Raw genomic sequence first — 122,969 nt, forward strand, 5'->3', positions numbered from 1 at the left:
GTGGTTTTGGCACGTAAAACCCCAAATATTATTATTAGAACTACTACGTCAAACACTTGCCTTTGCTTCGTGTTGTCGACAAATTCGACTTCGCCCTGCCATCTGCTAGCCGCCTGGTTAGCTCAGATGGTAGAGCGGCTGCCCCGGAAAGGCGGTGGTCCCGGGTTCGAGTCCCGGACCAGGACGACTTTTTCTTCAACTGTGAGGCGTTTTCTTTCGAGGAACCCGTATGGGTTTCCTTTGTAGCAATTGCTACGAACGGGTGGATGTCCGATTTTCCGTTTATTCAGGTTCTTGGAAAGCAGCATCAGCTCCTACCAGCGAGGACGGGACAAGAAAGCGAAGCGGGACTTCCTTTGCTATATATTTTTTCTTCGTCAAGAGCAACGCCGCCTGCTCGCAGGGGCGCAGGCGAGTTCCCGCCAAAGGGCGCGGAGGCGCAAGCAAGTTGGCAACCTGCTACGCTCGGAACTGTTATCACCATTCGGGAAGAAATTAGGTAAGACGCTTGTCTGGTTGTCATTGCGGAAAAGTCATAATTAATTAGCAGTTGCTTTCGTTCCTTCCCACAGATGAAAAAACAAAACTGTATATACCTGCATGATATACGTCTGGTGCATTGCAGGTAAGAATGGATTGTGTGTGGCGCTTCACCGCATGTGGACTAGAGTAGATCTAGGGACATCAGACAAGAAGACACGTATGTGAAACCCGGCGGATAGCCCATATGTAAGTTGTTCCTCAATTTTTCTGTTGTTGCATTTTCGTAGTTTACGTGTAATACTTTGTCACCGCGGTCGCGATGTTGTGTATACCTATACATTTGTCTCGTGGCAGTCTACGTGCTATTTTGTTTGTGCAACAATGTGTTGTATTCATTTATCGCGGTGCCTGGATGTTTTTTTTTTTTCAATGGTGTTCTGAGCCAAGTCACTAAATCTATCCTTCCTGTCCTCATGTTTCCTATTGGAATGCATCATGTAACCGCGCAAAAACAAAGGACAAGGAAGGAAACACGCAGGACAGGCGCGGTTACATGATACATTCCAATATCGACCACCAACTAGCCCGCCTATCCCTGTTAAATATGTTACCTCATGTTTCCTTGGGCGGCTCTAAAGCGTAAATCATGTGGCAGAAGTTGAACACACTAATTTTCACTGAAAGTGCACAGTATATGTTCATTACATGCATGTGCAACGACAAAATAATTACTTTGTGTGCGGCTGTGTCAGGATCGGGATTTCATGCACACGACTGTGAAAAAAGTCCACTATAAATCATCTGCATGGTTCACAGAGTTATTCATTACTCTACTATTTATTTGTTCGTTTGTTTCAGTTTTTTGCGAGCACTGTAACTATCCAAGCTTCACTCTCGACGGTGACAGAGAAATGCCGGATGCTATACCGCTCAGAGCCAAGAACATGGGAACGGCTGAAAGAGCCTCCCGGGCAGTATGGGAAACTCTCACAGCAGACCAGCTCTGTCCTTTAGCTATATCATACTATTTCAGGGAACAAAGACTACTTGCAAACTGTTAACACTGCTGCACGAAAAAAAAATTAATGTATTCTATGATTGCAAAATAAATACCTAAAAAGAGAAATTGCGTTCACGTTGTCAGGATTGGGGGCTCAATCCCATCGCTCGTGATCCGTTATCAAGACTGGAATCCGGCATGAATTCGAAGGTAGCTGGCCCATGCCGTCGTCCAACTTAAACCACGCTGAGGACGTTGATGAAGGAAAGGACTGCTTCTCATCGAGAACGAGGAATACGTGTTTATTTACAGTATTTATATCAGTCTAACATGACTCTTTGAGAAAGTACATCAGTTTAACATGACTGCTTGAGAGAGAGTGTCCTGAGCAGCCGCACAACAGCGGTTTTTAAACACTCGGTCCTCCTCTGATACCCAGGTGAACGGAAACGGCTATCCAAGCACCGTAGGCGAGTTGACCAGGCACCGTAGGGGAGAACGAGGCACCGTAGGGACATTTATTCCCCGAACTGCAGCGCGTCCGCCGGCCGCCCATTGTCTGGCGTCTTGGTCGGCGCGTGGGAAGTGGTGTCAGTTGAAGTTCCCGCGGCTCAGTAACAATAGTTGGTCCGCCGAGCCCGTTCAGTTACAATGGCGACTTCGTCAAACTCGGCTCCAACGACGGAGAGTCGAGGGCGCACATATTGTTGTTCACGCACAGTCGACTTAGTCACGCCGTGGCTAGAGGTGTGCGGCGACGCTCCCGGAATGTTGCCTCCACAGTCGCAACTGGGTGGCAAAACTTGCACTGCAGCTGGCCGTTCTTAACAACGTGTTTCTTTTGTTGCGTGTTGCGTATTAAATTTACACTAACGATCGAGTACAGAGAATTAGAGGCGTTTAATTATGTTTCACTTGTGAATTACGCGCATATCGCATATATTAATTGGCAGCGCGAGTTAAACGCCTCTAATAAACTGTATATCGTTGACCTGAAAACGCAACACGGCAAAAAAAAAAAACTGATGTGTTTCTTAATATAAAACATAATAAAAAAAACTCCGCACCCGACCGATGGCCAACGGCAAACCGGTGCTTACGAAATATTGGGCCGTAGTCGGCCCGCGCGCAGTGAGCACTCGGCCACGTCGGCTACAGATGTCGGGCCTAAGTCGCTTTCCGATGGTCGACGGACGCGAGGCCTATGTCAATCCCCGATACCGGCCCTCCATCGGGCGCCGAGGTCGGGCCAACCGTTTTGCAGTCGGCCAGAGACGTCGGGCCGATATTGGACTTTCTGTTGCTTGGGTTCAGAGGCAAAGTTCTGACTGGTGCTGCAGAAGTGGCGGAGCGCGGTACTGCTGAACTTAGCGTCACGAGTTGGCGGCTGGACGTAATTATATTTATTCAATCGTGTTTTTTTTTTTACTAATTGTAACAACGCGTCATTATTTCGCGTTATTGGGGGCGCTTCCAGGACACCAAAGCGGCAACGGGGACACCAAAGCTAGAACCCGAACTGGTCCGTGGGTTGGCGCTCGTCGAGGCCTGCGCGTGCCAGGGGGTGTTCGCTTAAAAAAATTGGCTGACCGCGGCCTCAACCCACGGCCGCCCTGCTTCCAGCTTTGTTCCCCCCGCTACCCGTTGGGTGCCCTGGAGATCCAGCGCCGCCTGCTTTATCGCAACCTCCGGTGCTCTCCTGAGGACTCCGTTTGCCGGTTACATGAGTCCTCCTGGAGCAGTGCTTGTAAAAAATCCACTCTATCGTCGCCAATAAAAAAGCGACCCCTGTCTTATACCAATCAGAACCTTGCCCCTTCATGCATAGCGATCACCAAATGGGGCGTCCGTGCCCACTGCCTGACCGCGCGGGCAGCCACCGGCGGAACTCCCGCACTCCGCAACGCCGGCATGGCATGCCTAGGGGACAAACGCATACAACAGGCGCTGAGAAACTTCCTCCGTAGTGCCTAGGCAGAGTCAAGGAGCAAAAGCCCCCAGATTTTCTCTTGCGCCCGCTTTTACTCGCACCTGCGCACAAACGACTGGCGATCCCTCAAATTAATGTCTCGTCACACCACCAATACAAAGCAATCGCTTTTTAGATGCTTTTTTTATTTTAATCTACATCTTCAAAAAACGTGGTTTTAGTTTCCCGCCATTTTTTTGTGCGAGTGCACTTTGTTTTCTCGTTTAGCACCACGTAGCCTAAAGTGTCACTCAAGGTCCTGAAGTGAACAAGTAAGCGCACTTAACTTGCCCGCTTGACAGGGGTATTGAATCCAAAGCGCTTCATTTTATAGGGCGTGGATTTAGATATCATTCATTTATTTTTGCTTTAATCAGTGTGTCGCTGCCGCTGAAGTCACAATAAATTATCATGATCATCATCATCATCATAGCAATCGCTGCCCCGCCATCTTTAAAAGCTTTACTGGGGGTATGGTGCTGATACGGTGATATCGGTGACATTTATCAGTCGTCGCTGTCAGCTGATGGTCACATTGCAATTTGGATGTTATGTCGAAAGCTTGGGAGTTTAATTGCCCAAAATATTTTGATTTTGAACTTGGAGATGAAGAGAATGCCCCTTCAGCGGAAGAATACTTTGGTTAGTGCCTCACTCTCATTGCACACATTTTGCGTTTTCACTTAACATTTGTTGTGCTGGCTTCGTGCAGAGAGTCACAAGGATTCGCCATTGCGGCGGCGACAAGCACTACGAACTGTGGATACAACGCATTTGAAGCCTGTGAAGCCCACGACAAGTACGTGCATTTTCTGGTTTCCTAGTCGTCAGTACGTAACACAGCGTTACAATGGTCAAAGAAGTAAACGAATTTTACTGCTTGCTTCGTTTATAAGCTCTTGCTTTACTGCAGGCAATCCTTTTATAATGTCTATACGTAAACAACTGTTGTCATTAATTGCGCCTGTAACCCTAATCGCTCTTCTTTTTATTTTTTTCAGCGCCATTCGAAAACGGCCATAAGAAATTGCCTGCACCTACAACTAAATGTCTAGAGAAAGCAAGGTGTAAGGGCAAGTGTAGCAAGCCTGCAACATCGGTTCATGTGAGCACCTGGGGTCACCTATTATTCTTACTTGGCTGGGTGAAAATTAATCATGCTGTTAGTATTCTTGTAAGCTGGGCTAGTTCGTACTCTGACATTATGAAACATAGTTGCAGTGCTAAGGAAGACTAAGACATATGCACGAAACGGAAAGGATGGGGGCTTCTTTTAACTTACGACATGTACCCGAGAGGGTGGGATTTGCCATAGTTCATAATGGAAACGTAGCATGAAGTTATTTTTTTTCCTGTTAAGCTATTGATCAGTACTACCTATATTTAAATAATAGTGATTATAAGTTATTTTTCTTTTGCTTTCTTGAAAAGTGCGCATGCCAATTTTGACGAAGATGCTATATTAGGAAACTAATGATATCTAGTGTTAATAATGAGGAAAAGGTGTTTAACATGAGTCTCAATGACACAGTCGTGCACAATCTTGCACACTTCCTTTCGGGCTTGACCAAGGGTACTTGCACCAAAAGATAAGATATTAATAACTGGAATAGGAAGGCGTATACACAATAGGGGCTGCTCTAAGTAGGTCCTTCTTTCGGAATTATATTTTCGGCAATAGCGGAAGTGGTCCAGTGATTATACCCACATGACTCACAAAGTTTCGATGGTGCGAACCCACACCTACTCATGTACCGATTTAATTGCGGTATTCGACATCATAATAGGGTAATTGAAACTTCGCATTGCCAAGAGGGACACGACCAGACATTCTAGGGGAACTCTAAATGTCCGTAATCCGATGCAGCAAGAAGGGGCTCATTTTTTCTACCTAGGACTTGCTGTCTTCCAAATCTTGTCACTGCCAGCAGAGTAAGGTTGGGTATAATGAAACCTACTGGCCCACCAAGGGCTGCCTTGGCCAAGCTGTCTGCAATCTCATTAACTGCTAGTCCACAGTGTCCAGGTATCCACAAAAACAGAATTTCTTTAGCATGAGGTGGAATGAAAAAGCGTAGTGACTGGCGTAGTAGTGAATTATTTGTGCTTTCTAGTGATGTAAGAACTGAAAGGCAGTCTGCGAGCAATATTATGTGTGACACATTGTTTGGAATTTTGTATATGGCCAAGTATATATGGGTGCTGGTCCTGTGCGTATTGTGATCTTTGCCTTCCTTTGTGCACTAACCATGCTTTGTAACAAAATTGATCAGTTTCCATCTTTCGTTAGCAATTGCTTTGTACGTTGATGTGTTTATATTGCTTTGGAAGATTTATTCATAATGTCTGTGTTTATCCCCTTTGGTCTTTTTAGCACTGTTATGTGAATTCTGTATCAATGCAATGACTTCTAGCGTACTTTCTTGGCTTTTTGTTCTTCAGACCTTTCTCAGTGTTTAATTCTTTTTGTCTGTGTATATATGGTGGCACGGTCGGTGGTACGATGGTGCTTCAAACTGCCATGTCCACTCTCGTTAGAAGTGTATGCAAGAATCAGTTGAATATGCATGATACCAACAAGCTTTTGTTGGGAATTTAAGTTATCCAGAGAGTGCCCACTAGCTTTTAAACTAACAAGTGTTTTACGCCATCCACAAGTATATGCATGCAAGAGCAGTGCTGACAACTTGAATTGTTTGATTTAGTAGTGATTTTGCTAAAAGTCCGCTACAGTCATACCATGACAAAGGCTACTAGCAACTTTTAGATTTAGTTCGGAAAGTGACATTTTCCTTACTGTCCCTTCATTTTCTCATGTATGTAATTGTATATGACCAAAGGTATCAGCCTCCCAAAACATACCATACTACATGCACTTAGAATACTTGTGAAAACCACCAATGAAGCTCTTGATGGAACACATTATGTCAGAAATAGTGAAGTTCATTCTTACTAATACCTTTTGCACATTCATGCAAATTGCTTCTATATTACAGAGACCGTTATATTTTCAGTTCTTGGGCTGCTGTCTTAAAGGCTGGACCATTATCCTTGAAATTCTCTTGTGGTACTCGTCACTGCTCACTTTGTGTACTTGAGCAGTACCAAGACCCATTATAGAACTTTTCCACTGCAGATTGTTTTGAAACATTTCATGCTAACAGAATAATAAAAATGTTTTCGCATAAGTGAGCACAAGGTTGGTGCTATCCAAGAGCTCCTGATGAAATAAATTTTAATGAAATTTTCAGGCTATGTTAGTGATATTTGTTTTCTTGAGGACCATTTATGATGTTTGAGAACTGTCTTTTTGGCAGCAGAATAACAAGGGTAGTTTCAACATGTTTGTGTAGGTTGTAGGACATTTGTGTCCTTGCTCAGATGTGTCTGTATGTCAGTCCACTGATTTACTGTTTTTTTTTTTTTCATTGGCTACTTTCTGAGGTCACATTCATAGCACCTAATATATATTAAATGCTTGAATAGTGCTCTGCCTTCAAGTTTTGCATTAACCTAAAGGAAAACCACCTATTGATACAAATTGGCACTAGAAATTTCTAGTGATTATGCGCTACCACTGGTATGAGTTTTTTAAAGAGAAGCTTTCTTTGCTGCTTCCTTCGACTTTCCCACTGCTGCTGCTACTGTGGGCTGCTGTCGCACACGCTGCGTGACCGTCGGGGAGGGGGGGGGGGGGAGGGGTCCAGAGCGTGTATATAGATGACAGTGCGAGTAAGAGAGAAAAGGCGACAGGAGAAACTTGTCTTCAGCCCATCATGTCGAATGTGCACAATGCCCTCTGGAGCTTTCTGGCCTTCGCCACATTAGCCACTTGACAGCTGTAATTATCGGTGACTCCCCTCAGAAGCATTGCAGAAACTGCAGTGCTTCCCTTTCTACTGATGTGCGAGGCCAGAGGGGACGCAGATAGAACTGTAGAGAGAAGGAGAGTGAGGAGAAGCAGTTCCCATATAAGAAAGGTAGAGGGGAGGTGACGTGAGAAGGCAAGAAAACCCCACTACTATATGACAGCAGTTGCGGGGGAACAGGATAAGCTTAAGTTAGAGGTATGGTACAGTATGGTTGCTTCTATTTCTGAAAAATAAATGCCATACAAATATGTCAAGCGGGCAACTTACGCAGGGCAACTTACCCAGGAGGCACTACGAAAGCGGTCGACCGTCATATCAACACTTCTGTGGCTGCCGCATTAGCTTTGCGGCTATGACATTGCTAGAGGTCGTGGATTTGATCCCAATCGTGGCAGCTGTATTTCAACGGGGGCAAAATAGAAAACGCATGCGCACTTAGATTCTGGGACGTGTTAAAGAACATCACAGTGTCAAAATTTATCTGGAGTCCACCACTACAGCTTGCCTCATAATCCGAGTGTGGTTTTGGAACGTACAGCCCCATAATCTAATTCAAGTTTAATACTTCTGCCACAATGTGATGTGCCATGTGAGGAAATGACAATGCTCAATCCTCTCAGAAGTTATAAAATATGGCACACAATAACGCCTCAAGCAAAGACTTCTCCCTGTGTGTTCTGTGTACTACGCAGACAAACAGCAGTGGTGCATGCAAGGTAACGTTTAATATCAACTGACCACTCTCGTGTTAGCCTAAACGTTGAAGAAATTAAGCTTTAGCCATCAACATCACTGCTAATTATCATCAATCAAAGCATCCAGCACGAAAAGCTTCGCTTACATCGATTCCCACAGTGTGTGAGATCTGCATATTTTTTTAGTCTATACAAATTTTTGGGACACACAGAAAAGTACCAAAGGTGCATCACAGCACACTAGATGCCCATCATATCTCTCAGCACAAGGGATTGTAATGCCAATGTGTGATAATGCTGACAGAAGACAGCTTATGTCAGCCATATCTTGTTTCTGCTGTTGGTCACAGTTCTGGGCGATTTTCTTCTACTTTACACTGTCAGTAAACCACTTGTTTTTGAGCTTTTCAGTGTTACCTTCCTCATTAATGTCTTTATACTCCTTGGGCTGGCCTCATTCTTTCTTGACACCATTGTTGGTAATCATTGCTTTCTTACTGATAAATTTCTCTTTTTCTTATATGCTGACACCTTCGCAGTCTTTTGCTGCTATGTCCAGAACTTCAACCATTCTTTGGTTATGGTCATTCTCAACTCATTCCATGTCACTCCACACAGCCACCTCAGCATGCTTGCTTACATGCTTGCATCACCTATATGTTGAACATCTTCGTTCAAAACACTTCACTTCCATGCAGCATTGGAGTTGTACCAATGACTTGCAAACCTGTCTCATGAGCTTGGCTGGCATCTTCTTGTTTCATGTACCTCCTGAAATATCCTTCCAAGTCTTCAATCCTGCCTATATTTTGCTTGTTACCTCTCTCTACACACTGCCTTCACCCACTGATAGAACAGGGCAATTAAACTGAGTTGTTCTCTTGATCATCATCTCATCACATTTGAAGTTGGTGCTTAAGTCGCATGTCATGTTGCAGGCCATGTACTTCTTTTTATTCTGCTCCTCCAACATCTTTTCTGTAGTTCTTTCATCCTGTACTACAACCTTGTTTCAATACTTTCGTTCAGTGCTGCATAGAGAACAAAGTAACCTGCATAGAAAATGTTCCAAAGTGTCTTCTGTAGCACATTACATGAGGGCGCCCATCACTTGCGTTAAACAGGAAAGGACTTAATGACCAACTTTGCTGTAGCCCACTGTCCCCTCAAAGCTTACACTTTTTCTTAGGCTGCTGCAGTGCTTTGTTGCTTCCAGGCACATTTGGTGCCAGGAAGCAACAAAGCAACATTTAAAATACACTCTTATCTCTGGGCTACTCCAGGCTTCGTGGCTTTGGCGTTATCAAGCACATTCTACAGATCAATCCATGGGCTCAATGCGTAGTTCCTTCTGCTGTGTTTCTCTATATGATCTTCTCCAATCGGATGTCTCACACTGAAAGTTGCATCTGGAACACTACAGCATATTTTCCAGGCAAGAATCCAAACTGATAGGGTCTGACATTTATCTCCTCTTACAGCCTTCGACCCATCACCCATTGAAAAATCATGTTGTCAGGCACAACCTTGATCCCTCTGTAGTCCTTGCAGTCCAGAACCTTGACATTCTCCTCAGAATAGGGACAAATAAGATTTCAATTTATTCATTTGTATTCTGCTATTCTTTTGGAAATCTTCATCATGAAGTCCCATGATATGATAATCCCCTTTTAAAATTTTACTGCTCCCACTAGTATTATGTCTTGTTTGCTTGCACATAAATTAGTGATACTTACTACAGAGATTGGCTAAGCAGCCAGCAGTAAAGAGGCAGCGGGGGAGGGGGGGGGGGTTTGACTCATGGGTTCTTGCGTTAGTCATCCATCAGCGCAGTGGCTCAGTAGCTATGTAATTTTACTGTTGAGCACAAGGTTGCTTGTTCAATTCCTAACCACTGCCGATGCTTTCCAATGGGGGGAGGGATGCAAAAACACTCATGCACTATGCCTTAGGGACACATTAAAGAACGTTAAGTGGTTGAAAATAATCCAGAACGCACCACTATGGTGTCTCGCGTAGCCAGCCTGCAAGTTGCTTTGTAATAATTAATTATGCAATTGAATTAAATTGTTTCATGGTTTATCCTCTTCACTACTTCCCCAACTTCACCCCCTAATGATTTCTTGCAAAAAAGCCTTGCATTAGGCAATCCGCCTTCGTGGTATTTATACCTGTTTGCTATATTAAGCAGTTCTGCATAATATTCCTGCTTCCTCTTCTGGCCTTTGTTGTTTCTTCAGCTTTTAGCAATCAAATTTTTCTTTTCCCCTTCATTTCTTCTAAGATCATTCACTTTTTCGTATGCAGTTGCTTTTGCCTCTGCCACTTTTCTCTTTCTATCCTGCTACTTTAGTTCAAAAACTTTTTTTTCAGATGCGTGCTTCCGCATCAGTTCCTTGAATCTGACTTTGCTTGGGCTGCTGTTTGTACATCTTCATCCTATTGCCAAGTTTACTTGTTTGCGCACAGCAAATCTTGCTGAAAATTTCTCTTGAGATTTGCTTTCCTGCATTTTATATAATAGCTTGTGCATATTCTTTCCACACTTTTCACATAATCTTTGAACTTTTTATTTTAACAAAAACAGCTTTTTTGAATCTACGATGGCACTCTTAGGCCTTATCTGCCCCTTGTGTCCAAAAACATCATCATTTGAATCTATGCATTGGCTCATGTCTTAGAGATTGAAGCATTTGATTCTCTCCCTTCTCAATGGTGAGTTATGCTAATATTTAATCTTTGTGCGGCTAAATATGGGGTCACAGTGACACTTCTTGCAATGCATGGCCAGGTGTGACCCTACTCCGTTCTTGACACTGAGCACATGCTCCTGAAAGAGTGCTCGCACATTGGCTTGTTTGCCCTATGTGGGCGCTACCACACGAACAAGGAATGCAGAAAACAACACCTGTGCTGTATCTAATGTATGGCTTCCTTCGTGCGACCTGGCACTCTTGCCTGATCGCAGTAGAGGACTTCTTAGCCTTTGGTACGGCTGGGCAAATCTGGGTAAGTTTCTGTGACGCACTAAAACACACTCTTGCACCAAAACACCTCGCAACAGTCTAGAAGCCATGTTAAAGTTTGTGCTCATAAGGCATGACAACTGCATTGTTCAGTACAACATTCATTTGGGCTAGATGGTGCATACTTGAATTACGATAGATGATAAAAGATAGATGAAGTTGGCGCTTGTCCTGTGTCGTTCTCCCCACTTGTGATCGTCTTCGTTGGCGCTGTTCCTTCGTAATACAACTGCATTGCCCTTCTTAGCATCCACAGTGTCATCCTAAGGAGTTTATCTTGGCTGGTATAACATCACGGAGGGCTAATGGCAGATTAGGAATAAAAACAGATCGGAATAGTTTTATGTTATACCAGCCCTTATCACATGCTCTAGTCATAAACACTTCTGTATATCTAGCTTCTTTGAGTCTTAGGAGCCAATTACTAAGGCTAGCGCATATCTTCTAGAGGCACAACTTGAATATAGAAGACTGAATACAGTAAACAGAAATATACAATTTTTTACAAGTTTAGAAAGCCCAGGCCTGAAGCTTTAAAAAAAAAATAGAATTGTGGGGTTTTCAAGATCATGATATGATCATGAGTTAGTGGGGGACTTCGGATTAATTTTGACCACCTGGGGTTCTTTAACGTGCACCAAATGTGTGGCCCACCAGTGTTTTTGCATTCCGCCCCCACTGAAATGCAGCCGCCATAGCCAGGATTTGATCCCGCACAACACCTAAGCAGGCACACAACACCAACACCGCACAGCACCAAGATCAAAGCCACTATGGTGGGTAGACCTGAAGCTGAGCAGGTGCTTTACAGGTCTTGCAGTATTGCCAACATGCATGGGGTTTTGCAAGCAACTTCATGTTGAAAAACTGCATCTCTTTTTGCTTTGAAAATTCGAACGTTCAACCCAGTCTCGATGTGCACTCCTTTAAAACATTCAAAACGTCAAGTTGCCTTCTGTGTACTACACTCAGGGAATGAAATGCATCAATTCAGGGCTAACAGCATGTGTGCCTTTGTTTCTGCTGGTTCTAGTTTGGGTGACATCAGCGTAATTTTGGCTTTTACGCTTAGATCAGAGTTCTTACCACCTTTAGTGACTAGATGCGTAGTGACACGACATTGCGCTGTCGAGTATTTGTCCTTATGCGGTGTTCCACTTAAAGTTTCCCTGTGGTGTTTCATTCCATGAGTAAAGTACATCACACCTTGTCACTAAAACAAGAAAATCATTCACATATCTAATGATCTTCACCACAAGGGCACTGATATTGCACTTGATTTCCTTCTCCACATATGCCATATACAGAAAAACCTCATTGATATGTTCCTGTTTACGTATTCCCGACTCTTATGCTCTGAAACGTCGGTCCCTTTTTGTGTATCTGCCCCGCAAAAATTTTTATCGGATGTCAAGTTTTCCCTGATCATGCATTCTTTTTACATGGTCCCCTAAGAAACGTAAAAATGGGGTTGTACCATAGATATTGTTAAAGGGCCCCCGAAAAGGTTTGGACAAATTTTGTAGGCGCGTAGGGTTCAGCTTAAGTAGAACATTCGCACTACAATTTAAGTGAAGCGTTACGTATTAAAGGAGCTACAAGCGATTACAAGTTACCCTCCTCCCTAGCCATGCTTTTCCTTAACGCGTTTGCCGAGCGAACAGGGCTAAGCTCCGCCTTCACTGGTTCTGCGTCGCGAAGCGTCGTCACATCATCCACTTCCGGTTATTTTGGAGCCCGCCCCCGCCCACACGAAACCTCTCCGCTAGCCACTTAGTCGTCGATCACCAGCGAGAGCTATCCAAGCAGCGTGCATTGCAGTCGTTCTGTTGATGGTCATTCGCGTCATGGACCCAGAGCTTGAGGATCAGTTGCACCGGATGAGAAAGGAGATGGCTTTTGACCCATATAGCGACATACCTTTTCGCAATCCGCTCTACGCTGACGACGGCAGCAGCGATTCACCACCGCCAGACTCACCGAATTTCCATGACGGCCCCGACGACGACACCGATCACCGGTAAGCGTAAATACAAAAATTGACTTTCTCTATTCGATACGTGTCTGTCTTCTCGGAGCTGCTGTTTAGCTTGTAACAGGAAAAACAAAAAAAAAAACATTCAAGTTGTACGGTGTGCTTTTTTTTTTATTACTCAAAAGGTGCAGCGCAACTGAGACAGACAAAAAGAAACACAAAACCACATTTTTTATTATTTTTGCATTCAAGTTCAATCGTGCTTTAACCGATTTTGTAGGGACGCCCTCTAGTTTATTTCGCGATGAATGTGTGGTATATATATAACGACCACCTCTGATAATTCATCATGATGCAGGTGCGATTGCCGGCTTTGCGAGCATGTGCCAACAGCCCTTGAGCAAGTGTGTTGCCGTGACGTGCTACAAGTGGTTGCAGAAAGTCCGGAGGATTGCATCACGCAACATGAAGAGTTCAGGAGCGTCTATCTTAGCCCCGCAGTACTAGGAGCATTGTATTAGGAGCTCTCGTCAAAGACGGAGCACGTTGTAATGCAAGACGACACTTGCTGTGTGGCGGAAGTTCGACAAAAACACTTTACCTTATTCAGCCCATTCTTATTCCCCAGCCCAGCCCATTCTTATTCTTCTGGTTATTTCAGTCTCATGATCCGGATCCGTGGTCACTACCTGCCCTAAGTAGATGTATTCCCTTACCACTTCCAGTGCCTCGCTACCTATCGTAAACTGCTGTTCTCTTCCGAGACTGTTAAACATTACTTTAGTTTTCTGCAGATTAATTTTCAGACCCACCCTTCTGCTTTGCCTCTCCAGCTCAGTGAGCATGCTTTGCAATTGGTCCCCTGAGTTACTAAGCAAGGCAATATCATCAGCGAATCGCAAGTTACTAAGGTATTCTCCATTAACTCTTATCCCCAATTCTTCCCACTCCAGGTCTCTGAATACCTCCTGTAAACATGCTGTGAATAGCATTGGAGGGATTGTATCTCCCTGCCTGACGCCTTTCTTTATTGGGATATTTTTGCTTTCCTTATGGAGGACTACGGTGGCTGTGGAGACACTATAGATATCTTTCAGTATTTTTACATATGGCTCGTCTACACCCTGATTCCGTAATGCCTCCATGACTGCTGAGGTTTCGACAGAATCAAACACTTTCTCGTAAAGCTATATATAATGGTTGGTTATATTCCGCACATTTCTGTATCACCTGATTGATAGTGTGAATATGGTCTATTGTTTAGTAGCCTTTACGGAATCCTGTCTGGTCCTTTGCTTGACAGAAGTCTAAGGTGTTCCTGATTCTATTTGCGATGACCTTAGTAAATAGTTTGTAGGCAACTGACAGTAAGCTGATCGGTCTATAGTTTTTCAAGTCTTTGGTGTCCCCTTTCTTATGGATTAGGATTATGTTAGCGTTCTTCCAAGATTCCGGTACGCTCAAGGTCATGAGGCATTGTGTATACAGGGTGGCCAGTTCTTCTAGAACAATGTGCCCACCATCCTCAACAAATCTGCTGTTACCTGATCCTCCCCAGTTGCCTTCCCCCTTTGCATAGCTCCCAAGGCGTTCTTTACTTCTTCCAACGTTACTTGTGGGATGTCAAATTCCTCTAGACTATTCTCTCTCACATTATCTTCGTGGGTGCCACTGGTACTATATAAATCTCTATAGAACTCTTCAGCCACTTGAACTATCTCATCCATATTAGTAATGACAGTGCCGGCTTTTCTCTTAACGCATACATCTGATTCTTGCCTATTCCTAGTTTCTTCTTCACTGCTTTTAGGCTTCCTTCGTTCCTGAGAGCATGTTCAATTCTATCCATATTATATTTCCTTATGTCAGCTGTCTTACGCTTGTTGATTAACTTAAAAAGTTCTGCCAGTTCTAGCTGTATGGTTAGAGGCTTTCATACATTGGCATTTCTTGATTAGATCTTTAGTCTCCTGCGATAGCTTACTGGTATCCCTTCTAACGGAGTTACCACCGACTTCTATTGCACACTCCTTAATGATGCCCATAAGATTGTCGTTCCTTGCTTCAACACTAAGGTCCTCTTCCTGAATTAAAGCCGAATACCTGTTCTGTAGCTTGATCCGGAATTCCTCTACTTTCCCCCTTACTGCTAACTCATTGATTAGCTTCTTATGTACCAGTTTCTTCCATTCCCTCCTCAAGTCTAGGCTAATTTGAGTTCTTACCATCCTATGGTCACTGCAGTGCACCTTGCCGAGCACGTCCACATCTTGTATGATGCCAGAGTTAGCGCAGAGTATGAAGGCTATTTCATTTCTAGTCTCACCATTTGGGCTCCTCCACGTCCACTTTCGGCTATCTCGCTTGCGGAAGAAGGTGTTTGTTATCCGCATATTATTCTGTTCTGCAAACTATTTTAATAATTCTCCCCTGCTATTCCTAGAGCCTATGCCATATTCCCCCACTGACTTGTCTCCAGCTTGCTTCATGCCTACCTTGGCATTGAAGTCGCCCATCAGTATAGTGTATTTTGTTTTGACTTTACCCATCGCCGATTCCACGTCTTCATAGAAGCTTTAGACTTCCTGGTCATCGTGACTGGATGTAGGGGCGTTGACCTGTACGACCTTCAATTTGTACCTCTTAAGTTTCACGACAAGCCCTGCCACTCTCTCGTTAATGCTATAGAATTCCTGTATGTTACCAGATATATCCTTATTAATCAGGAATCCGACTTCTAGTTCTCGTCTCTCTGCTAAGTCCCGGTAGCACAGAACGTGCTCGCTTTTTAGCACTGTATATGCTTCTTTTGTCCTGCTAACTTCACTGAGACCTATTATATCCCATTTACTGCCCTCTAATTCCTCCAATAACACTGCTAGATTCGCCTCACTAGATAACGTTCTAACGTTAAACATTGCCAGGTTCAGATTGGTTAGGTCAGATTGGTTAATATGGTTAGGGGCAGCTTAATATTCCGCTGAGCAGTGTTCTGCGCTCGGCAGCTATGTGCATCTTTAAAACCTTTTAATAAATTACACGCCTTACGCGGAGCACTTAGATGCATCAATTAATGATAAGAAGGGCCTACTCTAACGACTCAGCATGTTTGTAGAAAATTGTCAAAATTGTTTCAGGGTCCCTTTAAGGACAGGGAGGGGCTACGTTAGAGCTTATGCACACTCCTGGCTTTGACAATTACATACCACCATGCCGGCCCATACAAGCTGAACATACATAAAAAAAGATAATCTCAACAGGAAGAAGGCGTGCTGTTGAACGCTGCTTCATCATTCTCTTGGCTTATGCACTCCTTCATACACTGCATTAACTTGTTATGTGGCAATGATAAATATATATTGCCCACGTCGACTCTGAAACCTGTGCACCTCCCTGAAGAATGTCACCAAAGCCTCTGAATTATGAATGGCATACAGGCCTGCACAGTACAAGGACAATTGTTTCTGCAGCCAAGTTTCAGCTTTGTGCTGCCAAGTGTCTGCCTCGGATACTAGTGCCCTAAATGAGCAATAGTATCGGCACTTGTGTTGTGTCCTTTTCCTCGTCCCAGTGTTTCTCGCACTGTTTTGTTCTTTAGCATGAATCTACAATTTATTTTTGTAGACTGTATGGTATCTACAACTGCGAACACTCGATACACAGTTACTGAAGCTGTGGGCAGAGTAATGCCAGGCTGAGCTTCAGGCTAATCGTAACTCCTTGGATTACAGTGCTTGCGCCTCGGTAACTGCATTACAGCACATGCAAGACGGTTGTTTCCATGTCTTTCGGCTTATTTCTTTGACGTAGACAGTCTGCAACATTGAGTGGATGCTGGCCACTCATCTGCCAGGACATCATAAGTTTTATCCCTTTCTAATCAGATTTAGATAGAACTCTGGCACAAGGAATGGTGCTGCATGTCTCGGCCTAGAGCCACCTCATGCCTACCATGGTTTTTACAGGCATAGTCAAGCCATACAACAACATCCAGCATGAGTACAATTTTGAGCAGTATTTACTCTGAGAACTTCTCCATCAAGCCTCCTCACCCCACCCCCTAGCAAGCAGCAAGGTTGCGTGCCCCGCTGCCAAGCAGATGGAGGTGTGAAAGCTGGGTGTTTGCCCCTCCCTGGCTTGGGGCAAACGTCTGCACCTGTTGAAAAAATGATCCCCCTTATCCATGGGAAGCTCCTCAAGGCTGCACTTCCTGATGAAGGCATGGCATCGTCACATTCTGTGTTCTTCATGCAGCGGGGAGAGGTCTCGGTAATTTCTTTAGGGGCTTATGTGTTTCCTTCGTCTTTCTTTCATTCTTTTAGCAGGTCCATTATCTGCATATTTACACATTATTTGAACTACTTTAGCTGGGGCTCACACATTCGGCAGTAAATGTTCCCTATTGGCCAGCCCTACCAATGCTATTTTGGTGTTAGTAAGCATTACTTACATTTTTGGAGTGCTTGAGCATGATCTGCACAAAAGCCTGCAGCTCACTTACTCTGTGATGAAATATTCTGTTGTTTGTGCCTATGCAGAATGTTTGCGACAGGACAGTACCAAGCAAAGCTAAACCTACTATGGCAGAATTCATCCACAACTACTTCTTCAAAACCCCCGCTCGTCTTCGCTCAAAAATGTCTGGTGAGTCTTTTGAACCAGAATCACCTTAGTCATAGTATAGTAGGTGATCCAACTCTCACACAGGACTGTTTTAACCTTAAAAACACACAAAAAAAGTTGGGTGAATGCACCTTCACAAGCTGTTGATAACTGAAAGTATGAAAGACCTGGCTTTGGTCGCCATGTTCAACACCATTGCGATTTTGACTAGAAATATTGTGGCTGCAAAAAGATTAAATTTTGAAAGACATGCACTATATTCTTCTGCTAGTAAGGGATTTCATCAATATTCATCACAATAGAAATGCAGATATCCAAAAATTTTTGCGAATTAGAATGAAAGATTTGTTTCTTCTGATATTCACACAAAAAGATAGTTACAAAACTCTTGTTACTCTTGAATGTGTGATTCATATATCTTGGAAACTTTATGAATGAATAGTGTGGAAATAATGCATTCATTCTTGCCATATTGAAGAGCAGCGGATGCTGCTGTGAAGCACTGTTTTATTACTCACCTTTGTGGTCCTAACTGTTGTGAAAATCAATGTGTGAAAGTAGAGCTGTATGATAACAATGTGGCATCATGCTCTGCTTTCTTGCTTTACAATTTGTCCTGTTTCTAATGGCATGTCAGTCAGTATTTTTGGTGTTTGAAAGCTTCAGGCATTCTTCAAGCAGCCCAAGAATTCATTGCTTCACCTTGATATGTACTAACTTGTTTGCCTTATATGAAAGCTTTGCATTTCTGTAGCATTGATTTACATGGTCTTGGCAAGTCTTGTCATGAAAGCCCAAGGAAAAATGTTTTTCATTAAATTGCATTTTCTACCAATGAAGTATGTAAAAAAGGAGTTGTAGCTCATGAACTGTGAATGAGGAATTAAAATTGTTTACCAGTAAAGAATGGCTACATTGCATTCTAAAGGTACAAAAAACTCAACCTAGCTAGCTTGAAGAACTCCATTTGGGGCAAAATAGCTCAAATACTAGAAAATACTTCTAAATCTGTCATCTCGCTCTGATATATGAGCACTGAGGTTTCGATGCAAAATGAAAAAAAAAAATGGAAGTTTAGCTTTCATTTTCCCTGGTAATAATGAACTTTTTTTCCATTAAATGAATGAAAACAGTTCTTAACCAAGACTACCAGTCTAAACTTATTTAAAGGCTCTTTAATGTTCATTGAAGTTATGGCCCATTTAAATCTCTACCAGCAAAATAGATGGGTCACGTCCTGGGCCTGCCTGAAATTGGATTTAGCCAGGTTCACTCTTACTCATAAATTCAGATGAACTTATATACTCAGGCTTGCGGAGGCCTTCCGGAACTCTGTGTGCCTACCTGGACTCGCTTGAGCTTCCAGGCTCATGACTCGCCTTAGGCTCAGAATCTGACTTACCAGCATATTTGGAGTCGGGTCAAGTGGTGCCACAAGGGGGGAAGGACAGAATTGAGAGACTTCAATTGCCGTGTTATAGTGACAACATGTACACATATTTCTTGAAGATATTGTGTATACATGTGTATCCTGGAGAGCAAGAAAATGCTCACACTGCACCCTGGGTGCCACCCTTCATCTTCCTTCTATTCCATCTTCTCACGCAGTGTAGCCCACTGTTATAACCAGTCTTTAGCTTGTGCCCCTCTTCGTCTGTCACATTTCTGTGTGTAATAACATATACAAGAAATACCTTTAGTGCACATGGTACCACAATGGCGCTCAGGCTCACTGGAACCGAAACAGATTTGGTTCAAATGAGTACCCTACTTTGGACTCAACCTCACTTACACAAGGCATACAGTGCTCTTTCTCAGTCTCAACTTGAGTTGCTGCTAAGGCTATTTTGTGAACTTTTAGAGGAAAATAGTTGCCACATAGCAGACAAGGACAAAAATCGGACATACACAGTGCTAAATCACATTATTATTAACTTGTCGCAGGTTATCTCCCACTTATTCCATCATTCTTAAATGCTATGCCCCTTCTGCCCTCATACTTTTATGAGAGTTTGTGTCTTGAGCTGCTGACCTATGGTTGCAGGACTGTTTGCAAAAGACACCAACGCAAATGTCAAAATATGAAATAATGTGCAGTAAAATGCTACTCTTAGGTCAGCAGCTTTTTTTTCCGTGGCAAAGAAGTGCATAGCCTCATTGGTTTGGCCACTTAACTTTAAAGAAGGTTCAGAGTGCCTTTGTCAGGTCGCATAATGAGCTTTCCTGCTTAAAGGCCAGAGTGTAGCAACAATAAATAAGTTGCTAGAAAGCACCACTGTTCTGTAGCTCTAGAATTCACATGTACTTCATTCTATTATGTTCAATTTCATTAAAATTGAGCTTGCTGTTCAATGGGTTGAATGAGCTTATGTGGAGTGGAAGCAGCATTGGTACTTGCATGTGCAGGTGTCACTTCTATGTAACATAGTTAAACAGTTTCTTCTATGAGAGTATCTTCATTATGCACCCTCACTGCCATGCTATCAGCAGTCCTGATAAACAGGCAGAGCACACATACCTCTTAAGGCTGCCGTTTGTGATAAGAGTTACCAAGGCCCAGACAGGGGACATGTCTGACTGGTGGGTGTACAAAACTAGTTTTGGTCTTTATATCTGCACAATTAGGGCTTTTTTATATTGGGTGTGTACATGCACAAGGTCTCATGTGCAGTGAAAATAGAACACTGCGACACTTCAGCGTGTTAAGGTGTAAAATTGCAGTGCTTCACTAACATTTGTACAGAAGGCTGGCATTGCATGTGCCTAGTCCTTACTTATTTTTTATTTACTACACGTGCAGCCACAACCAAGGCTCGGCATCCCATGAAGACAACAGTACCAGTCTCGCCGAAGCTGAGGACTATGTTGCGAGCAAAGCAGCGAGCAGCTGCCAAGAAGACTAAAGTTTAATTTTGTGACTGCCATGCTTTAGAAATTAAATTTTGGTCAGCAATGTTACTGTAATAGTCTGTTCCAACAAGGTGGTATCACCTGCCATCTTATGCACATACAGGGCTCTTGACTTGCGCCTGTGCAGCTGAATAAATGGTATACAATCGGGCAGTGACATCTTTGTACAAGCTTTGTTCAGAAACTTGATTAGCAGGAGCTGTACTTTGTAAGGATTCTTTTCATCCGATTGCATTCATTTCTTATCATTTGTCCTACCGAGTGGCTGATCCTGGCAATAATGGAGGCATGGCTTTATGTAAGATAGTGATAAAGGGGAAAAATAAACGAGAAACTTTTAAAAAAGATATGACCCCAGACACACATTTCAAGTGAGAGAACAGAAATAATGTGAAAATTGTTTTAGCAGTGACAACTTACAGCTTTGAATTAATTCAAAGCTGTAAGTTGTCACTGCTAAAACAATATTCCACCTGCCATCAACAACATACATTTTCACATTATTTCTGTTCTCTCACTTGAAATCCATATGCAGAAACAGTGAAATACTATGCTATACAGAAAGCAGCACATTAGGAAGGTAAGTTTTGAAGTTTAACAGATCCAGTTGTTGCCAGAAAGCTGAACAATTACTGCATAAATACTGCTTGCACTTATATTGCAAGTATCTGTACAACAAATCTTAGTCTATAAAATTGGTCTTGCCCATTACTTATAAAAGGCAGTTGTTGCACCAGTATGATAGTTATCTAGCATGCACAGAAAGCCTGGGAGTTAGAAGCGATTCAGTACGCTATCAATACACAACAAGTGAGGTGACTCATAGTGGGTGGCAGCTGCTAGTGACAGATAAGACTAAGCATTTAAGTGTCCCACAGTGCGGGCTCCAGACACAGCAAAACGAACTCGACGAGCCCAATATTTTCCAGGCTACAGTGCTGACTTGAACAGCAGCGTCGTTACAAAGGTATGCATATCTAGACTTGTGGAATGATGTCATTATTCATTTTGGACGGCATCCTTTGCCAAGTTGTTGCTTAACAATGTCTAGCTGTGCATATAACAAAAAATAGCGTGCCTTTTTTTACGAAAATGGTTCATGGCTATAAACACTTAATGCCCTGTAAACAGCTTGTTTCTTCATCTTTCTGCTACATTGCAGTTATAACACATTGACCTGAAGAGAAAAAAAAGTCTGCACTTGCAGGATCTCGTAAAAACCTTATATCATTTACCGAATTGCATACTTTACTGTTTTTTTTTTTTTAACATTTAGCAGCTATTCAGGGGAGAACTTTATTTCAACTACAGTAAAACCTCGTTAATACGTACGAACTTAAAAGTTACTAACAGTTAAATCGCAGTTGCGCCGAATCCCCGACCCAGTTGTAGACCCCAGTGTATTGGGTCTACTGACATAGTGTCGCGTCGTATCCGGTTAGTGTGTAGTTAACTGCGATTCCGGCTTCGCGCGAATGCGGTAATGCACGGCGGCGTGGTCGCGACCTCAGCTAGGAATAAAACCACCGACAGGCTGCCAGTATGACTTTGCTCTATCTGGTTGGCAGCAGTTATGGCGCAGTGCAGCGCCGTGGAGCCTACTGCACACTTTTAATATGCGGTAACCCAAATGCTTCGCCATTCTCTGGCGCCAATTTGAGCGGGCCCGCTTCCTGTGCGCGTCGCTTAAATTTCATCAACGACACCACGGCGGCCGCCTTTCGATGGGGGGCGAAATGCGAAAACACCCGTGTGCTTAGATTTAGGTGCACGTTAAAGAACCCCAGGTGGTCGAAATTTCCGGAGTCCTCTACTACGGCGTGCCTCTGGCTATGGTGTTGGGCTGCTGAGCACGAGGTCGCGGGATCGAATCCCGGCCACGGCGGCCGCATTTCGATGGGGGCGAAATGCGAAAACACCCGTGTGCTTAGATTTAGGCGCACGTTAAAGAACCCCAGGTGGTCAAAATTTCCGGAGTCCTCCACTACGGCGTGCCTCATAATCAGAAAGTGGTTTTGGCACGTAAAAACCCAAATATTATATTACTACGGCGTGCCTCATAATCAGAAAGTGGTTCTGGCACGTAAAACCCCATAATATATGATTTCATCAACGACGGCAGCCCGCCGCGTTGCGTCGGGTACGCGTCGCACCTGTGGTCACGAGCGAGGCAGCCACGTAGAAAGCTCGTTGCACAGACGCAGAATATAGGAGCAGAATGTTGTACGAATGCGCAATAATGCGCGCACACGGATCGGCAAAAGCCGGACCGCTTTGTCGCTGTGCTCAATGCCATTTAAAGTTTCGAAATGCTGCCTGGTATCGCCTTTACGCTATCGCATGGTACGTCGTGCGAGGAAATTTTAATCGCTTTATAATAAAAAGAAAGGAAAAAAAAAAACTCGTAGTACATATTTTCGATAACATTTACGGTGGATCGTATTTAGTTGATGGTCACGGCGGCTTGCGTAAGACGTGAATTTGTACTTCGCGGTTAGTTTGTATAGGTGTTCTGTGGTACTACCGTTTAGTGCGCAGTTAATCCCGCGTTTCCGTCAGGTACGTATTAACGAGATTTCGCTGCTCCTAGACCAAGTGCTGGGCTCTTGCTGAATGTGCGATCATTATGACTCGCCAGACGCGTACTCCGATAGATATTGTGGCGAGTTTCGCTGCTGAGCTCGAGGTCGGTGGTTCAATCCCGGCCGCGGCGGCCGCATTCCGATGGAGACGGAATGCAAGAACGCTAGCGTACCGTGCAGGGTGCACGTTACAGAACCCCTGGGGGCCAAAATTAATTTGGAGTCCCCGGTTACGGCATGCCTCGTAATCAAATCGTGGTTTTGGCACATACAACTACAAAAATTTAATTTTATGCACTATGAATCGCAGCCTGTCGCGTAGCTAGAAACTTTTTTTTTTTTGGGGGGGGGGGGGGCATATACCTGGTGTGCACCCGCCCCTCTGGCCATACGTACGCACCTGATGGCAGCATAACGTCTGTCGGTGCAGAAGTGATGCTAACGTATAATAGTTGAATAAGTATATATTTTACACTTCAGTTACGGCTTCTTAAATTATTGAACTTAGTGCAATGACCGAGTTCAACAATTTTACTGTTGTAAGGAATAACAACACGACAATCTAACTAAAAAAGGTTAAAATGTGCACTGCTGTTGTATCAGACGTGGAAATGTATGCATGCAGGTCATAAGCACAGAGGAAAGCAAAGTGGTCCACCATTCCTTGTCATGACTCCACCCAATGGAAATCAATGGAAATCAATGGAAATCAAAGCACTTAAGTATTTGTAACCTCATGTTAGATGCCAAGCTTCCAGCAACCAATGCTACTCAGCAGAACCAGATGGATTGTGAGAAATATGGCACATGTTTGGAAATTCTGTGTAGCACTTCTTGATACAAGTTAGCACAACTGGTTAAAACACTGCTGGTGCTGGCACTACCATTACATACTGCGCGAGCAGATCCTCCCCACTGTCCAAGAATTTACAATTCTTGCAACTACCGGGTGGTCACAGGACCCAATATTCCAGCCGAGGTGCAAGTGAAGACTTCACGAAGTATTGTATCTCTTTGTGCCTACTCAAAACATGATTTATGCTGGCAGACACTTGGTCCCTCTTCCTCGCATTTGCTGTGAACCCGGACTGCAACGGACCTTTTTCATAATTGTAAAGCTTTCCCACAAGGCAGTCTACCAGGCTAATGCCGCTGTATTAATTTCTTTGATTCAGCAGGTGCAGGCACAGTTTGCTTGTCTTTCGATATGGAAAATATACCGGGTGTTTCATGTAACTGGAACCAAACTATAAAAATATAGTCGCATATACGTTAGACAAATGAGACCAACAGCGTATTGCTTGTAGACGTCTTGAGTTATTCAAACTATTATAAGTGATGCTTAATTATGCAAAATTTTAAATATTTGTTTTAGGGCATAAGTTGTATTTGAAAAGTTATAGTGCGTGCTCAGAAACGCCAAATAAATTTGTTTCCGTGATGTAAACTTTTACATGGTTCCCTTTCCTGAGCTCTTAGGAAAGCAAGTAATATATGAAAAATAAAGTTATGTCACTGGGCGCTTGCATGTCTGGATAACAGTGCTCTCAATCGTGTTTCAAAAGAATGAAGCCTGCATGCCAATTGCAAAATAAAAAGTGAGCAGCCACATCTAGCATACATCTCCACGATCATGAAGATCGAAATATGCCTTGGTTATAAATGATAAGCAATAGGCCGCCACTGAATGTGGGTGCAAACACACTTGGCTGTTTCTGACAGGCACGTGGGCTTCGTTTATTTGAAACATGATTAACAGCTCTGAAATACAGATGCGCAAGCATGCAGTGATGTCATTTTTTAAAAAATATTTTGCAGGCTTTCTCTAGAGCCTGGAAAAAAGAACCACATACAAGATTGTGCCATGGATGCAACTTTATTTCATGTTTCTGAGCAGGCTCTACAACTTTTCAAATAGTAATTCTGTCCTACAGTGAATATTTAAAATTTTGCATAAATAAATGTAACTAATTATCTAATTGGACTTCAAAATATAGTCAGAGTAACTCAAGACTATGAAAAATATACGGTTGGTCTCATTCGTCTAATGTGTGCCACTTTATTTTTAAAGTTTGGTTTAGTTACATGAAACACAGAAACACCTGGTAGACATGGCTCGGACAAGTCTGGGTAACACTCTTTATTTAAACTATGGCCAGTGTCACTATATATTAGTTGGGCAAATGTGCAATGCATGAAAGTGATTTTTCAAATTGGGAAAAGGTTGTATTAAGTTAAAGGCAGCATTTGATGACATGCTTATACACGTGGCATTTGATATAACTCATTTGGAGTTGCTTAGATATGAAGAAAAAAAATTTTTTTTGCTGTAGTAACTAGACGAGCCCCTCAAAACACCAAAAATTTCCCGCATTGTCCACAGTTGTGGAGGGCACTGGCTTAGTATTTTCTGGTGTTTTAGAAGCTTTAACATTGCAGTAAAAAATGTGAAGTGCTGCTGTTCAAAAATTTTAAAAAATACTGCTCGACATTTTCTCAAAAGCGCTTGGTTACTAGATGGTGCTTAAAGACTAGACATTTCTACATACTTTGCATAACAGAAGAGGTACCACAGCAGCGCACTGTAAAACAAATAATAGAACTAACCTGCACTCACAACTGTTGCAGGTAGCCATGGGAGCAGGAAGTGGAGGCAACTTCTTGTGGTCAATTTTCTGGCTTATAGTGCTCATTATCCTATCTGTTCCTGTGGCTGGGATCTGTGCCTTCCTGTACATCATTGTGTCGATCTTCACACCTTGCATTGCGCCACTCAAGTCCCTCGAAGACCTGCTCCACAAGGGAGTCAATTTTCCACATACATGCTCCCAGAATATGGTGCATGGAAGTTCATTATGACTGTGCTGTTTCAAGATGAAGATTTCTTCAAAAAATGTTGCTTAGATCACAAACATGCAAGAGTGCTCACTAGCAAATGTACTGTGTTCCTTTTTTTTATTATTATGCGGGCAGTGTTGTGACAACTGCAGTCGCTTGTAAGATAACTTCAATAAATGTCGCTGAAGAATTCAGCAAAATTCCACTTCAGAATGACACAGCAGCTACGAGAAACAAGATGCTCTGGATACCTTGTTTATCGTGGCTTTTCTCAGTTCGGGACAGCGATTGCCGTAATGTACAATGAAAGATTAGCATTGCAGACCTGGGCAGCTGCAACAGCAATAATACACATGTATGATGGGGTGCTGGTGAGTCCTTAGCCCTCTTATGAAAGGACGAAGGTGCGGGTGCAATGAAAAATAACTTGCTATTTTGCCATGGAGGTTAGCACATTACAATGCTCCTATCCATTGAGATCTGCAAAGAAATTCATGTCCTGGCAGAAAGCCCTGCATCTGTAGCTGCAATAGTATGCTCAGTTGTTGAAATTTTATCCTTCATTACTTCAATTCAGCAAGAGGCTATGGTAAAATGGGTCTAGGTCTAATAAATAGGTAGGATGCTTGAGCACTCTTTGCTTAAAGGCCAACTGCAATGAAATTTTGGACCTAGTCTCAGATTTTTTATGTTTGAAATGAGAGTGAATGCATTGGTAAAAGCTCTCCAAAATAGATGTTTCTGATACTGAAACTGGAAAAAAATGCTGCCATTACCGCTTGCTCGATACCATGATACAACCCAGCATGCTGAGAACCATTACAGCTGCTTGGCATGACCTCAGATTAGGTGGCGCCCTTAAAATTTCTAAGGCCATGGCTTGGGAATTGTGTCGTATCCTCTAACCACCAGCTACATGTGCCGTCCGTTTAGGTGCTATGTTAATAAGAATAGATAATTAACTGCCCTGTAGCTTTGCCAAGGTTGCTTCAATCAAGTATCAACAAGACAAGTACGAAAGCTGCATGACTATAACTATTTATCTAGACATGGCTAACAGTGGTAATGTCTACTCAAAATTGATTATATTTCAGAGAGGGTTAACAAAGCTGAAGACCAATTGCACCCCTTGTAGTATTAAAAAGGCATCTTTGATAAAAGCGACGTCTAAAATTTAGAACTTGTGTGCTATTGAGGCAGCATAAAGCATTTTTGGCCAGTCAGCAGTCAAAATTCACAGGATTGTTTTCCTCGATTTCCAAGCTGTAGCTTATAACAAATTCTGGCAATGAAATGACAAAATGTACAGCGACGTCTAAAATTTAGAACTTGTGTGCTATTGAGGCAGCATAAAGCATTTTTGGCCAGCCAGCAGTCAAAATTCACAGGATTGTTTTCCTCGATTTCCAAGCTGTAGCTTATAACAAATTCTGGCAATGAAATGACAAAATGTACATTTTCTTACAGCAAAGCTGTATATGGCTAGGGTTCACGCATTTTTGTCCTCCGAAAAACAAAAACTATCATCATCAATGGCTCATACCCCCGTAAGCAAGCAAAAAATGCAATGGCTCCTAGTCTCGCAAGGTGCATAGCTACTCACTTCGCGTGAATTAGCTACAATTGCACTACCCCTGTTGTTGCCGGCGATTTCAATGTGGATGTGTTGGTGCCGAAAAGGGAGCGGTTTATGCATTCCTTGTTGCAGTCATATCCGTTGTGATGCCACATTGATGCGGTCCAACCAACCACCCAGCTGGGTACATGCATCAGTTTGACATTATCAAAGAATGTGATTGCAGCTGCGAGTGAAATAATGACCACCAATCAAGACAATAAATGAGTGTGCGTACTTTTCGTCACGATGACCACCCATCTAGACAGTAAATGAGTTCGTACCTTTGTTCAAAATTGTGTCACCTTCATGTCGTTTGCTAAACAGCTTCGCTGGTCAACCACCTTCACAGAGTGGAATGGCTCATGATTTTTAAAATTTTAATACTAGTGTGCCACCCACCCCGTTTGTGCTCACACACAAATACGAGTTCATATGCAAAGTCTCATACTTTTGGCATACTTAGAATCAGAGTATGCAATGATGTAATATTGTAGCAATAATACTTTTGAGAGTTTTCACGTGCTGTTTTTTTTTTTTCCCTGTTGGGTGCATTTCAGTTGGGAGTAGTTTCTTGAGCAGTGCTATCTCAGTATAGCTCTGAACAGCAGTTCATTGTCAGGAAAATATAGCGTTTCCCCTAATACAATGTACAACTTCACCATGCACTTTCAAGCAACTGCTCCTCAATCCTACACCATCCGCCATATGTTGTTACTCTGAAGGTAATTGCAAAGCACAGCAATAAGTTGGAGTGCAAACTGCAGTGTTCCAGCAACAGGCAGCAAATGTAGACACTGTGGTTCAATTACATCACTGAATTTCTACTTAACGAAATGAAGTATGGGATCCAAAAAGTTTGTGCAGTATGTTAAAAAAAATTTATTTCACAAAATAGATCAAAATACTCCCCATGAGAGATAATACACTGGTTCAACCTCTTCTTCCATTGCTGGAAGCACCCTTGGGGGTCCTCATCTGTTAAGTGCTTCAGCAGCTATGTCATTTCCTCTGAAATAGTCATCACATACCCAAAATGTGCCACCAGAAGACCAGTTTGCGTTCGGAGAACAAAAAATAGTCACAGGAGGCAAAATCCAGCGAGTAGGGAAGGTGTTCCAGCACAGTGATGGAATTGTGCACTAAAAACTCATGCACTATCAACACAGAATGCGCAGACATTTTGTGGTAAAGAATCCTGCATGCCTCTTTCGAAAAGTTTAGTTGCACTCAATGCACACAATCCTTCAAAACGCTTCAGGATCTTCACTTTGAAAGCTGCATCAACAGTTTCACCTTCAGGTGCAAATTTGATGCATAATTCCATGGTAGTCAAACATTATCAACATCACACACTTTTGCTTCGTTTGTCCACACAATTTTTCGTTCTTTTGACTTTTTTTTCTCTCCTTGGTCTGAAACTTCAGCTCAATGTCGTATTTGTAAATACAAGTTTCGTCACCAATGACGAACTTGGATTTACGACCCTTTGCAAGAATTCATCGCTGTCATCTTGTTTTCCCATCAGTGCAACATTTTTTTCGTTGCAATTTTTGCTCAGGAGTCTGCTGTTTTCGCAACATCTTAGCAAAAAGCTTATTTGCAAATTTTCAGTCAAAATCTGGTGAACCTACTGCTTTCCTAAACAGAAAGCGTCTGATATAACTTGGAGTTATATGGTGGTCACGAGAACAAAGAATACACATTTCCAAAGTTTTCATCTATGCATGAGGTGTCCCGATCTTGCATCTTTCTTGGGACCTCACTATCTTTTCAAAAACGCTGTACCCACTTGAATACAGTTCTTTCTTTTAGGACATTGTTTCCATAGGCCTTTTGCAACATTCTTCCTGCACCAATTTCACAAGAAATTTGGTATTGATCTTTTATTCAGTCTGTTCATCAATCCTCATTTTGAAAATGGGTTGCACAAGAAGTGCACACATAAAATTGTCTTCTCCTACAGCAGTCCTGCTTGTACTAGAGGTCAACAAGGTCCTCTTGAGTCGCTGCGCTACTACGTCTTCTCCCACTTTTCTGCTTACTCACTGCACAAACTTTAGGGACAGGCGTTATATGTACCACAACAGCACATGAAAAGTACTGTGCTTGTAGACAAGGGGCCCCAAACACCAGGCACTTGGCCTGGCGTTAGAGGCCCCTGGTCCATGTCACAATGGTGTCTTCAAGTCTGAGACAACATAGCAGAAACAGCTTTGACACCTGGAAAGGGCTTTACAAGGTGAACACTATTGCTGCAATGCCAGTGTGCACATTTGAGATGCTTGTTGTAAAGGCTTGACAGTCGTTAGGCACTTCAGATAACGCTGCTGCTTGTACCATCACTGCCAACCTCAATGCTTTAATTGCTAAAGCAACACCATAAAACTATGCTTATAAAAAAGGGGCTAAATCTGCAGAAGCAAACCGATTTGTACCAGTTATAAAGTCATAAGCGATTGAGAATACTGAGCACAGCCCTAGCTTACCAAGCTGGAAAGTTCATAACTAGTGACATGGCTACTGTGCAACAGTCACACCGCATTACATTAACAATGATTTTCTTCTATTGCAAACAAAAGCAGCAGCTTTCCCACATTGTATAGCTTCAAGGCAAGTAGGTACTTGTTATTAGTGTGGGCTTACATTTTCTTGGCAATGAGCATTTCACATACCCAAGTCTAGTGCTTCCCTATCTGGAGGCTGGAGTTAGCTGGACCAGGGCAGTAGTTTCTTAATGCAAGATCACTAAAAAGGTGGCTTTTCACAAGTTGTCAAAAGTGACTGAGCACAAAACAAATGCTTGCAAAGGTGTATATATTTCACCAAGGCTTACAACAATAAATTGTACAGTACCAAAAAAAGTTAACATGATGTCTCGATTATATGCTGGCCCCAATAGTGAAGAAAGCAAATGCCGCTGACAATAAGCTTTTCGTTGCCTCCTGGCCACCTGGTCTGTTGCAAGTCACCCTCACAGCCACATGGAGGCTTCACTGGTGAGCACCGTAGGACAAGAACAGTCGGTACAAAATAGAAGCAGCAGCCGCCACACCTACGGGGATCAGCCAGCTCATCCAGGAGCTGCAAAGGAGTGCATCCAAACAATCGCAACAGCTGCATGCCTTGCACAAGCCGTGCACAATGCTCCGTCCAAATAATTGCTCAACTTTGGCAAATACAGAAAGCAAAAAAAAAAAAAAAAGTTTAGAAATAATATGAGTAACCCTCACCACTACCCACCCACAAAAATTAAGGCCTATGAATCATTCAGGCATGCAACCAAAAGGAGCTCTCATCTCATTAAAAAGCAACCACTGGTGAATTACTTTCATAAGTCAGTTCCTATTACTGACCTGCTTGACCTCAAAAACCTGTTGTTTGTTTAAATGCCACTGTTAGATGTGATACCCTATTGCAAAGTAATGACAGCATAACATTAGTCTCATTTACACCTCAAAAGGAACAGTTTGTGGCAGAAGTCAGGCCGAACCAACTACACTTGTTGCATTTCACCAAGGCAGTTGAGTGAGTCAACACACCCAGACGTTCCATCGGCTTGACCCACTAGCATTGACACAAACCCAATGATCGGATTTCGGGCTGACAAGCAGTCGCCTCAACTTTGTCAGGTTAATGTTTCTGTTCGTTCTGCACTGATTTCATTTCAGTTGATGGAGCCTCTGTAGCTGTATGCCGACGATGGCTACTCCTATTCACTAGGTTAACATGACATCATGCAGTAAATACACAAAAAATGCCACTGTATCCAAAGAACCCTTCAAGTAATACACCTTGGATTGCGATGTCATGCTGTGGCATATGAAATGCACTTTATGTTTTTCATAATGATGATACAATGGTGTTGCACAAATTAATGTAGATTCTTGCAATCACTCTGGGCAACAATATCAATAAATTTTATAAGATGTAGACCACTGGCTACAACACACTCTGCAAAAGATAAAAGCCGATGTGCACTAGAACTGGCAAAGGATCTGAGGAGGTTAAGTGTTCAAAAACACTTGAGCATGATACAGCAGAAATATGAATGCAGAAATATGTTTACATGTTACTTTTCCTTTGGTGGTTTTTGCAAATGCTAGCCAATTTACTTTGTGACAGATAAATGACATTGCCATTTAAGTGACAAGAAATCAGTTCATAACTTGTACTAATTGATCTTAAAAGTTATATTCAGAATATGATTAACTTAAAACATTCTATTTGGAGGCGCACTAAGCAGAAAATAGAAATCAACAACTTAGTCTTTAATAGGGTCACAATTCAAGTGAACTTTTCTCACTTCCTGTTTACTGCACAGGAAGCCACACATCTGCTGGAACAGACAATTTGGATGGCAGGAACCTTGTTATGATAAGCACATATAAAACCCACTTGAGTACTTTACATGTAAAGTAGTGGACGTCTCGCTACTAGAAGTACTTATCAATGTAATCCCTGCTGCTTTGAACTGAAATATTAGTTGTGCTCGACTGTGACCAGTTTCCCTACAGGTAATTTGCTACAACATTGTTAGAACACTGTCACTTTTACTTTAGCTGCAGCTCTGAATTAATGGTGCTTAATGGATTCCCAAGCAGATAACTGAACTTTAGAAAGAAGAATACAGAAATGCTTTTGCCTTACAAGCTGCAAATCTGTAAAGAAAATACAATGAATCAGAACCAAGCAAACACACACACACACGCACACTAATTCGAAGTGCAACAATGCATTTTTCTGCTCCAAATAAGTATGATACCGTACTTATAACACAGAGAGATATTGAATGTTTTAAGAGTAGTGCAAGAACCTGTGGAACATTTGCAGTTATGCTAATTATGCAGACCTTGCACAGGTATACTTATAAAGCATTAGGTGCAATATGTAAAAATCCAGATTTTGCATTTAAAAAAACCCTTCCATCTTGTAGTAGGAGAGAGCCATGCATATGGACGGACACATTAACACAATAACTTCGTAATACATTTACATTGCTATAGAATAATTTTGAAATAATTTCTGGCTCAATGAATTCATACCTTTCGTTGGAGGTGGAAGCTGCCCACTGAGTTTTCTTCTGTAAAAAAAGAAAAAAAAAGCAGGTTATATGACAAATTAAAAAGAAGAAAATGTGCACATTGGAAGTATCAGTCAACACACTCACAGCAACCTGGCCAATTTTCTTCTGGTCTTCCTGAAAAAAAGAATAGATGTTTATAACTACATAAGAAACACAAGTAACTATAAGGAACATGGACAGCTGGGCTAGTCGGAAATGGCTCATGCTTGAAAATACAGTGAGATAGGACTAGTACGAAAAAAAGGGGGGAGGGGGAGGGGATGGAGTGTCGCCCCTTTCTGTCCTCATTTCAGTCTAGTCCTGTTTTCATGCTGCATTTTAAACCAGGTAACCAATTTTACTGAACACATGACAAGTACCTCACAAAGATCACCAATCTTGTACTGTTTCATTAACTCTCTGGCATCTGTGGAATGTCCAACATCTTCAAATGCTTCAGTTGCATGCTTTCCTGCAGAATAAAAAATCACAGGTAACATTACAATCTATTTGATTATTTAAAGGCAACCACACCAAAACCATGGAAACAAAACTACATTGAAAGTATTTACCAGCCTGCTCCAGAAGAACTTCTTCACCGCCTGGGTGCTGAAATGATGAAATGCTGCAATCAGCATTGTTTCCTTTCTTTGTCCCATTGAAACACCAATAGTGTAGCACATCCTGCCACCTCAATGCTCTAGCAGGCAAACAATGGGCCTTACCAGTCCTTGCCCTCATTACGAGATAAAAGTGTGGGGCAAAGTTCTGTGCACGAACAACTACAGCAAGTTTACAAGCAATTACTTCCCACTTTTTTTTTTCCCCCGCACCTGCAAGGCTCCTCTAAAAACAAGCCAAGGCGGCATCCAGCACTTCTTTGAAGTGGCAGGTAAGACTATGCCATTTCTCACTCCACGAACCTGGATTTGGGTAAAGTAACCTGATAAGATACGGAGCTGACGATAAGCTACGTCGTTTTCTTCAGCTCCATGGGGGAAAAAAACGGTCTTTTTTATAAGAGTTCCGAACCTTTACCGCCTGTTTCCTGATGCAGGGCTTCAGGGTAACTCTTCGTCGCACTTCTGTCAAGGTCTTTGAGAGCTATATTGGTACAGAGCTTTCTGCCGTTATCCTCAAGGAAAACCTTCCGGCCGAAAGCCTTCCCGCCGGCAAAAATCCGCTCACGGTCGACACACACGCGCCCGCGTTCTGCTACAGCATTAGACGTAGGTTTTTGCACCGGTAAACGGAAGGAAGGAATAATGTAACCTGGGTAGAAAGAGACGTGCATTGATGTGGAAGCGAATACTTACGATTAGATACCTGCTTGTTCTAAAGAGCGCTAGACTGCCATGCATCCGCCGTCGGAAGAGCTAATAATGAAAAGAAGAAAACGACATGCGACTAACCCAGACGATCGCGCACCTGTGTTGCCTGTGTCACACCTGACAGCTGGGAGCAAAGAACCTGGGCATACGGCATGCAGCCGAGAACATTCTGGAGGCCGCACAGCAAGCTATTTCATACCCAGTGGCGAGGCTATATAAATCGAGCACACAGTGCGATGACTTATGAAGCGACACAAATAGTTCACAAGACTTATGCGGCTACACAGTGGGCACTACCGATAATGCAAGTCAAAGTGGATGTCCGGTAGAAACGGTAACTTTCCTTCTACGCCTCAAGGACGAAATAATCTGGCATCACGTACCTCTTCCATGAATTTCGTCACGTCGTACACTGCGTTGTGAATTAGTAACCATGCCGAATACTTCTCATTGTGCTTCTCGATTTCGGCTAGCGTGTACGTTTTCGTCGGCGTGGCCATGGCTGCAGTAAAAGTACGAAACGCTGATCGCACGGTGCTACAGGAAAGATACTGCCGAAAGTACGCTAGTCACTGCTTGCTAGCTATCGCCCGTCAGAGTGGCTCCGCCTCACCCGACACACGTCACGACTGCTGCGCTCTCTTGCGGTAAAAGTTGATAATTATAGCACAATAAATTCTTGCACCTTATACAAGCGACTTCACATCTAGCTTCCATTCACAAAACGATTGCTGTCATTTTAACTTCGGTATTACTGCTTTAATTTTTTTCTTTCGATGTGCGTGATCAACTGGGTCTTGGGGTAAAATCAGGGCGGCCTATGATTGGCTGCTGCTTCTAGCGCTGCCTTGCCCGCATCCCCGGATGAAAAAGTCTTCTTTGCCTGCTGTCAGGCAGATGAGTAATGGCGAGCAAGTGGTTTTCGTTGGTTTGAGGTTATCTGGTTATTTGCTGAGGAGGTATTCCCTCGCCGATCAGTGATGCGCCATGGTGTGCAAAGAAGAAATATATTCGTGGTTTAAACAGTTAAATGGTGCGGTAAGGATAGATACCATGTGTGGTTTGCTCAACTTGTGCTTACCCTTTGAACTACGGTTTTTGGGCACTTGCGTAGAAGATTTAGCTAGCAAGGATTACGCGTACTTCCGAGAAGCAGAACTGCGTGCAAATAACTTCAACGAGCTGTCCAAGTGCACCAATGTTAGGGACGCTGTATCGCGAAGTAAGCTGATCACTTCGTTGGCCTTGCTGCACCTTTCCAACCGCAGTTGCTCGCATGCTATCTTCGAAGCTCTGTCCGAAGAGATGAAGTGCGCCAAACAGGAGACGTATGACACAAAGACGCTAGAAGAGATGCTGCTTCTGTTCACCATGGCCACGCATCATCCGTCGTTCAGCTTTGACGAGCGCTCAGAGTTCGTCAAGTTCCGCGAAAAGCTGGAGAGTCTTTGGGCAGCTCAGGTGGGTGCGGACGCTTTGCGGTTTTCCGCGGATCAGAGGAGGTTTAAGTTTGACCGAGGGCTTTCTGGCCAGCCGCTTTCGTTGCATGTTTTGTTTATCATTCTATTATGTTTTTTTTTTTTAGTATTCTTAGTGTAATTTGCCGTGAGGCGTCATTGCAGGCTAACTACATGCTGCAGGGCGGCGGATACCGGTGCTTTCGGCATGCGGAGATTGTGGCAGACGGGCTCCTGTTTCATTAGGCATTCTCTACGTAGTGCGTACACGTAGTGTTCGCTCGACCAGAACCGTTGTCATGAAACTGAATATATTCTTTAGGGACATGCCATGTTGTGTGAAGTTTGCTGAAGCTGTTAGTCATCAAGGGGTGCTATGCCAGCCTGTATTCGAACCCATTTATTTATATCTGCTTTGTTTCGTGCGTGGAAAAGGTCATTGCTTACTTGGCTAACGTCTAGTTCTGGCTATTGTTTGCTAGTTGTAGAAGCTGCTGCAGCGCATTATACTGGCTGCAATGAGTACATGAAAGTCCATGCATCGCTTAACTGAATCAATTTAAAAATAGAAACTGAAGAAAAGCACAGCTATGATTGGCGCTGACCTATGGCAGATCAAGGTGTATTTGATCATATGCCCCTGTTTCTGAACCACTGGAAATGCCGTTTTACTTGCTGTGGAGGGAAAAGACGAAGTTCATGCCCAGCTTTTGAGATGCACGCATGATCTGAGCCATCTATATGTTACGCTTGTGTGAAAAACTTCGTGCCGGGCTAAATAATTATCCTTAATTCTGGTACCGCCCCCTTGGCACCACGCTAAAGTTTACCCTGTGCTTCTTGGCTTTTTATTTGCCCTAGCACAGTGGCATGAAAAATGGAAGTTTTTGCCCACTTAATCTTACAGCATTCTGAACAATTTGCGTCCCCCGTGTTTTGCATTTTTCACATCTGAGACTAAGAAAATACAAACAGCAGAACTGTGGTATACAAGCATATGCTATCTTCCTTTCAAGTTGAATTGGTCATGCACCTTGCCCAACACTGTTTAAACTTACTCACAGAGACATTATTTACAGTGTTCTAAATTGAAATTCTAAGAGTCTAGCAGTGACTACACACAAATGTTTCCTGTCAATAGCCTCAAACATGTTGCAAAAATGTAACTATGGTCCGGGATTTTTCCATGCCTGCTCAAATGCAGTACAAAAATTTGGAAACATGTGTTAGTTACTGAGAGACAAGATGAAAAAAAAAAAGTGCATTGAAGAACATTTGTGAAGTTCAGTGTTTGATGGAACCCCGTCTGGTCGGGATGAAACATGGTTAAAAGGTAAACAAAAGCCGGGGCACTTCGCCGACCAAATAAAGACCTGTGGTAAAGACCTGTGAAATAAAGACCTTAATTTTACCTGTGAACAAGGTTCCCGTGTGGGAGCCGAAAAGTCTTCTTTTTCTTTTAAATCTTTATTTGGTCGGCGAAGTGCCCCGGGTTTTCGTTTACCTTTTAACCAAGAACTTTTGTGTTCTGAGCATTGTGTGACTCGGTAGGTGTGTTTGCTCTTATTCAGGGCTGTGTAAAGGTATTTTGGAGATGCACACAAAAATTTGTTATGGGTACGTCAACTGTACCTCTGGCAATATTTTAGTGTATGTCCATATTTTGCAGCAGCAGCAATCTTGAAAAATGTGTCGGGCTGCCTCATTTCATGGTTGTGATCAAGACGCACCAGTGTGTGTCATCCTTTTTTTGCTCAGGAGAAACGGATGCACCCAGTTAATTTTCTAGCATGTACGATGATGTGACCTGATTGATGCCCAAGATCTTTGCGAAAACCCTTCATTGGATATGTTCAAGAAAATTAACTACGTACATCCGTTTGGTCAATGAAAATCAACTGTAGACATTTGTGTCTGGCTAATGCATTCATTGGGAATATCTTCAGATACTGCAAAATGTTTATCAAAAAGACCACTTTCAAAAACATTTATTTCGAAGGTTTCATTGAGGACAAGGGAGTGCTTTTCTGTGCCAAAATTTTCAATCTGCTAACAGTAGACAATAATTCAGTTTTTTGCAAAAGTGTAGGTGTGAAATTGCATTGTACATACGAAGAAGAGAATACTGCTAGTAGGACCTGCCAAAATTTAATGCAGGCATTTCAGCATCATTTTGGTGTGGGTGCATACATGTCACATAGATTTTTATGGGCCTTGCTGTATCGTTTTGCATAGAGGATGGGGAGTAGTCAACTTTGTGTTGGACCATTCGGCACTCTTAAGAAGTTTGCATCTTCAGCAGTAATTTTGTACCATGGCAGTACTTGTCATCATCTCAGAATGGACCTCTTATGAGTGACATGCTTTACTGGTCTCTTGCTTTTCTGTAGAATTTTGACAACAAAATACTAAATACAAGACGTTTGATTTCAATGTACATAAAGAACTGCAGGCACTCAAAATTAATAAGTTGGAGCCTTCCCCTGTGGCATCACTTATCTGTACTTTGAGACGTTAAAAGCCATTGATCAGTTTGCATTACTAGAGGCGTGGCACCGGACTCACATTAATTGTACATATGAATGAAGACAGCTGCTGTTACATCGTCACTGGTGACAAGACACTACTAAATGTGTGCAATATTGAGTTTTTCTAATGCAGGAGGTAGATAAGTACTTAGTAAGGCAGCATGGGCCATACAAAAGAGCTCTGTGGGCACTAGTGCTTTTTTTTTTCTTTTTCAAGACGAATTTACCAGCAACTTTTCCTACCCTGCCCCCCTCAGTAAGTCCATTCTTATAAATGTGTTAAATAGCCTGCTGAAGATTGGCTGCATGTAGAATTTGGATTTTTAAAAATATTTACTCTTTTCCCAGTTTGGTTGCTGTTTGACACCTATCTTTCTTGATGATGATGATGATGATGATCATAGTTCATTGGCACGAAGGCCAGATGTGGTCAAAGAGTGCCATCTTGTCTTTGTTGACAAATTAATGATATTCTTGCACATTTATTCTACAGTGCACTCTCCTCTCGTACACACACAGCCTTTTGTTTTTAATTTTGGGACATTTAGAAATTTTTTTTGAAATTTCTCAATGCATGTTTGTGTTTAAAAACAAACAGTATGAAATGGTGACTTGTCATGAAGGTAACCAACAAAATTGATTGGTATAAATTTTGGAAGAAATTACATGTATTAACTTTTGAAAACAAACATCTTGTAATAATGAAAGCAGTGACCCATTTGACATGAAGAAAGGGTCTAGTTTCTCAATGTACAGAACACATTTGAGAATCCCCCGGAGCTCCTGATTTGCTGTTGTATAAAACGCTGTCTTTAGGCAGCTTGTTCCTTAGGTTTGAATTCACAGTGTGAACACTTAAGGTGTGCATCTTCACTCCCTGACACTCTGGTTACATGCTATCGAGCTCCACTACATTTTGGAAATAAATTTTCCATGCACTTGCAGCAGTGGCTGTTGCCCTGGCCAACCTTCTGTGTTTGTGATCTTACACCTGAAATTTCAGTTTTTTTTTTTTTCAGCACTAGTAAATACCAATATCTCCAAATTTTAGCTGTGCTGGAGAAAAGTAAAATGACATCGTCTCAGTATAGGTTGTACGCTAACAAAAGCTCAGCACCTGGGCAGTGCATAAGGAATGCTTGGTTTGTGAATAAGTGTACCTATGAACACTTGCACCAAGACTTCAAAAAAAAAACCAGGCCGGGAATAGAACTGCATGGTTGCGCATGTTCTGCTTGTTCATAGCCTTGTTTCTTTTCTGTGTGACCTAGCACATAATTCGTGGAACTCCACAGACTGGCATGCTTCCAAGGTTTGCTTGTTAAGATCTGTATTGTCTGGAGCTTGTTCTGCAGGGTCTTTAAGGTTGCTATTCATGCAATACATTGAATTTACAAAAGGTTTCTGTAGGTCACGGGACCACTAAACTTATTTGAGAGTTGGCATCGCCTCTCTCCTCCCCTTCTCTAATGCAAGAAGTAAGCATTTAGACTGTTGGACATCAGGCAAGTATTGTCAAAAATAGGGTTTCCACTGGTATTGCTTGTTCTCTCTACATCCTGTCCTGGTGGTCTGATGTTTTCATAAGAGCATGTGCGTCTTACATGGAAATCAATTGACATTGATTTTTTCCTTCAATTATTTCTTAGGCTTACTGCTTATTTAGTTAGCTTCAATGGATTCCAAACAATGGTTCAAAGCTTCCTGCTGTTCGTGTAGAAGTGTATTGAAAGATTTGCTGTTTCTTTTTTCTTTTTTTTCCAGGGCATGGCCGTGGCAGCACCTGTGGAGAGCTACATGGTCCCTTGCATGCCCTACACTGTGCCATTCATGCCTCCCTATCCTGTGACGGCTGATGCAGTGGCATCCCCACCTTACGTGCAAGGCTGCAGTCGCACACACAATGCACAGAAAGGTGGTGCATTCATTGTACATCTGGCACTTTGCACATAGCTTTCATTCTTTGGGTTTGTTTGGTGCTAGGAGGCTGCCAATTACAGCAATATATTGCTGCAGTCGTGCTCTAATACCGTATGGAAAATCCACAACTACATTGGTTTACTTTTAGGTTATCTGCATCATACCTGGAGTTAAAAGCTACACTGGCGTTTAGTGCCCCAGAAGGCTCTTCATTATAAATATTTTGTGTATTGTCATACTGACATTACTATAATAAAAGTGCCTGGTTATCTGACCTTTATTATTTGGCATGGCATACAATAACTGGAATTAGTTTCCTATTTTACCTTTCTCTTTCATTTATCCCATCATACAACTTCTCTCTGTAGAGAGCATCATGTGTGGTATCGCCTGTTAAAAAAAAAAAAGAAAAGAGACCTCTACTGTAAGTAATTTCTCCATGAAGAAGTTGGTCGCTTTCATTTATACTTGTGATGACCTTCAGAGTATACTTCATTTGGGTATTTGTGTTTATGCCTGCAATGAACACAAACTACATCATGTTGAATTGCTGGCACCTCTATCAGACTACATGACTACCGTTACCATTACTCTGAGCAAGGAGACTGGTATTTGTGTGTATCTGCTAAGTTCAGAAGCCAAGGGCTGTGAGCAAGGTAAACTTCATTGACATGCAGACTTTACAGCCTTGAGCACTTACATGTTGAACTTGGTAGGTGCTGTCAGGATACGCTTTCTCTGCAACATGGCTCCCACACTTTAGACAAGTAATGGAGGCTACGTGAGGCTAATGCAGTTTGTTAGTTTCATATCTGTAATACAGCAGCTACAAGGGTTGGCATACATTTGACTCCCAATTATGCATGCAAAGTAGCAGAGAACAGTTTAACATGCTTCTTTAACCTCAAGGACAGCTGCAGGATAGAAATAAAAGCTGAGTTGAATTTATCAACACATTTAACTTCCACGAGCTTTCCTGACTTTTCATGATAACTTGGAGGAACTCCGTACTTTCTCCATCTTAATTTGGTTTGAATTTTCCATTGGGTCAATTTACATTTTGGGAGTATATGTGCAACCATTCGCACTGTAGCCTGTGAAAGCAAGTGTTGGGGCCCACTAGCACTAGGGGCCCCCCTAACCTAAAACTCTCTAGTGTCATCCAGGTGAACAGGAGTAGCTAGAGTACACCTGTGCAGGGCCTGAGTTGCAATCGTAAACTGCCTTTAGAACCTTGGCAAGACCTGTTGGTCTTTATGAAGTCCCTTTGATGTGTAGATTAACTGTGTGTGCCAAATATGTGTAGCCAATGTAACCTTATATCACAGTAGGCTGTATAGCCTTAATGGTGATGCTGCAGCTGCTGTACATGGCGCACCAATATAAAAAGGAACACCAGCTTCCCATTGAAAGCCAGTAGTGTTTGTTGTTCCTGCGCTGGAGTAAAGTTGCATTAGGAAAATTCAGCATAACTATACATTGGAGCAGTCAGTGACATTGTGACTTGCATATTTATGTGAATCAGTTTTTGAACACTGATTAAGTGCTACCTTTCATATTGACCTAGTGTGTTCATGATAGCACTTAGGTTGCTTTAAGAACAAAGGAATTTTTGTTGTTGGGGAGCACAACTAGCAATTTTTACTCCTCCTGGGTATTAGAATATCAGTATGGTTAGTCTTGCATACATAATATTTATACATTTGCATTGAGGGCCCCTTGCCATTGCCATAATGCCTTGTGCATTGTTTTGAGCATGCATGAGCACCTGCTTGAGCAAATGAAGGAAGCAGCAGCTTGTGTGCATTATACCTATGCACAAGGGTCCAAGAAGCATGTTTTGAGGTTAGAATGTGTTGAAACTGGGGCAGCTGAGTGACCTGCTCTTAAGAGGAAGCTTCAGCTTGGGGGCTCCTGTCCATATACGTGGGGAAAGAAATTGTTTTTCTTGGCAGATGCTGCACCAAATTTGATGAGGGTTCTTGCATTTAAAAGAAAGTTAAAATCGAGTGACTGTTGAAAGCATATCTTTTATTCAGGCCATAGATTCATTGAGAAAAATTGTTCAAAATCACAAATTTTCAGAAAACTGAACTATCAGGTTTACAACTCTAACTTGGCAGTGAAAAAATATTGCACTTCTGTAAATTGTATCTAATAGTACTTAAAGTGGAGAAATTTGCTGTATTATACATGACTCAAGTAGGACTTTTGCAAAACCTTTGTAAACAGTGTAACAAATTTACGTAACATATAAATTATTTTGAAATTGTACTTACCAATTTTTGGCAATTCTTGAAAAAAAAAATCGGGCCGTAAATCAAAATTCCGATGTGAACAGTCACGAAAATTTAGCTTTTCATCTCAAATGCAGCAAATTTTAATAAAATCGGTCCAGGGGTTATCTCAGAGAAGCATTTCTGCATTTTACATCTGTTTGCATAGGCGGTAGTGGCATAGGGGCTGAGCTAAAGCTTCTTCTTAGTGTTTACTTCTGTAGTGGTCTTTGCTTTGTGCGAGTCTGCATGTTTGCGAGCCAATCATTCCCATCTTATCATTTGATTTTTACAGGGTCATCAAAGTTAAGTCATTTTAATAAACACATTATGCTAGCTACACAAAATCTGCTTGCACAGGCCGTTTGTACGCCTTGGCGGACACAACCTTGGCGGACACAACCTTTGAAGCAAATTAGTCACCAAACACATAATTAACAAAAACTTTCTCATTTCCTTGCTACTGCGATTGTGGTATGTCCATGTATGTGAAAATTTAAGACAATCTTATTTGAAGACAACTTCACTTGATTTGATTATCCTGGAGCGCTTTGGTTCTCACATATTCATCAAGTTTGACTGATTGACCTAATTTTTCATTCAGGGCCAGGGATCTCTGCAAATCAAGGCCAGATTGTGATTTAGCTTACTGTGTATGGCATATTGTTTGCAACCTGGACAGAGCTGATAACAGCTGCACTTCTGCTATTGGCCGCCGAAATTAAGTAATGACTGACTTTTTACCTTTCCCTCACATTGATTTTCTTTCAAGGCTTGATGTTGTGTTGAGATCCACACCTCTCAATGTGAAATTAGCAGGCTGAGTGTCAAGTTCAATTATGAATATTTTGAAACAGAAGCACTTCAGGAGAATCAAAGTGACATCTTCAAATAAGATTGTCTTGATGTTTCAAATATAAACATGTACCATAATTGTGATAGCAAAAAATTGAGAAGTTCTTATTAATTGTAGATTTGATGACACTCATTGTTCATGAAAATTGTCTGCCAAAGCGCACAAACTGCTTGTACAAGCTGTTTCGTAGCCTCAGTGGATTTCCAGTCCGGCTGCTCGACGTATTTGTGAAATCCCAACACTAGTGCCAGCATATTATTTTCGTCTGCCTGTATTGCAGCCTTGGGCAGGAGATTCATGCATTCCAGGTCACCCATCAGTGTTGCAGTACTGCTGTACAACTCTACTGCGATGTACATTCAGATACAAATTCTCTATCGTACTGAATGAGCACAAATTTTGCCAGCTGTGGAGTGTGTATGCCATGCGTAAAACGCCGACATCGCTGACGGGCGCCAAGGCTGCAAAGCGTAGGCGGGATCGGGCGAGCACTGTTCCTGTTAGCGCCTATGCGCGTGCGGTCATGTTTGCATTGTTGATCGTAATTTAATGCTTCTGTCAGCCTTCAGCGATGTCTTCAAGCAACTGTTGCATAGTCGGGCGCTTGAACACATATGAAAACTCGTCAGGCACACACTTAGTTTCCGGTGCTGCTTCACGAGCAAGAGCGATGGTGGTGGTAGATTGCAGTGGTTCGACGGTGAATACAAGCAATCGCGCTTTGTTTTTACTGCATTTTTAGAGTGATCACTGCGTTTTATGTTTTGTTTGATGTCGCTGCGCCTTTAGTGAGCTTAAACTTAGATTAGATGAACAGATTATGGTGTTTTAAATGCCAAAACCACGATCTAATTATGAGTACGCCATAGTGGGGGACTTCAGAAATTTGGACCACCTGAGGTTCTAGATTAACGTGCACCTAAATCTAAGTACACAGGTGTTTTCGCATTTCGCCCCCATCGAAATGCGGCAGCCGTGGCTGAGATTCTATCCCGTTACCTCATGCTTAGTGCACATAGTGTTTAGACGCTTTGAACATAGGGCTCCATGTTAAAAAGCAGGTGACAGCACCTTCAAAAAAATGTAATGCAATCACCCATACATTGCACGGAATCGGCTGCTCCTTTACCTATCGATGGCACTGAAATGCGACCTGCGGCGTATAACGTTCCGTGTACGCTCGCCTGAGCTATCTGCGTGTTGAGTGTACAGCCTGGCATCTGTGAGCATTAAAGCCTTTTGACAGGGCATTCAACCTCGTTTTGAATGCCTCATAATATCACTTCGTGGTTGTGGGAAACCCCTGAACTTCGAAGCCCTGATGTCTGCAACTAATGCATATTCACTTTACCCCAGCTGTGTCATGCGTTGTCAATTCTGGAAACTTCCTGTTTCCTTTTTAGAGCGCAGCTCTTTGGCGTCCGTTCCTGGGTTTCGCGTCGTCGTCGTCGTCGGCCTCGTAACCAGCTCCGCCCCCCTTTCATCCCCCCAGCGCTAGCAGCGACCGACTGATACCGCTGGATGCCGCTGACGCCGCTAGAGAGTCAAGATAACGTGACTGCATAGAACACCGTCGCCGCCATGCAGAAAGAGGAGGAAAGGGTCCCCCCCCCCCCTGTTCTTGTGTGGCGGATAGGGTGCTCTTCAGTTGCCGACGCGCCGGTTATTCGTTGTCCCTGAAACCAACTCCGCAGCTGGGGTTGACTCACTATCGGCGTCAGCGGCATCAGTCAGTCGCTGCTATCTCTTCCCTCCTCCCTTTATCGTGTTGTCCGCTTGCTGCGCGCGCTTCTGCCCCCATCGTTTGCCGCTGGGTGTACACGCCGCCCCCCTCCCCCCTCTTCCTGCGAGTCTCCGGTTGTCAAAGCGCCGGCTCGAACTTAATTCCTTTCTTCGCTCCTCCTCCAATGCAACCCCTGTGCGGTGGCAATCAGAGAGCCAGATCGGTGGCGGCGGATCTGTATATGTGCACCGCCCGAGCCGAAATTGCCGCTGCCGTTCGCCCTGTGCGGTGGCAATCAGAGAGCCAGATCGGTGGCGGCTTGACATAAAGACAAACAGCAATTTCCTAACACTTATGCGGGAGAACATCCCGTTCCTCTCGCTCGTAACGCGTCCCACGGCTGTGACAACCTCGCGAGGCACTTGTATACATCTCGTCTTTGAGAATCAAGCATTGGTGTACCAAGTCGAACATATATCAGTCTATTTCTCCGACCACAAAGCTTCCTTCATGACTGTCAAGAACTGTTAGTGGAGTCTTTGTTAAAGGAATACGTGTGAAAAATAAAAAAAAATTTCTGTGATAGCGCATACATGTGTTGCTCGATTTCTTTGCCTCAATCTATCGAAAAGGTGAAACAGCTTATTTGCTGCGCTCAAACTTCGCATTAGGAAGTAACGTAATCGTCGGTAATTTTTTCTTTTCTTGCTAGTGGTTCTAGTGAGTGCTTGTTCTCTTTCTTCTTTTACATGAAATGGGTCAATATGTGTTCATGTTGGTTCACTGTAGTTGTCTCTGCTTTGAAAATGATTTCAACATAACGCGTGGTTTACAAGGATTATTTAATGCCATGCTTTGTACTTACTTTCAAACTGTTATTATTCTGTCAACATACTTTTTTAACTATAATTAAAGAACGCCGCATTGGCTATTCAGACTCGGCGCACTACAACAGGGGATACAGCATGTGGTTTAATTCTGTATTTGGGTGTGAGGGTGATATACTACTAAAAATGCTGGTGACACCATTTTCACAAAATAACATAAAATATAAAAGCCATATGCTCTTGACTGACCAGGGAGGCAAATTTTCAGTCATGGCGTCTTCCAATATCTCACTCGCGTGCTCCTGTGAAATCATCGGAACGCTATGCTTGCTTAATGATGGCACATGTGAAATCCATGCTGTGCAAACAGTGGTGAGGCACAAACATAAAAACAATCAATCCTTAATTTTTGCTCGAGTCATACATGTCCTTTTTTTCTCAAGCTCATTGTGCTGATTTGCAAGCTTTATCGTCACTGGCTTCTCACATTCGCAGGCGCGATGGCGCTTCCTCAGCCTACTAGAAAAATACACGACATGTAAACGAAGCAAGTGTGTGCATAAAGAATGTTAACTCACGGGCCAACAGATGAAGAAATTAACAGCTGGGGCGTTATAATGAAAGCAGCATACTGGCAATGAGCTCCACTTCGTAGGCAAGCTTGTTGATGCTCATCTGCAGCAAACACTTGGCGCGTAAGGAGACAGTGTTGTCCCAGACAGATACCGCAGAAGTAACTATCTGGAATGGCCACAAGCGGAAAATCGCATGTGCGCACTTCAGTCATGCCTGCAGTAGAAGCAGGTGTCTCCGGCACGAGGCCTGCCTGCGATTCCAACGGCCGCCGCTATGTGGCTTTCAGTGGTGCCCCTATAGGCGCTGCGTATGGCGTGTACGGTTTAACATGCAATGCATAATTTAAGCTCAAAAATTTGGTGTCATGGCCCCTTAAATGCTGTATTGTTTGGCACATATTTAAAAAAATTATGTGCTTGTAAAATGTGTTATGCATGTTTCTTTAAGTTTTGTGTGCTGTAGAAAAAACATGTAAATGTGGGTGCCTGTACTGCTTTGCAGCACGTCTCTCCAGTATTGAGGTGAAGCCTGAGCCTCAGTGTAAGAGGTCGGTCAAACTGAGCCTACAGTGGTCGGACAGACACCAGACAGAGGTTGTGCGTTCCTTTCAGGAAATCTCTGGGCTTTCTCAGAAGGTATGCTGTCTTCATAATTCTAGCATTACGGTTATAAGATTATAAACCATGATAATCACTGGTTTACAGTTGCTATTGTGCTCTAATGGGAAAACTGGGTTGCATTTAATTTTCATTTGTGTCATGGTATTTTGATATTCCAGCTCTCTCGTCTGAGTGCTTCTGATCCATCGTGTAGTGGAAAGGCAATTCCTCAGCTACCAGGTATGTGTGCAACTTGCTAGCCATGTCAAAAGATATTGAATATTTATTGAATTTCCATGCAGAAATATTAGTTTATTTCAGCCTTATGCCTTGGTTCTCTGAGGCAAAATGCTGAAAAATCGTGAAGTCAGATGGCTTCACGTTTTCTTGATAATGCTAATTCGGTTTAGCGTCTAGTTAGCCCCATTTTCACTATCACATCGGCTGTGAGAACTGCTAGAGCACGTCATTTTCAGGTTTATTAAGCAAGAGTTTGCAATTGAGGCTGTGGTTGCTGAGAGACTGAGGCCAAAGCAAGGTTAATGGGACTAGTTAACTTAGCCTTTTGTGATGATGGTTACTTCTGGACTGTCTAGTGCCAAATGAAGTTTGAGCCATGTCTTTCAAGTGCAGTAAGGGCCGTAATAGATTTTGTATCTATGATATAAAGTGCAGTATCAATTAAAGGGGCCCCAAACGACTTTCTATTGAAGTGGAGAAATGCATTTGAAGTTAAAATTGGCTATTTCAAAAATACTTTGCCGCAAAAAATACTTCAATGAGTTTAGCAGAAGCGCAGTTGTTGGCAATCAAACACCGCCTTTGCTGTGCTTCCGTTCCTTCTTTAGTGCCTTGCACTGTGAAGGTTACAGCGAAGCGGGGCGTGCCCACAATGCTCTGCCTTCTGAACGTTACCGTGATGTGCAGTTCAAATTTGATTTTAGATGTCCACATAGATGCCACTAATTATGATTTTAGTGCCTATGATGTGCCAAACGTAAGCCAAACGCAGTTGTCATCAGCGAGCTGCAGTACACTCAGCCAGTGGACTCATCACGGCGCACTGCAGCGACTGCAGTATCTGCACTACATAGCAGACCGCAGCTACATGCAACTGTAGTGTGTATGCACAGCATTTGCTTTGTCCACGACAGGGCTTGAGTGCGTGGTTGCGCTCGTATGCTCCAGTCTGGCCATGCTACATAGTGTGGACCGGCCTTGTCCTGCACCAGCTTGACCAATGAATAGTAGCCACATCCAAATTTTGCATATTGAAGTGATATTAATAGCTCAGTGCAAAGTGAACTCTGGCAAGGCATCTAAACAGTAGCGTCCAGGTGTGATTGAGAGCTGGGAAGTGTGCATGTGGTCTGACTTTTAAGTTTCGTGTGGTTCGAGACTAGTTCAGTGTTCGGAAGTAGTCGAAATTGGCGAGACTCGATGGCTACGACACTGATAAGTGTGGTGGCCAAAGCTTAATTCCTACACGGGTTGCTGCAGCCGAGCATAAGCAGACAATAGGTGGCTTCTTTCAGAAGTGTGTAATTGTTATTGACATTCGAAAAGAGATTTTTGCTTACTTCAGCCTGTTCATTAAACTGCGTCAATATATACACACAGTAACAGTAGGAAGAAGCACACTGATCCAAACACCCTTCTTGAATGATGTCAGCTATTGGCCTATAGCAGCCACATATGGGAATCTGCTATATTAAGAAACAAAGCGACCAGAGAAGAGTGAGGAGCAGGCTTCTGTTGAAAAGAGAGCATTTGAGGGAAAGGTGACATTGCGCTCCACTTGCGAGCTCCATATGCTGTGCACGACTGCTAAACTTGGCTGAGGTGTTCACAGCAACGTATGCTATCTTCGGACTGTTTTTTCACCAAGCCTGAGCGGTGGTCCAGGATCTCTTTAATGTAAAGTAGAATTCAGTTATGCTTCATATTCTAAGCAACATTATATGCCAGTACCTGTGATTCATCCTGACTAGTAAAAAAAAATGGCTTATCAGATTTGCTCATTGGCTTATCACTGGCTCCAGTCGTGCACTGTGATCATATTTCATGGTCTCGTTTGTATGATATCACATTTGGCATCGGCACTTCAATGGTTTGTCCAGTAGTAATGAAAAACCACTTGAATCTATGGCCCAAGCTCTCATGACAGGGAGTTCAGTCGAGGCAGAAAGCTCAACTGCATTGAGAACCCTTATATTGCAGATATGATTGTTGCTTACTGGGAAAAATATGGACTAGCTAATGTATAAGCAGCGATGGATGACTATGCAGGCAGGTTACAGAATAACTGACTCCTCTTGCTGAATTGTTTTTAGTGCAAGAGTGCTAAACAGCATATTTTATTTCTGCTGGACCTATGAATTACTTGTGCCAAATGTGCAAACATAGTCATGATTGAAACGCAGCCTGTGTAAGAGTTGAGCATTAGCAAGACTGATGAACTTTGAAAACTATTTGTTGGCAGGGCATAAAGAGAAAAAAAGGCTCTTTTTGTGACCAGTGACAGCATTAATTCTAGAATGAATGCTGCCCACTGCTCACTGCCTGTTGCGCCTTAAACTTGTATTATTCTTAAGCTTTGCATTGTTTATCTAAAAGGCGTGCTCGTTAAAGCACTTCATTCAGGGTATTATGTGTTCTGAAATGTGGTCTTCACATGCTGCTTATGCTGCTTACAAAGCACTGAGCAGAGTTGGTCACATGAAAACTAATACTACAGAAGTCATGTGTTGAGGTTCTCTATGTGCATGAGTCAATTTTTGTCAGTCAATTCATTGCCTCCTCTTGTATGCATGTATGATTTTGTCTCCACATGTCAGCCTTGCTCCTCTATGTGCACCTGTTTCTGCACTAGACCCTGCTGTAGGGTGCATGCATGTGTGCGTGTTTACAGCATACTGGTTTGCTTCTAAGTGCTCCACGCTGTCTTTCTGTAGGGCTGTTCCTATCACGACACGCATTTCTGCACATGGGTGTACCCAACTCCCTACCCTGCTGCACCAACCCTCCATGCTTCATATTGGGCATTATTGCAGTGAGCTTTTTTCACCTGTGTGCTGCCTTGTGTGTATGCTTCCTCAACCCATAGCTTATGTGCATGTTGTGTGTTCTTGTGATGTTTCTACTTTTTCTTCATTTTCTTCCACTTTGTATTTTTTACTCTTTTAAGTACTGTCGGTCAGGACTTTGATTGACCTGTGAGTCTGTGAAGAGCTGGTTGTTGCTGATAAGTAGACACATCACTTTAGAGTCGCTGTGTCCACATGGGAACTTGATACTAGTCATGTGGCTTGATGTGGCACTTTGGACTTCGGCTGCATCCTCCAAGGGTTACAATATGTTAGTGTTTTGTAATTATAATGGTGCAGTAACAAGCCTTGTATGAACTTCCATCATGCAAACTGGTATGCACCTTGCAAGTTGTTTTAAATCTTTGCATGTAACTTTGCATGTTTCTTGTATTTTTTTCTTTTTTTGGGGGGGGGCAAGGTAGTTTGTGGGTGAAAAAGTTAATTTTCAATCGATGGGAACAAAGATGTCTACCCATTTTAATTCCATTACACAGAACAGCAGGTAAAATGGGACATCAAAACCGATGAGCAACAGCTCTGCTGTTTTTCATGCTGCTTTGTCTAATGATGTAAAAAAAACTAGCTCCCGAAACGCTTGTTAATATGACTTTTCTTTTTCATAATTACTTCATGAAACTAATGTATTAGCTTGCCCCTTCCCCCCCATTAAACTATATACTGTATTTGTATGTGAAAAAAAAAGTCAAAGCCCCTTTCTTAAAGATGGTTGAATGCAAAGCTATCCCCCAATGCAAACTGAATCAAAGTTCAAAGCCAATGACCCTGCAATGAACCCAAGAAATCCTGAGCGACTTGATGGTATGCATATGTGTGCTTGTTTAGGATTGTATTTTTTAGTGTTGAAGTTGAAAAAAGATGCATTTCATTAAGTTGCATAGTCACATCAATGTTGAAGTCACCGCACACGAGGATCAGCGTACTATGTGGCTTTAAGGTCTTCATCGTTTCTGCCAGGAATGCTTCCGCGTCGCAACGAGACATGTTCGGTATGATGTACATGCTGATGATCACAAGACCAGTAGGCATCCTGAATGCACAGGCGTCTCCCACATGGTTTCTGCATGTTGTTGCTGATACATGGGACCGGCCTTACGTGCACAATCGCGCTCTTGTTTACGTTAGCGTACGGCAGAAGAGCTGCACCCGTGGCCTACCTTTGGCGACGGCCAGGAATGCATTGCATGGCGTGTGTAATGCAATGCAGATATGTACAGTTCGTCGGGGTAGCGTGGTGTTCAACCATCTCTTTAAGAAAGGGGCTTTGATGTTTTTTTTTCCAGATCCTAAGACGAGCTCGTGTTAACACATACTTGCTCTTTCTGATAAGCAGGGAAGCTCAGTTAACCGCGACAGGGATGACGTAATGCTTAGCAGACGCAACTTGCACTTCCACTGAACTTTGTCTGCATGGGCTACTCTTGCTGAGCTCGTTGCTTCACACCGTTATCAGGTTATCACGTTAACCGGCAAGTCGAAGCTGGTGCAGTACTGCGAATGTAAACTGTAGTGTTCTACCCAGGTGTGTAAGTTGGCTTTCTTGCAGTGCATTTTTGGTGCTCACAGACGAGTCAGTGAGACGTAGAAACCTTTGCTTTAATAACACGACCACGAATATAACGCAAGGGGGGACTTTCACTCTCTCGGAAAAGCAAAAAATATATAACTATTATAGTGCTAAATAATGCCGCAATGAAACAGAAAACAATACATAAAAGGAGATGCCCATAGGGCTTTATTCATCATTACTGCAAGCTGCCATCGTAAATTAAAGTGAAAGAGTGAGCGCTGCTGTCTTTGTCACTGTTGGCGAGAATGATGTCATCCTCCGTGACGCCCACCAAGGTTATTAGATAAACAGCACTCGGAAAAGCCTGCAGGACGATTGAACATGGCAAAGCCTTTCATGGTTGATGCAGTGATGCACCACCCAAATTCTAAGACAGCTCGCTTGACACGCCTGCAAAACAGCGCCTATAGTCTTGTTTGAGGTTGCAATTAACACGCAGTAACCACATTGATGCGGCACTAATGGCATTCTAAATCGAGGGTAGAAAGGTGACGAAAAGTGCCCAGTTGCAACTCTCAGCTTGTTGCTCTTGCATGAGAAGTGGCAGCAGACATAAGAGCATTGTGAGGAGAAAAAAATGAAATTAAAAAGTCTTATATTTGTGTCACAAACCTGGATATAATGCGAGGTGCGTTCCGAGACCAGAAATTTTGAAAAGAAAAAAGTGTTCATGCAAACATGGTATGTATAGCGCAGAACTGCTCTCGTTAGGCCACCACTGAACCACTTTGAATTTATAAAAGTCACTATTGTGAGAATATTTAGAAGTAGATTTTTAATTTAGGCCTTGAGATTTATTCTAAACATGGAAAATCAAAAGGTTACATATTTGAAGCTGCAAGTTTACAACTATAACCTGGTAAGAAGCGCTGTTATAACAGACTTGAGTGCTTAAATCAAAATCTGTTTCTAATTGGTTACTTAGATTGGACCTTTTCTTTTAGATGCAAAAAGTTTTATGCCTCAGAGCAAGCTTTCAAACTTAAGAAGGGTAAATTATCCTCTTAATCTGCTTCATTCATTACATTTTGTTCCGAAAATTGAAATTATTGCAAAATATTTTGGGGTAGCTATGTCGCTGTCACCTTCGGTTGTGGTTGTGCCAAGGATCCTAGAACTTTCTGCGGGACCGATGGCGCCAACGTTGAAGAGTGGGTGGCTATGTACAAACACATGAGTGGAATCAACAGATGGGACCCTACGCTTATATGAAGCTAACCTGTTCTTCTACCTAAGAGGCACCGCAACGGTGTGGTACGAAAACCACGAAGAGGAGCTAACCAGCTGGGACCAATGCAAAGAGAAGTTGACAGAGTTGTTTGGCAAACCAGCCGGCCGTAAAATTGCTGCAAAGCAGGAACTGGCCTCCCATGCCCAATCCCCACGGAGTCCTATGTCTTGTACATCCAGGAAGTGCTGGCACTTTGTCGTAAAGCCGATCACGACATGACAGAAGCTGAGAAGATTGGGCACATGCTGAAGGGCATTGCTGACGACTTTAATCTGTTCATGTGCAAAAGCTGCTCAACAGTTGTTGCTATCATTAAAGAGCTGACAATTCAAGCAGGCCAAAAGCCGTGTCTTGCAACCCTTCGCCAGACTTCCCAATACTGCCGCAACCTCGACATGTCAAGATCAACCCGCACAGCAGCATGCATCGCCATCAGAAAACTAAGTGCGAATTGTTCAACGTGAACTGGATGCGATGGCGCCCGTGGCTTTCTGTTGGCTTAGCCCTGATGCAACCACATTTTCAGTTCCCCGCGTACAAGCCATTGTTTGCCAGGAACATGAAAACATTGGTTTACATTCTGTCTGTGCTGTTGCCAATCCCAGAGCTAACAAACGCCCTTCTACTATTTTCACTCCAGCCCGACGCTTCTCTCCGCATTATCGCAACCTGACTCTGTGGAGAACTGCGGACAACCAGCCGATATGTTTCACCTGTCGCCGCATTGGTCATGTCGCCCATAACTGCCGCAACTCGTGGCCCTCAACACCTTGCACGCCGACAAATCTGAGCCGTTTTGATGGAAATGCCCGCAGTGTTTTGCCCACCATTGAGTCTAACAGCGCTGACAGCTCTGCTAGGACCATGTGGTACAGTCGCTCACCATTGCCGCGTGGACACCATTCCCGTTCACCACAAACACGTCGCCCATCTTCCCGTTCGCTGCAGCCACGTCGCCTTTCGTCCCCCGTGTCTTTTGGCCGCACCCTTTTAGAAAACTAAGAAATGCAGCCCTCGGAGGTGGTGCTGCATTGTCTACTACTGCAGCAAATCCTCTGTCTGTGCCCACAAGGAGAAGTGCAAATGATGTTAAAATGTACGGCGCACCTGTCCAAGCACTCGTCGACACTGGAGCCCACGTATCTGTGATGAGTGCTAGCCTACGTAGACGTTTAAAAAAGGTCCTCACCCCAGCAGCTGCCCGAGTGCTTCGTGTGGCCGACGGCGGCGTGTTGGTTGTTCTTGAAATGTGTACTACACGTTTAAGTATAGCCGGCCACCCTACTTCTGTTCTCTTTGCTGTGATCGTTCAACTGCCCTCACGACGTTATCCTTGGATTGGACTTTTTACCCACTCATTCTGCTCTCATCGCCTGCACAATTGGCGTTCTTCAGTTAGAACTGCCCCAACTCACCGATGCTCCGAGCACTGCCCCATCGCACTTGTGCTCACTTCACAACGTGTGTCTGTCACCCGAAGCAGTTACTTGCGTCACTTTGACCGCCCAGCCACAGGTTCCTGACGGTGAATATGTGCTTCGCCCCATCATTGACATGCTTTTGAACCGGAATGTTGCTGTTCAGCATTCGGTGGCCACGGTTACTAATAACGACGTCGTTTTACCACTTCTGAATTTCAGACTGTGCCCTCAAGTGATTCCGGCCAGCATGTTCATGGCCAGTGTCTCTAGTGGTTCCAAATTTGACATTGGGAGTGTGAATGCTGAGAGTGGTTTATCAGCACCAATTACAGCTCGCAGCTCTGATTCCTTAACGGATGACTTCGCGAAAATTATTGCACCTGACCTCACCTATGCACAGGCCACAGACATACGTCTCCTGCTTGAATCGTACAGTAACATCTTTGATTTCAGCGACAGACCTTTAGGCCAAACATCTGTTGTTCACAACCATATAAACACTGGAGACGCGAATCCTATTCGTCGGCATCCCTATCGTGTATCGCATGCTGGACGTCGAGTCATCCAATCAGAAGTGGACAGAATGCTCCACAAAGGGGTCATCGAGCCATCAGCCAGCCCGTGGGCTTCGCCCGTCGTCCTTGTGAAAAAGAAAGACTGTACCTGGCGTTTTTGCGTCTAATATCGCCACTTAAACAAGATCACGCGAAAAGATGTCTACCCACTACCACGCATTGATGACACTTTAGACTGCTTGCACGGAGCTAAGTACTTCTCGTCCATCAATCTTCGATCTGGCTACTGGCAGATTTCAGTCGATGAAATGGACCGCGAGAAGACTGCCTTCATCACGCCGGATGGCTTATATCAGTTCAAAGTCATGCCCTTTGGCCTATGCAATGCTCCTGCGACAGTTGAACGTATGATGGAGTCTCTTCTGCGAGGCTACAAATGGACAATCTGTCTCTGTTACCTTGATGATGTTATTGCTTTTTCTCCCACGTTCGGCAGCCACCTTACCCAACTAGTTGCCATTCTTGCGGTCTTCCGAAAAGCCAGTCTCCAACTGAACTCCACGAAGTGTCAATTCGGGCGCTGTCAAATTACCGTGTTGGGACACCTCGTTGATGCATCCGGTGTCCAACCAAATCCAGAAAAAGTTCACACCGTACGCAGTTTCCCTGTGCCACGTTCTGCTTCTGACGTGTGCTGCTTCGTCGGCCTGTGTTCTCACTTTCGCCGTTTCGTCAAAAACTTCGCCGACGTTGCTCAGCCTTTGACAGATCTTCAAAAGAAGAACATGCTGTTCTCATGGGGCCCGGAACAGGCTCACACGTTCGCCGCTCCCAACGGCTTTCTGACCACCCCTCCCATACTTGCCTACTTTGATCCATCTGCACTGACCGAAGTCCACACTGACGCAAGCAGCCATGGCATCGGCGCGTTTCTCGCCCAACAACAGAATGGTACCAAGTGCATGATAGCTTACGCCAGCCGTCTACTGTCACCTGCCAAGACAAATCCTCCCTTCTGTGCCACATGTTGTAATTCAGTACGCTCGTGAAGTCATCGATTGCGCTCGCATGGCACGTCAAGTCGCCCGATCTCATTTATTAGCCTCGCAGCATATGCAAAAAGAGTGTTATGACCGGTCTCATCGCGATGTTCAGTTCACCCCAAGAACTTGGGTGCTCCTTTGGTCACCATGTCGTTAGGTCGGCCTCTCGCAGAAGCTTCTCTGTCGCTACACAGGGCCTTGTGAAGTCCTACGTGAAGTTAATGACGTCAATTACGAGATTTCGCCGTTACAGTTTGGTCCATCCTAAAGTCCAATGCCTGTTGACATCGTGATTGTTTTCCGGCTGAAGCCATGCTTCGCTCAGAATTCTTCGCCTACCATGTGCCGAAACGGCGCTTCAGCACCCGGGGGTCCTGTTACGGAAGGATGAAAGGAGAGAGAGGAAGATCGGCAGAACGTTGGCTGCTGCATGTTGTTAGTGGTCAGCCATCTTAACTACTCTGACTCATCTTGTATACGTATTGTAAATACAGTCTTTCTATACTCCCAACATGCCTGTAACAATATTCTGGACATATGGCTAGACAGTGGCAGCAATATAGTCAAGAAGGTTGTTTTAGATTTGATATGTTCGGAAAATAAAGGATGAAGGTGCTGTAGACCAAAAGGTTGACTATGTGACCTGAAGTGGTATTAGTGTCCATTGGTACATACATACTAATGGCATCACAGTGGTCTACAGAAAATGTGTGAAAGAGGAAGGCCTCTGATGAGGTACAGAAGGAACAAAAAATATATATATATATATATATCATGCTTGGAAACAGTCCACTAGCATATGAGGCATACTGAAAATCTTCTGGCAGATAAAACATTTCTTTTCACATACTGCAGCCCGATTGGGCTGCAGTAGCTTTTCATAAAAGCTCTTCATGTAGCTCTTCATAAAATCATTTACCTAAAGCATGCCCCAATGTCATGTTTACTTCCCCTCTTCGCTTATAAGCTGTCATATGGTGTGCTTCATCCTTTGCTTCTTTCAGATCTAGCTCAATTTTTTAGATTCATGTAGGATGTGCTGCTGTAGGCTGACCACATGAGGGCAACTGGTCTTGAGGTCACTGTCACAGCTAAGAAGTTTGCTCCCAAATTTAATTTTAAAATTGGTGCTGTTATATGAGTTCTTCTGGTATTTCCCTTCTTTAATAAGACAGCTTGGTAAGCTAGTCAGTGTGTGTTAAAGGGACCCAGAAACGATTTTGACGATATTGTACAAACCTACTGAGTTGTTCTGGTACTTCTGATTGATGCACCTAAGTGCTCCACAGAAAGCGTGCAATTTATTATAAGGTTGTAAAAATGTACATCACTGCCGATCACAGCACACCGCTCGGCTGAATTTTCAGCCCCCCCTTACCGTTTGACGTAAATTTCCTCAAATGACGCTGGTAGGGCGAGCTATCCGATTGGCTGCCCAGGGTGCGTCATCGATAATTTTTCCAACTTTATGCTGAACAAATGTTGTTCATGATAGTTGCAATGTTAGTTAATTTGTTTCTATAAAAAGAAAGTAACGGAAATAGAATGCACAAGTACAATTCCTCACTACACTTAAGCACTTCTGGCACAAAGAAAGCAGTCTGCTTGTGTTACGTGCTCCATGTTGATGAAAGCTCCATGGTCAGTTTTGATCTCGATCTGTTTTCGCAAGCACCATGGTTCGCCCTTGTTATGTTGTGGGCCGCAAACGTAGCGACTGGTAATATGTCAAGCTGCGACATTGCGTCCCTCTGCAAGGCAGCAGATGAGCGGAGTGGCTGCAGTGCATCGGTCTGTCGCTACCCGATCAGCGCTAGGAGTTGCACGTTTGCCGCCGTCACTTTACGCCGGAGGATCACTAACTACCACAATAGTGTTTCATGTGTCCGGTATTCGGGTAAGCGCGAGCGTAAGCGGTCTGGGCTTGGCTGTTTGACTGTGCCGTTTTACGGGATTAGCAGAGACGCAAACGGCAATGGTTTGCATGGTGCAGCAACCTGGTGGCCTAGAGCTTGACGAAACACAATAGCAGTAATGAAGTGCATTCTTCTTTGCTGCTGGTGTAAATTTTTTGCACGAACGTAATCGTTAACACGTTGTTTTTGTAAATGTTTAAAATGTTTTTCACTTGGTTAAAGCAATATTAGCTCTTTGTTTGGCTGGTTAAGCTCTGTGCCACCAAGTGGCTGGACTGTGCAGGCTGATCAGGCCGCTCGTGTACGTCTACACTAAAGTTGCTTTGTCAGCTTGAGTTTATGCCTCCACCGATCCGTCGAAACGCTCAGCTCGCCTGTGGTTGTTGGAATATCAGACATGTTCGGTGCTGCGACAGAATAGTTGCAACGCTCACTGCTTTGATGGCTGTCACTTGGGGTCAACTGCCAAGCAGCTGGTGGAGAGGTTGCAGAGGCTTCGCTCGCTCGCTCCTAGACATCCGGATGTAGACGACACGACGTGCCATCATGACGCATAGCCAGTGAAGGCGGAGCTTAGCCCCAATCACTCGGCGAATGAGTTGAGGAGTAAATGCATGGCTATGAAGGATAACTTGTAATCGTCGTCTGTAGCTCTCTTAATATGAGACGCTTCACGCAAATTGTGGTGTGAATGATTAACCTTAGCTGTACCCTACACGTCTGCAAAATTTGTCCGAACCATTTCAGGGGCCTTTTAAGAGCAGATCTTAGCAAAAATAGAAAATGACAGAGGTGAGCATACAGGGTGGACACTGAGACACAAGGAAAGGAAAGCCGAACATATACCTCAGGTCACAATAGGCTGCACTTGCATGCACATTCATATCTCCCCTCTTTAATCCAATAATGGGATTCATTGTTATTTAGAAAAATTGATGACATGCTCTATAGTCAGAAGTGCATTTATAATCGTGTGCAATTTTATCACTTAGCTTTCTTTGCATTTTTGTTTTCATAGAGTTGAGACAACTTAAAGCACAGCTGGTGACCACGCTCATGGCATTCATTTTTCTTTAAGCTAAATAAAAATGAAATAAACTGTCTCAGCTTGCACCATATAAATATAGCAGTGCACTGGGAAGTTCTCTCCTGTGCCCCTTGGAACCAGTAACATGTCAGCATTGCCATTTGTTGGGCGTGTTGGTAAACTGACTTGGAAAGCATATTGAGCACCAGTGAACAGAAATATTGACAACCCATTTTTGGTTAAAAGCTCTGAAGAAATCGTGGATTTCCTTAAAGAAAGTTCTGACAAAGGCTTATCAGCTTGCTCCTTTGGCATAAAGGACTTGTACTACTCATTGTCTCAAAAGAAACTAAAAGCATGCGTAGAAGAGTGCATAGACGAGTGTGGTGTAGTTGCACTTCAATATTCGGCCGGTTTATCCATTCAGGGCTTTTTATATATGCTTAGTTGATACTTTGACTCGATGTATGCAGCATGGAATGATGAAATATTCATTCAAAAGCAGGGTGTCTGTATTGGTTCATCTTTGGTGCCTATACTAAGTGACATTTTTTTAGCCCATCAAAACAAAAACCTGTCGCGTACCTTGTCGGAGCACAGGGTGGTTAAAGTTGTCAGGTACATTGATGACTAGTCCTTTCCGAACCAGATGCACATTCTACAGTAGGCAAGCTTTACAAAGTTTTTTCTGCAGGCCTTGCCCATTTACTCTCATGCTTGAAGAGCTGACTGATAACGTGCTGCGTTTCTTATTCAGCTCGAGTTCATGAAACGGCACATGTGTTGGGAGTATAACCTAGGGCTAATAAGCTCCTGTTGCTGTATTGGTCCGCCCACTTGAAGTTCATCAAGAGGAGCATTGTCAACTTCTGCTTTGGAAATGCATTAAAGAAATCTTGCCACCATACGATCTATACAAGTCTTTTGGATCATTCGGGAAGGTTATGCGCAGCAGGGTTTCCGGAGTCAGTGCAGGTTTTGGTCGCAGATGGGGTGCTAAAAAGATGCTGGTCAGACAGCACAACTCAGGACGCAGCAAATCAATGGGTGGAATTCAGAGGAAAAGTAGCAGTAGTGCCCTGTCTGCGTAGAACAGCACATAGTCTTAAGAAAATGGCTAGCCGGGTGGACACAAAGTGGTCTTTTCAGCGCCTGAAAAACTCGTGAAAATATGTCTGTTAATGGACCTGTACTGTAAGCCATCTGTCGGATGCTCTACAAATCTTCGTAAAGCACCAGTGGGTTCCGTAGAAACTGTTGTTTCTTCTCACAGGACAGTGGAAGTCCATAAACATGTCGGACAGATAGGAAGGTGTCTTATTGACCGCTAACGAGAACATAGTCAAAATGTGAGAAATAAGCAATGCTGTCAACTGTCGGGAATGAGGCTGTACGCCGATGTATGGGTCCTGCTGGGTTCTTGCGAAGCACAAAGATAAAGATGTGCAATAGATTATTGAGGCTCAGGCTATTTGTCGGAATAGTGGTACATGTGTTAGTGCCCCTTCGGTCTCTTTGTTAGATAAGGAGATGGCTTTTTTGGATGGTTAAAATTTGTATGAGGCAGCGCCACTGTGCATAGGTTAAATAGGTGGTTGTTTCCTGAAAATAAAGTTGTTGAAGTTGGCGCATTGTGCTGTCGTCTCCCTGCTGTCCTTGTTCACTGGCGCTAAATATGCTTTCCAAGTCAGTAACATGTGTTTGTGCATTTTATAGTTGTGATGATGGCCAGTTTGGCCGATATACAATATTCATAAAGGACTTTTTCTAAACCACCTTACACCTGCTGTGGTGGCTGCTAAGCACAATGTAGCTGGTTCTATTTTTTGCTGCAGCAGCCGATGCAGCCCTATTCCAATCGGGCGCCATGCAAAAACGGCTGTGTACTGTGCCTTTGGTGCCCACTTTGGTGCTTAAGGTTGTGAAAGTTCACCTTCCACTACCACGTTTCTCATAGCCCGTGTTGGGATGTTAAACGCCGGGTAGTGTTTCTCTGCTCACATCTTACCCTAGATCATTTAGCAGGATCCAAGCAACTCATAACTGTAGCAGTTATATGTATGCGTATGCATAGTTGTTACTGGAGAGCTCTCCAAGGCTCGTGAAGTAGCAATTTCTTGGTTACTGTCTTCTGTATGTTTATCACATTAACCTTTTCCCTCCTTTTTCCTTTTTTAGCCTGCATTGAAAAGAATGAGGAGCTGGATGGAATGTTCGAACTCGCAGAATATTTCAAGTAAGATTTTCGCTGCATTATTCTGCTCACTTTGAAATCTTTATTTTATGTAATGGTTCGACTGAAATGTTTTGTGACCCGCCGTGGTTGCTTAGTGGCTATGGTGCTGGGCTGCCGAGCACGAGATCGTGGCATCGAATCCCGGCCACGGTGGCAGCGTTTCAATGGGGGCAAAATGAGAAAACACCCGTGTACTTAGATTTATGCTCGTTAAAGAATCCGAGGTGGTCCAAATTTCCAGAGTTCCCCACCACAGCGTGCCTCATAATCAGATTGTGGTTTTGACATGTAGAACCCCATTTTAAAAAAAAAATGTTTTGTGCCTATGACATAACAGGTGTATTGCAAACTGCAATTGCTTAAAACACCATTGACCTTTGCACCTGGCAATTTACAGGACTTCGTAAAGCAAGTTACTTTTCGGTGTAAAATTCAGAAATGGCACGGGCATGGTACATACGAGAGCTGGTTAGAAGAACCGGGGTATCTAACTGAAATTGAAGGTGGGGGGGGGGGGGGTGCAACTCGGAACTAAATAGTAATGTAGTGATGAAACTCCAAAATAAAACCAAAACGTTAAAGGTTTTCTGTTAAGTTGGCCTCCTCCTCTGAAGCTTTTCATCCATGCATTGCCTCCACTTGTGGCTCAACTGTGGTACCAAATCTGTAAATGCACCCAAGCTTGCCTCCAATGTAGAAGTGGCAGTGCTGTTATTGAAGGTCTGAGTGGCATGTCAGGAGGCAGGATGTTAGTAATATGCACGTAAATATTTGAAAGGGGGAGAGGCAACTATTATTTTTTTGCTTCATAGTTGAACAATAAATGAGCCATTTTTGCTGAACTAGAGAAAAAAAAAATTTGGCTCTCTGCTTTTAACTAATTTTCACTGTAATATATATATATATATATTTAATGTATAGATATTGTTGACTTATGTTACTTTGGCCACATTGGGCACATAGAGTCAGTTTGGATTTTCTGATGTTCAAATTAAATGGTAATGTTGAAATTAGTAATAATGATTTTTTTAAAGGAAAAATTATCATCCACCTGACTATAGCATGAAGCTACAAAGGAAGCTATGGGAGTTCCAGACACTTGGAAAGACACCCACATATTTGGAAGTTCATGGCATGGGATCCCAGACTTCTTTTTTTTAGAGCCTTGGTGTTTTGTTTGTCTCTGTTCTTGCACAGCAAGCATAGGAGTTTGAACAAACCTCATCCAATGACGCACCCCCTGAAAAAGTGTGGCTGGGGGGCTGCTTCTACTTGTCTTTTAAACTAGTGGGTTTCCGGCAGTGGGAATCGAATGGTGCACCTCCCACAGCCTAGCCAGGCATCCTACCCACTGGGCCATGTCTGTGGAAACTCAAAACTAGTTTCTCAGAAAGAAGGAGAGCCTCGCAGTTGAAGAAAAATCTGTACTAGTGCAGGGATTAAACCCAGGACCAACAGTTTTCCGGGGCAGTCGCTCTGCCACCTCAGCTAACCAGGAGGCTAGCTGATTACAAATGAGGTTAGCAAGTGTCGGTCGCTTCTGACCCATGCTGTACACAGTTCTCATATTTCCTCACTTTTTGTTCTAATTCATTGGTGAGCTACAGCTTTTCTGCCCAGCTAGAGGTTTTTGCAGGATATTTACAATGGGGTGCAATGAAACTTCTCCTGTGTTTGCGAACAGGAAAAAAATTTTTTTACTGAACAGCAAGAATAGATGGCAGGATGCACTTTGTCAGGAAGTGAATATATTGCATATTTCACTGCCTACTTCATACCAGAGTTGCGTAGTGGCAACTCCAGAGTTGTAATGTTTCCAAACACCCGAAATGGAATGATGGCACTAGTCTGGCAGATGGAATGGGAACCAGAGATTACTAAATAGACTTGGAATGGAATAAGCAAATAGTCCCGGAGTGCTAAGTGTTGATTTTAAAGGGCCCCTCACCAGGCTCCATAGCAAATTTGGGTTATATGCTGGAAGGTGTTCTATGTCCTCTAGGAAGCGTTCTGCTGCAAAAAATGTTCAAATTGGTTCATTAATAGCAGAGATAGAAATATTTCAGTTCCCATGATTTCAGGAGGCGAGGGCCATTGCCAAGAAAGACACTCTCTCCGCTTGCCCCGTCTAGCCTTCGCAAGCGAAATTCCTTCCCTGCGTTCACCCTTAGCGGAGCTCGAGTATTGCATGATGCATACGTCATGGGTCTAGCTTTCGTTTTTTTTTCCCCTTGCACTTCCGCTCATGGCGTCACGTGCGAGCTGCTGCGTTCGTGCGCAGCACACAATTTTGTGCGCTGCGCACGAGTACGCCTGACTAGCGCTATAAGTCTGTGCTATACGAATACAGTCGAACCTCGATATATCGAACAGTGCGGTGATCGCGAAATAGTTTGATATAGCCATAATTCGATATGTGGCAGAAACTTCTGCACACCATTCAATGAACCAAGGGTGTGATTAGGGATCGTTGTTCGGAGCGTGCGTTCGGTTGCACCATGCACAATTAGCCTCAGCTGCGCCGACTTCATCAGCCGCGCGAAGTTGGCGCAGCCGAGGCCAACCGAATGCGCGCTCCAAACAACAATCTCCGATTGCTCCCCAATTGTGGCATAGTAAATATTCACTTGAAGCTTATTTATTTGGCTGAAAGTACTGTAGCAGTGCAGCCTGCTTCTTATTGGCAGCCTTGTGCTTAAACACGGAGTCCTCAACACGGTCTAAATGATCGAAGCAATAGGCTGGCAACCTTGAAGGGCCATAGTAGCTACAGCCTCATATGAAGTTGGGAGCGAGGCAACATCAGCGCTTGTAGGATCAACCTCAACAGCATCTTCGTTTGGCCACTACTACTGTTGCGATCTCCACGTCCGTCAATTGAAGCATTTTGAAAACCGGTCAATAACAAAGTATTAAGTGGCGTCTGCCAAGGCATCCATGAAGGAGCCCAGTGAGCAAGCGCTCTCCCGCGTCTTTGTGGATACAAACCACCGGTCCTTGCGAGATGCGGCATGCGCAGAGCGCAGCCGCGCGCCACTTACGGCTGCAACAAGGAGGAGTCAGTGCAGCAAATGCAATGGGTCATTGAGGTTGTTGAACTAGCCAAGCCACTGCGTGCGTACGCCACTACGTCCAAATGGCGCCCATGGCACGATTGATGTTGGCAGCCATAGTATGGTGTACTGGAATAGCAGTTGGGAATGCCCATCGGGCCACCGCTTTCTTCGAGTGTGTTGCGGGAAAGCTCACCGCCTGTCAACAGAGTGCACGTGGTCTGGGGTGGCGGAGTTCGATATGTCCATTTTACGTCCCAACCCCGTTCGAAATAAAAAATTAAAAATGCATGCGATTTTCCAGGTGATATGGAAAGTGTATGGTATACGCAATAATTTGATATTTCCATGTTAGATATATCGAGGTTTGACTGTACTGAGGCAAACACAAGAGGATCACAGAGCATGATCCCGTGCTGGAACGTGGCAGAAAATGACAGCGTTTGGTGTCTGCACATGCGACTGCATGACGTGGGAACAAGCAGATGAAATGGAAGTACATCGCTCTTGCTGCAGTGCGAAGTAAAACAAAAATATGCAGACATTCGGTTTGTGTGCTTTATTATTTCTCTAAGTTTTAATTTGTGTATTCAAGCAACATATTACTCAAATAATAGATGTTGCCTTGAATCATACTCGAAGTCACGGGTCACCAAGTGCGACCTCGCAGCACATGTACGTAGGCGTACTAGCACGTGTACGTCATCCTCTGTCTTGGGAGCGCAGAGGCCACGAGGAGGAGGAAAAACGGCGTTTGGTTTGAAATTTCAGTTCTTTCTGTGGCGCGTAGCAATGTAATACTTTCCAGACACAATCGTTATCGCACATTGTATGCTCTGCGCTTGTCAGGTCAAAATGGCCAGACCTGGTGAGGGGCCCTTTTAATAACAACACAAAACCAGCACTTTTTGCAATTAGGCTAAATTAGACTCAGCCAATTTATTACATCTCTAAATTTGTACTCAATGTGGCTCTTTTAGTATCTATCTATAGGTGACTGCCTCTGCCATGGTAATTATAAACATGGTATTGTACGCATTCACTTGTGCATACCTGCACTCTTTTGAAACTTCTCTAAAGTTTGTGAAGTTTGGCCATTTTTGTTATTGAAGTGGTGTCAAATATAACGAAACATAAATTCTGTTTGAGAAACTTCTTCAAAGTGGCTTAAAGAAGGGGGCAATGTGAAATTGGGGGGGGGGGGGGGAATGAAGGGAAGATAGAAATTATGATGGTACCTGCGGGACCCTTTTGTGTTGCTTTGAGCAGGTTTCTTAACAAATACTGAAGCAGGCAAGTCACTACAATGCAGTCATTGAAAAAGTCACCGTGATGTCAACATGGCGATGCTTGTCGGCCGATGATGTACCAAGTTGGTCGCCACTTGTGTGCTGCAAAAGGTGCATGATAAGGGGGGAAATGTCTCCCAGCCCTCCTTCCTTGTATTCACGAGATTTTTTACTAATTATATACTTGAAAGGTTGGCAGGTACTTTTGATGACCCAGAAACTTTTATTTGTTACAATGTTGAAGTGCGTTTAAAGAGGGGAATGTTTTGTCAGAGTTGACTCCTTAACTTTTGTTAAGGATTTGCAAGTATCTCCTTAGTTTTAGTGGACACATGAACATTCAGTTAAGACGTTAAGTTGCAAAGAATTATTCAATTTAGTAAGAGCATGATTGACCTACGACTTAGAAATGCAGGTCAAAATAGGCCACGTCACAAACAGTTGCACCCCATGACAAATGCACAGCAATTTGGAGAGAGTGCATGTTTTTTCCGCACAATGTTGAGTATACCGAAGGCGAGATGATGGGGTGCTGGAAAATTATGCCCATTAATATTTAAGTAAATGTGAACTGAAATAGGGCAGCGGATGTCTGCAAATTCTTCAGCTGTGAACTCGTTTACTGCTTGGCAGCTTTTTTTCTTCAATAATTGCGCTCACCCACTACAAGAGACATGTTACATGGTGTAATTTTACTTTGTACTTTGCTTTACTTAAATTATTAATAATTAGAGAGATTATAGGCAACAGCACTCTGAAGAGATAAGAGGCCACAAAGACAGTTTGTTGTGCAAAAAAACTAGTACCATGTAACATTATTCGTTATGCTATTAAGATGTCAAAAATGTTTTTGCTGGGTGTGTTTTTTTGTCAAGGCTGGCAAGTGCAAGCAGTAAATAATTTTAGAATAAGCATCTCATTTACTGTAATTGGAGGAATTAAATTGACCAGCACAGCCACTCCAGGATAGGGAATGGCCCATCTTAAACCATTCCGAGGAGGCAAAAGGAGGGGAAATAGAATGGAGGGCTTCACTCTGCAACTCTACTTTAGACCCGCCGCATTAGTCGAGTGGGTATGACGTTGCGCTGCCAAGCTCGAGGTCACAGGTTCCATCACGGCTGCAGTGGCCGCATTCCAATGGGGGAGGAATGCAGAAACACCCATGTACCACGCATGGGGTGCGTCTTAAAGATCCGCAGCTGGTCGAAAGTAATCCGGAGTCGCCCACTACGGCATGCCTCATAATCATATCGTGGTTTTGGCATGTAAAACCCGAGTTTTCTTCTTTTTTTTTCCTACTTCAGGGCTACCTCATGTCAGCAGTATGCCATTTCTGCATGGGATGTTTATGTTCTTTCTCACACTTCGTTCTGATGTACGGGTATAAAATTTTATTAGTTTGGCATGTGTAGCTCTGGTTTCATTGTAACTGCAGAATGGTGTGCTTAAATGCTGTGGAGCCAGTGGCTGTTTGGGACTGTGTCTACACTAGCCCTTTTGGACTTGTCAAACAGCCTGAGGTGTGTCCCAAAAATTCAGGCACCAAGTCAGCAAAGAAGTAGGAGAGGGTGTGGAAGCATTGTTTTATCGCTCTCCCCCCTCTAGAGAATCTCTAGAAGTACTAACTGTTGGGCGTGTTGGTAATCCACACTCGAAGAAGAATGGCACAAACGAACAGGGACAAGATAGAAAACACGGACAAGCACAGACTTGCAACAATGGTTTATTTTGAAAAACACTACAAGTATATACCCTGGCATAAACACGTGTGGCACCTTAAAGATTACTGGTTAAATAATCTATTTTTAGTTCGTGCAGACTCACTGATGGCCTCACCACGCACATGTCACCAGACTTATCAATATAGAATGCTTCGGCAATCTCCCTCGCTATCCTATCTTTGCGTCTCGACAGCACCTTGTCTTTGTGTCTTGACGGCATCTTTAAGGTGCCACACATGTTTATGCCAGGGTATAAATTTGGCGCACTTTTCAAAATAAAACATAGTTGCTAGTCTGCGCTTGTCCGTATTTTCTACGAGGGTTGATCCAGAAATAAGGTTCCCAAAAAGAGCTCCAGGCGCACGGGATGGTGCAAGGCGAAATCCGGCAACACTGCTGTGTGTGGCTGTTCCTCCACTCTCGATTTCCCCCGGCTGTGCTTCGCTGCGCCGTTCATTCTTGGCTCAGCAGCCGTCCAATATGGAGGTTCCCATTGTTGATCCTGCCAAGTGCTAGATTCGTTCCGTAATTAGTTTTTTGCACGGCAAAGGGACTCCATCAGTGGATATTCATCGTCGGTTAACAGAGGTGTATGGCGACAAGTGTATGTCTGTTCAACACGTCTGAAAGTGGTGCAGGGAGTTTAGTGCCAGTCGGAGGGAAGTTCCCGATGAACGAGTGGAAGTCCGTCAGTTTCAGGGGTGGTTATCGAGATGGTCCAACCCGAAGTGCCTCAAAACAGGAGGATCACCGTCCGTGAACTTGTTCAGCTTCCTGGAAGTTCTTACGGTACAGTGGAAAGAGCTTTGACTGAAAAATTGGGGTATCATAAGCGTTGTGCTCGATGGGTACCACGGCTATTGGCATCAGACCAAATCAAATCAAATTTATTCCACATCTATACATGATGTAGGTGGCAGAGACAAAAAGCCAAAATCAATTTGGCTTGACAAAGATCAGTGCCTCTTTCAAAATTTGTGTGCAAAATAAAGGAAAACAAGAATTAGCAACAGCAATCAGACATTGTTATGTAGCATTATACAAAGGCAAGAGAAGAATCCAAATGTACTCAATGAGAAAAGATAAAAAAAGTGTTATTCAAGCAGTGTAATTTTAAGGATAATCATTGTTGCACAGGAAAAAAAGCAATTCGAAACACCAATCGGACATTTTTAGGTAGCATTTCAACTATGATGAGAGGAATCTAAATATACGTAGTGAAGAATTGTAATCGAAGCAATGTAATACAATTTGCATTCATCATTGTTGCAGAAACATCAGGAACGAAGTGAGTAATCAAAAGCCAAGTGAATTTAACAAGTACGGTAATTAGTAAGAAAGTCATTGTTGCAGAAACATAAGGAACGAAGTGAGTAATCAAAAACCAAGTGAATTTAACAAGGACGGTAATTAGTAAGAAAGTAGTTGTGTTCCATAATTGGTGTGTGTCCGGGGTATGAACCAGGTTGCATTATGACGATTATTGTATTCTTTATGCTTTTGGATAAGTTGGATAGGTGTTCAATAAAGTGACTTCCTCGCTTTTTTTCCGTAAGGTACCGTTGCAAGAGTAATTCATTGAATAGTAAATTTACGGGACAAACTTGAAGTTTCTTAAAAAGGGGTTCAGTGTGTTCATCATAGGCTGAGTTGCTAATCACACACACAGCCTTTTTTTCTAGTGCATAAAGTTTAATAATGTCTGACCCTGTAGTGTTACCCCAGACAAGGTGACAGTATTTTAGATGTGAAGAAAGAGAGTTATAGACTAATAACTTGACAGAAGTGAGCAGAGAAAAGCCTACCTTTGCAAGGGCACCCACCACGCCTGCAAGTTTACCACTGAGCATGTCGAAATGTTTATTCCAGGTTAAATGTTCGTTAAAAATGATGCTAAAGCATTTATTCGAGGTTATATCAACATGCGAGTTTCCTAAAATTATAAAGTCCGTAATATTAGCCCTTGAATTTTTAGGTTGAAATAGAATGGCTTTCGTTTTGTTTGTGGTAATGGTTAATGAGTTTACTGAACACCCTCTATTAAGCTTATTTAATGCTGACTTTGCGTAAGTCACAAGTTCTTTACAGCTGGCAGACTTGAATAATAATGTGGTATCGTCGGCATAGATATATTTGGCCACTGAAGTAATGTTTGTTATGTCGTCAATATAAATGTTAAATAATAGCGGCCCAAGAATGCTCCCCTGAGGCACCCCACTTGTTACTGATTTAATATTTGATGTATAGTTTCCTATTACAACCATTTGACATCGGTACTCCAGATAGCTCTTTATTATACTTAAAAATACGTCTCTGAACCCATAGGTCTCGAGCTTTCCTATTAATGTTTCATAGTTAATCCGATCAAAAGCCTTGAAGTCTATGAATGCTCCAATAGCTTCTGTTCGTATACGTTAAGTATAAATTCTTTTTGGGTTAAAAGTGCCATTTCCGTCGAGCGTGCTTTAGTGAAGCCAAATTGATCGTCAGTAAGGATGTGATGTTTTTCACAGAACGAAACCATCCTAATCTTAATTTTTCAAGGCATTTAGAAAAGACAGTTAAGACCGATATTGGCCTGTGATCTTCTAAAAGGTTCTTATCACCGCCTTTAAAAATAAGTCACTTTCGCTACTTGCATTGCTTTAGAAAATGTGCCATTTCGAAATGTGAGGCTAAATGCATGCTCCAATACTGAAGTGATAATATCGAGGACATATTTAATAGGGCAAATTTGCAAGCCATCAAGGTCTGTGCTTCTACTGTTTCGAGAAGTGATGAGTGCATTATGTATCTCCTGAGCACTGGTAGGTATTAGAAATGCACTGACAGGATTATTTGGTGTCAGATCGTCTAGGCTAGCAGGATGATTGGGGCTGTTTATAAGAGAAGTAATCATTAAATGAATTTGCCAGTAAAGAACCAGACATTGGTGTGCTATTTAGAATTATTTCTTGAGGCTGCTCCAGAGTCCGGTTTACTCTCCCTAGTATGCCATTTAGCCTTTACCAGATGAGATCGTTAAGTTTCATAATATGTGAAATGAATACATTGTGCATATATAATACTTTTTAGCCTCTCTGAGGATATGTGTTAATTTGTTTCTGAAAGATTTGAAGTTGTGGAAGTCATTTGCATCTCTCGCTCATAAAAAATTTCTATACAGTCTATCTTTTTGTTTTATTTGAGATAGAAGGCTCTTTGTGATCTAAGGTTATCGGATTTTGCTATTGCGCATTCTTGTTTTATTCGAAATATGTCTGATGTAACTGTATTTAAATACATTTGAAAAGGAGTTATACACTAATTCAGGATCAACTGTGTTGTATATTTCCGACCAGTCAGTGTTCAGTACATCACTTCGGAATTGTTCTAGTGACATCGGATTGACATCTTGAAATGAGACTTGCTCTTCTTTATCGGATGATCGACGGGATTTATGTAGGTCAGTGATAAGAAAGATTGAGAGATAATCAGTTATGTGTATGCCAATTATGCCCGAAAGCAAACTGTAGATGGGGTAGTTTGTAAGGAAGAGGTAGAGTAACGTCTCAGTGGTGTTTTGGACTCGAGTGGGCTCATTAATAGTGTTAATGCAAGCGTTAGACTGTAATATCATAAGGAAGTCATGGTGTGTCAGTGATGTGTGTATAAGTTGATGTTCATATCGCCACCTATAACCAGCTTTGATCCAGTTTCATTTGCCCAGCTTAAAATCTTATCCAGAAATGCAAGGAAGGCCGTTGTATTACCATTTGGAGGACGATATAAAACAGAAAAAACATTGTCACTGTTTGATACCATTAGGATTTCAAAATCATCAGTCAATTCAGTGTAGTCAGGAATGATATTCAGTTTCAATGAATTCTTGGCCATGAGTAAAACACCACCCCCTTTTTTTTTACTGCTCTGTTTAAGTAATGTGTGGTGTAACCAGCAACTTTAAGTACTACATAATCATTTTGGTGCGAAGTTTCAGAAAGCATAACCACATCATATGTGAAGCTAAATGTGAAAATAAAGCGTGCAACTCATCTTTTTTGTTCCGTGCAGACTGTGCGTTTGGATGAAAAAAAAGTTAAGCTACACTTCATTGTTTTGTGTAATGCGCACACATCAATCAGACTCAAGAAATTTCCTGCCATATCTGCTGATTTCAACTTGGATGCGTGCAACAAAACCGCAAGAAGTGTTTATTCTATTTTGTCAACGTCACTCACGCAAGTGATGCGCAGATTTACGCGCAAAGATTTTTCAGTCTTTAGACCCAGGCGTACTTCCATTTCACCTATTTTTTATGTGCAACAGTTTGACCTAGAAGCTTCTTCAGCATCGGGCACAGGTGCTCATTTATAAACAATGGACTATGGCCTGGTAGCAGAAGATCAGATGTGTCCAGTCATTTCTTTGCGTGCCTTATCGAGCACTGAGTTTCACTTTGCACAATGCCTGAACTGAACAACAACATTTGGGCATCTTTCGGTTTTTCTAGTGACACAGTGGCACACATCTATATCAGATGGTGTCATGGGCTCTTCAATCGCATCACCAATTTTGCTCAGTGGGCCCAAAATGTTCTTATTTTCTATGACCGGTATGCCTTTTATCTCCAAGTTTCTGTTTCTAGAGTATTGTTCTATATTTCAGTCAACCTTTGTTCAGAGTTGTACACGAGCTCTTTCAGTGACTTGCATTCGTCAAGTACCGCCGCATTTTCCTTTTTCAGTGAAGCATTGTCTTTTTCAATTTTAGAGCAGCGTGTGATCACCGCCTCAAATTGTGTGTTGAACAGATCCATCAATGATTTCAATTCTTTCAACTCTTTTCGCATTTCCTTTTCCATGGCACTACGCAAGTCACATATTTCTTGTCTGAAATCTTTCACGAGTTTTGCAATTTCGGATGGCATTTTGCTAGATTACAGGCACACTTTCAACTCAGCACGCTTTCAGTTTGGCAGCAGCACCATTAAAAAAAGAAAGAAATGTAAGCACACTAACCTGTGTGGAAAACACAGTGCGAGAACGTGCAAGGGCTGCCACTGCTGCTGCCAAATTGAAAGCCAGGCGGGACACAGATCGGCTTTTGTAGTCCTCCTGCTTCCACAGAAACGAAGCATGTGGTCCCAAGTCGTGACGTCGGCTCAGCAAGCCATAAGCCTGCCTGCAGAAGACAGTCAACCAACAACCAGATAGCGCCGGGCCATGAACCACGGCCATACAAAAGCGGAGTGTCCAGCCTGTGTGGAAAACGCAGCGCGAGTACGTGCAAGGGCTGCCGCTGCTGCTGCCAAAAGAGAAATGCCTTGAATGTGCTCGCCAGTTTCTTCAAAAGTGTCAAGAAGATAAGGAAGGATTGTTGGACTCCATTGTTACGAGAGACGAAACATAGGTGTTTCCTTTCACTCCTGAAATGAAACAAAAATCCAAACAGTGGGGTCACCCAGGGTCACCAGTCGCAAAGAAGTTCAAACAAACTCCTTCTGCTGGCAAAGTCATGGCCAGTGTTCGTAATGGATACGTAATGGCCAGGGATCGTAAGGGGATACTGCTGATCAATTTCATGGAATGTGGGACAATAATCAACTCAGACAGTTATTCTGCAACACTAAGAAAGCTCAGGCGAGCTATCCAGAACCGCCAGCGAGGACGACTGGCAGCCAATGTAATGCTGCTTCATGACAATGCCCGACCTCATGTCTCCCGTCAAACCCAGGAACTTTTGACAAACTTTGGGTGGACTCTCATGCCCCACCCACCGTACAGTCTATACCTCTCGTGCCTAGTGATTATCACTTGTTCCCCAAGTTGAAGGAACATTTGAGTGGCCAACACTTCGGGAACGACGAAGTCAAAGAAAAGCTGAAACGCTTCCTCAATGGGTTGGTGGCAGAGTTCTACGCCCTTCGGATACAGAAATTGAAGCACCGTCTGCAAAAATGCGTAGAAAAAGATGGTGATTATGTAGAAAAATAGAGCAAAGTTTCATCTTTCCAATTATGTAAATTCCTATGAGAATAAACAATGTTGTCTATTTCTAAAATTGATGGGAACCTTATTTCTGGATCAACCCTTGTATCTTGTCCCCGTTCATTTGTGATATTCTTCTTTGAGTCGAGAATCTCGACCTCCAGTACGAGCTGAACTGCTGCATAGCATGCCAGTGTTTTATGCATACATTGTTTGTACAACCCATTTTTTGTATGTCGTCGGGGCATCTGAGCAGCAAATGGAACAAAGGATTAGTATAAAGCTTCTTATAATATTCCGACAAAATGGGGTAGAAGTTTATCACATGTGTCAATAGCTTTGTGGAGAGGAAACCCTAAAGGAAAGAGCTGCCTGTAAGATGTTTCAGCATTTTTGAGATGCCTGTGAAGGCCAAAAGACAACGCAAGATGAAGATGCCCCTCCACCCTGTGAGAGGGTGCAAAACATCAATGATTATTCATATGCTTGCTCTAATGTTTTATGACCACAGAGTGACTGATTTATCAGCAGCACCTGGTTTGAGAAACTCATTCACTCACAAGATTCTGACAGAAAATTTGCGGGAAAAAAGGCTTGTGTCAGGGTGGTACCAAAAGCACACACTCCTGAGCAAAAGTTGTGGGAAAAAAATGTTGTGCGATTGGTAAACTTCAGACAAAAGTAATGATTTCTTGCAAAGAGCTATCACTGGCAATAAATCTTGGATTCAGATATCACCTAGAGCTGAAATCGCAAAGCGAGGAGTGGAAAAAAAAGATGAGCAAAGGTCAAAGAAAGCCTTGGGAAGAGAAGCAAAATCGGTGATGCTGATCATGTTTCTTTACAGCCATGGAATTGTGCACCATTAATTTGTAGCTGAAGGTCTATTTGCCAATGCGGCTTTCTTAGTGGAGGTTTTAGATTGTTAGAAATACTATTGTCTGCATGACATATCACCAAATTTGACAGAATGGGAGTGCTGGATTCTCCATCATGACAATGCCCCTGCACACTGCATTGCTGGCGCGTGGGTTTTTGGCACGCAGTCCTATCACTGTACTCAAACAACCTCCCTACTTGTTGGATTTAGCACCCTGCAACTTTTTTCTGCAAACGCAAAGTGGTAATATGTAGGTGGAATTTTGGGGATGTTGCAAAAAATAAAGTATCATCACTAAAGTGCTTGGAAGGGTTCTTCTAGCAATGGAAGGAGAGGTGGAACCAGTGTGTTGTCTAATGGGGAGTAGTTTGAAGGTGACCACATTGTTGTATTTAAGCTTGTGAATTGACAATTCTAAAAATTTTACTGCACAAGCTTTTGGAACAGACCGTGTGTACAGATTAATCCCATTGTTATAACCAATAAATGTTATAACCGGGTTGCACAAGAAAAGCAGAAGAAACGAACATTGAAACATTTCAATTACACAAAAAAGTAGTCAAACCTACTTATTACTTCTTTTAATACTTGGTTTTAACAAGACCTGCCGCAGTGGCTTAGTGGCTTTGGTGTTGTACTGCTAAACATGAGGTCGCAGGATTAAGTCCCGGCTGCCACGGCCGCATTTCGATGAGGGAGAAATGCAAAACCACCCTTGTCCTGTACATTGGGGGCACGTTAAAAATCTCCTGGTGGACAATATTAATGCGGAGTCCACCACTACTACGTGCCTCATAATCAAAGCGTGGTTTTGGCACGTAAAACCCCAGAAATCAATTCAATTACATGTAACAGTTAAACTTTTGTGTGCATTCTATCATAAAATAAACTACTAACAATGCTCCCATGCCACATTATTGGCTATAACAATTAAATTTGGCTTCTGAGTGTCTGTGCCCAAAGGAAAATCAACCCAGAACCTTAGGGGAAAAGAAAGATGAGCCATTCCACCTGCCTGTGTGCTGGCATGCGTGACTTTAAGAGGGGCGGGAAGGAAACAAGGCAGAGGCATGTGAGGGTTGGGATCTTAGTGATGCGGCAAAGGCGTGCTGTGCAAGAGTTCTGCATGGTTCAAAGGCGGGTGTGGCCAAGGTGGGAGGCATGCAGGCGAGTGCAGTGGCTCTTTTTTTTTTCCTCAGTCGTGTTGCATTCTTTTAATGCGATAGTGTTAAGGGCCCTGTGTTGTAGAAAATCTGGTGTTGCCGCCGGCGTCTCTGGCCAAGAAAATCATCTCAAATCATGCGTGCCAATTCAAGCAGGCCTTCCGCGTGGTGTATGGACGTTACTGTACTAATTGAATTTCTCAAAGTAAGGTGCATCAGAAAATTCGTAAAGTACGACTTACGCACAACCTAACGACATGATAGCGTCGGATTGTAATTTGAATATACGAGAAAACAATTCTGTTGCATAGAAACTCAAACACAAACCCCTTTTAATGCGATAGCGTTTTCCAGCAGCCGTTTGAGGTCTGTCTTAGTAGAAGTAGTGCTGCCTGCTCGGTTCCTTGCAACACCATAAAAAAAACCCACAAAGCTCGCCTTTGTGCACAGCGTTCACCGCCAGCGTTTCCAGGAAAACATTAGTTACCTAAGCTGCAGTTGCCGGGAAGCGTGTGAAACAGTAAGGGATCTTTTTTTGCTTTTGCATTTCTCTTGTAAAGGTGAAGCTTAAGTGTCCTTCGAAATTTGTTCTTTTGACCTATGCACCCATTTGTCAAATTTAATTGTTATAGCCAATAACGCAGCCTGGAAACATTGTAGTAAGCAATCGGGGTAGCTGTATGGGCTTGTTGGTATGGCATAGTCTATTTTGTTGCTGCACAAGCCGAACGACAGGCACAACAGAAAGGCACATTTGACAACCACAGCACTAGTCAATAGAGAGTCAGTAGCGCTGTGTGGGTGTCAAACATGCCTTTGTTGTCCCTGTCGTTCAGCTTGTGCTAAAATAAAATAGATTTAGCAAGTAGTTTTTTACCATAGAACACGCACAAATGTTGACGGTGCATCAGCTTCTCATTGTTATATCTGATATATTGTTAAAACCGGTATTGTTATAAGTAGGTACAACTGTATGTGCAAAAGGCAGCTGTTTTGAGATCAACAGTGGTCAACATGAGGTCTTGCATGCTTTGTCTATGACCTGCTTATGCAGCTGGGTTGCAAGCCTTCCACCAAGCTACCTGGAGAATGAATTGGTGGGCCCCTTTTTTGAGCCAACACCATGTGGAAAACCTGGCTTTGCACCCTCGGCTGCTGTGGTGCCAGAGACGACCTTGCCCTTGGCGCCTGATGATCCTCGTGTGGGGCTGCTGGCCTTCTATGGAGGTGGTGCAGATGCCCCGATAGCCTCAGCACCGCCTCTTCTGGCCCCAACCGTTGGATCCATGATGCCACCTATGGTGGGTCCCAGGTAAGGTTGTCTGGTACCAGTCATGTCAAATTTATTACTTGTTTTTGTAGCATGTTTCTCTGTCATTCCTAGTGCAGATCAGTACATTTTACAATAGTCAGTGAGGCCAGAGTGAAGAGAAAGGTAGCAGGATGTGAAGTCGACGGGCAGAGGTAGCACATCAGGTTGATCTTGCCCCCCTTTTTAATTTTGTAAATCTGGATGAATTTATGAAGTACAGTAGAACCTTCTTCATATGTTTTGGAAAAAACGTACTTACCAGAAAAACATGCAATATGAAGTCACCAAAAAAAGGATGATTTGGCAGACTCATATGTAGTTTACATTTATAGAATGCGAAGCGTTGCGTGAATCGTCAGAGTGAGATGCCGACGTGGACCGATCTGGTGGGGCTCAAGCAGCCTGAGCCGTGCATTGTTATTTTTACGCCTTTGGCAAGCTTATGTTTACGCTTCTCGAATATGGGCTGGGTCAGCGGCTTCTTTGGGTGGGGCATTTTGGCGAGAATTTTTTCGATACGAGATGCTGACTTGCGTCAAGCTGGTGGGACCCCAGAGCATTTTGTTGTTTTCTGTTGCGTTGTGTTTTAAAGAGCCCCTCACCAGGCCACATAACAAATTTTGGTTATGCGCTGGAAGTTGTTACATGCCCTGAAGGAAGTATGCTACCGCAATAATTTTTGAAATTGGTTCATTAATAGCCAAGATAAAAATTTCAGTGCCCCAAAGTCATGATTTCAGGAGGCAAGCATCACCGCTAACATACTTTCTCCACTTGCGCCCATCTAGCTTCTGCAAGCGAAATTCCTTCCCTACGTTCTACAATACCAGAGCTGGAGGATCACGGGATGCATACGGCCTGCATCCCACCATCTCTTTTTTCCCCCCCCTCTTTTGCTGTGCAGCCAACTTTTGCTGACGGTCTCGCCTGCGAGTTGTTTTGCTTGTCTCATTTTGCACAGTGCATGATCTTGAGAGCTGTGCACGAGATCACCTTAAAAGCGGTATATGTCAGTGCTACAGAAACACTGAGGCAGGTGAAAGCAGATCACAGAGCATGATCGCGCGCTGGAACACAATAGAAAATGAGTTTCGTTCTCTATGCGACTGCACGACATGGGAACAAGCAGACGAAATGGAAGTACCCTATTTACCCGAATGTAACGCGAGTTCTTTTACCAAAAATAGAAGTGAAAAGTCACCCCCCATGTTACATTCGAATACAAGGTATAAAAATGCTAAGAAAGGCACCAAGTACTCATTATTAAGCTAGCTTAATGTGCCGCATTTGCATGCGTGTCGATTGACCTGCTCCTTCAAAGTCTCACGCTCCAAATTCAGCGGTCAACCAATACGCAAACCACGGCCAGGGCGAGTCACGAATGCGGTGCAAACACGAAAAAGGCAGAGCAAACGACACCAACGAGAGCGCGCCAGCGATGTGTCACCTTAGAGGGACCAAACGCGCAGGTGAGTGTCGAACAATTGGCGCACGAAATGGACGCGCCTTTTTCTCATCATCATCATCATCATCATCAGCCTGGTTACGCCCACTGCAGGGCAAAGGCCTCTCCCATACTTCTCCAACTACCCCAGTCATGTACTAATTGTGGCCATGTTGTCCCTGCAAACTTCTTATGTTTGCCTTTTTCTCACCACTAGGTGATTCTAGTGACTTAGCGATCCGTTTGGGGCACTGGCGGAGCGTCTTGGGCACTTGTTTCCACGATAGTACCACGTGACCTAAGCCACCGACTCCTCAGGTAGTGCATAGCCGCCTTGTTTGTTTCGACACGTTGGTCTGTTCCTGCCTGCTTAGTGCACCTACATCCAAAATGGCGTGCTCTCGCACTTATACTGCGGGCTTCAAACGTAACGCTATTCTACTCGCCAAAAAAAGTTGGTAACTCAGCGGCTGCAAGAGGCCTGGACATCAACGAATCGACGATAAGGGGGTGGAGGAAGCATCGCCAGGAGTTGTTCAATTGCAACAGTCATAGAAAAGGTTCCCGTGGGCCAAAGAAAGGCTGCTTCCTGGATTTTGAGCGTCGTCTTGCAGTCCTTGTTGGTGAACAACGCTCCCAGCTTCTTGATGTGAGCATTGAAGTGCTTCAGTGCAAAGCACCTGAACTTGCACGAGACGTGGGTTTGGCGCCAAACCAATTCAAGGCATTGCGCCGTTGGATACAGAAGTTCATGCGAAGGGCCAGTTTTTTCCTTCGACGCACTACCTCGATTTGTCAGAAACTACCCGAGAACTTCGAGTCGAAACTTCTCGCGTTTCAGCGGTATGTCATTGATCTCCGCTGCTCTACCAACATGCCACTTGGACACATCGGGAATGCGGACCAAACCCCCGTGTACCTGTACCTTGATATGCCAATGGTTAGGACAATGCGCAAGTCTGGTGAACATAAAGTTCAGATTAGAAACACTGGAAACGAAAAGAATCTGATAACAGTTATGCTTGCATGTTTGGCTGATGGTCGCAAGCTCCCTCCCTTCAGAATTTTTCGCCAGAAGACTATCTCGAAAGAAACATTTCCGAACAATGTTTTCGTACGCTGCCACGAAAAAGGCTGGATGGATTCGGAACTCGTCATAGATTGGATTTACAGCGTTTGGGACCGAAGGCTAGGTGCATTGCTGCATCCAGAATCAATATTGGTGCTGGATTCTTTTCGAGGTCACCTCACACCCGGCGTGTGAAAGCTGCAGCGTGACCAAACGCATTTGGTTGTTATACCGGGTGGAATGACGTCCATTCTTCAGCCCTTTGCTTGAACAAGCCGTTCAAGGATTGCTCGCGGCTGCTGTATTGGGACTGGATTGAATGTGGATCTACCTCAACACCTGCAGGGATTCTGAAATGCCCGAGTGCATCTACTGTTGCCCAGTGGGTTTCAACTGCTTGGTACGGGCTGTCTCATGAAATAGTATACCGCGCATTTAAGAAATGTTCTATTACAAATGCCCTTGACGGAAGTGAGGACGATCTGCTGTGGGAAACAACTAGTGACAAAGAGGAGTCCAGCTGTGATGACGACAGCGACGGCAACATTAGTGGCGAAGATGAAGATTAGGCATAGTTTGCAGGTACTTCAATAAAGCTGCTCTCGACTTTTCCTATAGTTTGTTTCCTGCATTACATTCGTGTTCTATAGTTTCGGTTTCTCGCGTTACATTTGCATTTTTGCGTCTTTGATCAGGGTCGCATTACAATTGGGGTCACGTTACATTCGGTTAAATACAGTACATCTCTCTTGCTACGGTACTTTCGGTTTGTAATTTTGATTTCTCTAAACTTTAATTCATCTATTGAACCAACAGATTAAACAAATACTGATGTTGCCTTGCATAATTAATAATTCTTGAAGTCGCGTATCACTATGGGCAGTACAGCACCCGGGAGAAGAAGGGCAAATGGTGTTTGCTTTGAAATTAGGCCCTTTCTACAGTGCGTAGCGGTGTAATACTTTGCAGGCATGATCGTTAGCATGCATTGTAGGAGCTGTGCTTGTCAGCTCAAACTGGCCAGACCTGGTCAGGGGCCTTTGCCATTTTGAGCTGACAAGTGCAGTGTATACATTGCATGCTAACAAGCGTGCCTTCAAAGTATTACTACACCGCAATAAGAGCTTAAATTTCAAACCAAATGCCGCTTGCCTTTCTCCTCATAGGCGCCATGCTCCAAGATAGGGGGATTGCGTATGTCAGCAAATGCATCTACGTACATGTAGATGCTGTGACGTCACTCATAGTGACATGGGACTCTTTGAGAGTTATTCAAGGCAACATCTGTTATTTGTGTAATCTATTGCTCAACTGACGAATTAAAGTTTAAAGAAATAATGCAACACGCAAACCGAATGTGAGCGTGTTCTTGTTTTACTTTGCACTGCAGCAAGAGAGATGTACTTCCATTTTGTCTGCTTGTTCTCACATCATGCAGTCGCACGCGCTGAGAGCGAAACTACACATTAGAGAGTTCTAGATTAGCGGGACCCAACACTTCTGTCTTCCTAATCTAAAACTCTATTTTCTACCATGTTCTAGCACGCAATTGATCCACTTGTGTCTGCCTCAGTGTTCGTGTAGCACTGGCTTCTGCCGCTAGTCAGGTGTTCTTGTGCACAGCGCACAAAATCATGCGACTGTCAGCAGAAGTGCACCAATACCAAAAAGTAGGGGAAACAAAAAGGTGGAGCCCGTAACATATGCGTATGTATGTAGCTCCTGTATGGGAGAACACAGGCAAAGGATTTTGCTTGCGAAGGCTAGACGGGGCAAGTGGAGAGTGTGTCCTTATTGGCGTGGCGGTGACACTCGCCTCCTGAAATCATGTGTTTGCGGCACTGAAATGTTTATACCTCGACTATTAATGAACCAATTTGAAAATTTTTTGCAGTAGAACACTTCCAAGAGGGTATGTAACAACTTCCAGCGGATAACTAAAATTTGCTATGTGGCCTGGTGAGTGGCCTTTTAAGATGGCTATGGGAAACTGAAGCAAAATCAAGCTGGTGGGCGACGCCAGAATACAATGCCACCAGAGCGAAACATGATTTCGCTTCACACCACCTGCAGCAGGCAACGGCAATGTGTTTGGGTTATCGCTTATAAAAGCATGCAGTACACTTCCAGCTGCACTATGCTACTCATGCTGAGACAGATAGATGAAGATGTTTATCGCGATAGGGTTGGTGGCAGTAACTGTGAATGTGACGCACAATGGCCCGTGAGTAGATTTGCTGTCACCAGAAAAGGAAAGTGAGTATGTGCCGGCATTTTCACGTGTAGGCTGAGTACTGTGGGAAAGCTGCCATGGCGGCTGCCTACTATACTCTCAATCCTGCATGCCGTGCGTCTTTTCTTGTTCACCTGAGATCTAGCACCTGGAAAATGTATCGCAGTTTGATGGTGTACTGAATATTGATGGCTGAAAGATTGTTTTCTGGGAACGAGTTAAGTGGTAAAAAAGAAGTGCAACTGCATTGCTTCATTTTTGTGTTGTCGAGCGCGAAACTACACATTAACACGAACATTGGTGCCAGGAAATCATGTGAATATGGTTCTGCTATGGCTACAAAACCCCACTTTATTGTCCCACACACATATTGTCTGCTTTTAGAGATAAAGCTAATTAAATCTTGTAAACCCTTCAAGTTCATGATAAGTTATTTGTCTGACAGATGTGTAATTTATTTGTAATTTATTTTGACATTGCTGTTAAGCTCTTTTCACGCACTTTTTTTTTTTTTACTTTCAGCTTATTGGCAACCTTTCTGATAAACTGCTGCCTTTCTGAGCACAGAATATCAAGAAATCTAGTAACCTTGCAAGTCACACAGAACACTTGTTGCTGTACACACAAGTAGGCACAATGTCTGCCTGATATATATATTAACTTTTGCACAGCCCATACTTCTATTGTACTTTTAGTGAGTCACTAGAAATGTTTGTCAGCTTATCTGACGAGACCCTGGGTGGTTTGGCTTACTGCCTCAGTCTCTTCCTATTACAGAGAACAGCATAGCCGATGGCCACCAAAGTCATATATAGGTGGTGATTGCCACAAATCATTACAAGGCAAGGCATTTCAAATATAATCCACACAATAAAACTGCTGCTGTATCCATTTTGTCTCTTTTTATGTGTATTGAATCAAGACTGCAGTTTGAAAGCTTCTGAAGACAATCTTTTACAGAACACTATATAAATCTGACTTTATGTGTGCAGCAAATGGAAGCTAAAAAAAACTCGGAATTCTGAATTTTTTTGTCAATAATAAAAAGCACCCTTGTCTTTGATGGCAAATAAACTTCTAAAATGCCTACTCTTATCTATGCTGTATGTTCTATGTTAAATTAATTTGCTCTTAGGTAAGCTAAAGCAAAATGCACATTTGTACTAATGGTTTGTTTTTTGCACTACAACTGACACATTGAGCTGTAACCAACTTCCCCTGCCGTTGCACATGGTCTTTTCAGGAACCTATAGTTAACAGATAGTGACTGCCTCACAATTGTGCATAGTGTGTATATACATAGTGTGTAAACAGGGTGTCCTAGCTAACTTTAGCCAGAGTTTAAGAATATGTGAATGTCACGTAGCCGGACAGAACCAAGGTGATGTTGTTTTCCATTTCTTGGAGATACTCAAGAGTTTTTTTTTTCATTCTGCCTAATTAGATACTCTTGATTAGTTAATCAACTTCTCAAATACTGTAGTTTGATGAGAAGTTTCAATGAGAAAATTGTAGAGTGACATGAAAAACTCCCAGTACAGCTTTCTAGTGCTCAATACGTGCAACATAAGTGTTTTTCTGAGCGTGAAAGAAGCCCACAAATGCACGCAAAATTGCTGCGTGACTGGCCGCTCGAGGCACTTTGCGTGTATTCACTGGCGTGTATTCACAGTGCCAGTTTTCCCTCCGATAAGTTTGTGTGAAACTATGATCTAAACTTAACATTATGGATATTGTCATTCTAGAACATTTCATGTCATGTATTTTAATAGAAGTATGTGCATAACATTTGAAAAGAACTAAACATATGGGAGGCCTGTGTAAGTGTTCATGTAAAAGGCACATAGTATAAGGTGAGGATGTGAACAATGTAGCAAGCTTTTATTGTAAATTGACTTTCTACTAGTTGTCTCACGTAAAAACGATACTGTGCTGTAATACGCCACGTGCTTGTGAAGATGTATTCAGGTGCATGCTAGACATACAAGACATCCTAAATAAGTGCTTGATATGCGGTGCCTTCAGATTAGTGCTTTCACTATTTTTATTTAAAATGGGATGTTAGCTACACAAATGCGGCTCGCGCAGATGGTTTACGCTTCTTCATGGACACATTATTCATGGAAAATTACAATCTGAAAGTATTTAAGTGAAACTTCCATTACCTCTCATTTTTACGCTTAGAGTCTATTAGATAGTTTGTTAAAAGTAAAATCACTGATGCAAATCTAATTTAGGATATGTCGCATACATCTGAAAAACTTCTTATTGAACCTGTGCTGTATGTTGCAATACTAGTGTGTGTAAAGCATTTTAGTAAAACAAGTTGGAAGGTAGAATGCTCGGTGTTTGCTCTCGATATCAGTAAGTTTTCATGTTGTTGGTTCGCTTCTTTTATTGTTTTTCTCTATGCTTTATATCGGGCATGTGTTTCAAGTAACTGGATAGCTGCTTTTTAAGTATGCTAGAGGTGAAATAGTTTGTTCTGGTATCGGCCTTTTCTGTACGGAATTCTAGCATAGTCCGCATCCTGTCAACTTGACATAGCTTGCTGACTAATTGCAAATTCTTAATCAGTTTGGCAGCTGTATGCTTTTTATAGTTCTGAAGATGCAAAACATTTTATGAAACTAAATTTTCGTTTGGCAGAATTAATTGGCACCTGAAAGGAATATTGGGATAGTCAATACAGTCATACAAGTGCAAGTTCACTTAGTTTGATTTTCTACGGGGCTTCTGTTTTGGAAGAGTAATCTTGAAATTTGTCACTCAGTCCGACCAATTTTGCATTCTGAGGCAGTGATGTCAGTATGATATAACTTGTTTATGTATTCAAATAACTCACAGGCTCCTTTACATGGGAGCATTGTGTGAGTGGGACAATATACATGGAAATCGCAAAAGCATAAGAGCAAATACATCGGTTAAAGAAAAATGTTGTGCAGTTGTTAGCAACAAACAGGAGACATTATGCTCTTAAAATCAAGGAAAGCAGTTATACAAATTTTAGGTTTTAGAAATGTGGCTATATGAAAACGGAACTACACTTGGCTCTGAACTAAACAAGAGCACAGTTTCATACATGTAATACAACATTAAAAATTGTTTTGTTTTGGTAACAGCACATAAAAACAGATATTAGGTACATATGGCGGTTATCATGTTTTTAAGGTTGTTTCCTCTCTCCCCCTTTTCTTTTTCACCATGCATTTGCGAAAACGCAACTGTTATCAGCTCCACCCGGCTTTCAGACTGGCACACAGTGTGTATGAGCACAGGCATTCCTACCCGAGAATGCAAAATTAGATGTACTAGATAGCAAACCTTGGAAGACGGAGCTTATAGATAAAGTGAAGATGATTTTGCCTTAGGATACGACCGTCTTAGTTTCAAACATAAATTCATTACTTTAATTACAGCATTTATAGTGTGCAATAAAGTTAATACAGTTCAATTTCAATATAACAATGTTGTAAAATCAGCACTTCGGGGAGCGAAATGTGAAAACACCTGTGTAACTTAGGTTTAGGTGCACATTAATGAACCCCAGGTGGTCCAAATTTCTGAGTACCCCACTACGGCATGCCTCATAATCAAATCATGGTTTTGGCATGTAATGCCCCATAATTTTTTTTTTTAGCACTTCACTATGTAGAAATTTTTCTATATTGAAGCTCAACCTTTTACACAAAGTACAGTCATCGACCGATTCTGGAAAGGGCAGCAAAATATGTCCAAAAAGATCTAATCTCAATACCAAAAAAAAAAAATGTTTTGTTCAACTTGAGAGCCAGCGACCACTTTTTGGGGTTTGATGCTATGTCGACAAAGTCCTCTTAACAGTTGCCATATAACACATGGAAAGCCAAAATAAACAGGTCCAATGCACTGTGGTTGTTGGTGTAAACAAAACTTTTATGTTAATTCCTCCGCGATGGCTTGCAAACATAATCTCTAGTGTTGCCCAGAGTGGTACCAAATGCTATGTTCACTGAACCAAACTGCTGCTGACCACACAGTCTAACAAACGCAGCATCAAAACCCATTGGATGCTGCAAAAAGAAAAAGCTTCCCTTTCAAATCACATGGAAGTGAGGCAACAACTTGAATTATGGCAACTTTCTTCATGCCCACCACATTTTCTGTTTGGAACATCATGCACACATTGTTGCCAAAATGTAGCAATATCCTAAATTTAGGTCGCTGGTATGCATTGGTTTAACAGAAGTCTTATAACATCAGTTTTTAACAGAACACCCACATAGTTTTATAGAGTTTCTACCGGTGCTGCGGGTTAGTGCGAGCAATACTGAAAAATTGGTCGGTTACTTATATAGAAAACTTGTTGCAGGAGTGAGTAGAGCACTCTCTGAAAAGTGTCTGTTAGATTAAGCTGCTTTTGCTGGGAATTTGTCCTTTTCTTCAACGAGTTGAAGATAACTTTCGACTTCAAGATCACTGAGAGCGAGCTCTATTGTATCCCAAAACAGGTGGCAGCATCCTTTTTCTCACCTGTCGAGGTTGTTGCATCGTACAAGCCCTGTCCGCAAGTGAGAAGGCATTGCGTTTGGTAGTACTACCGCATTACCGCACTCATGCTTGTCACTTGCCACACAGTGATAAAAGAAATTGGATGCTGAAGCAGGGTACTCGTGGAGTACCCTGCTGCGTATGCGTATATGCTGCATAGAGTGCGCAATACAATGTACCAATACATGTGCCCCCCCGGTGCCTCGGCTCAACTCTGCACTCGCCCGCTTATGGGCTCCAAGATAGGGCGGTGCATCTCGGAGGCCATGACCAGCTAAATTCACTGCTGCCAGAAAAGGCACTACTTCGCTTCGGCAGCCACACACTCTTGCGCGGTGTGCAATTTGAAAGATGCGTTTGCAAACAACTGCATGTAATTCAACAATCTCACCACTGGCACGTGCAGTAGTTTCCATTTATTACCTCGGTCTTCCCTTGTGCCATCAGCAAAATTTTGTTATGTTGAAATAAAGCATGCTTATTGTATTGAGGCTAAAAATGTAGTGCTCTATGGACATGATGTTTTAAAAGTTAAATACTTTGGTATATAGAGGATTTTATTGCATTGAATTTTAGTTTATCTAGGTTTTGCTGTATACACTTTCTGACTAATATCCTCTGCACACAGTGTCCACTGTTGTGTAAGCTGCATTTACATAGTTTGCATAGCGTTTAAATAAAATTAGTGATAGCTTTAACATGCAATGACAATGATTGTGTGTATTGTGGGGAGTCTTGCATGTGCTCTTGGGGCAAAGGAACGATGACAACACAATAGTGCAAACAATCACAAGGGCATTTATTGCACCTGTCGTACACTAATGCCTGCTAGCTGAATTGCTATCCACAGAACATGACGATGGGTACGTGACAAATCTAGGAAGTCCGATTCACCATGACTGATATAGAACGAATATGTTTGCGCCATGCTGGACACCAGCACCCAGTCGTTCACATGCACGGTCATGTGAACAGTGGCACGTCCGAACAATCATGTTTGTCCATTCTGGTGTCCTGCTCCTAGGCCTCTCGAGACGGTTTCGCAGGAGCATGGATCGGCACATGCACAGAACTTCCGCACCACTTGCCAACCCTGAGCCAAAAAGGAAGAGCCTACTCCCTGTCGTGTCCGACAAACCCTGCCGTTAGGTGATGTTAGCTGCGCAACACTCGCGCCATCTCTCGTAGTATGCTGCAACACACCAGCTACGGAGAGAAGCCAGATTGCAGGAGGCATGAGAGCCATGTGGTGAAAACGAGATCAGGGGACGCGTGAGAGTAGAGCATTCCCACAGTATGTATGTACTCCCCTTAGCAAAAGTATACGACCAAAGGATTATGCGATAAAGCAGATTTTCTTCTCCACTGTGGGGTTCTCACCCAGGCTCTTGGGACAAAGTAACAACAACACAGTAGTGCAAACAATCACAAGGGCATTTATTGCACCTTTCATTGATCAATGCCTGCTAGCCGAGTTGCTATCCACAAAACATGCCGATGGGCGCTCGACTAATCACGGAAGTCCGACTCACCACGACCGGATAGCGAGTGAATATGTTCGCCCCATGCTGGATACCAACACCTGGTCGTTCGCGCGTACGGTCACGCGAACGCTGGCGTGTTTGAGCGGCCTCGCGAGACGGTCTCTCAGAAGCATGGCTCGGCGCACATGCTGAACATCCGCGCTGCTTGCCGACCCGAGCCAAAGAGGAAGAGCCTTCTCCTTTCCGCGCCCAAGTAACCCCGCTGTTAGGTGGCGTTAGCTGAGCAAAATTCCCGCCATCTCTCATACTGCACTTCAACCATACCGACTGGTGCGGGCACCAGGCCACGCGGCGAAGCTGGATTACAGGAGATGGGAGCTATGCGGGAAAACATATCGGGACGCGTGAGAGTCGCGCATCCCTACACCGTAGATAGCGAACTTTTCAGTGCAGTCGTCATCTTGTACGTCTCAATTACAAATTCAGCAAGCCTGTGGCTCGCATACTTTTGCTCACAAGTACACACGATTCATTTCAAAATGAGTTATATGAAGCTGTTGAAAATTCCCTGCAGCAGATAGCGCAATTCTAATGAAGTTAGATTGCTCAAAGAGGTGGACACCACCTGCTCAAGAAATCTAAATGCATGATTGACTAAGTTTCACTTACTTTTTAACTAATCTGTTTACAGCACATGTTGCAGATTATAAGTTGTAGCTGGTGAATTCGCAAGGCATATCCACTTCGGAAGAAATTCTGAAGATGCCAATTTTTGGTTGTGGATTACTAAAATGTGTTGCAAAATACATTGGCATTCCAGTGATTTTTGTCCTGCAATCTACAAAAACGGTTAACAAAGTGCGTGGAACTCACAGTGCATTTTACTGCAAGTTTGATGGCATGTATCTCGAATGTTCCTAGTTTCAAAATTAATTCCAAGTGGATGTGCCTTTAGAATTTCCTGCCTTCAAGTTTTGAGCTTCAATATGCACCTTAAAAGTTATTAGTTTCAAAAAGTGGCAGATTCCACACTTATGTTCAAATCTGGGTTAAGTGAAGATTTCTTCTATGTTTGTGGAAGTGCTAAAGCAATAGTTCTGCATATGTAATGCTAATGAAAAAAAATGTTTGTACAAAGTGAAGCAAATGTAATGTAATTTTATTCACTTTTCTGTAGCCAGCTTCAATTTTCTGTTGTCGACTTCAATTCTGTGTAGTTCAGGGCTCCTCACTAAATGCACGCTCGAGTCCCATTTTGTTCACTTTAACTCCTTCCTTCACACTCGGCTGCTTCTGTTGCCAACTTTTCAGAACTTCTGTGTAGCCGACTTCTTCAATTTTCTGTTGCCGATTTATTGAGTCTTGTTCTGCTTGACTTCAACCTCCTGTTCTGCTTGTTTATTTGGGACATGCCCTTTCTGGGACATTGGCCAAGAATGGGCACACACCTAAGTTGTCTATTCAGTGGCACATACACAGTGACCCCAGTTGTCTCTTTCGGCGTGCCTCATAGTCAGATCGTGGTTTCAGCGCGTAAAATCCCATAATTCAATTATTTGGGCACGCACCCAGTGGTCCAAGTAGTTGCCTACTTTGCAAGAAAGCACCCTCGAAGTGGGGAAAAGAGGCAAAGAAAGCTTTTAAAGAAGTAAATTAGGGTAATTTTGTTAGTTATGCATTTCAGTTTTCTTGTGCACGTAATGTCTTCCTCTTTGAGCAGTCCAGCTCAAGAATAAGAATTGCACTATCTGCCTGTGGCATTTTTTAAAAATTCTGCATTGCTCATTTTTAAACACACAGGGTGTTTGTGCGTGTGTTTATGTAAACTGAAAGTTATAAATGCCAAGACTTCTGTTTGAAAAATGTGGTAGCAATCGTGTGACCAAACGGAATACTGATCAAAAAGCACAGTTAGGTCAGCGAAATGTTTTACAATAAGGGAGAAACAATTGTGAATCTCTTGTGTGCATGTATGTCACCATAGCATCAAGTGTATGCAGAAGGTGCAACATATTCCCTTTGTTGGCAGTGTGAACTGTGCAGGTCAGGGCACTGAGCATGCAGGGCCATCGCCCTGCAACTCTCCTCTATCCTCGGCACCAGCATCACCCTACGAATCACCGCCCACATCAGGCTGCAACTCGCGTGCCACATCTCCGTGGACTGGTGCTACTGTGACCAGGATGCATTGGGATGGTACACCATCATCAGTTGAAGAGCTGCTACACCGAGCACATCTGAAGAAATATTATCATCTATTTAAGAACTGCACGCTGGATGACGTAAGTTGAGTTTAAGATATGCATTTTGGCAGGATTGCCCGTCTAGTTGGGCTAAATAAGAAGTTTATAACGTCTCCTACCAAAAGGGGGGATTAATAAATGCAAGGTTTTAGAGAACTGAGTTGCTCCTTCCTCCGTCATTAACCCCTGAGGAGGAGCCAAGTTGGCCTCAAAATGTTCGGTTTAATACTTTTTTTTATGTTTCTTTGTATGCCAGTGAGGCCACAGTGATTAATCAAGTAGGTGGTGTTTTATGAAAAGTTATGCATGGACTGGGTGTCTGCTATGAACCATGTCTGCTGATAACCTGTTGTTGCTCTTCTCCTATTTCTGCTCTCATGCGTCAGCTGCCTTTTTCTTTACTGCAAGTGCACAGATAATAAAAACGCATAAGGTGGTAATGCATTGGATCAGTCTTTAAATGGCAGGAGAGCGATTCTTAAGGTTTCAGCAGAATTGATTTAGGTTTTAAATTGCTTTGTCTGAGCTTTGTTCCGCTTTTCTCAATAGTGAGAACTTAATAGGTATGATAGGGCAGGCTGTATGCTATACTTATAACGACCTAAGCATAATTTATTCTTGCTGCATTTGGTTCCAGGTTCTAGCCATGAATGAAGACAGTATGAAGCACAAGGGGCTTCCAGCCAGTTGTTCAAGGAGACTGGTCAAAGAAATTGCCTTGTTGAAGTAAGCAACTCTTAACCACTTACAAAAAATGGTGTAATCCTCTAGTCTATATTCTCCTCGCAAGCAGAGGATGCTTGCATATTAAAGTCTGCACGTGATTCATTAAGGAGTGGAGCATGTATGTGTAGTGACGGATCATCCTACATGTTGTGGGTGGTTGTTAGTGGTATCATGTTCCATTGCTAAGGCTGCATTGCAGACCAGTCGGTGAGGCAGATGTCAGGCTGACTGACAGGCTATCTGACATTGCCTCAGGTTGGCCTGTAAACCTATACTTCCAAAAGCTGCACTGTAGTATTGCTTTTGCACCCATGACTCATTGCGCCTACAAAGTCCCCATTGCCATCATGCCTTCACTGTCAAGCTCGCGGTGTTAGAAAGACTATGAGGTGGTGTGACGACGCCTCGGGAGCAGTAGAAATCCAGGATGAGTTTTTTCTCTCTTGCTGAAAGGTGGCGTCGCAAAACCTCATCATTTTTTTTTAATGGCTAGTGCACTTTTTTTTTATACTAATACAGTGCGGCACTTACACCACAATATAAAGATGTCAAAACAGTCAGTTACAAGCAGCCTTCCAAAACAAGAAATAAGATTATAGAAACTTGACAAGCTTGCACAGCTTCTGCGTCTTGTTTTCATCAGCCTTTTGCAGCTGCTTGCAGTACTGTTGCATTCTGATGCCCACCTGATAATGTAGCACTTGCATATAACCATATCAATCTTGTGCTGACCACAGGGAAAAGATTGCAGTGTGCCCAAGCTGCAGCCAGAGTTATGAATTCTGTGTTCTCCAATAGATAATTCGAAAACTCTGTACCTGGTGTTACGTCTGCCCTGGTACTGTAGAACACGAGGATGTCAGATGAGAGTCTGCTTCTGAGATTCCTGAACGAGCCGTATAGCTAGTGGTGCCTTGAGTATCTGGCATTGATTCCTCGCCGGCAACTGCAGAGAGCTTGAAACATCGCCATCAGTGACATGGTGATTTTTCCTGATGAGAGGGCAAACGCAGTTCCCAAGCGCTTTTCTTTTTTCATTCTTAGTCATGTGTCCGGGGCAGTCCGGAAATGTTGAAAGGGCATCTTTCACCAAAGCTGCCCTCCTCAGCCCACTTAGAAGAACTTGTCCTTTGCATAGTGCTTCCCACTATTTTCTGCCATATCACACTTCAAAATTTTTCTCATAAACAAAATGTGTTACTTGCAACTCACAATCTTTAGTGGAATAACGTTTTGTCAAACTTTCAAGCCGTTCTCTTCTTTTGTAGCAGCAAAAAGAAACACCTGAATGCATGACTTCTGTCCCGAGTTACTGTGGTACAAAACACTTCTTGCCCATCTCCTCTCCGTTCTATGAACTTACTCCAAACTCGTAACGAAAAGTGTGCTCATCAGCGATTAAATGCTACCACTGCACAAAGAAAAATGGCTGAAGATCAGCATACCACTCAGCAGTGATAAACAGTGAGGTTAACTGAGGGCACACTAGGTGCCTCCTGGCACCTAGTGTGCCACGAGGCACCTAGAGTTCTATAGGTGGAATGTCATTCCACCTGCCTAACACCTTGGTCAAGCCATCTATTTTGCTTTCCAAAGATGAAGCACCAGCAGAGACAGCACACCAATGAAGAAACAACAATGACAGGACAAGGTACTACTTGCGAATGTTCCTTGAGGTCAAAAGCAGCTGAATATATAGCCATGGGGAGAGGGAGAAGAAAAAGAGGGAGCACTGAAGATGTCAATGCACACGTGCTTGAACACAGAAGATGTATAGGAAGGGAATCATAAGATTAACCAAAATCTAAAACCTATCTTAAAACATGCTTTCATTTCTGTAAATATTCAGAGACGGAGTGCTGACACAGGCGTCCCCTGTTTTCTTAACCTGGTTGGCCTCCAACAGTTCACATGTCACAGTATCCTTGCTTTTAAACATGATTGTTGTATCATAAAATCTTGCTTCACATACTTACTTATTTTCATTCCCGGAGGCCTTGCAATGAAGTGGCAAGTTTGAGCCATAACCATTTTTCAGCGAAAGCTTGTGCTCCCGCGGGCGTTCATTAATACATCGGCCAGTTTGGCTGATATACTCTTTCTCGCACTTCAGTGGTGTGCAGTATACAACCCCTTCTTCACACTTCACCAGGGTGTCTACCAACTGGGAAAACCGGGAATTCTCGGGGATTTTGAGTAGTCTGGAAAAACTCGGGGAAAACTCAGGGAATTTGTGCTTCAATCAGGGAAAATTAGCTGTAATTTTATCGAAAGGGTCGAAAGTCGAGGTAATGCTGGCTTGAGTAACAGACAGGAATCGTAATGAATTACCTTTGACGCCCTGTCGTCAGCTGGAGGAGTTGCCAGTGTGTAGTTAACGACCGACTTTACGGATTCCTGATAATTTGGACGGCTTCGCGGCACCACCATGTACCCCATAGAATCAATGTATCAGAACGTCTGATATTTCGGACGTAAGAACTCTTTGCCGTCCGATTTTCTGGAGGTTTTGCCGTGACCGCAGGTCCGAAATGGCATTAATCAAAGCCACCACCGCTGCCATTCTGATTACCTTGCCGCCTCGAACCGGCACTCTCGCACGCAGATCCGCTGGCAGCCGTAGCCACCACTGCAGCAACGCTAGACCTAGCTGCTTCGACGTTCACTATTAAGCTTCTTGCCATTGAGTGCCATGTTTTTCATTGAAAGAATTCGCTGCTGTCAGCAATGGCACTGACTCCGCCTCTGTGGTCCTCGTAATTGGCTTGGAAGCTTGGAAAGCACGGTGTGTTGCATAATGCCGGTTCCCAAAAATCAGCTTTGCCTCTGTACAGAAATCTTACTTGGTGAAGCATACGCAAAAGTATTGCAGTGAAGCATAACAAGCGTGTTAAGGGGCTATTGCCACGGGACACAGTATGTTTTCCTTAATTATACACGCGTGCACCCGGTATTTCCTGTCACAGTACGAGCGCCGATATGCCTAATATGTGTACCGACAGGCCTTCAGAGCGTTTTCAAATGTGCCTGTGGCGGTTTGAGCCCTTAAGGGCAGTAAATGACATGCATTTATTTTTTCCGAATGGACGATTTTTCTGATGTTTTCGCGGGCCCTAGGGAGTTCGAAAAATTGGACGTGGACTGTGCAACTGACCATGAAGATGCCTCAAATGGTCTGTGGGGCGAACGAGTGGCGGAAGGAGGACAAGAACAGAAAGGACCTATGCATTGAGGAATGAACGGGAAAGGAAGCGTGCTGCCACCGATTTAAAGGAGCTTGAGCTCAAAAAACAGTGTTGGCTGATGCCGAAATGCAGGTGTCCCTCATCCAAACCAAAATAAGCTCTTCAAAGAAGTGAAACACAACACTGAGGTATCGTGCACGGGCTGAGAGTATGTCAGGACAGTTGAGGTTGACTTATGAGCTGCTGAGAGAGAATCTCAAATTGTGACAAAGTTTGGGCCTCGTACCAATGAGCTTGCTATCAGTTGATAGAAATCGCTCATATTCGAAAATATTTACTTCTGTATGCATCTCCTTTTTAGTCATATTTGAGAATGCCCAACTCGATTTGCAGTTTTTTTCGATGACATTTGCTATGCATTTTACTAACCCCTTCCTTCTATCTCTTCTTGAATAACATAAACACTACTCCTTAGTATTCAAATTGGACTAAGTCGTTTTTCTTTAAATTTTTCGTATGCTTACTAGAGAGTGACATCATCGGACAATATGGTTTCAGCCTGTCTTGGCATAAAACAGAGTTCTGCATCGCTCAGGGAATATTGCAAAGGCACTCAGGGAAAACCTGGAAAATTCGGGGAATTTGGAAATGTCAACTTGGTAGACACCCTGTTCACAAAAGGGTTTGTATGAGTGGTCTATTAAACATATAAACCTTTTTGTGAAGTGAGAAGTTTGTGAAGATAAAGCAAGTATAATTAAGTTTTTATTCGAATTGGTAGGGGTGGCACTAGAAGCTTGAGTTTTCCTTGTTGCTATGTTTTTTGGCTGTCATCGCTCTTCAGGTGCGTGAATTTCGTTGCTCTTTCGCCACGAATTAGTTGTGTGGTAAATGCAAAAATTACCTTTTGCACTCCAGTTATGCAGTTAGATCAATTGTAGATCGGTTTAGCGTGAGAGTGAGCCATTGTTTTCAGCTACCTGCGAATATACTGAACATAGTGGTAGAAGACGTACAGCACTGTTATAGAAACAGCATGACATACCTGTTCTTTCAGGTCATACTAGGCAGACAGCTCATCAATGGGAGGAGATTACGCAAGGGTTGGCAAAATCTAGTATATCATAAGAGACGAAGCAGGAACTGCTCATTTATGACAGGGTGCCAACAGAGACGTTGGTTCAATAGGTAAGGGCAATACTCATGCACCACCACTATGTGCAAAAGGTGCTGATGGTGCTGAACAACTTCGCAGGAGTTGAACAACTTCGCCAAGTGCCCCTTTGCATTGCAGGCTTTGAATCCATTCATAGGAAGCCGTAATTAGCTCAAAGCCTGAAAGGATGAAGCCCAAGATGTGCAGAGGGACAACATGTGTCCCACCTTTGCTCATGGCCTGAAGTTATCAATGGGACAGGTGTTTTCCTGCTGATTTTTCAGATATTCTTGTACTAGAAAAAAAAATTATCTATATATATATATATATATATATATATATATATATATATATATATATATATATATATATATATATATATATATATATATATGTTATCTATGTGTGGTACAGTTAATTTGGGCAAAGGTATAGCAGAAACTATAAGTAGATTTCTTGTGCCTGACAAAAGGTTAAAGGGTCCCTGAAACGGTTCGGACAAATTTTGTAGCACGGCTACAGTAAATCATTTGCACCACAATTTGTGTGAAGCATCTCATATTAAGAGAGCTACGGATGATTACAAGTTGCCCTCCTTCGTAGCCATGCATTTTCTCCTCAACTCGTTCGCCAAGTGATTGGGGCTAAGAACCTTCACTGGCTCTGCGCCATGATGAGACGTCGTGCCGTCTACTTCCGGTTGTCTTGGAGCAAGCAAGCGAAACCTCTCCAACCTCTCTGCCAGGCACCTGGCAGTCGGTCCCAAGCGATAGCTATCGAAGCAGCGTGCGTTGCGAGCATTCTGTCGCAGCGGCGAGCATGTTCGGTATTCCGGTAACTACAGGTGAGCTTGGCGTCTCGACGGATGGGTGGAAGCGTAAACTGAAGCCCCTCCATACTACTATTGCTGTGATCAAGGAGCTTTAGTGTAGACGTACATGAGTGGCCTGATTAGTCTGCACAGTCCAGCCACCTGGTGGCGCAGAGCTTAACCAGCCAAACAAAGAGCTAATATTGCTGTAACCAAGCATAAACCATTTTAAACATCTAGGAAAACAATGTGTTCATGATTACGCTCCTGCCAAAAATTTACACCAGCAGCCAGATTGAATACATTTTGTTACTGCAATATTATGTGTGTGTTTGGTTGAGCTGTGTGCCGTCAGGTGGATGCACCGTGCAGACCTGCCTCTGCTCATACCGTGAAACGCGCAGGCTGTCCACTTGCGCTTGCGTTTACCCATATACTGGGCATGCGAAACACTCTTGTTGTTGTAATCCTCCGGCGTAAAGTGACAGTCGCAAATGCACAAATCCTTGCTCCAATAGACTGCCAACCATCCAATGCGCTGCAGCCACTCCTCTCATTTGCTGCCTTGCACAGGGACACAATGTTGCTGCTTGACATATTGCCAGTCGTTATGCTTGCAGCCTACAACATAACAAGGGCGAACCATGGTGCTCGCGAAAAGAAAGATCGAGACCAACACTGACCGCGAAGCTCTCGTCAACATGGAGCATGTAACACAAGCAGACGAGACTTGCTGTGTGCCAGAAGTCTTGAGTGAAGTGATAAGTTGTCCTTGTGCATTCTCTTTCTGTTACTTTCTTTTTTATAGAAACAAATTAACTAACATTCCAACTACTGCAAACATTTGTTCGCCATGAAGTTGGAAAAATTATTGATGTGCCCTGGGCAGCTAATCGGATAGGTCACCCTACTGGCATCATATGGTCACCTCGCGTCACCTGGTCAGGGGTGGCGTGGTGCGATCGGTAGCGATGTACATTTTTAAAACTTTATAATTAATCACGCACTTTATGCGGGGCACTTTAGATGCATCAATTAATGATCAGAAGGACCTATTTTAACGACTCAATATGTTTGTACAAAATCATCAAAATCATTTCGTGGTCCCTTTTAACTGTACTGAATACTTGGAGATTTTCTTCTCTTTCTGGAGTTATATACTGAGCTTTGGTAAGAGTGAGACTAAGTGGTACCATGGTCTTTGAGGAGGGGGATAAAGTGTCAAAAGGACTGACATTCGGTTTTGATTGACCCCATTACTTTATAGTGTAATGGTAAGCAGAATTTTTAAAATATACAATGTATCTTGAAATACGCATCTGGACACTTGGCAATATCAACATTTTTTTATTATTATTATTCACATACCCTAAAGGCCCTTACGGGAATGACATGGGGGGTGGGGAGAGGGTTAACAACAAGATATTTCTAACACAATTTGGGGGGAAAGGCAGTATAAAACACCGTAGTATAGAGCACCGAATACAAGAAAATTTAAAAAAGAAAGAAATGTATACATGATTGGAAAAAAACTCTGTACAAAGCATGTAAATGCACTTACAATGCGTCAAAGGCACGGAATTCTGTTTTTACTCGACATGCGTAAAACTGTGCTTCAAACGACTTGCAAATGAGTCATGATCATGTATAGAAGCAATTTCTTTTGGCAGCTTGTTCCAGTGATAAATAGCAAGAAAGAGCGGTGATTGTCGAAGGATATTCGTACGCGCAAACATAGGACGCACTTTGAAGGGATGGTTGAGACTGGAAAATTCTTTGCTGGGGTTTGATACGGGATGCTGTAAAGGATGATGGGGAATAATACAATCTGTGGAAGTGGGAAAGCAGTGCTAACAGTCATTGTTTTTCTAGAGAAGGTAATTGGAGGGACTCTTTGATGGCCGTGATGCTGGATGTTCTAGAATAGGTTTTAGTGATGAAACGTGCTGCTTTATTTTGTAAAAATTCAAGCTTGTTTATTAGGTATGTCTGATTGGGATTCCATATTATGGAAGCATATTCAATCTTTGAACGAACTAGAGCTGTGTAAGCTAATAGTTTTTATACAAATTTCGCCTAATGAATCCAAGTGTTTTATTTGCTTTCGAAATTATTTCATCTATGTGATCATTCCATGCAAGAGTTGAAGTTAAATGGTTGCCCAAGTATTTTAACGTAGACACATTCTCTATGCACATATCATAAGAAGCCAACAAACACTGACACCAAGGACCTTGGTGTCCGTGTGTCAGTGTTTGTTGGCTTCTTATGATATGACAAATAAAAATCGGGCCCCTCGATTAACCCCCTTTCTTCTCGTTCTCTATGCACATGTTGTTCATAAAACATGAACTTAAGTGAATGTTACTGGCTCTGGTAAACGTCATTGTTTTTGTCTTAGAAACATTTATTTCCATTTGCCATTGCTCGCACCAAAGCAAAATTTTGTTTAGGTCGGCCTGTAAAATATTAGTATCTTCAGAGGTGATAATCTGTCTGTAAAGAACGCAGTCATCAGCAAACAACCGAACCGTAGAGGTCAGGTTGTTACTTATGTCATTAATGTAAATCAAGAATAAGATTGGTCCAGGTGCTGAGCCCTGAGGAACGCCAGATTTAACTTGCGCTAAAGCGGAAAATTGATCACTTACGGAAACAAATTGGTAGCGATTGGTTAAAAAACTTGAGATCCAATTAACAATTTTACCATGTATGTTAAGCTGGCTAAGTTTCATCATTAAGCGAGAATGGGGGACTTTATCGAATGCTTTCTTGAAGTCAATAAGTATGGCATCGATTTTTGTGGAATCGTAAACAGCTTGATGAAGATCAGTTATAAGTTCAAATAGTTGTTTCACAAGAGCGTCCTCGCTGAAATCCATGCTGATTATTAGAAAAAAAGTTATGTTCAGATAAATATTTCATAACTGCGGAAGATACATGCTTAAGTAATTTACCTGGAATACTAGTCAAGGATATAGGTCTATAGTTTGAGGCCACTGATCGGTCACCTGATTTGTATATGGAAGTGATACGACTGATCTTCCAGTCATCCGGTACAATTCCTGTATCTATTGATTGCTGGAAAAGGGCGGCTAACACGGGAGATATTATAGGCTTAATCATTTTAAGCATCTTTGTGCAGATGCCATCTGGACCTGGTGCTGAGTTATTCGAAAGTCGATCGATGGCCGATTCTATTCTCTCCGATGTAATTGTAAGGTCATTCATAGATGAGTTAATTGAAAGAAACGTAAGATCGGGTGGTACTGGGTTTTCGTTTGTGAATACACAGAGAGCAATGATGATAGCACACTGTATAAAACTAAGTGGAAACAAATGCAGTAAATGTAATTGATGTGAATCAGTGGCATTGTGGCCTCGTCAGCTGTCTTCGATGTATAACAGGCTACCGCAATAACTTATGCATCAGCAAATATAGTAGAACTTCGTTCATACGTTTAGTAAAAAAAAAAACATGAGAAAAAACGTACAAACAAGGAAAACGTAAGATCCAAAGTAACTAAAAAAATTTGACAGACTCAACTATTGTTAACACCTACGCAATTCGAAGTGTCGCGTGGATCGTTACGGCACGAGACGCCGACGCATGTCGAGCTGGTGGTGCTCAGGTGGCCTGAGACGAGTTTTCTTGTTTTCCTCTTGCATGATGTTTTAACAGGTGATGCTGGATGCCGCTGAAGCAAAACGTAATATGCACATCGCACTGCCTGCAGCAGGCAACAGCGGCGCATTTGGATTATCGCCTGCTAAAAGCGCACAGTACGCTACCAATGGCACTATGCGCCACACGCTGTAAAACAGATAGGTGAAGATGCTTATCCAAATAGATTTGGCGCTGATTGCTGTGAATGCGGCATGCGGCGGCGTGCGGCGGCCCGGGCAGAAATTTGCTGGTACCGGAATAAGAAACCGTGCGCACCGTCGTTTTCACATGAGATGGGCGGCTGTATACTGTTCTTCATCACACTCGCCTCGTACCTTTTCTTCTTCACACAGGATCTAGCGGCCGGAAAATGTATACAATCGCAGTCTGCAGCAGGGAACGTCGGCGCGTTTCGGTTATCACCTGTTAAAAGCGTGCACTACGCTTCCGACGGCACCATGCTCTGTGAAGCACATATGCGAAGATGCTTATTGCAATAGGATTGGCGGTGATAGCTGTTAATGCCACATGTGACGAAGCTGAAGAAGATTTGCTGGCACTCAAATGAGAAACTGAGTATGTGCCGGCGTTTATACGCGAGATGGGCGGGCAAATATTGCGGTGAAGCTGCGGCAGCGGCCAGCTCTATACTATTCTCGATCACAAAGCGGCTACCGTATCAACGCCGACTTCCACAAAAACAGACACTGCGAAAACGAAGACTGGGGCAACACTCTCACCTCCTGAAGAGTGGCCTACACTTCCACGAGCACAACCTGCCTCGGAGTCGGATCAAATTGCGCCGCCCTCAATGACCTCACGAACCGCGGATTGGACGACAACTGAGGATCGCCAAGTCATAGTGATGCTGAAGCCACTTATGGACGCCATGCACATTCTACTGAGCAGCATGAAAACCCCGTCGGCACAGAGCGCTTTGCAGGTGCTGGACACCTTGAGTCCGGTGCTTGCGGCTCTAGGGTAAAACCACGGCCCGAGAGATGCCGTCATTTCAAAAGGAAGTCAAGAATGCATCTGTCTTTCAGTGGAACGCCAGAGGGCTTAAGTCACGCATGTCCGACTTTAGACAGTTTGTCTTCATGCACCAGTTCCCCATTATCGTGATTTGCGAGCCCAACCTGTCAGCTCCCATCAGACTGTCCGGGTATGAGTGCTTTATGTCCTCTACCCTCGAAGAGTGCAGCAAGGTTGTTGTGTTTATACGCCGTGACTTGACTTATGTACATCACCGAGTGCCTCCTGACGAAGAAAATCAATATGTTTGCTTAACAGTGAAGAAGAAAAAGCTCACGCTTACAATTCTTGGAGCCTATTTATCTCCAGAAAGCCGTCTAGATTGTGAGCGCCTACAGGGAATTTTGACGTCGACTCCACAGCCGTGGGTGCTCACTGGTGACTTTAATGCCCACCATTACCTATGGGGAAGCTCCAAAGTTTACTCTAGAGGCAGAACATTGGTGTCCTTTGCCTCTGAACACGAATTTTGCTTGTCAAATGATGGTAGCCCTACGTATCTGCGTGGATCAGCGTATAGGAGCTGCTTGGACCTAACCTTAGTTTCACGGTCGCTTTCGAGAAAAGTGCACTGGTTTTCCGATTTAGAAACACGGGGTAGCGACTACATCCCAACCTATTTGAAGATCAAAGGTTTGACTAGCTCCAAGTTCTCCAGAACCGTCCGGTGCACCGATTGGCCTAAATACAAAATAATAACGGAAGACTGTTGTTGTGACGGCATTTCTTATAACCTACAGGGCGCGATAAAGGATGCCATACAAACAACCACGCATTTGCTTTCGAGGAGTTCTTCCCGCACTGATTTCGACATCGAACTAGGAAAACTTTGAGCAATTCGCCGTCGTGCGGAGCGAAGATATAGACGCACGAAATCCATTCATGATTTGAGATTGGCTAGACGTACACAAAAAATACAGCGTCACATGAACAAGCTGGCTTCGCGACAGTGGACATCCTTTTGCGAGTCCCTGGATCCGCGAAAACCTTTGTCGCTTATATGGAGGACTGTTCATGGCCTTCGCACAACCTTTGGTCAACGCCACCCGTTTAAATCTCTGGCACTTTATCTACAGTGTAGAGATATTGATGTCGCTGAATCTTTCTGCAGAAAGATTGCTGGCGAGGCAAATTCCGATGGAACGGGTACGGGAACGCTCGACCACCCACTGTTCTCACGTGATCCCCACATGGAATGCCCTTTTTCTATGGAAGAACTAGAAGCTGCGCTGGCTTTGTGCAGGCGTTCTTCAGCGCCAGGACCTGACGGTATTGCATACCGTGCCCTGTGTAACCTAGGTGACCAAGCTCGGAAGGCACTCTTGCTCTTGTACAACGACTCCTGGCAGACGGGTACGGTTCCGCAAGAGTGGAAGTCGACTCACCTTATTCCACTTCTCAAAGCTGGCAAGTTGTCTTTGGACATTTCCTCATACCGTCCGATCGCACTTGCCAGCTGTGTCGGAAAAACAATGGGAAGAATGATTTTAACACATCTGGAATGGTACTTAGAGTACTATGAAATCTATCGACATGCTATGGCCGGATTCAGACGGGGCCGTTCGTCAACAGACAGCGTTGTTGACTTGATAACATTTGTGCAACACCAAAAGGCCTGTAAGCGACTATCTGCTGCTCTGTTTCTAGACGTTAAAGGAGCTTATGATAATGCCACCCATGAAGCCATCCTTAGCACGTTAGAAGCCGTCGGACTTGGTGGTAAGATATATATGTGGGTATGCAGCTACTTACAGAAGAGACCATTCTACGTGCACACAGGAAATGGCCCGACATCCGAGCATTACGGTAGCCGAGGAGTCCCTCAAGGCGGAGTGCTTAGCCCGACTCTTTTCAATCTCACCCTCTGTGGATTAGTTGACAACCTGCCAAGCACCGTACGACTTTCCATCTATGCGGACGACATCTGCATTTGGACATGAGGTGTGACACGACTTGAGCTTCGCGCTCGGCTTCAGAAGGCAGCCACAATGACATCTTGCTACCTTCGTGAACAAGGACTTGAAATTTCATGCGGGAAGTGCGCAATGGTGGCATTCACGAGGAAGCGAATGTCTGCTTACGGCGTATCGATTAACGGGCAACTTATACCATACAGCAGAAGTCACAGGTTCTTGGGAGTCGTAATTGACAGAGACCTATCTTGGACTCCGCACGTCAGTTACGTGAAAAAGCGGCTGACTGCTATCTGTCACCTGTTCAGGTTCCTTGCAGGAAAAGGTTGGGGAGTATCTATACACGCTATGTTACAGTTTTACATGGTGTTGTTCGTTGGATTCCTGCGATACAGCCTGCCTGCAATATCTAACACCTGCAAGACTAACCTGCGTACGATTCAGAGTATTCAAGCCCAAACCCTTAAGATATGTCTTGGCTTACCATGCAGTGCATCAATGGCTGAAACCATTGCCCTTGCACAGGATTACCCAATCACGATGCACATTACCATTGAGACATTGCGTATGCATCTCAGGCATTATGCTAGGACCCCTTTCCACCACTTGGCGAGCCTCACTGCTGCAAGGCCCTGCTCGACATTTAGCGGTATTGTCAGTGGACATTGTGCGTCGTTTACTTCAGGGTACGCACCTGCAGCCAGGCCAGTGTTTCCTCCGTGGTGTTTGAGCCGTCCACAAGTACATATAATGATTCCAGGACTACAGAAGAAGACAGATCTACCGGCCCCTGCTCTAAAACAGCTGAGCTTACTTCTGCATGAAAAGTACAGCAACCACGTGCACATCTATACCGATGGATCGACTACGTCGTGTAGTTCTGGTGGTGCCGTGGTTATACAAACGCGAGGAATGACACTGCGGTTCAAGACATCGCATGTCACGACCTCAATGGCGGCAGAACTAACGGCCCTGCGTCGAGCACTGGAATTCATTGATTCTGAAAGACCTAGAAAATGGGCTGTGTTCTGTGATTCAAAGCCGGCATTACAGTGCACGCAGTCAGTTCTCCGACATGGATGTCATGACCAATTGACATACGAAGTCGTGAAACTTTACCATGATGTCCAACAAAAAGGCCACGAGGTCGTTTTTCAGTGGCTACCTGGCCACTGTGGAATCAGTGGCAATGATTCCACCGATAACACTGCTCGAACAGCACAACAAGAAGAGCACAGCGTTCCAATTCCGCTTTCGAGGACTGACGCTGCAAGGCAGCTTCGACACCTGGCGCGCAGTCTCACAGTGACCGAGTGGAACTCGCCAAACTTACGACTTACGCGGCTGCATCGACTAAACCCCTCCCTGCAACTCCGACCTCCACTCGGACTTCCTCGACGTGAAGCTACGCTTCTCTGTCGCCTTTAGTTGGGAGTTGCCTTCACAAAGGCATACTCTACATTAATTGGAGTGACTGACAGTGCAGCATGCGAGGTCTGTGGCACAGAAGAAAACATTGACCACCTGCTGTGCCATTGTCCAAGATATTTCTAGAGAGACAAGAACTTGCCAAAGCTCTCCAAAAACTGGACAGGTGCTGCTGGAACACCGCCTCCATCGCCCGTCGGCCCATAAAGCGGTGAAGGCACTTTTGTGTTTCTTAAGGACGACGGGTTTATGCGACCATCTGTGACTATTATTGCAATTTCTGTAAAACCACACGCGTCAGCGAACTTGCTGCAATTTCCTTCTTTCCTTCCCTCCTCTCTCTCCTTGTTATCTTTGTTTTCCCCTTTCCCATTCCGCCGGTGTAGGGTAGCCAACCGGACGTTATTCTGGTTAACCTCCCTGCCTTCTACTTTTCTCTTTCCTCCTCCTCCACACCTCGCATATTTTCTTGTTCGCGTGGGATCTAGCTGCCAGAAAACGTATCATGTGATTGCAGTTTGGCGACAGTACTGAACGTTGGTGCCGGAAAATTGTGTTTTCCAGAAACGTATGAACCGATAGAAAATGAGCGTAACTCTGTCGGGTCATTTTTTTTGTTCTCGATTGCCAATGTTGGCGCCGGGAAAACGTACGTAACAGGAACATAACATCGAGGGTCTACTGTACTGTCTTTTCTTTTTATTGCCAAAGCAATACTGCTCGCACTTTCGCCCCATCGGTGGTCATGGCACCTCCTTACACAGCTGTGCGTCACGTGACCGTGTGATGTCACGCCAGACCGAGAGACGGGGCCCCAGCTCGCGGCATCGATGGTGGAGGCGAAGCCTTGCGCGCTGCTGCTGCGGCGCTACCGAGAGAGGGCGCTCGCTGATGTGACGTCACGCTAGGAGGATAAATGGGGCTACAGCTCGGCTCCTCGCAGTGGTCGGCGCGCTGCCTTGCGCTATGTCGGATGATGTATAGCCATAAGTTTAACAAAGGGCAACCATGTCCACACCATCAGCCGAACCAAGGCGCAGCCAAGGGTATTGCTTTCGCAATCTTCCAGGCTTAACCAAGCTAAGCCTTCAGCCAATTTTTTAACATCCTCATGCATGTCAGTGCCATATTTAAGAAGGCCAGTGGTGCAGACAGGTGTATGATTCATCGAATAAATTGTGCATATGTCCATCATTGTGTGGCATGATCTTTTCCCATGCACTGTAATCTCACTGCATATTCCCAGTGCTTATATGTCCCTTGTAGTTCGGCTATGCCTCCACCAGTGTGGTAGATGTTTCCGAATAATATGTAAGAACAATTTCTACTGCAGTTTTGAATGACCTAAGCCAAAAGGTAATTTTTTTATTTGCAACTTTTCATGTTGGGGAGTACCATGCATTGTTACCTTAACTATTGGGTGAAGGGTGGCAGAGCACTGTCTCTGGAAGAGCAAGACATTCGGAGAATTCAAACACCAAGGGTGCTTATTTGGAACCTTAATGTGATCAATTCCAGTAGCCACCTGCCACTCGTGCGACAGTAGTTCTACCTGATTTGCAGGCCTGATAAAAGTGCACTGGACACATGCAGGAGCCACACCAATGGATTGCTGTGCAGCCGTGCTGTCAACGCCGGGACAGCAGCTGCCTTCAGCCATGCTAGCGGGGAGAGTTCTACCACATCCTGCTCTTCAGAGTGTTCCAGCCCTTCTCCTCCACCTGCACTCAAAGCCGTCCGCACTCACAGCCCGGCCAGTTCAGGCTCAGATGACAGCACTCAGCCATCAACTGGTAATGAAAGGCATATGTTGCTTGGCTGTAATGCTGTTTGAACAGCTGTCTGACATTTGAGTGACCCACCGCGGTTGCTCAGTGGCTATGGTGTTAGGCTGCTGAGCACAAGGTCGCGGGATCGAATCCCGGCCACGGCGGCCGCATTTCGAGGGGGGCGAAATGCGAAAACACCTGTGTACTTAGATTTAGGCGCACATTAAAGAACCCCAGGTGGTCGAAATTTCCAGAGTCCTCCACTACGGCGTGCCTCATAATCAGAAAGTGGTTTTGACAGTGCCTCATATTCAGAAAGTGCCTCATAATCAGAAAGTGCAAATATAACCAATGCAACAATTTTCAAAGCCTGCACGCACACAAAACTTGGTAGAGTAAGCTGACTTGTGCATCTGACAATCAAAACATGCATCAGGATGTTTTCATCCTTCTATGTTGCAGAATGTTGAATGATTTAAGGGACACTAAATCTTTTTAGACTGATAATTTATTCTTTGAAAATGATATTCTTGTTAATTTTGCAGTGAAAAGTTGTTTATTGGAAGAGAAAAATGAAATTCAAGAGTTTCATTTTTCGCATTTCTTGCCGAAACCGCAGTGTCGATTCGTCAGTGTGACATTCTGGATTTCGAAGTATTTTTTCGTGTTTGGGCTGTTAGAGCTTGGTGAAAGTTCTTGAAACTTGCTAAATGCAGTCTTTGGCTCTTTAGAATGCAATGTAGTTTGTCTTTGCCGATAAAAAATTAACTAGGCCTCGGCAAACCCAGTCAAAATTATGACGTCACGGTTAGTTGGTGCGGAAACTTCAAGGCAGTGTCGCCACCCATATTTCATTATTCCATCTATTCTGGCTTACCAAGCCACGCTAAGAGTGCTTTTATTGTAGAAGGGTAATTTAATAATACGGGTCAAATTATTTTTTCTCTTTGGTTTCCCTTTAAAGAGGCCATATACAGTCGAACCCACTTTTAACGATACCGGTTTTAACAATATATTAGTTATAACAATGAGAAGCTGCTGCACCATCAACTTTTGTGTATTTTGCATGGTGAAATGACCCACTTACTACAATGCCCCGATGCCGCATTATCGGTTATAACAATGAAGTCTGGCTGCTCGGTGTCTGAGCCGAAAGGTAGTGAAATGTGAAATCCTTGAAAAGAAAAAAAGAAAAGGAAAATGACACCAAGACAACATAGGGTAAATTACTTGTACTTAATCATTGAAATAAAAAGAAATGATAAACTATTAGAAATGAAAGTGCATGAGAAAACAACTTGCTGCAGGTGGGGAACGATCCCACGTCTTCGCAAGTCCAAGTAATTTCCCCTATGTTGTCCTTGCTATCATCGTTTGTTGGCTTCTTATATGAATACTAAAAATCGAGCACCTCAGTTAACCCCCTTTCTTCATGGCCCAAGTATGCAATGCAGTATGACCATGTGAGCTTTTATTACAGTGTTAGCCAATGTGTTCTGTGAAGGAAGAGAATGAAAACAGATTTTTGTCTTGTTCGTCCAGTTTTCTACTATGCACTCACCTGTTTTACGGAACTTGTGTCCTTCAAATTGCCGTCAGATTCATTTTATGTAATCCTCTTTGGATATTATTGCTTTACTGGGCAAAAAAACAATGCCGAAGCACAAAGGTTATATTTATCATGCTGGTTTGCCAGCTGCAGTGATTGCTACGTTGAGCCACTCCATCGGCCTCATACAGGAGGCTAATGTGGACATAGCGTGTATCTGTGAATCCGGGTGCGGATTCACAGATACATACATGCGGACCGTCAATTGTTGCAGCAGCATTTCAGGTCTATTAGACTTGTAATGAGTGAGAATGATTCCGGTGGCTGACGCAAACATTTTATAACAATTGGCACTTCGGTAGATGTTTCAGGGTTGCATTAGGTTGGCTGTACATGAGCGCTCTTATATTTTCGTTCTTACGCCAATTATAAGCAATTAGATTGTGAAAATATTTTCCATTTCATGCAGGCAATTCAAAGATGCCACTTCTCTTCGTCGAATAAAAATCACTTCAGACAAAATGGTTCAACATGTACAGACACCTCGGCTGGTGATGCACATAGCATGCTTGCACAGCCAGGAGAAATTTCTGCATACTCTAGTTACTGCTGCGCTGAAAGGCTACATAGTGGTTCTTTGATGACCTTGTATAAACTGATATTGCATAAATTTCACGGAGAGCGAACTTAAACATCTCCAAACCGTTCCACAGCACATGACGGGAACACATTTAAGTAGTGTCGCACAGGCTTGCACAAGCCAGAGAGGGGAAAAGGCTCACTGATTGCCCTTTCCTCCTCACCCAATGAAAAGGTCTGTCCAATGTGCAGTGTGCCTGCTGCTGTGGTAGATGCGCTGTTTTCTTTTTTCTGTTCCGTGTTTGTTTGCCCCCACGCGTCCTCCTCCTCCACATAGTCGTCATCACTCTCCTTTCTGCTACCAATATTCAGTGCATAATCTGTCTCGTTTGTCTGCAGTGATGGTCTGTGGCATTTTCAGGGGGCTGCATTATATAACTGGTATTTTGTCTATGTGGTTTAAGCGGTATACATATGCAATTACTTCTGTGGGAGGGTAAACTGGAGCCAGAAAACACCTAGTTATATCTGGTGCAGTATAAGTGGTCTAAGCTGGGTATATTCGTAGGCGCTTAAATGTTTCCTTACCACCAGAAATGTGTTTGTTCGGTGAGGTTCTGTCATATTATTTCAAGGTGTATTAGTCACAACATATGCTGTAGTACATAAAATTTTAGCTTACTAATCATTTCTATCTGAGTGGAAGTAAAGCAGACGTTCTGAAGTTTTGAGAATTCTTATGGAAATTTCAAAAAGCAAGTGTGATTGAAAAAATGACTACACTGTTTTACTGGAAGTACTGAGAGTAAAGGAAATCAGAAATGTACAAAATACGTCTTGCTCCTGGTCTACAACATCTTAATGTTTGAATGCACCAAAAAGTAATGCAGATTTGGTGGCGTGAATATTATCCATAGTGATGCCCATTATGTCGAAAAGCAGTGGCATCAGAATTGGGAATGCATGTATTTGCCTATTGTGCTAGGAATGCTCATTCCAACTCAGTACAGTGAGTGCCTAGTTCATTTTTCTGCATTCTTTAGGCTCTTCAAGGAGTGGTTGTCAAATCTCGGAACATCCACTTCATTATATTTTATTATTGTCCTCGATCAGCTTCTCTCTGTAAGCATGCAGACCTGGTCATGCGCCTTGAACTGACACTGGAGCTTTGGCATGATTTTTACAGCATTTCTAGTAATGAATAAGGACATTTGCACAACCTGTGTTCAAACATGAATCCTTTCCTTTCTCCTAGAAATGTGCTCATTTTTGGTGCCTCCATCGATCCCGGACACATCGAATTGCACGAACTGCAGACCTGCCTGATTATTTCTGGCGGTGCCACTACCTGCTTCTGAAGCCGATGTTAACAACAAACAAAATTTCAAATGCTGCATAGTGCGCCACAGGTGTTTTCAACACAATCTGCACACAGGATGCCACAAACATTGCAGATGTGAACAATATTGCCTCAACATTGACTTGAAACCAAATTACAACTTTTGTTATGAACGCTTGATGAAGTGGCAGTGGTTCGGCCTAGCGGCCTAGGCCTGACACATCTGTGCCCGGCTGTGATTAATTTGCTGATGGCTGCCAGAGTGGCTGGTGCAAGCTGTCACAGGAAGCTGGCCATTAATATGTTTGTACCTATAGACATCATTGGCGCATGCACGGTGGGTTCTGCGAAGTGACTGCAAGCGAAATGCAGTGGTTAACATAGGCACCACCAATGGACGATACCAGATCGGTCATGCGCTGTCGCGCTTTTTGGATGCAACAATCGATAAGAGAAATGCAACTAATGGGAAGCTGATACACATGACCCTGCGCGAACTGAACAGGGCTTGCACTTCAGAGTGTAAGAGCTGGGAAAATGTAACAGGTTCTACTGTGTCAGTGAGAACCTACTGTAGATCATTACAAAATACAGACATAGATGTTGAATGAAGGTGGCAAATATATTTCTTGCTATTATTGAAAATAAATTCTTTTAGAGAAGTAGCTTGATGTCCGTGAGCTTTGCCAAAACCAAACTCTAACGTTTCAATACTCTACCTTTTCCATTTTTGAATTGTTTGAAATTCCGAATTCGAACTTTTCTTATTTCTGAGCTGCTACAAAATACTCAAGGCTGTCTCACCTCCGAAGTACAAGAGTCTGGTGTTATCTCACTATTATTTGTAAATTTGTGTCTGGAGGGCCTTTGGCCATTTATGTACCAAGCATTCATGGAATTTATTGTTTATTGCAGCAACACTTTGACTTGTAATGCCACTGAAATTATGCCTTGTATCTTTGCTTGTTTAGTTCACAAAAAAAAAAGGGACAAAATCTGCATGTAACACATCAATGATGTGCAAGTTTGTTGTGAATTTGAGTACTGGTAGATCTGGAAGTACTGATAGCATGAACTTTAATTGAGAAGGCCACATAGTGACCTTCTCAATTGTTTTCCGTATTTATAGTATCAACTAAGTTATGGTTGGCAACTAATTTCACTACACACGACCCACTGGAACACATTATCTGGTTTGGCATAATCACAAAGTTGCTAACAAATTGCACAGCCATGAGGGTAACAGTTGCAAGCTTTGCTTATCTCTTATTTCTTCGAATGGTAGCATATTTTCTCTTGCTTGTTTGGCATTGCTAAATGTGACTTGACTGTGCTACACTTTTCTGCTTAGTGACGAAGTGATGGTAATGGGGAGCCACTGACTCTAAGCGCTTCAACCATGAATTTTAAAGTTTTCTTTTTCTGCTCTGAACAGCGTGACTCTGCTATTGCCGCTCCACATCAAAGGAGCAAAGTTTTATTAAATAACGAGCTTCTTTTTCAGTACAAGCTTTTGTCTTATTTTTCGCCTATTTAAGCTGTCCACACATTATTTGAGCTCAGATATAGTGACTGCATCCCGCATGATGATGCGTATCATAAGTAGGCTCGATCGCTTAGGATAGGTGAACCAGTGAATAAAAGTTAGTTTGGTGCTGAGTTAGCTGGGAACTTTTCAGTGTCAAGCCGTATCAGTACAAGGGCATTCAAAATCGCAGATTTCTTGCCAGCTAAACCTTTGGTATGGGCAAAAGTTTTAACGAGAGTAGACTTGATTACAGCTGTGATACTTTTGACATCAGACATGAACCATGCCTGACATGTTGAGTGATGTTGAAATCTTTATCATTGTTTCACTTTGGCAATGGTGCTGTGAAGTTAATCAGGTCTGAAAATTTGGTCAGCTACTTACCAGATTTGTTTTGTGTCAATTTCATGTCAGCTGCAAAACATTGGTTACCATTTCACAGGTAGCTCCTATGTTCCAAACTGTGCTAAGTGGCCTGCTGCCTGTGAAGCCACTGAGACTGCTGCCAGTGTGGTGCCACCCGAGGCTGCCCGCCTAGGAAGCCAGCCACCATCAGTGATGCCCATTCGGTACGCGCCTCCTGGCTCTGTCCTGGTGGAGCCTCAGCACCGGTTTTTGTTGCTCACCGATCGGCCAACCTATGGCCCATCTCGTGCACCGGTGCGTGCCTTGGCACCTGTTGTGAAGACTACCACAGATGGAGTCCCCCATAGCAATCCTGCAGTGACAACCACCGCAGCCTTTGGGCCCATGTACAGTGTAGGAATTATGCCAGCAGGCATGTTTCCGCAGCATTCATTCCCCCCGTTCCTGCATGCGGGCCACCAGAGCAATGGCTACCTGTCATTCTTGTCAGGTGCGGGCTATGTGGCCCCACCCACAACAGCAGCAGCCTATGTTCCCCTAGCCACGTTCGGCGGGCCCTCCGTGGTGGTGCCTCCTCCCCCCACCAGTGCCAAGGTGGCAAGCTGTTATAACTGCGGCCTGGTCGGTCATCGGGGCCACGAGTGCAAGGAGGCCACAGTGGAAGAGGCCACGAAGTCCGGTGGGTACACAGCTCTTAACCTCATGTGCAAGCTTATGCTTACAGTGGCACTTTCTTGTGCAGCCCAGTTTCGGCTCCACTTTGCACCTGCTGGAGCAGCCCCTGAGGCGCAGCCGTGAGGCCAGCTTTAAATATACCTGTGTACATATGCCCCAACTCCTCACTCGGTGCAGGAGGGACAGCCACCTGGCATGACGACTGCTGTGCAGTGACAACCAGCCAGTCCCCCAGTCATGGTCTAATGCATACTGTGGGCTTGTTCACTGTGCGTGGAGCACGCTCCTGCTTTGCTGCCTGTCCACAAGATCACATACTGTGTTTTCCGAAGTTGCTAACGCTAGTACTTGGAGGCATTTTCAAGCTGCATTTGTCTCCACTGAAGCCTCTGGCATGGCTGAAGCAATGCCCGTTTTATGTCCAGTGTTTTATGCTGTCAGCCATTTTTAGTTACTATTTATAAGCTTTCACCTCCCGAGTGCCCAGCTTTGTGGGCTTTGCAGTGTCAGTGTTTTTGTCAGCTGTGTACACTGTGTTTTTAACCTCAAGTTTTGGGTTAGACAGTCATACTTTTATTGTCACAAGTCTTGCCATTCCATTTCATACAGCAAATTGTGACCCATTTTAGTTGCACAATATCTTCCTCTGCATTGCCAGTGAATGATTGGGGTGACTGGGTGGTTTGTCATGTTGAACATGTGATGAGAATTACTTAAAGTTACCACTCAGCCAAAGACATATTGAATCGTCACATCAGACTGTGCCCACTGGAGAAATACCACATTGATGCTAGTGTTCATATCCTACACATGCATCTCGTCTCCCTCCTCAAGATTTTTCCTTGCTACCTGTTTTGGCTCATTCTGGACTTCTTTTGAGCTTGTTGGTGTTTGTCTAGTCAGGTGTTTCCTTTGACAACATCAAAAGCATTCCCAGTTTTTATTGCTACAATGTTGCAGCCCGATCAAATGTTTTTGCAAGCAAGAAGTGCTGCAAGACAAGAACTGAGACATGTCTGACCACCTTGGTTTTCTTTTAATTTTTGTGCTACTGCTTTTGGGCACTTTATTCCAAGAGGAGCTCCATTCAGCGAAATGTGCAACGTGAAATGTACAAGCAACAGGTTTACTTGCACTGCGATTGAGTGGGATGCTGCCTGTCTGGACAAATGCAAAGCCACATCTCTTCTTGTGGACCCTAGTCCTTTTATGTTTTGAATGTGCTCATGTGGCTGGTTTCTGCCATATTGCACTATTCCAGTGTTTGTGACACCAGTGATGCGTATCTGCTTGTGTAGCCCATGTCGACTACCCACCATGTGAACACCGTGGTGCTCTCTGGGCTTCGGCTGTCTTTTGTGAAATGTTTTAAGCACTAGATCTGTTGTAAATCCTCAGCTTAGGGTTGCCACAATAGATGGTGAATGCTGAAGGTACAGTCATGTTGCCTTTATAAATGGTGTTATTTTTGCACATTTTGAAGTTGATAGCGCTGTACTGTGCCGAATGTGTGCCAGCAAAGTCCAATATGAGGACACTTATTTGGCTATGCCTTGGTACTTTATTTTCAAGCATAAAGTTGAAAATTACCATACAGTGCAGGCCTTAAGTCTGATCTACATTTGTTGATGTGTTTTCAAAATGTACAGCTCTCACTGATGCAGTAGAACTAAACTTTGCAGTGATTAGATGTGCCACTTGAGCATACATATCATAATTGCCTCTCCAATTCAAGCTCTCCATTGTTCCAGTTGAGTAGCAATATTTTAAGTTGTTAAACAATGACACAGAGAAAAACTGTGCCATCTTTTGGCCTCACATGGAGAGAAGGTCAGAGCTGGTTAATGGTACTGCAGAGTACTTTGCACAAGAAATGTTCACAAAAAAATCCCCACCTTAAAAACAAGCTTGAGTGTTCTGCTGCTTGCTCCCTCAGTGAGTTGACTGTGTGGGTGTAATTTCCCAATTTGTTGAGCAGAGCTTTTTAATTTTTTTTTTTCATTTCGAAGCTCATTTCTTGAATTCAACGCATTTCATTAAACATTAAGGTGTTATGCTGTTCTGTGCTAGTGGACAATAAGGCACCATTGTAGACTGTTGACATCTCATTTGGTGTGCGTGGAAGGCTTTCACTTGCCTGAGAATGTGTAGATTGCTGTCAGGCGTCCAGCTACTCTCTGCCCTGTGATTAGAACTATGGAAATGCTTTATGGTCACTCACCACTTAGTGAACTCATGGCACAAGCTAGAGCTGTTCCAAATTTTCTTTTCTATGTCATTAGAATCTGTGGGCTTGCAAGGGGCCTTATTTGTTCAAGTGAGAATTTTTCTGAAAGTTTATCCTTTGTAGTTTTTGACTACTGCAGTATTGCGAGACTGAATAGCTGTTTGGGTTTTTCCTTTTTCTCTTCCAGGAGTAAATATTGTGTTCTTTAAGATATCAAAATTGCACTAGAAACAACTTAAGGAATTGAGTTAGAAATCCATCTAACAAGTCTTTTTTGCTTACAGTTGCAAGGAATTGGCGTTCAGTGTTTTTTTTTTTTTTTCTGAGTATAGTGTGCTCATTTGCTTCGAAAATATGTATAGTACAATGAGTGCAGGAGAATGTTTTTCAGAAAAGGTGCTTGCTTAATTGCTGTCATGGAACTTAAGGAGGCTGAACAAAAAAGACCCATTAGCTTGTAAAATGTAAACAAAATATGCTGTGAGCACATTTGTTTGTCCCATTTTGGTTCCTACTGTGTCCCTGCCTCACTTAAGCCTTCCTTCCGCTTATGCTGTGTGTAAATGGTAACATTATGAATGGTAACCTTGTGCTGGTGCACATAATAGACTACAGGACACCTAGTAGAAGTTACATTTGTAGAAGTAATTTTTGTTTTATAGAATGTATTGTGGGAACGCCTAATTGAATGTCTTAAGATATGAGCAAGAGAGGATTCGCTTCACTCAGCGATAGGTTTAAGACTGTTGGGACGCCAAGTGCACTCATTCTCATTCAGTAATGCAGCCGAAGAGGAGAGCAAGGCATTCAATACCATGTCATAAAAGCATAATGCTGGCATGCGATTGTAACCAAACAAGGTAAAACTACAAAGCCAGTATATGAAGCAAACTAAAGTGTATCCTTGAATGATCTAGTTTCCGGGATGGCACTGCACTTCGTAAGTGGGTTCAAATGCTCCACGTCATATAGGCTTATGATGTGTTGTTTTGTTTTACTAACTGCCTGCTTGTACATGCACAAAAAAAAAAAGGTGGAAGTGCAGTCATGGCCTATTTTCCATTGAAATAAAATATGTTGATGTCAGTTCTGACTGTTGTATTTCTTGTTAAAGGCACTTTCTAGATGACCGTGCTGACACATGCATAGTGTTCCTACGTTTTCTTTTGTTCATCAGAAAATTTCATAACATTCATAACATAGCATTGTGGACCTCTTCACAATATGCCATGCAAGATTTTGCTGGGAACAAGTATTGCGCACCATCAGTGCAGGGATTTAAGCATGTATTAGCACCTTGGTGTGGGTGCACTTTTCCCAGAGTAAAGTTAGAAAACTTTTTTTTTTTTTTTTTTTTTTTTAGTTTGGAAGGTCTCCTGAACTAAGTAAAAGGCACTCTTGGCAGCATGACAACTATCCAGAAAAATGTTTACACAGTAGTGCAAAAATATTGCAGTGATATGTAATGCATACTGAAAGGTGTACAGTACATAACACTGTGTAGTGCAGCAAAGGTATACAAAGTACAACTGAAAGTAGATTTACAAGCAAAGAAACATACACATTAAAAAGACATTGCACAGAGTAGTGTCTATACATTTGCATTCATGAAATAGGACCTTGAAAAGTTTCCAGTTCAAATCGCTGAGAATTAAGAGAATGCTATGTTGCAATGACTGCATCTTCAAATTTCTACAGAAAAGTCTTGAACCATCTGTTAATTTGTAGACATGTCACTAGTAATTTGTATAGAGAAATGGAGGTCAAGAACTCCTTAAATGCACTAGATGAAAAGTAGACAGACCGAAAGACTGCAAAAGTGATATTTATGTTCTTCATGGTCTTGACTAGTAAAACGTGTGGATACACATTCAATAATACTGTTGCATCACATCTTGCTGTGCAATACAAGAAATTTCATTGGATTCCTTTTAGTGTAGTTTACTAGTACCTCAAGAGTGTTTATTCTATTAGGAGGGGGCTACATAAAAGCGGGTAGATGGTTTATAACACAGAAAAGGATTAACTTAGGTAAGGTGAACTAATTTACTACTATTAAAGAACCAAACAAACATTTTTGAAGAGACTTAGTCAATGACTACAACTGCAGACAATGCAGGAAAAAACGAACTTATTGTGGAATAACTACATATATAGTAATTACAAACAAAGTACATTGAGGAAATTGACTTCGTTAACCCCTTTCGTGCCTTGGACGAGCTGGGTTCATGCGTTTCTGGTTAAAACTGCCAAAGACAAGCTTGGCTCATTAACGGTACTTGGCATTTTCTAGCAATGACCTGGTCCTGGTCCTATGATAGGACCTGGTCCTATGATTCCTGTAGGGATCAGTGTTTTGCAGGAAAGATCTGAGATTGAGAAAAACCAACAACAAAGTTCTTATTGGAAATGTTGGCCATGCTAATTACGGGTAATTTGTTGTCTTAGTGCCACAAATAAATATATGGCTCTCCTTGATGTAGGAAATATAAAATAAAGGTAGTACAAGCCTATGCTCCACCGTCCAGTCACGATGATGAAGAAACAGAACAGTTGTATGAAGATGTCGAATTTGCAAACTCTGTATACTGTAGTCATGGGCGACTTAGTGCAAAAGTGGGCAAAAAGCAGGCTGGTGAACAAGCAGTTGGCAACTAGGGCATCGATTCTAGGAACACTAGAGAGATGTTCGAATTGGCAGCACAATGAATACACTCGAGAACCGTAGCAACAGAAAGTGAACCTGGAAAAATCCCTAATGAAGAAACAAGAAATGGATTTCATACTTCCTGCTGATCCCAGCATAGTGCAGGATGTAGAAGACTTGGGTGAGGCGAAGTGCAGTGATCATAGGTTAGTAAGGTCTAGGATTTACCTCAATATGAAGAGAGAAAGAGTAAAATTGGTAAAAAAGAAACAGGCCAACCTAGACGCAGTAAGGGTAAAAGCAGACCAATTCAGACTGGTGCTTGCAAACAAATATTCAGCCTTAGAGCGATGAAGATATAGAGGTAATGAACGAAACCGTAACTAGACTGGCTCCAGAAGCAGCAATTGAACTAGGGGGTAAGGCACCAAGGCAATCAATAGGTAAGCTTACACAAGTAATCAAGTAACTAATAAAGAAATGACAAAGAATGAAAGTGTCCAACTCAAGAGATCAGATAGAATTCGGTGAACTGTCAAAACTGATTAACAAAGAGAAAGTAAGGGATATTCGAAATTATAACTTGAGAAAGACTGAGAAAGCAGTAAAAAATAGACGTAGCATGAGAACAGTGAGAAGAAAGCTTGGCATAGGACAAACCAAGATGTACACACTGAAAGGTAAGCAGGGGAATATCAAGAATTGAGATGATATAGTAAAAACAGCAGAATTATTGTACACTAACCTGTATATTATACAGAGCAGCCAGACTACCTCCATTCGAAGTAGTAATGAACAGGATACAGAGGCCCCTTCTATAACTAGTGATGAAGTTAGAAGGGCCTTGCAAGACGTGAAACGGGGAAAAGCGGCAGGAGAAGATGGAATAACAGTCAGTTTAATCAAAGATGGAGGAGATGTCACACTTGAAAAGCTTGCAGCCCTTATACGAAATGTCATGACTTCAAGGGTCCCAGAGAACTGGAAGAATGCCGCCATTATACTAATCTACAAAAAGGGAGACATTAAAAGAATTTAAAAATTATAGGACCATTAGTTTACTTCCAGTATTGTATAAAATATTCACCAAGATAATTTCCAATAGAATAAGGGCAACACTTTAGTCAACCAAGAGAACAGGCTGGCTTCAGGAAGGGATACTCTACAGTAGATCAAATCCATGTCATCAATCAGGTAATTGAGAAATCTGCAGAGTACAATCAACCTCTCTATGTGGCTTTCATAGATTATGAAAAGGCATTTGATTCAGTAGAAATACCGGCAGTCGTAGAGGCATTTCATAATCAAGGCGTATAGGAGGCATACATGAATATCTTCGAATATATCTACAAAGATTCCACAGCTACCTTGATTCTCAACAAGAAAAGAAGGAAGATACCTACAAAGAAAGGGATCAGACAAGGGGACACAATCTCTCTAATGCTATTCACTGCGTGCTTGGAAGAAGTAGTCAAGCTATTAAACTGGGAAGGCTTAGGAGTGAGGATCAATGGCGAATATCTTGACAACCTTTGGGTTGCAGATGACATTTTCCTGTTCATCAACACTGGGGACAATGGCAACAAATGATTGAGGACCTTAACAGAGAAAGTGTAAGAGTGGGGCTGAAGATTACTAAGTAGAAGACAAAGATAATACTCAATATTTTGGCAAGGGAACACATGTTCAGGATCACCAGTCAGCCTTTATAGTCTGTGAAGGCATACGTTTACCTAGGTCAATTACTCGCAGGGGCCCCTGATCATGAGAACGAAATTTACAGAAGAATAAAAATGGGTTGCTGTGCATACGGCAGGCATCACCAGGTCCTGACTGGAAGCTTACCACTATCATTGAAAAGAAAGGTGTACAATCACTGCTTTCTACCGGTGCTAATATATGGGGCAGAAACTTGGAGGTTGACAAGGAAGCTCGAGAGCAAGTTAAGGACCACGCAAAAAGCGATGGAACGAAGAATATTAGATGTAACATTATAAGAGACGGGAAGAGAGCGGTGTGGATCAGAGAGCAAATGGGAAGAGCCAATATTCTAATTAACATTAAGAGAAAAAAATAGAGCTGGGCAGGCCATGTAATGCGTAGGATAATAACCGGTGCATCATTAGAGTTACAGAATGAGTGCAAAGAGAAAGGAAGTCCAGTCGAGGACAGCACAAAACTAGGTGAGGTGATGAAATAGGAAATTTGAAGACGCAAGTTGGAATCGGTTGGTGCGAAACAACGGTAATTGGATATCACAGGAAGAGGCCTTCGTCCTACAGTGGACATAAAACAGACTGATGATGATGATGACGATATTGCACAAATATCCATGCATCTCATCATGCCGAGGTTATGCGTCTGCACTTTTTGGAGCTTGCTGCCCAATGCATTTCACCTGCCTGAGGTAGCACAAAGATGCTCTTCAAATAATGTGGCGATATTTTACACCATTATGTGATTGCAAATTCGAAGTCTGTAGAACCATGTGCTGCTTAATTACAGCATCTTGGAGTTGTTGGCAGTTCATGAGAAAAAAAAAACTGATTATTTTTCAAACGCTCCTGTGGGAATTTTTTCTGTTTTCCTGTCATTTGTCTTTTAATTGCACATTATATAAGGTCATTTGATTCACTGTGTACTTCATGAACAAGTTCCCGACAGTTGAGTGCCAGTTCTTGTGTGGAACAGGCACAGGGCACTTGCACAAACGCTGCACTGCCTTTCTGGCGAGTGCAGGGAATGCTGTGAACTAGTCATGCATGAAGCCCGCATTGAGTGAAACAAATGGCAAAAAGATGCCGCCATGTTGAACTGGTGAAACGAATGAAGTGCAGCACCTTGTGAACTAGTTCAGAAAGTGCAGGCAAATTGAATGGACCTATATAATTTTTCACTTCATTAAAAGAATTCAGATCAGAAAGCTTTGAGCGGCTTGACGTGCAATATGGTCAAATAAGTAGTAGTGTAGTCGGAGGTAACTATTATTTTGTGTAGTAAGCAAAAATTCACAGTTTTGCCCGATAGGCGAAGCACTGATTGCGATTGCAAATTGATGGACAGTATGATTCGGGGGTCATGGCAACGGAGTCTGGCATCACCACCCCCCCCCCCCAACTAAGGGTCGCTCTCTAGCCTATGCTGCCGGTGCGTCTCGTAACGGGTACCTGGCCTGCGCTACCGGGGCATCACACGGAGGCTAAGCAGGCCCACATCGTCGTCCGAGCTTTCTTGACGAGGGTTGCTTCTTTTGCTAAAATGACGAGGTGAAGAGGATGAGGAATGGAACAGGGGGTTTATTTACACAGGAAAGGCAAACTTCAAGTATGTACCAACTGGCCCGGATGTCAACCCTTCTGCAAGGCAAACTTATTTACAATAGAACAAGGGGTACCCCTACTCGTACTCGTCGGAGCATGGAATGCAGTACACCGTTCTCGTAGCATGAGCTACAGGTCAGAGAGCCGTTGTCAGATGGGAAGAGGACTTGGCACCGGAAGGTGCCGTGTCCATGAGCTTACATGTATTCATCAACCCAGCATCATTCGATACATTGACCCTGGCTCTCCCCCTCTACCCGGTTTGACTGGGTGGGGGGGCTTTGGTTCGGGCCAACGGTCCTTCCCGGACAAGGGGACTGTTGTGATGCAACGCCACTGAGTTACTGCATTCAACACACAAACAGCCATATCAGTGTTACAGGACACAAGCCTGACTGACCCTCGGACTGCCTTGACGCAAAAGAGGCCAAGGCATACAACCATGGAGAGCACCAAAGCCATCCGCGGGGCAGCGCGACCACACGAAGGTGCACCACTACCGGTTCCGGCTCTGGGTTCCAGTGAGCCAAACAAAACCCCGTAGATCGACTTGCACACACGGCCGAGTCGAGCGACGTTAGGAGCATGCATCATAACTTAATAGATAGCTTTCCACTTGACTCATCAAAAATCACGGCAGGACGAGCACACACTTTGAGAAACTCCTTCTAGCCCAAGCGGTGCCGCTCCCGGGTGAGATGGAACCAGACCTCCTTCCGTGCTTTCGCAAGCACTTCGTGAAGGCCCGGTGCCCGACCCACGAAAACTGCATCGCGGCGTGCCAACCAAACGTGGTATGAGCACTCGGCGAGAAGAAGCACGAACTGGTTGACCGCCTGATTAGGCAAAGGGTGCAAAAATCGAACTGTCTGATGAGGAATGCCTGGGAGGTTGAAAATTATGGCGACCCCAATAGCGATTCCTTTGGCGGCAGCATGTATCAGCGGAGCTTTTAGGAAACAATGAATGCGTTAAACACACGCCAATTTCCCGCCGAAAAGCAAGATTTTCAGTCAATGACGGTAGCTCACAATGTCTGATTACGGTACTTACACAATTCTAACGTGTGCATTTCTTTTCTTTTTTCTTTTTCAAGGTTATTGGGTCGACAATTGCCTGCGCAGTGTAATCGGACACGAAACCATAACCGCGTTCGCGGCGTTCATATAATTTACCGCATAACTCTGCCGTATTGAGGCGAAGCCGACTTTGGAAAAACCGGCCGCTCTTGCGCAACACATATGTCTGACTTTTGTTTACTTTTCTTGCTAAAAAATAGGGTGCGCGTTAGATTTCTACTTTGTTTAGGGGCTTTAATATAATTTATACGCAAATTTTCTACTTTGGACACATAGAAAGCGGGCGGGTATTTGATTCGGGTGCGCGTTAGAATCAGCTATAGGCATAATATCCACTGCCAATTAAATTACTCAGTAGTGTGTTGTGGCGTTTTTTCTACATCTTATTTAATTCGACCCGCCAGATAATTCGATCGACGTTGTCGGTTCCGTCACGGTTGAATTAACAGAAGTCAACTTATAAGCACAATTTCCAATGTGGCCTGGTGAGGGGGCCGGCTTTTTAACAGTAGGGTGCGCAAGAGAATCTTCGATCCTGAGTCAATGTTTCGAAAAACGGCACTTGTCTTCTTCAGGACAACACCTGTTTTTCTCGGAAGGTTTTCAAAATTCCTCAAAAATAGCTAGAGAACATGCGATAAATAAGTGATTTTCTTGGGACTGCTTTTACCACAGAGATATACAATTAAAGATGACTCGAAATAGCAATAAAAAACCAGTTATGAAAATTTTACACAAATTAATTTTTAGCTAAAAAAGCCACATGATGATCCTAACACAAGATTTGAAGCCCGCCATTCAAGGAGTTCCTAATTAACCGGTTCCAGACAAGCGCAAAACGCTGACAATTTTAACTTCTGCAATGTAATGAAATTTGGTCAATGTTGCCCAGAAAACTGGCACTCTGGAGGGATATGACTGCACCTCACTATCAGGCAAGCATGAAGTAAGCGTCCTTCAATTCATACCACCTTGAAAGTGAGGCATAAAGTCATGTTTCATCATTGGTTCAATAATGTCACCATTTCTTGAGAAGCAGTGCAGCCAAAACAATAATAATAATAATACGTGCCAAAACCACTTTCTGATTATGAGGCACGCCGTAGTGGAGGACTCCGGAAATTTTGACCACCTGGGGTTCTTTAACGTGCACCTAAATCTAAGCACACGGGTGTTTTCGCATTTCGCCCCCATCGAAATGCGGCCGCAGCCAAAACAAACACTAAACAACAAACACCATTCAACTAAAGGAGCCTTTATGCACCACCTAGTATATTTCAGCAAGCTTACAGTGGCAGATAATAAACAACGTGCATCTTCAAAATAACAGAAATAACAGTGTCTCAACAAGCAAGACTTCTCTACATTTGATCACCATCTGCAGAGCAAGTTCCAAAAGGACATTCACCTCGAGAATAAATTTTTCTAACTAATGAAAACCCAATGATAAGTGAGGCCATGATAGACCCTTGTTGACTTTTTCTAAAGCTCTCACTTGATTGTATATGTAGCATTTTTTTGTGGCATAGAGAGAGCAAATATACGGCTTCTTGAGCAGTTTTTTTCTTCTGCTACTTGAATGGATTCTCACCTAATAACCGACATTGTTGCTTAATTACTCCAGAATGCAATTAGGCAGCTAAAATGTACATATGAGGATAATATTGCCACGGAACAGTATTTACGATCACAAAGAGGCGAGCAGTGTGAAGACGACGACAACGATCAGAGGCTAGCGCGGGCTGTTGCCTCTTGGCCAAGTACGGCATATTTTCTTGTAAATATACTTGTACATAGCTTTTCGTCTGCGTCTTCCTGCGTAACATATCTGGTGGAGGTGGACGTTCCCTGTACCTCGTCACGGAGCTTCGCAGTGGACGGTACGTCGAGCCTTCCTTCATGGCTCCCGGCTCCGACAACTCGACTCTGCTGGCTCCGACACCTGCTGCCACTTCGATGACCTACATCACTCTCCCCGCTCCCTGTGATCCTGGCGTATTCTTGGGCAAAGATGGGGAAGACGTCGATGACTGGATCAGCCAGTACGAACACATCAGCCGCAATAACCGGTGGGACCCTACTATGATGCTCACCAACATAGTCTTTTACCTCAATGGCACACCTCGAGTTTGGTTTCGGACGCACGAAGATGAGCTCACCAGTTGGGATTCACTTAAGCAAAAGCTTCGAGACTTGTTCGGCAACCCCTACGGTCACCAACTTGCCGCGCAGAAGGCGCTTTCCGGCCGTGTGCAGACGTCAACAGAGCCCTATGTCACGTACGTACATTCAGGCCGTCTTGGCTCTGTGCCGCAAAGTTGACGCACACATGACTGAGTCAGACAAGGTTTCCCACATCCTCAAAAGCATTGCCAATGACACCTTCAACTTGCTCATTTTCAACAACCTGGCGACGGTGGATGCAGTTATAAAAGAGTGCCGCCGCCTGGAACTCGCTAAAAGCCGACGTATTGAACAGCAGTTTGCCCGTCGGCCCAACACCCCAGCGACATCTTCCTGTGCCGACGCACCTCGTCCCAACAACACTGGCTATATTACCAGGATCGTCCGGCGTGAGCTTGAGGCCGCCTATCCGGCTGCTTTCGACTCCAGCCCCACCAACGCACCTGCAGTCACGGTTTCCCTGATCCAGGCAGTTGTCCGCCAGGAGTTCAAAAACATGGATCTTCACACCACCTGCTCGGCCCATCGCCTTGATACCCGCCCGGCTTCTTCGATTCCGCCCCGTCCCGCATCTTCTTACC

The 122,969-nt window shown here is 43.4% G+C and overlaps 3 protein-coding genes across 4 annotated transcripts; 2 read left to right on the forward strand and 1 right to left on the reverse strand.

The window, feature by feature from the left end:
• The first annotated feature begins 3,895 nt into the window (after positions 1–3,895).
• On the forward strand, positions 3,896–26,178 carry LOC142562013 (uncharacterized). Of its 2 annotated transcripts, XM_075673491.1 has the most exons (5): positions 3,896–4,094; positions 4,165–4,251; positions 4,454–4,557; positions 17,559–17,664; positions 20,444–20,601. In XM_075673491.1, exons 1-5 carry the CDS (start codon positions 4,004–4,006, stop codon positions 20,551–20,553), a joined length of 498 nt encoding a protein of 165 aa, XP_075529606.1. In that variant the 5' UTR covers positions 3,896–4,003; the 3' UTR covers positions 20,554–20,601. The 2 variants fall into 2 exon arrangements, with proteins under 2 accessions (XP_075529606.1, XP_075529605.1); XM_075673490.1 differs by lacking the exons at positions 17,559–17,664; positions 20,444–20,601 and adding an exon at positions 25,764–26,178.
• Positions 26,179–30,388: 4,210 nt separating this feature from the next.
• On the reverse strand, positions 30,389–34,607 carry Cyt-b5 (Cytochrome b5). Its single transcript, XM_075673492.1, has 6 exons — positions 34,368–34,607; positions 33,226–33,262; positions 33,034–33,125; positions 32,759–32,788; positions 32,634–32,671; positions 30,389–30,672 (listed from the first exon to the last, which is right to left on the reverse strand). The coding sequence occupies exons 1-6, from the start codon at positions 34,482–34,484 to the stop codon at positions 30,582–30,584; spliced, it is 405 nt and encodes a 134-aa protein (XP_075529607.1). The 5' UTR covers positions 34,485–34,607; the 3' UTR covers positions 30,389–30,581.
• A 232-nt stretch (positions 34,608–34,839) lies between these two features.
• On the forward strand, positions 34,840–114,244 carry LOC142562055 (uncharacterized). The gene is made up of 11 exons (XM_075673493.1): positions 34,840–35,445; positions 39,734–39,884; positions 46,649–46,782; positions 46,926–46,986; positions 60,755–60,812; positions 75,945–76,202; positions 88,992–89,244; positions 89,843–89,931; positions 104,720–104,919; positions 110,333–110,935; positions 110,999–114,244. Exons 1-11 carry the CDS (start codon positions 34,972–34,974, stop codon positions 111,052–111,054), a joined length of 2,337 nt encoding a protein of 778 aa, XP_075529608.1. The 5' UTR covers positions 34,840–34,971; the 3' UTR covers positions 111,055–114,244.
• The last annotated feature ends 8,725 nt before the right edge of the window (positions 114,245–122,969 follow it).

The sequence above is a fragment of the Dermacentor variabilis genome, chromosome 1, assembly GCF_050947875.1.
Source record: "Dermacentor variabilis isolate Ectoservices chromosome 1, ASM5094787v1, whole genome shotgun sequence".
NCBI classification, from domain to species: domain Eukaryota; kingdom Metazoa; phylum Arthropoda; class Arachnida; order Ixodida; family Ixodidae; genus Dermacentor; species Dermacentor variabilis.

What these genes read in the sequence shown, in the direction of transcription:
- LOC142562055 (XM_075673493.1), top strand. Translation starts at nt 34,972, where the DNA reads ATGGTGTGCAAAGAAGAAATATATTCGTGGTTTAAACAGTTAAATGGT. An exon ending in CACACACAATGCACAGAAAG is followed by an intron (nt 39,885 to 46,648) that starts GTGGTGCATTCA and finishes ACTGCTTTGCAG; the next exon opens with CACGTCTCTCCAGTATTGAG. An exon ending in GAACTCGCAGAATATTTCAA is followed by an intron (nt 60,813 to 75,944) that starts GTAAGATTTTCG and finishes CTGCTTATGCAG; the next exon opens with CTGGGTTGCAAGCCTTCCAC.
- LOC142562013 (XM_075673490.1), top strand. Translation starts at nt 4,004, where the DNA reads ATGTCGAAAGCTTGGGAGTTTAATTGCCCAAAATATTTTGATTTTGAA. An exon ending in TTCAGCGGAAGAATACTTTG is followed by an intron (nt 4,095 to 4,164) that starts GTTAGTGCCTCA and finishes GGCTTCGTGCAG; the next exon opens with AGAGTCACAAGGATTCGCCA. An exon ending in GCCTGTGAAGCCCACGACAA is followed by an intron (nt 4,252 to 4,453) that starts GTACGTGCATTT and finishes TATTTTTTTCAG; the next exon opens with CGCCATTCGAAAACGGCCAT.
- Cyt-b5 (XM_075673492.1), bottom strand. Translation starts at nt 34,484, where the DNA reads ATGGCCACGCCGACGAAAACGTACACGCTAGCCGAAATCGAGAAGCAC. An exon ending in AGATTGGTGATCTTTGTGAG is followed by an intron (nt 32,789 to 33,033) that starts GTACTTGTCATG and finishes TCTTTTTTTCAG; the next exon opens with GAAGACCAGAAGAAAATTGG. An exon ending in AGAAAATTGGCCAGGTTGCT is followed by an intron (nt 32,672 to 32,758) that starts GTGAGTGTGTTG and finishes CTTTTTTTACAG; the next exon opens with AAGAAAACTCAGTGGGCAGC.